Raw genomic sequence first — 118,943 nt, 5'->3', positions numbered from 1 at the left:
TTTTATTTATTATTGATGATATTTTCCAGTCTCTTTTTAACTGGTGTGTCCGTAGGTATCTCCTATCTTTTCTTTTGTCTAGCATGTTTAGATATTAGCCTGCTAGATTTTGGACGTTATTCCTCAGGGGGGAAAACTATGCTCTCTAAAACGAAGTTTCAACCCGGGTTGTCCTGGGCTTTCGAGATTTTACTCGGTTTCTAAGTGAAATTCTAAAGGTCCAACAAACTGATCCTTGGCAGTTTCTTGGGCAAGGTCTTTGTCATTAAAAATACTTGGGTTAACAGGGCATATCCTGGTTGAACCGAAAGTAAAAATAATATGTATTATTAGATGTAAATGCTTTTTTATGTGCTGTATTCAACCAAGTTGCAAATTGTTATTCTCTCTCCTGGGTGGTTTATAGGCCATTTGCGGTCATTTCAATATTTTTTCAAAAGGCCAAACAAACAGTTATCTAATTGATTGCAGTGAGGTGACAAAGTAAAAAGTACCACCCATTCATTTTCACTAACTCAATAGCATCGGCAGAAATATACGATTCATGGTTATATAAAACTAGCAATGCAGGGTTTTCTTTAAAACATTTTGCGTGATCGATGAAATATTTTAAAACCAGTAAAAATAAATTGATAGCCATCCATTCAGAAGGACATGCGGCACCTACTGATCCTATGGGACACTTCAACAGTATTTTTTGGAGGAATTTCACTCTAGACAACACAAGAAATGGAGGAATTGTATTAACCTGAACGTTTATAATATTTCACAATGACATCGAGGAGCCTCTTTCAGAGGAGGTAACTTCACCTACTTGTTTTCACCTTAGAGGGCTATCACTTTTCCTGGAGTTGAACGGTAGTGGAACCACTTTCATCATGATTACACCTCCAGCGGAAAATACATGTTGACATAAAGAGCTGATAGATCGGAAAAAAATGCACTCACAACCGTCCTATAGAAGCCCACGTCTCTGGCCAGTGAGGTTGCTTCTGGTTTTCGAAGGCTAATCGAAGGATTCCGCTTCAAAAAAACGTAAAATAAACCAACATCAGCGATGTCTTTCTGATCGCAAGATGGCGGGTATTTCTTTCTATTTCTCTGAGCTAACTCATATACTAATTTTTTCGTGCGCAGAGGAGACAGTCTGTGGTGCAGTCGTGCTGCAGTTTTAAGTCACAGTTTACTATGGTGGTAATTTATTTTATAAGCTATGAATCTCAAAAATTCAATTTATAAATAATTTGATTTAAATAGATAATACGTAATAAACAATCTTGCCTCAAAATTCTCTTTAAAAATCAAGTTTTATTGCCTGTTTTTCTTCCTTTCACGCAAATCACTGAATGTTCCCAGAGCAGGCTTGTAGAAAGGAGGAATGTGGCAGCAACTAATATTTATGAGACTCTCTCTTCTCACTACCTCAAGCTCGCTTCTGGCCAAGACTGAACTGTTCCTTACAAAGAGCACATCTATATAACAGATGTGGGATTCAGGAAATGTAGACAAATTGTCGCATACGATCGGGGTTCACACTAATTATTTACTTCGGCATTACTTTTCTCATGTTCATTGCTGTTGCCATTCTTTAGTTTTGTCCTCACATTCACTAACTGAAATGTACTGCTTCAAATCCTAAAGCATCAATATGGAGCCAAAACATTATAAAGTAAGCATGACATGAAATTTGAGTGCGTTTAGGTAACGGATATTGATAGTACGAAGCTCCTGGGCTGTAATTCGGCATCAAACTGTGCCCCAATTCGAGTTGTCCCACTGTGCCCCAATCCAAGTTGTCCCACTGTGCCCCAATTTCAGCTGTCCCACTGTGCCCCGCATGTCCTGAAGTCTTGTATTTGTCAGCAAAAATTTTAAACATGTTACTTTCGAAAAATATGTTTAGAAAAATATTACTAAGTCTCTAAATAATGTATTCACCAAGTCATTCCTCATGAAACTTGCTATAATTAAGAGAATTGCATAAATATTCATAACATGAAAGTTACGAAAATTATAGCAAAAACATATTTTATAACATTTACGCGAAGCTACATAAGATTAGGAAATAAGATTTTTGTGCATTATTCCTCGTGATATGACTTCCTTAATTTTAATGCATTTGCCCTTTGACCGAGTAAATTGTTTAAATAAATCAATTGTCCCACTGTGCCCCGTGTCCCACTGTGCCCCAGTCTCCCCTACTTGTACACCAACTTGTTCTTGTTTGAGATAAATGATATTTCAATGGAATTTTTGTTTATAAAACGTTTTTTGTAGATATTCATTGATAGTATGATTGTATTATATGTAATTTAAAAGACAAAATTTGATAAACAGTGGGTAGAGAGTTCTATCTTCTTGAATGGCAATGGCCAAGGGATTTTTTTTCTGGGGGGGCGCAAGGGTCTTAGCTATTCTATTAAACTAAGGAAGAGGAAAAATGTTACTTCTCTCTTTAAAGGTATCATGCATACAACACAAGCGCAGGGGCGGATCCAAGATTTATTCTTGGGAGGCACAAGGGTCTGAACAGCTAACGATCTTCTCATGCGTGAGATTAAAAACAAAATGCAGCAATTACTGTATGAAATGATCTCTTTAATTATTATATGAAAGTTATCAATATGAAATTAAATGATTGAGACTCCGTAATACACAAATCAAAACAAATGTAATTATTACCGTATTAAAAATTTGTCTATATTTTAAGCATCTGTGGGAACACATGCTCCCCCTCCCCTTAATCTGCTGATGGCAGTGGCTTTTCCTCACTATATAACAATAGTGGGCACTAAAGTGTGATTCATGAGAATTTTAACAATCTCTGATTTACTGGTTGGATTATGGTCTGGTTTATAGAGAAGCTCATAATATCTTAATCCCTATATAATTAACACCCTAATTCCTCCAATCTCTCATTGGAAGAGTCGTTGGAAATATAGCCAGAAATGCACTTCATTTAACATCTTCAGGAGATGGGTGGAAGGATTGCTAGCTTCGTGGGAATTCAAATTGCACACAAAATTTTATAAAACAATTCCTTAAATTTCAAATATTGGTTTACTTGAATCAATCTGAAGCAGAATGCAAATACATGTCCAGAGACTTTGTGTGGTTCACCATAGTTATTTTCATAAAAATAATAAACTGCATATGTGCAAATGTTCAACTAGTCTTATGTCATGTATTGAGGTTCAGTTTTTCTTTACTATGAGTGAGCATGACTTTGTTATCAATCATTTTTCAGAGAACCATTTTGCAGGGAAGGACCAGGGCCAGATTTACTGTAAGGCAAAATAGGCACATGCCAAGGGGTGCCTTCTGTTAGGCAAGCGGCAATGATCTGTACTGGAGGCGCCTCGAAGCGCACCGCCGTCAGCAGGCTTATTATATGGGGTCAGTCTGCCTGCAGATGCCCTCTTTGCTAGGGCTTTAAATGTGCTAAGTTAGGATTATAGCAGAACGTGAACTGCGATGCCATAATAAATGAATTTGCCGAAAAGAAGACAAGTAGGGAACTTTTGAAGTAGTTTTGCTTGAGGCAGGCCCCGTTATGTCTTCTTTCATGTTTTTAATCTGCACTTTAATTTCTCTAGAGGATACTGTAGGAAGATATGCAGTTGGCTGTAATTGTATGTTAGAGGCTTTGTTCAGTTGAAAATTTTGTTCGTACAACTGCTCTTCATGCGTTTTAAAATTAGTTAATTTACACTATATTTCATGCTACCGCAATTCATTCAGTTACAGCAGTACGTAATGTTTTTATTTTTGCATTTACTCTTCTTTTTTGTTGCATGGATTAAGGGTAGACATTATTTTTGGAAAGTGTTTCAGTTGCATAAAAGTTAAACTGTGACATATACTTTTACTCCACGCTGTTTTTTGAAATTGAATTGCCTGTTTTCCCTGCATAAAAAATCATGCATAAACTTATGCTGTTAGCCATATATCTATTTATTCCAAACCTTACCTCATACGAGTGGCTGTGCCTTATCATAAAAATCAGGGAAGGGGGGGCTCAAGTGAGGGGCGCTCAATGGAGAGGTGCCTATAGCGTAACGTTTGGGTAAATCCGGCCCTAGGAAGGACAGTTCTAACTTCAGGTTAGCTATAGCTATATGTAAAAACATTCTTATATATAAGTTCATGGAAACAGGAATAGGCAAAGGGATCTTTGTCAACATAATGTTGGAATCAATTTGTATACTAGCTTTATTGATGGTATAAATTTATAGACTAGTCCAGCATTGGTTTCTTTAGTTGATCTTCAAAGAATTTTGGTCACACCTTTCATTCAGGGGCGCAGCTAGGAATTAAGGCTGGGGGGGTTCAGGTGTAACTAATACCGGGGTGTGTTAAGGTGTGGTATACCCACCAGGATAAGCGGTAGGTGCGAGATTAATAAATTGCGGAATTTTAAGATAAATGGTTGAAAGTGGTGAGTTTTGCAGCTTTCTGAGGGATATTTTTATTAATTCTTACACTATTCTAATACTGATATGAATCCAATTAAGTAAAATGGATTAAACTTAAAAAATTCTCTGAGCTCTGGGGGGGGGGGGTTTATCCCCCTTCGCTGCGCCAGTGCTTTCATCAACCACATTTAATCATCACCTGATAGCCTTTTGCTCACTGCCATAACAATCACTAAGCCTAAATGACTTCAGCTTTACAGGGTAAGTTTTATGTCTTAACTTTAATTTTCTGCCTGGTAAAAACGATCAGCAATGTGACTCCCCATCCTTCATGACCCCCTCTTCTGCTCCCCATCCTCCTATTCGTATTTGTTTGTTGATATGAAAGATATGGATAAAAGTAACTAAATTTGACAGTAATGCACCAACCTATTCTCATACCATGGCTATGAAAGGTAGGTGAGAGCTCCTGTATGTTCTTGATTACTCTTGCGAGATCGATAGCAGGAAAGGGGGACTCATAGGGAGTGGCATATCCATGACAACAAATATTAGTGTTGATTTGCATGTTGTAAAGAAGCAGCAATTGCAGTGATGAATGGTACCCCATTTATCGCTGTAGGTGCAGTATTAATCACTTCGGTTTTCAAAAATGTCCGAGGCGCGGTGATGACTGCAATGCGATCAACTTTTTTCCCGATATTTTGCTGTAGAGTGTTTTTAATTGCAAGGAATAGCTTTGAAAAGTAATTAAAATGATAGATCACATTAAAATTTACATAACATTTAAAAACATGGTCAAATTTGCTAGTCATAGTTATGGTTAAAACGGTTAAAACCGCTGATTATGCCTTATTGCACAGTGAAACAGAGATCAATTGGTCGGTCAGCGACGCGAGTGGCAGCTTTTGTAAACACGTTTAAATGCGCGGTAGTTGAAAATACATTTAAAGGTCGACTTGAGGATCATTTTTTTGTAATATCCGTGGTTTCTTCGTTTTCCAAGCAATTTCTCTGAGTGTATAAACCTATAACTCTCTCCGTAGAATTTGTAATTGAGATAAAAGCATTGACCCTGATTATAAGGGTTTCTGGGAAAGATGGGATGAGGCTTGCGTGCCTGGGAAATGTTTCCGATGAGAATAGGCTGTGTAAAGGGCGTGATAAGCGCCATATAAGCCGATCAAAATTCGACAAGGTAAGCGCTAATAAGAGCACATGGAAGCAGTACAATCAATGAAATAAGAATGAATTTTCAATTCTTGCCAAGGTGGGTTGCACGCGTAAGTGGGAGATAACGCTAAGTCACGAATTAAATTTGTACGTATTTTCTTTATTCTCATTCAAACAAATCACTTTATTACAATAAAAAACCATGATGACTTCTCAAGAGCTGTGAGAGGTAGAAAAAATATATGAATTACCACATTATGACGCCAGGTATGCCAACTTACAAAAAATATTTGGGGGACCAAAACCGGGGATCTTGCCCCGGGAAATTTTTTAAGTAGTGAGTTTTTTAAACATTTTAGAAGAGTCATATGATCAACATTAGAACCCTGATAACTCGAATCTTGATATTTGGACACTACGGGGAAAATCTATAAACCTGACACATTTATCCCTCACACCCATAACGAATTTTTGAGGGGGATCGGGCCCCCTAAGGCCCCATTGAGTCGGCGCCACTGTATAACGCTCTCTAAAATAGCTAACAACTTTCTAATATTTTTAAAATTATTTTGGTCGTAAGACGTGAGGTCATAGCTGTCGACGGATTATCTTTCAAGGCCCTCAATGCATTTTGGCATTCCACCTCAGAATTTGTCTCTAAATTCGGGCGCGGTGATAACTCTACCCGTCTCCCTTGGCTCAATGGCTCAATATGCCGGATAAAACTGTCGATCAATATGTAATAATAGGAGTAATAATTCATAACTATTATATTTATCAATCCATACATACATGTATTAATTGATAGATATAACAATTAACCACATTCTTTGTGTAATCTCCCCTTCATTCTCTAATCCAACATTTGTTTTATTATTTTGGTTGCAAGACATTCCTTGAGATGATAGCTGTCGACGAATTATCTTTCAAGGCCATCCAAGCATTTTGGCATTCCACCTCAGAGTTTGGTCTCAAAATTCGGCCTCGTTGATAATTCCACCGGTACTCCTTAGTATTTCCTTTTCCTGGGTGCACAGGGGGGAAACAATGACGCAATACGCTCTCTAACCATTGGAAGATTTGAAACCTCAGTCCAAGTTCAGAGGGAGGGCGAGAAAAACCAAAACAGGAAACGCCCCACCATTCTCACAGTCATTCTACGATGATAGAAGAAGAAACACGCTTCAGGGGGCTTCTCTTTACTAGCGAAGGACAGTTTATGGTTACTTGAATCAAACACACCAGGTGAGTACTTTGGGAGAGTAGTTCATCTTTTTTATTCGTGTTTAACTCTTCGTTTTTGCAAGGATGCACTTGAATCAATTACTAACCTATCGCAAATTGTACCTTTCTATTATTCCACTAATAAATTAAATCAACACCTACCGTGCTGTCGTTATTACTGTAGGTCCGTACCCAAGTTCTGGCCATTTTCTATACTGACATTACATTGCAGTACATTTCCTTAGGTATTAAGTATATTTTTTTAAGAATGAATTTTGCTTTTTTTCATTTGTTTTTTTGAGAGGTTAGATATAAAGATGTAGCCTTTTATTTAAAAAAAAAATGGCAAACGACGATGTCTAAAAACACGGATGGCGTGATATTATATCCATAGCACGCAAAGTTTTATATTCTGGGTTATGTTCTAAGTTCTACGCTGATAAAAGGAGAAACACGCCACACGAGGCTTCTTTTTACTTACAAAGGACAGTTTATGGTTACTTGAATCAAACACACCAGTTAAGTAAGTACTTCCACATTTTGAATTTTTTTGCGGCACTGAGTATATTGGGATAGTTTTAACCTTTGACCTTTTTTATTTGTGGTTAACTATTCGTCTGATTCTAACCCTTCGTCTGTGCATGGATGTACTTACTTGAATCAATTACTAACCGGTAGCAAATTATACCTTTCTATAATCCCATAAATAAATTAGATGAACACCTACCGTGCTGTCATTAGTACTGTAGATCTGTACCCCATTGCTGGCTGTAGTAGACACAGAAAATGCTAAAGCGGGGGGCGCAAAATATATCTTGAGTTGTCTTTACTTTTATCGCAATAAAAAATGATCATGTCACTGGCAGAGTGTAAGAAAATTTTATTTAAAGTGATTATACACATGTAAAAGACAATGCCATCTTATGATATAAAAAAGTTACAATTGTGGTTTTGCTACGTTTGGCAATACGGGCGGACCCGCAAGGGTGGGGGGGGGGGGGCGGCGCGCGCCCCCCATCTGCATCCGCCACTGAATGCTGGCCATTTTAATACTGACGTTTCAGTGCAGTACAATTTCTTGGCAACCAACCTTAAATGCGAAGAATAGGTTTTAGGAATAATTTTTTAAGAATGAATTTTGCTTTTTTCATTAGTTTTTTTTAGAGGCTAGATTTAAAGATGTAGCCTTTTATTTAAAAAAAAAGGCAAACGACGACGTGTAAAAACACGGGTGGCGTGATATTACGCCCGCAGCACGCAAAGTTTTGTATTGGAAAAATCCAACTTGACGGCCTTGCCATTGTAGTACCATGGGTTATTGTAACCAAGGAATATCAAGGGGTGGGCGCACATTAGGTACTTCATTTAAAATTCGGGAGAGTATTGACCTACCAATGAATTGGGAAAGTGCGCCGCTCTGGTCCAACAATTGTCTTGATATTTTTCGTAGGCAGGAGCTAAAGGAAATTGGTTTGCCATTGTGCCATTCAATACATTTTTTTCGCAAGTTATTAAATATTTCTCCATCTTAGACATCATCCATCGCGCTTGCAATGCAAATTTAGGGTACAGAGAATATGGTTAATTATTATATCAATTTATTAAAACGTATGCATCGATTTTTAAAGGTTATATTTATGAATTATCATATCAGTTATTATAGTATTTTAATGGACAGTTTTATCCAGCTAATTGAGCCGGCAGTAACAGCTTTTTCATGTTGAACTACTTTATTTTTAAACATTACTCGTGCAAAAACAATGGTTAAGAAATCATACCCCAATAATGCAACTACAGAGTGTTCATGTGCATGAAAAATCTGGCGTGGCCTTTGAATCAACACATTATTTATTTATCGAGTTGATAATAAGACTTCACACTTCTACGTACCCGTGGGATAATATCACGCTCAGAAAAATTTATATCTATCTTAAAAAAATAACAAAATGAAATAGATTTTTTTAATGGAGTTAATTTGTCATATCGTCGGATCATTAGAAGCGCAGTAGCTTCATGGCATTTCCCTGAGACGGGAGAATTAATCTTGGACATTAGTCATATTTTCCTCGGGTAGGAAACAATGCGACAATAGCGTTTATCGAGTTTACCTCAGAGTATGAAATAGCGCACAAGGTGGCAGCACAATACCAAAACCGAATAATGTCTTATAGGCCAATAATGTAACCTGAATATAACTAATAACTTCAGGCTTAACTTTGTGAAACCTCTCCATACTGGAAGTAAGGAAATAAAACTTTGTAAGGTTCACTGTGAACTGTGAACCTTACAAAGTTTTATTTCCTTACTTCCAGAATGTAACCTGAATTTCAATATTATTAAGGGAAATTAAAAAAATAGCAAGTAATATACTTTCAAATATGTTTTATTTAAATTCCGATAGTTCTTTCCCAATTTAAATATTTTATTTACTGAAAATAAAATTTCCAATGAAAATACATAACATGAAAACAAACACAATGGTCGCACTCAGTTGATCCAAGCTACCACGTGATCTCGGATTTTTCTATTTCATTTTAGGTCGCCTGTGCAGAGGCCGATAATTGCTTTAGCTTTATTAACTTTGCGGTGTAGACAGCGTACTACATTAGTATCATCATGACAAGGTTAACGTACCAAGAAGAATATGTAAAGCTTTATTGACGTTACCTGTTGCCACCCAATGATATTAGACTAATGACTAACATTGAAAATTCATTATTGTTTCAAACTCATTAACATTTACGTAAGCCTTATTTTTTATTGAAATTGTCGTAGAAAAGCTAATATTTTTTCCAAAATACAAAATTGTCAAATTATTTAGATGTATTCATTAGTGGATAAAAATTTCTGACAAAAAATACACCTTGGTAGTCCTGCCATCGTAGTATCATTTGTAAGTCATTGAAAATTTGGGTGGATGGACTGTAAAAATAAATTTGGGAGGGGAGGGTACAAAAATGGAATAGACACAGCATTATACTTAAAACAGACGTGTAAGCAACAAATAGTGGCGTAGAGAGGATAAGCATCAAAAAAAGTTTCGGGAAAGGTGGGTGAGTAATCTGTTAGGGTGGGGTTGTTGCCGGTTTTGGCAAGAGTGGTAAAATGCCGTGCTAATGGATTGGGCATTTCTGTTGTTCACACGATTTTAAATTTAATATATAATTTATTTCATTTGCATATCAGGTGTCCTAGATGAGCAGAGCAACATCATTGACCTGCTCTGTTGTGTTCCTGTTGGTGACAACATGTACGGGTCACTCGTCCATTGTTTGCAGCTCCTGGGCAGCGGTAAATCTCACCAATGGCACGATATTTCACAACGGCAGTGCCTGGGATCCAGACGACAATGTCCTATATCCAAAGGGCACCTACTGGACTACGTCCACGAACGGGAGGACCTACGTCTACGGCTGTCCTTGCAAGCTGGGCAGGCCCTGCCTCAGGAAGTGCTGTAAAAGGGACGAAGCCATGAACAAGACTACACAGGAGTGTGTCCCATACGGAAAGAAATGGCGTTGGTTTCGCCCGAAAGTGAGCTCAGACGTGAGCCTGACCGTGCGTACGGCAGAGATTGATCATTTCAGGCTGTTGTACGGGAACACCTGCTTGGGCTACTTACTTGACCCTAAACAAAACCTGGAAGATAAATTTTTCCTCAACTTCACCGACGGGACACTGTCCATTCTCCCCATCAAGAAAACGGGGATTGACAACTCTGGATTCTGCCTCGAATACCTCCCCGAGGTGGACCAATACCGCCCGTACGTGTGCCTAAACGAAAACGGTTCCCAAGACGTTTGTGATAGCATTCGGGAGGTGACGTCCCCCCTAGGGATGTCTGTCTCCATTTTTTTCCTCTTAATATCACTAGCCGTTTACCTCACCACGTCGGAACTGCGAAATTTGCTCGGAAAGTGTTTGATTTGCCACATTGTGAGCCTTCTTGGTTCATATGTAGTGAAACTGATATCTAGAGCCTTCCGGGAAGACTTGTCTAGCACCTCATGCAAAGCAATCGGTAAGTAGCATATAGCATTAATGTTTTAATAAACCCTAGGAAAACAAGTTGACTGAGTAAAGGAAATAAACTTATTATATGAAGCGGAGCGGAGAGTCATAATATTGAACGAGATATTCCAACAGCAGTATAGTAGCGGATAAAGAAAAAAAACTCGAGAGGGGACGCAAAAGATAGGTTGAGTTACCTTTACTTTTGCACTAATAAAAAATAATCAAATCACATGCAGAGTTAAAGAAAATTTTAGTTAAATTTATTACACACGTAAACAAGACAATGCCATCTTATGATATAAAAAAGTGTAATTGTGGTTCTGCAATTAATGGCAATACGGGCGGGCCCGCAAGGGGGGATCGCGTGTCCCCTGCGCCCCCATCTGTATCCGCCACTGCAGCAGTATACCTTAATTAAAAAAATATATTCCTGCAATCCCAATTCTACAAACGACTTTTTTTCTTGTGTCTTTCATCGCTTCGAACTCGGCTTGCCATGAAATGAAATTCATTTTCTTCGTAAAGGTTTGTCTCTATAGTTTGACATTAGTCTTAGTCTCTTATGTGCTGCGGTACCTATACTAATAACTTGATAGTTCAGTATTCTTCGCGGTTTTCCACTCATTCATGTGTGTTGTGGCTTTTATGTTTAATTGAGTATACCTACTCTGAATCTCTCTCCGTCTGTGCAGACTGCTTTGTGGTCGGAAAATAGAAGTATGATCATTTTTTCACTGCTAAAGCTATCTCTTAGATTTCATTGAAGCCTTTATCGATACGTACATTAAAAATTGCGGGTGACAGTGTACCCTTTTGTCCCACTCTTTTCCTTATTCTGGCTTCTTCGCACCTGTATCCAGATTTCTCGGGATTAAGCTTAAAGCCACCGAGTGCGTCCGCCGGGTGACGGATAATGGCCACCAGTGATAGACAGTGATTTTGGAGATAGGCTGATTTTCGGTTTTTTTCTAATGACTCTCCATTTGAATGGGATATTGCGAAACATGCTGGCGACATTTAAGGGATTAATATGAACATGAGAAAGATCAAATATCATTGAATCCTAGTCAATTAACGTCCTGAGACTGCTTAGCATGACAAATTTCATGTATGAACGATTTTTGCGATTGTCAATTTTTTCGCTCTTAACACAATTCTTCGTTTGAATGCGAAATGATAAATATTCCATCCCATACTAAAACCAAGAATTTCATCTTTGTAAATATCATACAGCATTATGTGCTTGTCAAAGAAGGTATTTAAAGAGTCGTCATCGTGAAATAGTGGTTTTCTGCGTGAGGATGAAAAATAGGAGAGGATGTAACCAAGGGGTCAGTGGAAGAGAGCTGGAAATGTATAAGAAATGGACAACAGGCAGCAGCAGAAGAAGCTCTCAGCAGCCGTCGTGAAAAACAATTGGATCACGCAGAAAGTCTTAGATATCATCGAAGAAAGAAGAAATAATAGAATGGGGGATTATTGGAAGGATCGAAAAGTTACAAGATAATAAGAAACGAGTTACTGTATCTTAAAGCGAGGAAGGTTAGAGAAGCGTGGATCAAAAGTATCTGTGAAGACGTGCAAACCAATCGTGTGATTGGAAAAGTTGAGGTCGCGTATGCGATAGTGAGGAACCACTTTAAGGAAAGGTACGTTCGATATAATACCCTAACACAAAAATGGGGAACTGATTATTGAAACCGAAGACAAAGCAAAAATATGGAAAGAATAACTGGAAGAGTTTACAACGGAAACAGCTGAAGAGCGAAAGATATCAAAAGCGAAGGGGAAGTGGGTACAGATGACATGGGAACACTAGTTTTGAGATAAGAATTTGATGCTGCGGAAAGAGACCTGTGGATGAATAAAGAGCCTGGAAATGATGATATTCCAGCAGATCTAATTAAAAATTCAAGGACAAAAGATGTAAAAAACAGTTGTAAAAATCTTAAGTGAAACGTATTCAACCGGCCCGTGGCGCAGCGAGGGGGGAGGGTTTTGGGGGATAAACTCCCCCCCCCAGTGCTTAGAGAAATTTTTAAGTTTAACCCATTTCACTTAATTTGATTTATTTTACTAATAGAATAGAACAAGGATGAATAAAATATCCCTCAGAAAGCCGTAAAACTCACCATTTTGAACCATTTATCTTTAAACTTCCGCAATTTACTAATCTCTCACCTACCGCTTACCCTGGTGGGTATACCATACCCCACACACCCCTGTGTTAGTTGCACCTAAACCTACCCCAGCCTTAATTCCTAGCTGCGCCCCTGCAACCGGCAATATACCAAAGGACTTCGAGAGGAACATCATAATCCCGATTTCCAAGAGGAAAAGAGCGAACCTTGACACAATACCTGCGTCGAAGATAAGGATCATCTATAGAGGAATAGAACGAAGAGCAGAAAAGTACTTGGATGAGGAATAATTCGGAGTCAGAGAAAGCAAATGCGCAATAGAAGCAATATTGGCCCAATGTTGCTCATTGAGAAGGGAATGGGAAAGAACAAGACCACGTTTGTTGCGTTCGTGGACTTAGAGAAGGCATTTGACGACGTGGATTGGTATCAACACTTAGAATCCTGATAAATTGGAGTTCTTTACAATGAAAGGAGAATCAGCCACAGTTCATACAAAAATCGTATATTGATGATAAAATCAGGACCCACCTCTGAAGAAGCAAGAATTAGTAAAGGAGTGAGACAAGGCTGTGCTCTGCCACCCGTAATATTCAGCTCTTACGTCGATAGTGTCATCAACGAAATGAAAGGAAAGACATCAAGATTAAATATTCATGGGGAAAAAATATCTTGCTGCGATCTGCCGATGACATTGCTGTAATGATAGAGTCAGAGAAGGATTTGAAGAAGGTTCTGGTAAATATAAGTTGGATAATGGGTAGGTAAATATGAGCTAAAATTAAGAACCATGGAAATTAAGTTATTAGTATGCAAAAAAGAGGAGCTCTGATACAGTTTCAATTTCAAATATTTCGGTAATGTTTACAAATTTCCCGACGATTGTAAACTCCATTGTAGGTGAGACGTGGACGGAGCATACTTCGGAGAATATGGGAAAGAATTCGTAGTTCGTAATCTTTTACGCGTTGCCATACTGTTACGGATATGATGAATTTCCCCGGTTTGTGGTTTCAAAATTTGCTGTTACATTAGAGCATTACGAGGACAAAATTTTGGAATACGGACGTCTTCAAATAGTTTCAGAGCTGGCCGCTTTCAGACGCCTATACGCTCCGCGTCAATTTTCCGCCACTGTACGCTCAACAGGGATTATATGTTTTAAAAAACGTTTCAAACAGTCGGCTTTGAATATAATTTCGCTCGCTGCGCCAGTGGCGCAGCCAGGGGGGGTCCGTACCCCCCATCCCCCGGAAATATTAAAACACAGATACTTTTCCCCATAAAAGATAACATAATATTTAAAAATCATGAAATTAAAAAAATATTTTTTAACAAATTAAGTTTTTTCGATTATGAAAAGCGTTAAAATTAGTGTAAAACCCTCTACTAAGTACCCTATTTATAAAAAAATTTCCCTCCTGCTTTTGGACCCCCCGAACGAGATTCCTGGCTACGCCTCTGCACTGCGCATTTAATTAGATTCGAAAATCGAGTGGAGCGCTGCGTCAAACTATCTTAGGATTGTTTTCTTAATCCAATTTGTAAACCAATCTTAAGATTGCAAGATTTTCACTCACCATCAAGGCAGAAATTCACATTCGAAATATTTTATCAACCAAATTCATGACTTTCCAAAGATAGTCTTTGCGGTTTTAATTATTATTTAGTACAGTGGCGCAGTGAGGAGGGGTTTTGGGGGATAACCCCCCCCCCCCCAGAGCTCAGAAATGTTTTATAGTTTAATCCATTTTACTTAATTAGATTAATATTACTTACAGAATAGTGTAAATATTAATAAAATATCCCTCCGAAAGCCGTAAAACCCACCATTATGAACCATTTATCTTTCATTTTTTTTCTGGGGGAGGGCCCCGCACCTCCCGCTTACCCTGGCGGGTATTCCACAACCCCAGACACCCCAGTATTAGTTGTGCCTAAAACCCCCCCTAGCTTTAATTCCTAGCTGCGCCCCTGATGTAGTAAGTTTCTGGTTGGTATGAGTAATGTGTAGATATCACCTGAAAATAAGCACAAGGAAAACCAAGGTATTAGTATGCATCAGGAGAGAAGTCAAGACTAGCTTTGAATAGGGAAACAAAAAATAGAAGGGGTGGATGAATAATTTTATTTGGGAAGCAGGATAACTAAGGGAGAAGCAAGAGAGAAATTATCAGCAGAAGAGCCCAGGCGAAGAGAGCATTCCAGCAAAAGAAAGATCTTCCTACTTATCACGAGAACTTTAAGCATAAAAGTGAGGAAACAATTTATTAGAACTTACATTTTGAGTATGATTCTCTACGGAAGTGAGACATGGACAATGACAGGAGCGGAGAAACAACCGGCGGAGGCTTTTGAAATTTGGCGTTACAGAAGAATGATGAGGATCAAATGGATTCTAAGTAATGAGGAAGTCCTAAGAAGTGCAGGATATAAGTCTTGTGAAAACCTTGAGAAGAAGGCAGATCAACCTTGTTGGCATTATCTTGAGACATGATGGCCTGATTAAGGCAATCGTCGATGGGTAAGCAAATGGCAAAAATGGAAATAGAACACTACCACTAAAATATATGGCACAGGTGAAGTCGGGTGTGAAAGACAAGAAATACGTAGATGTGAAAAAATTAGCTGACAGGAGATACGAGTGGAGAGTAGTTTTTACACGCAGTGCGTATCATTCTCCATCCATTGTATTGCACTCAAATATTTTTTATAATTGAATTTCAATTCTTGGTGTCGAAGCATTATCGAAGTCCGCAAACGCAGTGAACGCCGACTTATTTTTCCATTCTATTCTCCATTCCATTTATCCATCCTAGTCTCTTGGCGCAGTCCATGTGGCCCAGACTAACATAACTCACGAGCAGCCTAAGTTCTTCGTTTTCCAAGTTCAACGGTATTTGAAAAAATTGCAATCAGATACAGGAAAAGACAAAATTAGTTTTCTATTCGCGGTCTTGTTAACTAGAGGGTCAGTCTCAGAAAAATCAAGATACATAAAACCAGAGCTATAATTAAGATTGAATTAAAATGTGATTAATGGGTTCTGTAACAATCTCAGTTCCAGTTCCGCTCTCGAGCTGAAAGGTTGTCTCCTCAGAGCTCCTGCTTTGCTTTCGCTATGCCTACCTGTAGTGTGTGTAATCAAGGCTCTCGACGTGGTCAAAAGGGCCTAAACTGTGGCGAGTGCAAGTCATTTTTCCATCTGTCTTGTGTTGCTATGTCCGATGGGGACCTGCAAGTTCTGGATGACCTGCAGAAAACCTGGGTGTGTGATTCCTGTACAGTCACTTTCAAAAGTTTTAGGACAAAGTTTGTGGCGCCACTTCTGCTTCTCAAGAAAATTTAGTTTCCCTTACTCCATTTGTTTTCCTTGCTCACGCACTGCAAATATTTCGCTTCCATGTGAAGATATATGAACAAAGAGGGAGAAGTTACTTGCTAAATTTATCGTTTTGTTTCGATCTTTGATGGATTTAATGATTGATTTCGTGTGCATACTCTGTGCCCTTGCTCCGGTTTTCACTGCTGGTATGATATTATGTATTACAAAAATTTCAACGTCAGAAGCCGTGGTGGCGTAGTGGAGTTAATGCGACGTCGTCATAGTAAAGGTTGTTGGATCGATTCCCCTGCTCGGATTTAATATTTCAACATTTTTTTCCTTGTAACTCCTTTTGCATTTAATAATGGGTTTCAAATACTTTAAATTCGCTGTAACCGTTACATACTTTTTTTAATGGTAAATGGTAATATACAAGTCAAGAATTGGGCAAAGGTTGACGTATCATTTTTATGGATTGCTAGTACACATTTTGAACTTTAGGGATTTGCAAAAGGGGTAACCGTAACCCGACGGTAAGGGGCGCATTCAAACCCAGCGTTGGTATTAACTTAGTGATTTAAGATTGGCGATGAAGGGTCATACATAGCATTAATTAGTTTAGAAAGCTGTTGATTATTATTATGATTTTCTGCAATGAGCACCATGCTTTATCACACGTCTCTTGAGACGGGTGATAAAGCACAGTGTTCATCACCACAAACCTCAGTCTAGGGATTCAAAATAGAGCTTCGAAATTAAACTTTTAAACGCACTATTTATAAAAATTCCCTGGGCAAGACCCCCGGTATGGGCTTCCCCAATATTTTTTTATGAGTCGGCACCCCTGCATATATATCATTATTAAAGATGGCGGAAATAAGGAATTCGCCAATATTTGAATCCTCTTTCAAGTACTGTGTTAAGGCGAACGACAAATAACTTCACTTGCGCGTTCAGGGCACGTTAAAAAAGATAGGGAGTAGAGAAAGCTGGAATCGGCTTTCTCTTGTTCTTAACGAAAGGCGCCAAGGGTCTGAACGTCACATGCGACGGACAGATATTTTGTACTTGCAGTGTTACCTACACACCACACAGGATGGGAACGACATTCAACAGAAAAATGTCCACCACCGCCAGATTTTTGAAAAAAGCCCTCGGAGAGAATTACCTATGCACTGTCAAAACGAAAATCTGTCTCCGTGAAATTACCCACTCACGCTATACACTTACCGTAGCAGGCACATAGCGCTAGAGGGTAGTAGAGCTCAATAACCCTCAACAACTCTTAAATAATTTCAAGTTTTTCTAACTTAACTGAGAATCGTTAAACAGATAAACCTTTAAATATTGAAAAATGAAAACTAAAGGAATGAAGTAAATTCTATTACCATGACAAATTATAAAATGAATCCCAGGTAAGTTAAATTTGTGGATATCAATCATCTTTCCCCGAATGATCGAATGAAAATGACTTAAAGTGAAAATAATAATTAAATAAATAATCAAAAATAATTACTTGCGAACCCAAAACTTATGGAAAACTTTAAAATTGTTAATTTGATTGCCGTGTTTTTTTCAGTACATACGCATAAAAAATAATTGTAAATTTTCGTAACATCTTTTATCGACCAATAAAAGTAGAAAAAATCAAAACATGATACAAGAATGGCAAAGCTTGCAAATTATTCTTCGGAAGGCGTAAGCGTTGGTTTTATCTAATTAATAGCGAGTAATACCGCCATTATTTTCTATGACCGCCTCCAGTCTGGAGCTCATAGAACGAACTAAATTCTCGCACACCTGAGGACGGCGTCCAATCGATTGCCATATTTGGCGCACATGACCAATTTCTTTCTGTGAATTTTCTCATTTTTATGTTTTGACTTATCAAAATTTAGACATCGTGGTTTTATAAAGCAGTTAATAAAGTCCAAATTGTGGCGAGCCATTTATAACTCGGTTTGGTAAAAGTGCACTCCGTAAACGTGCCCCGTATGTAAACGAACCTGAGTGTACACTACACATTTGGGTTTATTCTGCACTAGCACCTTCTGATATACAACAGTTTTTGCTTTGTTATTAGACGCACGAACAAATGAAGCGGATAGTTTACCAACACTGAACATGACACATAATTGTTCATGAGAAAAACACGGATTTCCTAAATTCAGACTACTAACACTCAACGGTTGACATAGTAATTAGCTAATCATCATCGCGAATGAAACACGAAGCCGAAATTTGAATTTATTTGAACTCATTGGGCATATCAGATGGGATCATGGGAATCCTTGGAATGATAATATCCTCATCTTTTGGATTGCTGATGTCTTCTGTGGAGTTTAGGGGGGGAAAGTTTGAGGGGGTAGGTGGAGGTGAGGGGGAAATGGGGAGGGATTGGCTGGTGGCTAGCAATTAGCGACGTTCAGCCCTGGCGGTTTGAACGCTGTTTCCACCCAGGTGTGCTTGGTGAATTTTCTGGTAGTATTTCGATTTAGGAAAGGGAAAAGCACTGCTCGAAGGAACTATTTTGTGTTGGAGTACTGGTTCAACGAATGGGGGACTTGGTGGAGAGGCGATGGTTGTTCATTCGAATGGATACTGCCGTGGTGCATTCTCCAATGTAGTAGGCAGGGCAGAAATTGTAGGATCGTCGGTAGATGGAATTAAAGGAAGTATTTAAAGGAAAAAGGAGAAGAGGAAGATATGTTGATGACTGATGGGGAGGTGGAGCGAAACAAGAAGCAGCGCTTGCATCTTGGGTGGTTGCATGTTGAGGGGGAGAGAGAGAGGCGGGTGGATCGGAATATTTGCGCACGTTGGGTGCCTTTCTGTGGGTGATAGAAGGGCGGGAAGGGAGGAGATTGGAAGTACTTTGGTTTGCGCTGATGATGGCGTAGAGGTCTCTTAAGATATTTTTTATTTCTTAGGGCTGTTTAGGCCTTCTTCTAATTCATTGGATAAAATTCTAGATTGTGCATTCGCAATAGGGTATTACATCAACAGGTCTCCATTACCAGCTCGCCAATTACTTGGATGAATCCGCTCTGACAAATTAGTTGGATCTTTGCATTGATTGTAAACTAGAAAACACATTCAACGCAAAACCCAAATGAAGTAGTATGTGATGATTATAAAGGCTATTTGCTGTATGTAAGTCAAGTTGGACGTCATATAATGACACACATATCACCCGTCTCAAGGGATCACACATATCACCCGTTACGGTTACCCCTTTTGCAAATCCCTAACGCTCAAAATGTCTACTAGCAATCCATAAAAATGATACGTCAACCTTTGCCCAATTCTTAACTTGTATATTACCATTTACCATTTAAAAAAGTACATAACGGTTACAGCGAATTTAAATTATTTGAAACCCATTATTAAATGCAATAGGAGTTACAAGGAAAAAAATGTTGAAATATTAAATCCGAGCAGGGGAATCGATCCAACAATCTTCACTATGACGACGTCGCATTAACTCCACTACGCCACCACGGCTTCTAACGTAGAAACTTTTGTAATACATAATATCATACCAGCAGTGAAAACCGGAGCAAGGGCACAGAGTATGCACACGAAATCAATCATTAAATCCATCAAAGATCGAAACAAAACGATAAATTTAGCAAGTAACTTCTCCCTCTTTGTTCATATATCTTCACATGGAAGCGAAATATTTGCAGTGCGTGAGCAAGGAAAACAAATGGAGTTAGGGAAACTAAATTTTCTTGAGAAGCAGAAGTGGTGCCACAAACTTTGTCCTAAAACTTTTGAAAGTGACTGTACATCTCGGCAACGTGCTTCTCGCTCTGACTCCACGCCCTTAAAACCTGGCATAGGGAAATCTTCCGAAGAGCCTCTTGCTGACCTGGTTAAGGAGCTACTTGATAGAGTAAAGCAACTTCAAGAGGGTTACTCGGACATAAAATCGTCTCTCTCCGACATCCAAAAGTGCATCACTGATCATGCGGATGCCCTCAAAGGTATTTCGGCTTCTCTCACTAGCCTTAACCAACGCCTTGACAACCTATCTGAAGACAACATCCAAATTTCAAATCGTGTTTCGAGTCTTCAAGTTCAGTTCAATAGGGCTGAGCAAGAGTGGCTACGAAATGTTGTTGAATTTCGTGGTGTTCCCTTCGTCGATGGTGAAACCCTTGACTCTATCGTCTGTAACGTAGGGCAAGCGCTTGGTGTGGACATCAGTGTGTCTGACCTTGATTATTGCTATCGCCTTAAATTGCATGGCAAAGGGTCTAATTCACCTAACCCAGTGATAGTCCGTTTTCTTCGGCATTCACTCGCCTCTAAGGTTGTCGCCGCCCGTAGTGGGAAGAGAAATTTCACTACCAAAGATATAGGCTTCAGCCTCTCTCCTGCGGCCCCAGTGTACGTAAATGAATCCCTTACGCCTTTCAATCGTAAACTGTACTCAGTGGTTCGCGACTTGAAGAAAAATGGCAAAATCAAGTATGTTTGGGTGCGCAATGGAAGGATTTACGTTCGCAAAGAAGACGGTTCCGAGCGCCTCACCATTTCTTCGACGGAGGATACTGATAAACTTTCTTCATTGGTGGATTAGCAACCAACTTGTCAACCCAAGGGCTGCCATCTGGTTCAAAGAGTTTTTCAATCTAACTGCATTCAGATATGTTGTGTTAATTGCCAATCTTTGTACGCCCATATTGACGAATTCAGACTTTACTTTTCCCAATGTTCTTTTGATATCATATGCCTCACTGAAACTTGGCTTAAACCCGACATCCCTGATGTCCTAGTGTCTTTGCCCAACTTCAATCTTCTGAGGCATGATCGTCTCGGTAAAGTGGGAGGTGGTGTTGGACTATTTATTCGCCAGGATCTTCAGATCTCAGTCGTTGCCTCTTCTCCCTCAACTTACTGTTCCCGACCGGAGTATCTTTTTGTCGACATCATCAGCCCAAATACTTTAAAGCTATTATTATGTGTTGTTTATCGTCCTCCCAAAATTGGGTTCATGAGTGTTTTCGAAAACGACCTTCTTCGTTTTCTTTCCACCTACAACAACGTTGTGATAACTGGAGATTTTAACTCTGATCTCCTCCAAGTCAAATCTGATTGTCAGTATATTAGGAATTTTACCTTGTGTAACAATCTTCATTTAGTTCCGTTTACTGCTACTCATCATACAGCAACCAGTCATACTTTACTCGATCTGTTTATTGTTGATGACCCTGATAAGGTGATCTCATACTCTCAAATGCCTGTCCCCTTTTTGTCAGCTCATGATCTCATTCACATTTCCTATCGATTTAAACTCTATACCACACCCCCAAAGCCTTTTAAATTCCGTAAACTTAAAAACTTTGACGAATGTATTTTCCAGAATGAACTTGCGGCTTGGATTGGAGCGATATCTTTAAGTCCGACTGTATTGACCTTAAGGTCGATTGCTTTAATTCTCATTTACTGAAATGTATCAATGCTCTGGCACCTCTAGTGACGTGCTATCCTAAGCGCGTTCACGCTCCGTGGTTTAATGAAGAAATCCGTAATCTAATAAGCGAACGTAATCATCTTCGTAGAATATATATTCGCACCAGAAAGCCTGCAGACTTCCAATCATTTAAGGATTATCGCAATATGGTCAAAGCCCGCATAACGGAAGTCAAACACCATTACTATACATCAAAACTCTCGAAACTCGGTGACCAAAAGTCCATATGGCGTGAATTGAGGAACCTCGGATTAGTACGTCAGCGTTCCAATGCCCTGCCAGGTCATATTGACATTGATCAAATAAATCAATTTTTTACCTCTCTGTCGAGTAGTACCAGCGACACTGCAACAGATGCACCGACCATTGACGACCTTTATGTTCCGTTTGATGCCAATAATTTCTTTTTTCAACACATCACTCCGGATGTTGCCCTGAAGCACCTTAAGAAGACGAAATCTAATTCCCCAGGTCATGATAATATTTCTATTATGTTTGTTCATAAAGCCACACAGTTCCTACTTCCATTTATCCTTAAAATCTTTAATTATTCCTTATCCTACGCACGATTTCCAGCTGCCTGGAAAAAAGGACTTATCACGCCCGTCAGAAAGGTCAACAAGCCCGAAAACCCATCTGATTTCAGGCCCATTTCTATTCTTTGTGCCCTCTCTAAAACACTGGAGAGGATTGTGCACTCTCAAGTCATGGAATTTCTAACATCATCTGGTAAACTAGACCCTTACCAATCTGGCTTCCGCAAGGGTTTTAGCACACAGACTGCCCTGCTTAAAGTCACTAACGATATTCGTCTCGTCACCGACAAGAAATTGGTAACCATTATGGTTCTATTCGATTTTAGTAAGGCCTTTGATCGAGTCAATCACGTAGTTCTCTTACGCAAATTAAAGTCCCTCGATTTTTCCAGCTCTGCCCTAAACTGGTTTAACTCCTACTTGACGGGCAGAAGTCAAGCTGTCAAGGGCTCAGGTGACGAGTTATCCCCATGGCTCCCGATTTCATGCGGCGTACCTCAAGGATCCGTCCTTGGACCTCTCCTCTTTACTTTGTACACCCTGGACCTGGCTAAGTCCATTAGTCACGCCAACTATATGCTCTATGCTGATGATCTGCAAATCTATATTCACTGCTCTCGTGACGAACTTCCGTTTTTTATCGAAACTATTAACAGTGATATTAGCTCCATCATCTCTTGGGCCAATACCAACTGCCTACAATTAAACCCCTTAAAAACTCAAGCAATCATTTTCGGAAATTCAAGACTTTTAAATAGCATCCATCATGATAGTCTTCCACCTATTCGTGTTCACACGAGCATTGTTAAATTCAAAAAAACTGTTCGATACCTTGGCATCACTCTTTCCACTACTTTAAATTGGGATCAGCATGTATTGGAAATGTGCAATAAGGGAAATAAAATTCTCTATGTATTGAAACTTCAAAAGAAAAATTTACCTGTCCACACGAGAATAGCACTTGTAACCTCTTTGATTTTTCCAATTATGGATCATTGTATACTAGTGTATTGTGATTTAACAAATGTTCTTGAAATACGTGTCCAGCGACTAATTAACAGCTGCATTAGATTTATATTCGACCTTCGCAGAGACGATCATGTTTCTGAGCACTTTGTTGCCTTGAAATGGCTGCCTACTGGCTCCCGAAGGAAGTACTTCCTGGGATCTCTTCTGTTCTCCCTATTTCGTACTCAAACGCCTGAATACCTGTATAACTTATTCACTTACAGGACTAGTGTTTCCCTCCGAAGAACCCGGTCAGACCTTAACCTTCTCCATATACCCCAAGCCCGTACCAACCTATACCTAAATTCCTTCCAGATCACTGCTTCTAAGTTTTGGAATTCATTACCCCCCTTAATAAAACGCTCCTCCACCCCGGAATCTTTCAAGAGTAAACTGTATGAATATTTAAAACCGTAAATGTATTGTTTTGAGTTGTACAAATCATTGAGTTGATTAATTTTGCTTATGTTGCTTATGTTGTGATATTTCATAATTATTGTATTTTTGAGCAGAATGTTTAATTGTATTTAGGTTTTTTGCTCTTATGGGTTTCCCAGAGCATCAATAAAGCATTCATTCATTCATTCATTATTTTCCTGAACTCGGTCTATTGAAGTCTCGGATCGGTTACCTCAGAACGGGAACGTCAATTCTTAAATTTAACCATTTTGCACAATTCCGAATAATGAATGTATAATGAAAGAAGCGATTCAAGACAAGATGTTACCATATCATGTAAATCCACCAACTTATGTAATGAGTGATACTGATATGGCATGATTTAAAAGTTTAATACTAAGAAATTACCATCTGTTTTCAAAATGCATATTTGCGACAACGATCATGATACAACCTTGTATGAACCTATGAATTAAAAGAGGATAAATTCTTCGAAAGAACTTTAGAAAGAGGTTGTTTCCAAATATGATCCGAAAGTTAAACAAATTTAGTGAGTTCTCGACATTGATTTGCATTTTCAAAAGAAGTGATGTAGATTTTGTCTTTAGAGATGTTTTTCATTTGATTTTTAATATTCAATGAACCTATTTTTTAATCTAGCGAGGATTATTAGCGCAAACTAATACATAACAACTTCTCATTTTGCTCAAAAAAATCCATTTGAAAAAATCATGAGCAGCCAATCCTTTTTCGCGCTCTAAACAGCAGAATGTTTCATTGCGATATTGTACAGCTTAATAAAATTGAAGTGATAATTTAATGACAACTTAAAATTTACCAAAGTTTATCTCCTTTTTTTACAGAATTCGTCGTGTATTTTGGTCTTTTGTCTTCCTTTCTCTGGCTGAATACTATCTCGATTGACATTTGTTTAAGATTCAGGTATGTATTGAAAATATATACCATTACTATTGACTGAATTTAATCGTTTGATGCACTGTTTCTGAAATATTTTTATGTAGCCGTTTAGTCGTTGCAAAGAAACACGATTTTCTTTCATAGCATATCAAAAATCCTCTAATGGCGGCAGTTTATTAATTTATGTATAATTGACTGCGCTTATATGGGGTTTTGTTCTTTTCATCACCCACCATAGCTTCTTTTCGTAAAATAGGCGCCAAAAATGTTTGAATTGGTTAAGTAACCAATCACCTACTATCTAAATCCTTTAATTTTACTCACATTTTTGTTTAACTGGGTAATTCTGTTTCTATAAGTATAACACTTAGTCGAATGTATGGTAAGTTAACTGATAAAAAACAACAAATAATTGTGGTCATTTTTCTAATTGTATAGCTTTTATACCTATTTTATTAAACTATTTTTCGCCATAGAGCGTTATTTAAATGCCAATGTCCATAGCCAGTGGCGTAACTAGGAATATGATTGGGGGGGGGGGGGGTGAGAGGGAATGAGGAAGGGCGACCTCCCGGGAGGTCACCCTTCCTCATGGCCATTCCCAAACCACTGAATACAGCTCAAATCGGCCATTTTACATCCCGGTATTCAAGGGTACAGATGGAAGGGATGAGTAACACAAGGCATCAGGACTAGCCAGCTCTTAAAAAAAAGTACTCCCATGCCCCATTTTGGGAAAATTTTGGAAAAATGACATGCCTGCAAATACATTTCACATAATTTCAGCACTTAAAATTTGGGTTTCATTAAAAGGTTACGTTAAAATTTACTACATGTCAAAACTAGACAATAGTTTTTAATATTATTTTTATTTCTCTAAGGCTTTTGGGGGGATTTATCCCCCTCGTCCCCCCTATAGTTACGCCACTGTCATAGCAGTTTTTAAAAACTTCTCCTCTCCAAGAAAAGAATAGTATCAATGGAACCCGAGTACATAGCCCAGAACTGATTTTATTGCTCCTCTGTAAAATGCTTGAGATGCTTTCTTGACGATCGAGGACGTTCCTTTCCAATTTCACCAGCCTTGCAGAATAGTCTATCACATGGAAAGGATGATGTTGCATAGTAGTGACGCTGGTGAGATCGACCGAAATGGTCAATGTGTTGTTGCCGTAAAATAACTAAATGCTCCGTTCCGGGTTTGGCCTCTTTATTCTATAGCCCACAAGCGACTTTACAGCCGGGTGGTTTTACAGCAATAACTACCGATATGCCGCAAGACACGGCCTTTTATATGTACCTACATGTCGCTCTCGCAGCTCCGCGTCCTCGGCGCCCGCTGCCTTTCCGGGGTTGTGGTTAATGGGGCCTCCGCGCGAACCCGCCACAGTCAAGATTGAAGTGAAAATTTGAATTTGGACCGAAACTCGAAGATCATGACTCGAGCTCAATTTCTTCGATATTTGATAAAACTCGATTTTCGATTACAATCGAAATCGATTTTTTCATCTCTAGTTCTAAGGTGAGATTTTCCGTATCGCTCTGAAGTATATCTGTCCTTTATAATTGCTCCCGAGTCTGTGGCAGCTTCCAGTCCAACTCGTGTAAAAGCCGAGTAGCGCTCTGTTCGTTGTAGTAGTTTTTGACGAATCTCGTTGCTACCCTTCATGTTTTATCAAGGGGAATCAAAGTAGCTGATATCTGGTTGCCAATTTTAGAAATGAATTGGAGATGATCGACTGGTTTGTATACTAGTCCTTCAGCTTGGCGGTGAACGAAAAGGGTGTGTTGACAGCAATTTTGTGAAGCGATCAGTGGTGAGTAATGGATGAGGTAGTTTTCTCCATGTCTGACATTTTGGAGTTCAATAAAGACTTCCACGGGCGCATCTATGATTAAGGCTAGGGAGGGGTGTGAAAAATACTTACGGGTGTGGGGTATTGCATACCCACCAGGGTAAGCAGGAGTTGCGGGGGTCCGCCCAGAAAAGTTTTATGAATAATGGTTCAAAATGGCGAGTTTTACGGCTTTTTGAGGGATATTTGATTAATTCTATCACTATTCTATAAGTAATACTGATCCAAATAAGTAAAATGTATTTAACTTAAAAATTTCTCTGAGCTCTGGGGGGGGGAGGGGGTTTATCCCCCAAACCCTACCCCTCTTGCAGTGCCACTGAAGACTTCAAGAGGCCCTTCATTGAAGTATGTGAAGTGAAATACTGTAATGACATATTGGAAGTTGTTGTAGTTGAAGCACTGGAGTATTTGGTTCTTGTAATGGACTTGTACCTACAAACAAGTGATATTAATTTGAAGTCCTATGAGATAGATACATGCTTTTTAGAAGAAAATTGGCACTTCCTTTTCCGTATTCTTGAATAGTATATTACGATTTTGTTAGTCATCTATTACAATAGGTTATTATTAATATCATCTAAAAATATTATGAGGCATCTCCTCACATAAGCTATCCTACCTAAATAAGCTAATATATTTTGTTTTCGATCTAACTTGTATCACTTCCCACTCAGAAACCCTCATTGACATAATAATTAACAACCTCCCTGTGTCCCATTTCTCCCACTCTACTTTTGATTCCCTTATGTAAAACTATCTTGCTATTAATGTTAGAGTAAAAATTTAAAAATTTATAAACAAGTTTATGTTACTTAGACTACATTAAGTATACAGATGCATGGCATTCATGGTACATAGAATAGTATGCATGCTGGGTTTTGAATACTGCTACGAGTTATTGCTTGGTCTTAGCCGCGTCACATTATTCTCAGTTATCAAGATTCTAATTATTTCCCCAACCCTAACTTTCTGGCTTATTGGATTCCTGAAAATTCATTGACAGTTATTACAATGATGAATAACCTTCCTTCCGTCTGCATCCCCTTTCCTGAAAATCCCATACTTAAGCGAATATCTTTTCAGTAGTTATTAAAAAATGTATTGAAGTTGCAATGCCCGCCATATTTCAGTCTTACCATTTCTAATTTTTTCATAAGTAAGCTAGCTAACTCTTGCCCATTCTCAAGACATGCTCCCATTTCTTTCTCAAATTAAAGGTTTTAGGGAACCTATGCAGAGAGACAGCATTTTTCCCTTTCTGGTTGGTACAATTATAAATGCCGCTCATTTTATTGCTCATGAACTTCTCCTTCTATGTATTTTGTGGCATGATGCTATAGACACTCAGCTAAGAAAGTAATACTGGCATATTGCTGGCTGGTTGTCGTTTCAGACGAGCAAATGTACTAATGCTACTGATCATTTCTATGTGGCAATAATACCTAATTTAATGCTGCCACCTGGATTTCCTTCCCGATGCCAATATGCTTGCTGCACATTCGAGGGTCCACCTAATGAGAGGAAATGGTCCTCTTTCATTTTTTCATCCTAAACCCTTTCCGCAACACACCTAAGGAATCTTAGCTTTTTCAGAGCTCTGGCACTCATTTTTTTACATGTGTTCCCTTCAATAGCTTCGACCTTATCGAATATTCCAGATAATGAAAATCTACTGCATAAAGGGACTATTAAGTAACATTATAATTTTGAAGTTTATGTTATCTGTTTGAAAAAGTAAAAACAACAATGCATAAAATGAGGTACAAGCTATAATAACCTAAGTTTTGTCTTTTCTTTTACCTACAGGCATCTCCGAGTGAGGTCAGACCACATTGATCAAGAAGGTGACTCGAAGAAGTTCATTTGGTTCATGCTGTACGCGTGGGGACTACCATTGTTAATAGTCATAATAACAGCACCTCCAGCATTACATCCAGCCTCTGCAGACTCCTTTCTTGCTCCTGAATTCAGAACAATATGCGGTTCTGCTCGTAAGTACTAACAATTGAAAATATATGATCCAATAGCCATGATTGTACTCTAAAAATACAACAAACATTGGCCTAATAATGCGACCTAGATACAAGTAAAGGAACAATTTTATACCGGCAGAATTAAAACAGAAACTTTTTCTCCTTTCATAGGTGGAATAAGCAGATTGGCATACTTTGTGATTCCAATGGGAATAATTATAGTGCTGAATATAGTACTTTTTTCTCTGACAATTTACAACATTCACAAGGTAACTGAGGAAACATCCATACTGAGAGGAGAAGGGAATGTCATGACAAGGGCAGACAGAGAAAGGTGAGTGAAATGAAAGGATTAGTATTTGCAGTACAGATATAATTATTTTTTAAATTGTACTAATTTTTCAGGATTTATAGCAGGAAAATTTAAACACAAAATACATTAGCTGAGAGAATATGCTAATCATTGCTAAAGATTCCAATACTTAGTGCTATGGATTCACACAAATATCACATGCACAGGAACAGAGACGATAAATCATAATTAACAAAAATTGTGGGTCTAAAGAGCAAAAAGCTTTAAATTATGAATATATGCGATAATTATTAGTGTTCTACCTCTTAAGGTAGGTTTCCTGGAAACACTTCGCAAGTTAACACATCTAAAAAACTGGACTTCCCGTATCACCATTGGCCCTGAGCCTAGGGGGCCCACACAATCTTTGTTTTTATTGTGAAGCGTGTATGAAAGGTGTGATAAAAAAAAGGCTCAGATTACTTTAACCACAATTCCAGTTTAAAGGAAAAAATTCACCAAATAGATGATAGAACCATAATACAATATTAAATTTTATAAGCAATGAAATTCTCACTTTTTTAAATTCTTTATTACGAAGTTTCTATTTTTTATTAACTTTAACTAGTTTCTTAAGACCCAGAATAGTGTCAAATTCAGTTCCAGGCATGCAATTTCCTAAAATTTTTCTAAGGGAAGGCCCCGGAATCTCCCGGCTGAGAGGGCCCTACCATGTACCCAAGTCATGGGATCCCAATCACTCCAGACCGCCCCTGGTCTAATCCTTTCCATTTTATCTTAAAATGCTATTCTCTCCCCAAGCAGCAGATTGTATCCATCAGTTATCTAAATTAGGTTGATATACTCAAAACACGTTATTATTACACAATGTATATTTTGAAAACGTTAAGTAGATATTCTTTTTGAAATATCCATGACGAGTTGTAAAAATATCGTTACGTAGGTATCTTAGTTGTAATATCTGTGATATTAAAAAGTTTTTATTCCCAACTCTATCCGTAGGTAGTATGTGTTATGCATGGAATTGAAGAGCACAATTGTTTTGTCTGTATGTCTAGGGATTACCAAAAACCATAATAAGTTCACCCATTATCTACTCATTTGGTGTTGTGGAGATAACAAAGAGATTTTGTAATATATATGTATTCCATATGGAACTTCATGTCCACTATTGGACATCAATGCAACGTTGTTTGGCGGGTCCTTTGGATATTTGACAGTTGTCCATACAACATTATTTGTATCAACATAGATAGTGCATAGATGGCAAATGTTTACGCCGACAATGTTGTCTGGATATTGTTGGGATATTGATTGCTTCTACCCCAGTAGCATCCTAGGTCGGCTCGAGGTCGGTCCGACATCGTTTTCATGTTGGCAATGTCGGCTGACATATACAACATTGGACTGTAGTAGGGCCGACATTGGTTCACAGCATACTACAGCCAACTTAAGCCAACGTAGGGCCGACCTAGAGCCGACATTGGATTACAACCTTGGTGAAAGGAGTATTCAGTGGCATGACTATGGGGGGATGAGGGGATAGATTCCCCCAAAACCTCAGTTAAATAAAAAAACAATTTAAAACTATTATCTAGTTTTGACGTGCAATTATTGCGTACCTATAAGGTCTCTGCATCGCACCCGCTTGCCAAATATTCTCCCGTCAAACACAGTCAATGATATCTCCACCCCAATCAGTATTCACTCCATCCAAAACCAGATTCTCCTCGCCCATCATGCCTAGCACTTCATTTTTCTTCCTCTCCATCCACTTCAACTACTCTACTCTCCTCCAAACACCTATCTCAAACTCCTCCGATATTTTCTCATCCTTCCTAAGGGCCTACGTTTATGTTCCGCAAAGCATTACACTCAATCTTAGACTCGATACTTGGAGTCTTTCTTTATATTATTACAGTATCATTCCCTATGCACCACTTATAGCCCACTTTTACCTACCACAGATAAAATTATGAACTCATAATTAGTAAAAGTACACCGCCATGTACGAGCTGAAAGTATCATTTAGTCTCATAGATAATCTATTACGTGGCCCATTTCCATCTAATTTCTTTTCTTTATTGCTACTCAGCCAAGATGCCTCACCATCAGTAGCGAGTCATAACCGTAGTAGCAAGGCGCCATTTTCTCTGCCATCAACCATGACCAGTCAGTCAACAGTCCACTATCCTTCCCCCCTTTTTTTCACTTATGTAATCGTTGCAGGTTCGTACCTATATTTCATGACTATTTTGATTATAGAGACCAGCATTTTTTTGTTTTTTTTTTCGTTGCCTACTTCTCGAGATATCGGCAGCGAAAAATCAACAGCTGTGGCACTTCAGTGGAAAAGTTGATAACGTCACCAACTGAATCCAAGAGGATTAATGCCTCCTCTCTTCCTCGTGATTTGTTCTCAAGTGGTTTAATTTTTTTCCCCTTCATTCTACCAACTTCTTTCCATGAATTGCGATTTAGCTTCTGAGTACATAAATTATTGACATTTACCTTTACTCATTAATTGTGTATTTTTGGCCAAAATTAAGGGTCTCCCCAATAATTATTATTAATGTTGACCTAAGTAATCGTAAGAAAAACAGACAATTTTATCGTTTTATAATTTTTTGAAGCTTAAAAGTTAATCAATTTCAGAGCCTCCAATTTAGTGCCTTTGCTCTTTCCTCTTCTAGGAAACAAGTCTTCATAAGACTCATGATCTTGATGGGAGTAAGCTGGATCTTTGGGAGCTGGCTACTGGAGCTGGTGAACGTTGTTCTTCGAACAGAGAGCCGCTGCATGTGGCTGTTTACGGATACTATGAACACATTGCAAGGCTTCTTTGTTTTCATCATTTTTATCTGCAAGAACAACGTGAGGAGATTAATGAGAAAGAAGATGAGGCATCTCGTAACTTCCATGGCCCCAAATGCACCTATGTTTCTGCATAATTTGGCAGGGGTTGGGGAAATGTCGACATCTCAATCAGGGTCATGATCTAAGGTTACTTTCTCCTCTCTCTGATCACTTACAAGGTTAAGAGGAAAACGTTGATTAAATACCATGAAAATGGATGTATCAATATCGGGGGCAAATGGTAACTTTTCCTTTTTTACTGTAGTTTTGTATAGTTAGTCATTTATAGTAATGCAAAAATTTTAAGAAGTAGCTTAAGACAGGGGCACAGCCAGGAATTAAGGCTAGGGGGGGTTTTTGGTGCTACTAATACTGGTGTGCGTGGGGGTATGGAATACCCACCACGATAAGCGGTAGGTGGGAGATTAATAAATTGCGGAATTTTGTGATAAACGGTTCAGAAAGGTGAGTTTTACGGCTTTCTGAGGGATATTTTATGAATCCTTACACTATTCTGTTAGTAATATTAATCCAATTAATTAAAATGATTAAATTTAATTATTTCTCTTAGTTTTGGGGGGGGGGTTTAACCCCCAAACCCCCCCCCTCGCTGCGCCACTGACTTAAGAGGTGTAATGCCTTATTAATCATGATCCATTCCATCAAATGATGATGTAATACTCTCATACCAGCCATTCACTCTCATTCCTGGCTGAGGGCAATGCATCTCTAAACCAAACATAGGCTTTACAAGCAACATTATAGCTGTGCTTTTAATACATTCTATATGAAATATGGATAGTTTCAATTATAATCAGACAGATGTAATCAAACCCACCCACCCAAGTAACACTATGTTTAAATTGCTTACATTTCCTTTTGATTAAAATATTTTCTATACAACTTTGAAGCTTTCTGAAGGATTTCATCATTTTTATGGTGTTCCTTATCAATTTTTGTATGGAGGATTTAATTTTAGAGGTGAAGAAATTTTATAGCCCAGAAAAATTATCCCTGATGATTCATTTCATTTCATTTCTGTCCCTAAGATCAACCCTCGACGGTTAGTCATTTTTTTTATTAGGGAAATATTGATCATACATAGAGGACTCGTATCTTCAAATCCTTTCTTTCCCATCACTTCCTAGGTCCATCCAAACATAAGGAGACTATTTAAGGAGTTTCTCAGGCCTAGCTGCTGACTGGGAAGAAGGGTGGCTTAGTGGAGGGTTAATTTACATTGGGTTGATTGGGAAAATCATTATTTTTTAGGAAAAAATGGCCGTTTAGTGGGGTGAACTCCAAGTAGAAATGGCCAAAGAGATTTTATAGTAATTTCAAGACAGGTGCTTAGAGTAGATAAAATACCTGATAGATAGATGAAAGTGATGCAGTGGCTAGTTGATGCACTTACAATTAGTACACAGAACAAGCAACCTGGCCTGGGGTTCAATCACAAGGAAAACTAACTCAAGCAATTTGATAACACTTCAAGACCACGGAACTTAAGGCTCAACATTAAAGAAAAGAATGCCATAAGTTTCATTAGGATGAACGATTTCATTATTTTGTTAGAAAATGGAAGGGAAAAGACACCACAGAGATCAGGAAGAAAATACTGCCAACGAAGGCGGCATTCAGGAATAAGAAAAAGCTGAAGGGAAGAAACAAGTGCAGTATCAAAAATAAATATTCGCCATAAGTCTTAAACGAAGATGAAAATGAGAAAATGAAATATTTTCCTTAAGTCTCATATGGAGTATGTTCCTTCATGCCTCAGAAATGCTGGTAGGGGGATGTTGATACACAGCATATCAGTGGTGTAATGGTGCCGGAATGTACCAGAACATTGTTTTTACAGAAGGCATAATAGTCAAATTACACTTTTATCAATTTTGTTGACTCAAAATCTCTGATATATACATTGTTACCAAAACGAAAAAATTAAATTAATACAAATAGAAAATAACTTGTAATAAAAAAACAGGAAAATTCACTACTAAAAAAATAAGGAAAGTGCGTTCCGGCACTGCTAATTTTTTGCCATGATGTCAATGCAGCAGATTTTAAGAAATCTGATAAAGAAGACGATAAGAGTGGTAGGATGGATATGGAGAGAAAGTTTTGTATGATCTGGAATAGGAGAAAGGGCATGAATGGGATGTACCTAGGATTTGGATGACACATGTCGAGTGGGCTGATAGAGTTTGATAGTGGCCATAGTAATAATGATGTTTATTCCATGGGCTTTTGCTCTTTATCCAGTTTACAAAATCATCACCATCATCAGTCAAAAATCCTAAGATTGGATTGATGCAGCTCCTTTCCCCAATCCATGACAAATGTACGACATTTGTTTATAGTACAGTGACCACATAATGGTAAAAGTCATATTTGTGCATAAAAAGCTTAATTAATTAAAAAAATATTATTATTTAATTGAGACTAAAAAATTAAATGCATAAAAATACATCAGTGTGACAAAATTTTGATGTATTCCAAGTAAAGCTATACCTACTGCACTATAAATTTATCATTATGTTTGATTCATTTCTGATCCCAACATAACAGTTGAGATAAACATGACTGATTGCCTTCAAAGATTTTTACAGGGAGTGGCACTTCAATTTGTGTATTTCAAGAATGAACTGTGTGAGCCAAAGAAATTTGGCTGCTGGTGAAACCAGAGAAATAAAGTAGAAAACAGTAGAAAACAGAGCTGCACTTCTTTCTTTTCTGAATGGCCTGATTTCTGTGTTGCCAAAAACTTCAAACATATAGCCAAAAACATATTCTGACGTGATAGTTAGCTAAGTCTGCATCGACATAACTTATGATTGGAGCAGCTGAGTTACATTTTGAGCATAAAAATACTTCAATTTGTTATGTATAGATATGGTTATGTATGTACTTGTGCTGCCTCCTATACTAAGGGGAGCTCATTGATGTACTAATGCATGTCAGTCACACTGTGGTCGTCACTCTTATACGATGTTGGACCAATAAATACTTATACAACACAATTTACATAAATTTCTCATCTAGAATTCATTCATCAATTGTTATTTACACTAGTCAATACCTGAAAATCATAAGTGGAGATTAAATAATCATCAGTGTATAATGACAGATACACAGTTGAATTACATTCAACTCTTACACATAGCATTTGTCAGATTGACACAGTCAAATCAAGTGTCCCAAACTGAAGTCCCTTGAATATATCTTAGCACTCGCTTCAGTCTTTCACACTGGACTTCCGTACCATTACTCTGAAATTGGTTAGATAAATGTTCACGGCCATACAAATATCTGGCCTTCTAGCCAAACAAGCATCCATTAATTCTCCAACCAGTTCTTCTTTATGGCTTCTTGCCAATAATAGTTGGCTTGGACTCAAAATTACTATCTTTATCAGTAGAGGGTTCTGCTTAGGTTGGGAGGAATCAAGCTTAAATGCATGCAATAGTTTTTCAAGATAACCTGTCTTACTCAAAAACATTGAATACCATCTGCATTCAACTTTCATTCCAAAAAATATTGCAAATCACCTGTATCCCTTGACTAGAATTCATTAATCAATTTTTCTCATACACCAGTCAGTACCTGATAATCATAAGTGGATATTACAAAATCATCAGCATACATAGCAACGGATACCAGTGGCACTCCAGACTAACACTTAGGGCAACTATGCCAAGGACCTTCACGCTAAGGACTTCAGCACAAAGACGTTCAACTCAAAGGCTCGTAGACTAATGCTAGGATTTCTAATTTCTCAGAACTCTGTCTGTGATTGCACCTTATAAACTAAACACTACTACTATTTTGGGTCTCTACCAATTTTAATGACTTTGACTATGCCTGAGAGAAATTTGGTTTATTTTATGATCACTGCAGTCTCTCACTGACTGATCTTTATGAGAGTTAGGGGTCGCAAGATCTCTAATAAGTTAATGATTTTACTGATACATACTAATAATTTTATTACAATAATAGGTTAATGATTTGTTCAATTTCGGTTAGCACTTCTGAATCATGGTATATACCAATATATCTGGTGTGGATAGCCACCCAATGACGTATTTCTTTCTTCATTAGAATGATTTAGTCAAAGTCAAAAATATCTTGTGACAAAAGATGTAGGTCGCCCAAAAGATCATGGTAGTTAAGACTTCAATGGTCATTGATAAATGCTTTAATACTCTTTTGTCTTATCAATTCTTTTTACCCTATGTTAGATGTAATCACTTAGTATTTTTATTTTTGTTATCTGTTGTAGATAGCGAGCTTATCTCTCGAGATTGAAGGGTAAAATATATTTTTTGGGAGCAAAAGAAGTAGCTTATAAATTCTATTTTATTTTATTGCATAGTAAATACAATAGTTCCCACATTTTGTTATTATTTTCAAATATACCATGTTGGTGACGAAATGGATCACAAGTTATGTGTTACATTGCATTGTTTACAAAATTTGATATAAAATATTTTTTCTTGTTAAAATCAGGAAAATATTGCTTAGAAATATTGCTTGATACAAGCAAGATAGTAACTCTTGTGATTAAAGCCATTATGAAGACATTTGTTTAACTTACTAATGAAAATCACTGGGACCTTCTAAAAATCTAGCATGTCATGGAAATTCATTGCTCTTCTTCTCACTCGTCAAGAAGATGGTTTTTCAATTATGATTACCATACTTCTTTTCATTAGAATTGTTAAAAGAATGTTTAAATAGAATTGAGGACAACATCTCTAGTACCAAATAAGTATGTACTAGGCATAAAATATTCTCCCATCATACCACAACGTGTTTTCCTTCGGCAATCCTGGTCAATGTTAAAAGTTCATTGGCACTTAAGCATAAAAAATACCTTGATTAACGTGTGTCATATCAATTTGTTCACATACATAGGAAGGAACAATACCACTTTATAAGGAGGTCCCAATTACAAAAACTGATTGACTTTTTGCCAAAGGGAACTAAGTCATTAGATTGTATTTTTTAAAAACCTGCATGCTCAGTTGAACACTTAGTATTCACTCACATCTTGGCATCCATAAGTGTAATGCTATACAATCATGGTTATATCTTTTCTTAATTAAATCGATATGCCAAATTTTCAAATTATTCACTCAAGATGTCATTTTTTTATTTTTATACAATATTGAGGCTATTTTTTGTCTGCAAAAACTTTTCTGTTGGAGGAAATGTGAAATTCTGGGCTTGACGTGGTCTTTGTGACCTTGTGGACCTTGGACTGAAGTGTATTCATACCATTTTCTTGCTGGCAATCCAACAATAGCACCTAAGCAGTGCTATTGTTGGATTCCATGGAGATGCATCTGTTTGCAAATGCATCCAGCCAGAGATTTTTCTCATATTCATTCGAGGTAGAGAGTATCTGTGGGGTAAAAAAAAGTTGTAAGTTATTTCGTATACATACCACACTTTTTAGATTTACTGCATTGTAATAGAGTCCAATATTAAGTGGGCAGACTTCAGGATCTCTTTTTAACAATAATGTTGTTTTATCGGGAGGTTAGATCCTTAACAAAAGAAAATATAAAAGATATTTGGCCGACATTTCAGGGATTACATTTTCCATTATCAGTGCTAAGAACAGAATGAAAACACCAGTGATCATCAAACATGATCATTAAACAAAAAAGGTTTACAGGGAGTTCTCAAAACAGACAATGTTTAATTATATGATTTAACATATAATTTTAATGTCAAACTTGGCAACTGCTTGTAAACCTTCTCTGCTCATAGTCATTGGTATTTTCATCCTATTACCCTTGGCGATGGAAAATACAATTTCCAAAATGTCAGCCTAATAGCTTTTATTTATTTTTGGTCAGGAATTCAACTCCTGATTAAACTATATAGTAATTGAATCCAAAGGAGCCCTCTAAATTTGGTATTCAATTCCATGTGTTGCTTGAAGAACCCATTTTACAAAAGTAAATGTAAATATGTACTAGAAAGATATAATTGAAGTTGGTGCTTTAATATAAATACTAGAAAATCATTCAATCTTAATTAAAAACACCATCATTTGGCACATCCACTATTCACATCTGACTCGATGCCTGGGCAATTATATATAAATCCAGTTTTTCGATTCCTACATCTTCCCTGAAGACAATGAGCGACCTACTCTTCGAAACGTTGGTGACATTGGAGTTTTTGACCCGAACGGAAGCCCAAGAAAAATTCATTACTCACATACTCACAGGGGTGCAGTTAGGAATTAAGGCTGGGGGGTTTTTGGAGCAACTAATACTGGGGTGTGTGGGGGTATGGTATACCCACCAGGATAAGCGGTAGGAGCAAGATTAATAAACTGTAGAATGTTAAGATAAATGGTTTAAAATGATGAGTCTTACGGCTTTCTTAGGGCTTTTTTATTAATCCTTACACTATTCTATTAGTACATAATATCAATCCAATTAAGTAAAATGGATTAAACTTAAAAAATTCTCTGAGCTCTGGGGGGGGGGGGTTTATCCCCCAAAACCCCCCCTCACTGCACCACTGCTCACATACACCAGGAAAGAGTCTCTTCATATACAAACGATCATCTTTATTGTAAAGGATAGCTTGCAGAAACTTTAAATTTAAGTATAGGAAATGAACAAAAAATGATACCGGAATATATTCTCAATTGAAATACTCTGAATAAACTACATAATAACTTTTTAAATCACATAGTCATAAATTGGATATATTAATTTTTTAATTTGTGTAATTATGTTAAATTGGACGGGATAATGTTCGTACGCAATACTTTCTTTATTACTGCCAATTTGGCAGGTTTTGTCTATGATTTAAAAAAATTTGGTCCCCAGTGCAATCAAAATCGGTATTGTGATTTATTTTTCAATTGTTTTATCGCCATGTCACAATTTTCACTGCAAGAAGATTAGCTGATGTTTGATGTTAATGCGACATTATTGAATATGAAATATTTTGTGCAACATAAAAAAAAAGGTTGAGACCCATTAAAGATCAATTGAGTATATTCTGTCATTATTTTTCTTATCATAAAGGCCATATTTATAAAGTAATTTGATTTTAATTAATTTTGGTTAATGATTCATTAAATAATGTGGGTTGGACAATTAAAGGATGTCAACATTGGAATACATGTTATGCACGACAATCATGCATAAAGATGCATGAGCATGTTCTGCATGTTGGATGCAGGAGCAGATTCTGCATCAAATTTGGGGGAGGGAGGTAATGATCTGGGTCCGTGGAGCAGGGGCTCAGCTAGGAATTAAGGCTAGGGGGAGTTTCAGGCGCAACTAATTCTGGGGTGCTTGGGGTATTGCATACTCGTCAGGGTTAGCAGGAGGTGTGGAGGCCTTCCGCCAGAAAAAAATTAAGATAAATTAAAATAAAAGAAAATGGTGATATTTACGGCCTTTTGAGGGATATTTTATTAATCCTCACACTATTCTGTAAGCAATATTAATCCAATTAAGTAAAATAGATTTAACTTAAAAATTTTTGTGACTTCTGGGGGGGGTTTTATCCCCCAAAACCCCCACCTCGCTGCACCACTGCCATGGAGTATGGAGTACTCCTTGGGTAGGAGGGGCGTTTTTACAGTAGGGAGTGCTATGCTCTATGATAAATACAACCAAAAATTATCTCACGTTTGGGACTTGAGGCCATCCATTTGCATATTCAATACCTTTACTCCTTTAAAAGGATAAAAAAACTACTTCACTAATAAAAATGATTAAAATTTGGGGAAGTCATGACCCCCCTAAATCCCTCCCTGTCTTTGATGGTGGATCTGGAAGTATGAAAGACCATAGGTCAATTTTTATTGATTGGGAGAATGTTTGGAATACAGAATTGGCGATAACCTCTGCCCCATTGATGTGCCAATACTTGCTGAATTCTTATTTTTTAATTTTTATCGTTAAACTCCTGTTATGACTCTGGGAAATTCCAGATACTTTTTATTTTTATTACTCTACAAAACTCAAAATCATACCGAAAGTATAGGAATGTATCTTTAAGTCTTAATTTTGAGGACCTTTACCTTTATTTTCAATCATGGACTCTTACCATTTCTATTACTCCCTTATCGCAACCCTGTTGCATGAATAGATGGAACACATTCTTCCAGTTTTCTGAGATATTTTTCTGAGGTATCTCCTGTAAACTGTATGGGTCTCCAGGGCTGACCTCCACATCACTCCTTGGGCAATAAACAAGAACCATGAAGATATTATCGCTGCAATAGAAGAGAGTGCTTATGTGATTCCTGTGTTACAAATTTGATTAGATAATATTTAAGCAAGCAAACACTTTTAGTTGCAGGTTTATTAGTCAGAGGATAGGTGCCCCTGGACTGGTCCCCTGATTGGGTTTATTGCGGGCAGACACCAAATGGGAGAATGTTTTAGTGGGGTCTGAAGCCCCCTAAGCCCACCCTGGAACCCTGTAGGCAAGGAGTGACCTTGAAGATTGGGTAATAGGACGAGAAGGTGTATCTATGTTGGTGCATACAAAGAAATGATAACTATCAGCTTCTTTCAGCTTTAGGTTCCATTATGACTGAATAACTATTCAATATAAGTCTTAATAGATGGAATGCATTGATGTTAAAGAGCATAATTACGGCACTCAGAATATTGGAAATTCTTTGCTTTATGTTTATAGACTACCTGATGCTGAAGTTTTATGAGCCAACCTTAGAACCATTTTCATAGTGCAGATGTGATTTCAAAAACAGCGTTCCTTGCTTAAAATGTGACATGGTGTTGGCCTATGGCCCATGCTTTTATTTATTTATTGGATGTTTTATTTTTATTACCAGTTTCGTATTATATCAAATTTAGTGCAAGTAGTTTTACGGAACGACATTTATATTCTAGTTGTAAACAGTTTATTTTCTATGGTTTGACTAGTATTGTCTATATTTATATTATGGTAAAACAATCCTAAAATTAGTACACTCCAACCCTCCATTTCTCCCTTTCCCCTAGTAAGTTTCATCACTTCCCTGATATTCTACTTTATTATTCCCTTCTTTACTTGTCACAAGAACTTATCTCTTTGCCTTACCCTAGAGACTTTTCCTTCAATTTTTCCCTTCAATATATTTCTCAAAATGCAGCTCTTTGGACAACTCATTGGAGGAAAAAGGATACAGCGGTAAGGGCATCAGGAAGACAATTGCGTTTGCAAAGGAGACATTCATAACCACACAGGAGCTTATGAGACGATCGTTATGTAAGCATTTGAATAAAAGATTAGTGAACAGTCTGATATGGATTGTAGACCTTTGCTGTGTGGAATCATGGACACTTAGGAAGGAGGACGAGAGAAGGCTGGAGGCATTCAAGGTGTGGGTGTGGAGAAGAATGGAAAATGTGAAGTGGATGGAGAGGCGGAGGAGTGACAAAGTGCTGAACATGATTGGTGAGGAAGAAGCTGCTTCTAGATGAGATACGGAGGAGACAAGGTATGGATGGATGGAGTACTCAGCTGGTAGGGTATGTTGAAAACAGTGTTTGAAAGTAGAATGTCGGGTAAACAAAGGAGAGTAAGGAAGAGAATAGGATTTTTAGATGGAATGAAAGGGAGTAGGCCTTATTGTTAATTGAAGAGGGAAGTCCATGAAGGAAGGGGAGGCTCCCAGAATATTTCCTAAGTTCTCAATGGAAACCTACCTTAATTGGTAGAATACTTTAATAATAATCACAGTGTATGGTCCTCTGCAGCTACCTATTTTCTGCTACTCTTCGATACACTATTTGAGCTTTCCTTAATAATTCCTTAATAAATAATTATAATAATTAATATTTATATTCATATAATATTTCTTTCTATATTTCCAGCATATAGTCCACCATAATCGCTGATTTTGTATTTAGCTCTGCTCTAAGTTCAGCAATGGCGATCGGTTTTTACCCAAAGGAAACCCAACAATCTGTGGCGGTTGTTAGCAAAGTTTTTGTGTTTCTCTTAATGCCTTGATAGATTTTTTTGTTAGTAATATGCCCTGGGCTATGAGCGAGCTGCTAAAAAATTAATATAAATGTTTCATATATCTTTTAAACACTATCATTTGCAATGTTTCCTTGAGTTTGGATACCTGCTGTCTTTCCACTCACCTTTTCTTTTTCGTGATGAGTAGCTTGTCTCTGAATAGAAAGAGATGGAGTGGCTGCTTCACCTTCCGCCCAAAAGTGAAGGGCTGCTTCATGATTTTCCTATATTTTGCCGAGGAAAGAGCTCCCAGATGGTCAGAAGGTTCATTAGAGCTGTGCAAGTGGAACACTTCCCCAAAATGCACCAGCTGGAGGTCTCCCAAATGTATATGTTGGTTTTTGAACCCACTGAAATCTAATTTTTTGCGAAGGGAGTGACTTCGCAATTGCATCGCGGCATGATTGGCTGCCTTATTGCACTTCATCACCACCTGTGGAAGATAGAATGTCATAAGTAGTGGTTGTGGTTTGTAACAAACCTGCTGCATGAACGGTGGCGAAAATCATCTACATATCTGAGGTGCCATGCAAGGCACCAACAGGGTGTCTGGCACAGGGTGATTCCACACTGGGCAGCAGGCCTACATTCACATTAATTGCCATGAGAAAATTTTCCTTTCAACCAGGAATCGATCCACTGACCTTTGGATTGTTGGGCCACTAAAATTGCCATGGGAATTGTAGAATGCGGATAGCGTTGTGGTCGGCGCAGTGGCCCGGAAAGCCACCGTCCCTAAATTGAAATCTGTGGTTTGACTCCCAGTCCAGGTGATTTTTTTTTCCCATGGCAATTTATCAGTAATGGTTGTTCATTGTTTTATATGAAGTAGGTCTCTCATAGGTAAAAGGATTGCATTAAAAGGCATCGATTTCCCTCTGGGGTCGAATCCATAATCTAAATTGTGGGAAGAGTCTACGAAGAAATCCTGGTTGGTGATGGAAAAGTCAATTTCGATTAAAATCGAAACTCGAGTCAAAGATCGAAGAAACCGAGATGGAGCCATGAACTTCGATTTTCGATCCAAACTCGATTTTTCTACTTCGAACTTGGACCATTTCGTTTGATCTTAGCAGTGTCACTACCGGCCTATGATAATGTCATCCGTACCATATGAAGGGCTTTCCTTTTAAGGCCGGTAAAATGGAAAGGCATTCCCTCGATCATCAAGAAAGTATCTCATTCAGTTGACCTATCTTTAAAAAAAATTTGGGAAGCTGAATGGTTCCAAGCGGTGATCCCAAAACTTAAATGTGAGTGCATTTATAAATTTTAACTATTAGCATTTCAAGCACGTATTCTAAGTAGATTTTTTTCTGCCACTTAAATGTGTATTTTGAGTTTTTTTACTGAAAAATAAACGTATTTCTGTACAAACGTTCAAAAATAACAGTAATTTTTTCTATTGATCGATCTTATGGCTCAAATTTCGATTTTCATTAAAAATTCGAGGTTTCCATTCGATTAAATATCGACTGCTCGAAAAATCGATCTCATGAGACATTTTTCCATCACTAAACCAGGGTAAGGCTGACTGATTGTATGAGATCCTGGTTTTCAACGCTGAATTCCTTGTCTTTTGAGCAGTAGCCGATACAGAAAAAACTCAAGGGGGAGGCGCAAAAGATACCTTGAGTTACCTTTACTTTTATCGTAATAAAAGTAATCAAGCCACATGCAAAGTTTAAGAAGGTTTTAATTAAAGTAATTATGTAAAAATACAAGAAAATGCTATCTTATGATATAAAAAAGTCAACATTGTGGTTCTGCAATGTTTGGAAATTCGGTCCCACAAGGGGTGGGGCGCGCCCCCTGCGCCCCTCATCTGTATCCGCCTCTGCTTTGGAGTGACTTCTAAGGCCTTACAATAGAGTGTTTGCATGGGTGAGGAATAAGCATGAAACCCTTTCCATTTAGTGCATACATGTTTGAAGTTCTCATATGTTTAATGAAAATTCCATGTGTTTTGTTATTAATTTATTATTTAAGTTTTAATAACCTTTGTTTTAGCATCGAAATTCTGGAGGGTAAAACGACCTGTAATTGGCTATTCGTTACGTGACGTCATCTCCCATATTATAGTTGCAAGCAGACGGGAGCATTGACGAATAACTTATATTTCACGTATTTTACGCGATATTTCTTCATTTTTCTGCAAGTAAATTTGCAAAATGGAACCTGGTTTCGTTAAGGCTTCTTCAAATAACCTCGCAGACGTTGACTCCTTCGTGATCGGTGTATACCTAGGGCCTATCTTCGTTTTTGTAAGGTCTGTAACTTCATTTTCTCCCGAGTTGGGAGAAAATAGACTCGTGAAGCGTTTCATCCAACAATTAAGTCTCTAACTCGATTGCATATAGACGATGAAGTAAAGAGTGAAGTGAGTTGTGAATGTAACATCTTCGAGGAATTTATTTCTTCCATGCTGGTTCAACCAACCGTATGCATTTCGATCAAAGGTATCTGACTATTGCGAAGGGGATGTTTCATATTTGGACTAGTTGTGCTTTAGGGATACATCGAACGCGTATTAATTTGCATTCGTTTGTTCGCTTCTAAGTTCTGTTTGATTTTATTACGTATTAATAACCTATTGCCAATTCATTTTGAGATTTAGTCAGTGTTTACATTTCACGCATATTCGTTGCGCTTTTGTTCGTTATTGTTTTGGTCATATTTTGGTTACGGTAGGAGTGATAGTGAAATTCTAAGTTTTTTGATGTTACAATAACGGGTTTAGTAGGTAATTTGTTTCAGACTATTCATTTAATTGTCTTCGCAATGTTAACGTGAAATAACGTAAACTGATTCTAAGTTGTTAGTGATGTGTGGGAAGTGAGATGTGAAGAATCCTTACGAATTTCAAGGAGTGCAAATTCTTTTAGTGTGGTGTGCAGAGTGATTGGAAAACCGATAATTATGCTTTATTAGTGTTACATAATAGTGTTTTATATTTATTGTGAGCCAAGTTCTTCATTGAAACAGTTGATTCGGCGTATACTGATTATAAGTATTAAAAAGACAGCTCGTGAAATGTGTGCGTGGTAGTGCTATTTGTGATATGATGAGCAATAAATAAGTACAAGTAAGGGTAATTTTGCATAGTTTTTTATTCATTAACACCTCTAGTAAACTATTTTTCCCTATGTTTCCGCACTTTTATGCTGTCAATATTTGAAAATTTAAATGTAGGGAGGCAGGTTGTTGTGTTTCCTCAACTATAACATTTTAGGAGTAAAAATGTGTTACTAATTGCTCGCATGTAGGTATTTGCAATGCATCAAATTTGTACCATTTATACATTTACCGTAACGTTATTTTCTTTACGATTCTTTACTGCATTGTAAATTCTTTAAATTTTCCTTTTCCACTCCAACATTGTTTATATCTGCTTTTCGAGTATAAATGCTTAAAATACTGACGTGACCAATTATGTTTTTCCATAGTCATCAAGCATACATAATGAAAGTAAGCATCCGAAGTGAAAAAATATGCAATGTATATCATCAATGAATACACGGCCGTTTGTATACAAGAATAACTGCATCTCAAACATACATATGCTTCAGTATTACGCATTAGTCTCTCCTTTCTGAATGGAGTAATAAACTCTTTTGTGTGTAATAATGGCATCGACTTAAGATCCCTCCGGGCTGCCAATAACCATTTCCGTCGTAGTTCAGGCTTATCGGGAACATCCACAAAAATCTTGTTCGGTGTAGAAACACGGGTGCTCCCACGTATCGGAACAAAACAATATTCATTCCGGAATTTTGTCCCACAAGCCATTAATCTATCTTCGCTCATGGCTGCGAACTTAAAGAATTGTTGTACGAAATATACCAATAATTTATAGTAGGACAGATGGTTTATTCCGTCAGATTCACCTCAGTGTTCGTAAACAACAATAAACAAGGTTTCCATCAATCGCATATGATCGGAGGAACTGCAGTCAGCTGAGTATGGGGATTGACGTCACAAGCCGTCTGGCATGGCGGCGTAGTGTTTTAAGCGCAACATTGATTTTGGATGTTTATTTGTTAATAACAAATTCGCCCATGGTCGTACGACTGTAGGAGTTGGAATTTTGCTTAATTAAACCAAACTGATATTTTTAACAGGCCTCACCAAAAACGTGCAAATACTCTATTCTGGGACCTTTCAATTACAAATCTATCGTCAAAGCTGATTTACATTGAATCCAATGGGCACATTTTTATATTCACACCCCCAAATTTCCTACCCCTCCAAATCCACTTGTTGACATGCATGCTTGCTGCCATCGCCTTCTATATTAACATTATTCACCTCCTACCACTCATCCGTTTCCCCAAAATTCTACCCTCCATTTCTGTCGTCAGCTTTCCCGCGCTTTTCAGTGCAGGTCCCATTCGTACGCCATGCCTCCATTTTACTTACGTCTCGATGGCCTCGGTGCATCTGCGTAGCAAATCTCCCTCTTCGCCCAATGTATCTTACATTCCTTCATTATTTTGCTTCCTTAAATGCCATATATCCTACCTTCTACCCATTATATCCGTCTCTTCGACCCTTATCTCATACACACTCCTAAAGACGCAATTTTCTGCTTCGCATCATACTAAACTCCGTGCGAGGTTCTCAAATAATCTTTTCCTTGAGCTTAAACTCATAATTTTGCTCAAAGGCGTCATGTTTGTGGAATGTGCAGCGCTATGGGAAGAGAATTAGGGTTAATTCATACAGCGGATGTGAAATTCAGACTGAGATTATTATTTCCTTGGTGTTGTAGATCTTGAAAGTCAAAAGCTATGTCATCAAATGAGGAATGGGGTAATGGATAGACTTGATTAGGTTTGTTAGCATTATATTTGCCGTGATTTATAATCTTACGCCATGATATGCTGTGTGTGTATCTCAGTACTCATTTGTTTAAGTGTTTTATTCAATTTTTTCTCATGTTTCCGGTTTTGAACTTCCTCTGTGTTAGTTGCAAATAAAAAAGGTTTGTGAACCATGTGACCCGAGAGTCTCTCTTATTATGGCATTTTATAGAGACATACCAACAAAATTAATTCTATGACCTAATTGTTAAAAGACGCTTTCGTACGCTGTAAGATGTATTAGTATTCCATTAGTAGTGCCCTAGTGAGCTCTAGTTGAAGCACTATGCTTTGCTCTTCCCCGTAACAAAGTCAATGAAATAAATTATCTCTTGGAACGTAGGCTTTCGCAGCGAGATGCATTGTTGTCAACGGCTTTCGGGAGCAGCTGTGTGTTGCGCTTTGTCATGCGAGCTTTCGCGTCCATTGCAGGTCGCATCATCAGGCGATAAATGAAAAATCGGAAAAGGTTGCCAATTAATATAGGTACTCGTCAACCCTCCCCATTTTACCGGAGTAGTGGGGGAGTAGGGCGACGCTGACGTCAGCAGAACTCAGCCCTGTCCTTGAGCGGCGAGCGGACTCTTCCCCGTTGTGCCTCATTTTAATTGCTATTAAGACGGGCAAGATGTTAAAAAAAAAACACTGATATTTAGTACGGAGAATACAGGCTTCGGGAACCTGAACAGAAAGTCATAGGCAAAGTCCCATGGGGACCAGAAATTTACAAGGAAAATATAAGTTTATTACCTTGTTCAAAGCTGCTGAAGCCAGTTTCCATCCGCTGTACTTCTGATTGTCAGGAGAGAGCCTTGCAAGTATTGCGTCGACCAAGAGCCTTATTCTTGTTACTCTTTGCATGGGCATGATTAAATAGCAGGACAAAGTTCTCCTCTGGCATGCTGGATGACTTTCTAGTTCACCTAATGCCTCCATAAATTTATCAGATTTCCTGTAATTGCAAAACGTAGACATTAGTTTTGAGACTCTGCACCGCCAGTTGCTTATCACCTTCCCTCGAGCTACCAAGCTAGTTATCATTGGATATTTAATGAAATGGTTTCAGAAAAAAGTCGGAAGAAAACTCTTTGATCAATTTTGTAGGTTTCCATCAGTTTTTCCTTTAACAAGCATTAACTATTTTATTAATAATACTTTTAACAATGCTATTGTAAAGCGAAATTTTACTCACATGAGCTTGTTCAGAACGTTTGATTGATAAATTTGATTATAGCAGTATGTGATATAAACTCCAAAGTAGTTCACAGCATGCTTATAAATGATTTCGTCCAGGTCTTGTAGAGATATATCATCTTTCCAGCACCACTTAAGGTCAGATAAGAACTTTTGAGAGCAGCTTCTCACTGCGGAGAAATTTTATTCATATTAGTGCGTAAATAATACCCTAACTCATAGGGTAATTAGTTCAATAAGCCATCGTAATCATCATTAAAACTCTGCAGCTATTCAACTCTACATAATGTTTTCATGTCTAAGTGGTGCTTTTTCAAGCAGATTTGGTACCCAGAGTACTTGCATTCTGAAAAATAATCTTCCGTGACCGAAGGTGGAATTGCAAGGTCAGAAAAGCGAGATGCTATGGACTTTAACGTGTTTCCTGCTAGTTTTTCATTTATTTGTGTTTTAACTGTTTTCATTTTTTCCGTAGTAAACACTGATTGCTAAACCTAGGCAAAGGTCAATGAAATTATGGAAACTAAAAATGGAGCTGCGGGTACGGCGACAGGTAGGGCGAAAAACTCGTAGTACGTATTGATTTGTTTATGGATATCGTGCGTGGTAAGTGGGATTAAATTCCTAATTGCGTCCTGAAAGTCGATAGTATTTACATCGTTGTTAAAATGAGTCGTAGAATCGGGCAAATTTTCAATGCGCCATTGTAGCGTAATGACTTAAGTACGATCATGTTTTTTCTGGGTGACCTAATGGAACTCAACTCCTCTCTGGCTATCGAAAATTTTTTGATGGAGTCAAATTAGTCACTTTCACGTTTTTTCCATGCAGTGATTGTGGAATCAATTAATACACTGCGCGTTTCTCTGTCAATCCCAGGGACGCTGCTACGAATTAAGGCCGGGGGGTTTAGGTGCAAGTAATACCGGGGTGTGTTGGGGTATGGTATACCCACCAGGATAAGAGGTTGATGCGAGATTAATAAATTGCGGAATTTTAAGATAAATGGTTGAAAATGGTGAGTTTTACTGATTTTTGAGGGATATTTTAGTAATCCTTAAACTATTCTATTAGTATTATCAATCAAATTAAGTAAAAGGATTAAACTTAAAAATTTCTCTGAGCTCTGGGGGGGGGGGGTTTATCACCCAAAACCCCGACCTCGCTGCACCACTGGTCAACCCTGAACTATGATCCTTTTCGAATATCTTTGCGACTGGCCCTGTTGTGCAAGCGGTGTTGCGGCAGGAGGTGGACCTGCGACGCTAGGGATGTGAAGTGGGGAAAGAGGGACGCGAGTGTTGCCGTGTTTCCTCAAAAGTCTTTGTCATGGCATCGAAACGAAAGTTTGTGTCAAAAGAATCCTCTACACTTTTGGCAACACAGCTCACTTTTTCTCGAAGCGTACACCATGGAGGTCTGAAAGCAATAGGATTTCCCGACGGCTGGGCTCCGCCTATTGCGTTTTGTTTGGTTTTCAGAAAGTCACTTGCCCTCCGCCTTCACCCCCAAAAAAACTTGAGCCTATCTCTCAGATGGAAAGATATTTGAAGTTAACTCTAGTTTTAATACACTTGAACGTTTTATTTTTTTAATTTATGAGAGAATTGCAGGCTAAGGAAGATAGTTTTTTCTATGTAACTTTCATTTCTTTTCCTTCTAAGGAATTCATTCGGGACTAAGTGAACGATCCCATTGATGGGAATGGAAAATAGAATGTGCTACCGTTTACAGGGCGTCGGAATGTCGGTAGGCAGCTTCTAAGGGAGTGCATCGGGTTGAAGGAACTAATGTTTATACAACTTTGTTTAAATATTGTGTAACCCTTATGTAACCGACCACGGAGAGCCCTTAAATCATTGACAACTGGCTGGTACCCATTTGAAATAGTGTGAAAAACTTAAAGGATACCATTTCATTCCCTTAAAGTCGTTTTACACGGTGCACGTCATTGCTCAAACTGGCGTATGTACGAAGGCGCAATCAAAATTGGGTCGTGCAAAGCGGTGAATTGCTAGAACATATGCGTGCGAAAATGCGTGGATACGAGGCGGTAAAAAGACCCTGCTCTAATTCCAAGCTCGCATTCTTACAATTTCAAAATGTTTTCAGTACTACACTGCGCAATGACGTGCCCCGTCTAAAGCGCCCTATTTGTATAGAAGTTCTTACCATTTTTATTATATATGCCCCAGTACTAACATAACAGTCTCCTGTAATGTCCAGTTTATTAATGCGGAATTGTGGTGGCATGCCTTGATTTTCATCTATGTTTCTACGTGAGTATCAGTGAACATGCATTTATGAATCTGTATTGCCAAATACTTAAGCAAATAAATATCGTACATTTACCTCACTTACCTTCAATGATGTTCGAAAATAAAATGTCCTTGTCTTCTTTGGATATGATATTCTCATCATTGAATTCATATGATCCATAAAAGTGAGCAATCGCAACGCACAGGCAATGCATGTAGTATGCTTCCGTAGTTATGACCTCAAACTTTGTTTCCTGAAGTTTCAGTTGATTCGATGTCAGAGTACCTGGAGGATGGAGATAGTACAAGCTGCGTTATTGATGCTCTACATTGAGTCTCGTGGTCACGAAATATGAACGTCAATGTTTGTACTCACGGAAAAATTCGCCTTTGGCAATCTCAGGAATGTGACTCCACAGGATCCTTTTTGAACCCATTATTTCGGCAATTTCTGATATCTTGGTGCGCTCGAATGTTTCAACCTCCTCGCTGTCGTCGGCCAATCCAGAGTCGCAATCGGTATTTTCATCCGACGATGATGTGCTCTAGGAAGAAAATTAAACTGTTTTGTAGGAACGATGGGTGGGGTCATTTCATAGTTAGTTTGTTTTGGAAACTCAAAATTATTTAGAGGTCTCCCTTGATCGGGATCAGTGGCGTGGAGAGGGGGGAGGTCCACGGGGTCCGTATCCCATCACCCCCCGAAAAATAAAGATATACAAGCACGGATGGCAACAGAAACTAAGCGAAAGTCAAAACCAGTAAAATTTCAATAGTTTCGTCCCCGGGAGCGAAATGTAGGAACGAAACGAAATTGATTTTAACCCGGGAAGCTAAGCTCAGGGTCGAAACGAAATCGGAGTCAAAACTAAACTTCAAGTCGAAATTAAACTAAAACTCTGAGACGAAACGAAACGTATATAATGTTTCGCACCGCAGGGACCACGTGCTTCACCTTCCAACAGTTTAGTTTCAACCCACACACCGAGTACGACGTATGATTGAATGAAGTAGAGGTTCGGTCTACCGCCATTTGATGCATGGGGCACTCATATTTTTATCACTATCAGGAGAAAGGTGAACATAAACTGGCCATTCGATTTTTAAGCTAGATTTTTTAACCTCTCTACACGCATGTCAAACGTAATGGGTCGAAACTATTCCCTCTTAGCCCCCTCCACTCAAATGGATGGAAACTTAACTATGAGCAGCGAAGTTTCGATTAATTTAGTTTCGTTCCTGGGAGTAAAGTTTAGTCCCTGGTCGAAACTAAATTCCTTGGTGATTTTAATTTCGTACGGGAACGAAACTAAACCTAGGCCTCGTATTTTCTTTTCCCTCCGAGTCAAAACGTAACATTTTCGTTTCGTTTCACTTGCCATCCCTGCATATAAGAAATAAATGAAGCACGGAGCAGCGGAAAGTCTACAAATAATAAATTATCATACCATTGTTGAAAAAGGTTCGTCATTTTGTTTAAATGTTAAAACGAAACAAATTAAATAATTAATTACAAAGTATTCAAAATCATGAATTTACAAAGGATTTCTTTGAAAAATGAAGTCATTTTGTTTGTGAAAAGTGTTAAAATTAGTTTAAAACCCTCTACTCAGTACCCTGTTTTTCAAAAATTTTCCCCCAGGCCCCCCCAAACAAAATTCCTGGCTCTACCATTGATCAAGATGCCTCTTCGGTGAAGCATATGTACAAATAAACGAAGGAGCAGGAAATATATTACTTCTCCCTTTAAAGGCATCACAAATGCATACGACACAAGCGTGTGGCACCCATATGAAATGGGGTCGTCGCGACGAAAAGGAAGGGTGATCGTTTTCTCGTTGACAGTTGACGTCGCACAGTGCGCTGAAATGGAAAAAGGCTGGCCAAAAATCAAAATCTCGACTTTTTCAGTACACACCGGGAATAGTATTCAGCATTTTAAAATGTCCAGGAAATGCAAAACTGAAGCTATTTTCTTTTCGAAATAATTCGCTTGATTTTTATAGCTCGCCACAAAACCAATAAAAATGTGCAAAATGTTGAGTGCGTGATTTTTACGAAATATTTCAATATTTGTTCCCCAAGCAATGGAATAAAATTAATAATTAGGAATTTTATAAGGACGGTTTTTGATAGTACAATTATTTCAGTCGATAAGAGCGAAATTTTGTTACAGGTAATCCTTTTCTTATTAATTTCATAATTTTATTATGAAACCCCTGGAAAATATGCTTCCCGCATAAATGTCCTCTATTTTTAAAAGCCATTGGCCTCCTAAACATTATTGTGGACTACGTCATCCTAAATAAGTTTCATTGCATCTTTAAAATGCACAAATCGCAAACATTTTCTTTAATTTAGCAACCCTTAAGACTACAGCTATTTTTGGGCCAACATTTTTCGATTTCAGCCCAAGGTGCGACGTCTGTTGAAAATATATATGGTGCAGGAAAATGTTCACATTCAGAAATAATCATGAAGTGGAGAATTAGCTCCGTTTACATGGTTGATTCGCTACAACTTTTGGTTTGCGTCACTGTATTTAAAGATCATCATTATCGGTTTGGATGGTTATGGCGTACGTTATTATTAGATGAAACATACCCCTGTCCTAAACATGACGAAAAGAATTAAAGGGATATCTATATATAACACATCCTTATGGGATACCATGGTATTTAAAAATTACCTTCCTAGCAATTAGCAAAACAGAACCTATTTCCTGAGTTGCTGGTCATTTGGACTTTAAGTAGAAAGACGAGGATATATTCCTCAATTCAATATTGAGCAATCCATATCATCAGCTTTGGGAGTGATATTTAATGCGTTTTCATAAAAAAAATTTATTTCATCAATAGCAATAATGATATTGGCAGTCAAAAAGTAAATAAAATTACAATGGCTTTTTTCCCAGTAGATTTCATTTTGAGTCAATTTCAACCGTTATGTCGCAATTTTGTCCATTTGTATATCCAAGTGGACTGCATAGAGGATGCCCAATTCCATCCCATAGAGAGTTGATTTCTGTTTCCACTTCGGTCGCATTTTAATCGGTTTTCGAAATGTCCGCGGCGCGGAGATGACTACAACGCGATCCACTTCAGTCGCATAGCCAAGGGTGGGGTCCGGACCCCCCCTCCAACCCCCGAAACATAAAAACACAATTATATTTCTCCATAAAATATTGAAAAATCATGAATTTACAAAATATGTTTATAACAAATGAAGTTTTTTTGATAATGAAAAGATTTAAAATTAGTTTAAAACCCTTTTTCTTAGTACCCTGATTATCAAAAATTTTCCCCTCCAGATTTTGGACCCCCCCCCCCCCCCCGAACGAAATTCCTGGCTACGTCACTGATCCACTCTTTCCTCCATTTTGCATTATAATGTTTGTCACTGCGAGGAATAGCATTGAAAAGTAACGAATTTGATGGATCACATCATCATGAGTATAAATTTCGTTCAATACCCCTAATTATACCTTATTTCCCCGTGGAACTCGGATTAATTTGGTCGTCAGCGACACGAGTGGCGACTTTTGTAAACACATTTAAATGCGCGGTGGGTGACAACACATTAAGAGGCCGATTTTAGGATCCTCTTTTGTAATCTTCGTGTGCATATCCATCATGCATGTTCCTCGACATCAAACGCTTAAGTTCTTACCTTTTCTGACTCGGATTCACTCTTCGTCCCATGACTGCTTCTGCCTCCCACTGAAGAGGAAAATGATGGCGACGGTGATGGAACATCATCCGATTCTATTTTTTGGACAAAAAAAAGGAAATGATTATTTCCAATGAGTCCCTTGGACGATACTCTACTTGATCTTGTGGAAGGATTGTTGGAAAGTAAGTTGGGTGAGGTAAGATGGAGTAGAAAGCAAAATATCAAAAAATAGCTGGCCACCGGGCGTTGCTCGGGAAGAATAATATTAGTTGTCCACAGTTACAACTATATCATATATTTAAACATAAAAATTCAGGTAGGTACCATGAATATTTTATAGAAAACTAGCAGGGCTCCCGGAATTGCTCAGGAAGGATAGTACCCAGAGAAGTGGGAAACTTGGAATTCATGACAGGATTTTTGGACAGTTTCCTTGGCCAAATGGGCATGATTTCTCACTCCCAAATGGTTAACGAGTTGGTTAGGGCTAATGGGAACTCAACTGCAGGCACCTCGTCATGGCGGGTACTACGTAGTTGGTTATTCCTTAAAAAAATATGAAATGGACTCAGAACCTACTTCGGCACTTCCATTAAGTAAATAATAATAAGCATATCTTTAATAGCAAAAACTCGTGAAAGTATTTCAACAAGTGAAACTACATTTAGTGAACATGGGAACAGTATAGCCAAAATATATAGCCAACTTAGGACGTTTACGCGAACCAAAGATCTGATTGAAGATTATATTCAATATTTTCCGTTGATAAGCTTGGAGATAAGGAGTTTTTAGTGCAATCAGAGCTCGATACACTCATAAATCTATTTTTTTGGGCCACCCTAATGCTCAATTTTTTCATTTCAATTGAAGCCATACATTATACTTTCTCTTCATTGATTTTAAGTTTTCTCGTAATCGAAATAGGGAGGAACTTACCGAAGGTTGAAGGCGTCGAATGACAGCCAGTGTAAGCTTCTTCGCAGGCGAATACAGATCCGTATACCGCGCGGCGAAAGAACTTGTAGTCAGTGTCTGGAGAGTACTGCTCTCTGTCCAAACTGTCATCGCTTGAGTTGCTCATGAGTTTCCTCCTGAGGTAATTCTCCTCTATCTCTAACTCTAATTGAATATCATCTGCAGTGCTGTCGTTATTTTTCCCCTGACAATCATTGTTGGTGGTGAATACGTCGTCAGCTTCCCCTTCAGAAAAGTGGCGTTTACTACTGGAATATCTGTTTGTCCTTGAGCCGCAAACCAAAGAAGCTGAGCGCTTTAGGATATGCGATCGTCTTGTACCAACGCCTTGATCCCGGTTGTCCTTGTTCATCAAGGACACTGACCTATGAATCTTTCTAAAGACCTTAGTTTTTCGGGGAATTTTGTTGTGCATAATGGGTTGGATTTCTACTCCTTCCATATCCAGAGGTAAGGATGTGCATTTTTCCCCATCGACATCGTACTTAAAATTTCTCGTCTTCTCCTCTGGGCAGCTGGCGTACTTTACTCCCGTAGGACGTCGGCTTGGTACGATTAGTCCCAATTCTTTCTTTTCGGCCACCACATCCAAATTATCGGACTGTGCATTCCTTTCCCTATTTGATTTACAAGAATCCTCACTCAGAGTCAGTTTTTCGAAGAACCCAACGACAAGCGAAACTCGGCCGACGGGAGTCGGACTTTGATCTACAGTATCTGAGTCGAGTAAGCCATTTTCAGATTCATCCTTAGGTTCGGCATTTGTGCTCTGGCTAGTACTCCTCATATTCTGAGTTCTTTCCGAATGAGAGTGATGATCATCATTTGATGATATTTCGTGGTATTCCCTGCAAGCTCCCACATCAGCACATCTGTTCAACACTTCATGTCGTGGCAAGGGCATGGAATGTTTTTTGGAGCTCCCTGAATCATGAGAAGGTTGGCTATACTTAAGTAAGGGACAGTCTTGCTTTTCTGTTGGTAGAGAAATCACACTTGTTAATTGGCTGTTCTTTGTTCTTTCTCGAGGAGCCATAGAGGCAGAAATGTGTTGGCTCGAACGAGGTACATCCCCGTATCTTCGGGAAACGTTTCCCGAATTGGATTTGAAATTTCTTGGAGCTAGCGTATCTTCAGGAACTATGACGGTCACAATGGAAGGCGAAGTAATATTGGCATTTTTCGCCCGTGCTGTCTCCGAGAATGTGTTGACCTTTTGTTGGTTTTTGAACTGGGCTTGGTGAATGTAAGTTGATTTATTTGTTCTTGTTTGGGGTGATGTGTCGTTGATAGATGAAACACTTTTTCTCAAGCCTTCACTTGAAGATTTAGGAAGGCCATCTAATATCACCCTTTTCATTTCCTTCCTATCTTGTAGATTTAACATGGCCTTATTTTTAGATGCCAGGTATCTATTACACCAACCATTCCAATCCGCATGCGATGAGTTTGGTTGGATCGATCTATGTTCATTCAGGATTGAATTTATTGCTGAAGTGTTTGGCATTACTTTCCTCCTGGAAGTTTCTGAACTTACATAACCATATGGAAAGGTTTTGATATGCGGTTGTCTATAATTCTGATCAGCATTGCTTTCACGGTCCTTCCTCAAACTGATTGCATTGCATGGTGACTTCATCTGAGTAGCCATTTTTATCTCTTCTTTTGAAAACCTGAATTTATCCGGCACGCTGTGATTTTTGGCGAAAGGCGGGCTCCATTGAAAGTTCGTCGGGGTTTTTTCTCCTTCATGGAAGCCGTTCGATATCTTGCGTTCATTAGCAAAAACAGCTCTTGCCGAGCTGTACCTGGAACTACTGGCTTTTGGTGCATTGCAGTCTGTGGCATGTTCTTGTTTATGCTCATTTGACGACTTGAACAGGCGAACACATTCTCTGGAAGTGGAGGGAAAACCTCTCCGCCTGATTGCCTCCACTTCAATTCCACTTGTGTGACTATAAGCCAGACGTAGTTTATTTTGACTTTCACTTTGTTTTTCAGTCGCATGAGGAGATACGTTTTTATCAAAAGAATTCCAAAATAAATCCGCGGCCACTCGAGGAGATATAGGCTGGGAAAGAGCCCCTCTATCCCCTTGCTTCTTGATGCTCTGCTCGCCAGTTTTCTTTCTATACGCCATTTGAGGACACTCTCCGAGACGAAGGATTGATTCTTCATGAGGAGTTCTGGGCACTCTCGGTAATGCCACAGTCCTCTGGACTTGATGAGTCGGTAGGGTCGACATCTTTCCCTTTGACTCATGATTAAGTTGCGATCGTGTATCTCTCACCGCAGAAGTTGATTCCTTTTGCTTATTTTTCATGACAGGAGCTGATGAGCGAAGGTTAGGACTGTACATTCCACCTTGCCCAAATAATGGCTGGCACTGTCTTCCGCTCGTGCATGGAGCTCCTCCGTACATGGATATCAGATCCGTGAAGCTTACTTTGCTACAGTATTGGCCTCGCACGGGTGACAAGCTTTCTCTACCAGACTCTCCTGAACTGTGTTTACTCTTGATTACTTCAGCTGTTCTTAGCTGGGTCAGCTGTTGGGATGGGTTCCTCCTCGCGTATAGCGACTGGGAGACGAGAGTCCTGCTGGTGGGGTCGCAATTACTCCCATCTCCACGGGATCCTATGGGAAAAGACATCGTTCCTCGGCCTCGGGAAATCTCCGTAGCGAGTTTTAGCGCAGGCTGGCGTTCCTCGTGGTCCGCAAATGGTCCACGCCCGATGTATCTGGCCCTCACCTGTGACGCCCTCTGACCACATCCGTCGTTGTAATTCAACACCACTCCGATGACCATCTTTTAAGGCTTGGAGCTAAGACATGTCTGAAATGGAGAGAACAGCATTTGTATTATCTTTTAATGAGATAATAATTGAATAGCGAGAATACAGAGGTAGGAAACAACGTTGAGGATGACTTGAGGATGCTGTTGGGGACATGAAGTGAATAAGATAAAACGACATAGAGCGATAAAGCAAGACGGGATAATGTGCTGGAGGCTCATGGCGGAGGAAGCTAAGACCCACATCAGACTGTAAAAAATACTTCCTCTTGGTGGAACTATAGAGATAGGTAACATTGTGGAAGGTGATTTGAAAAAAATGTTCATACTATTTAGGGGGACCATTAAGGCCAATGAGGAGACTGGTTGGAAGGAAGGCAAAGAAGTTAATCAATATGCAAAATACACCAAGTTTTATTACAAACCTAAGGAACAAACACTAGCAGATTTGACCTCTCGAACGAGAGCATGTGTGCTTTTTGGTAGTCCATAAAATCATCAATTACTTCAGAATCGCTTTATGCCTAAGCTACCGTTAATGGAATATTTCACCCAATGATAGAAGTCGTTATATCGCCAGCTCCAAATTGTGGTATTAATATTGATGCCCCGTAATATAATGATCGTGAGAATAAGGACAAAAAAATTTGCTGTGAGGTGCTTATTTATCTACAATTTAATGTCCGTACCACTTGAGGAGGAATATTCCTTTCAAAAAGACTTGTCTATTTATATTTATTTGCTTCTATATAGAGGGAAGGGAAGGAGGGGGATCAGTGAGGAAACAGGCGTTTTTTCAGGGAGGATCTCTGCCCCCCCTGACAAACTCCTAGTTCCGGCCCTGCGGTTAAGTGTTCTAGGCTAGCAAGACTTGGGTTTGGCTTTGGGGAGCTGATTTTTCGTGAATCATCGCAGTGGCGGCGTGTGAGTTCATGCATTGGTGAAAGGTGGGAAAGAAATTGGAGGGATGGAGGGAAGCCTTTTAATGGGAAAAACGGAATCACAGCCAGACGCCCACAAACCACAACCAGGCAACGCTGTCGCGTCGATCGATATCAGAAACGAGATTACCGAATGACTTCTGTTTGCAATCTTCGTATGCGTGCATCCGGAGATCCCGACTGACGTGTCCATCACCCTGCGCTCGAACGGAATGATGACCACATCTGCAAATGTATCGCTGTATCGTAGTGTCGTTTACCTTATTATACAAAGCAATTACTCCTCTCCGTCCTTTAAATTTCAGCTGTTTCGAGGTGGTGTAGCAAAGACGTGTGAAGTGACCAAGGGGACTACGTAGAGGAGGTCCAATTCCATCCCAAAGAAGGCTGATTTCTGTTGCTACTTCGGTCGCATTTTAATCGGTTTTCAAAAATGTCCGCGGCACGGAGATGAGTGCAATGCGATACAACTTTTTCCTATATTTTGCATTATAGTGTTTTTAATTGCGAGGAATAGCATTGAAAAGTTATGAAATTGATAGAACACATCATCATGAGCAGGGGCGCAGCTAGGAATAAAGGCTAGGGGGGGGGGGGTTTCAGGCGCAATTAATACTGGGGGCCTGGGGGTGTGGCATACCCGCCAGAGTAAGCGGGAGGTGCGGAGGCCCTCCGCCATGAAAAATAAAGATAAATGGTTAAAATGGGTGAGTTTTTCGGCATTCTGAGAGGTATTTTATTAATCCTTACACTATTCTTTAACTAACATTAATCCGAATAAGTAAAATAGATTAAACTTAAAAATTTCTCTGAGCTCTGGGGGGGGGGTTATCCCCAAACCCCCCCTCGATGCTCCAATGATCATGAGTATAAATTTGGGTTAACGTCCCAAATTATACCTCATTTCCCCGTGAAACTCGGATCAATTTGTCCGTCAGCGGCGACACGAGTGGCGACTTTTGTAAACCCATTTAACTGCGTGGTGGGTGACAACGCATTTGGGGGTCAACTTGAGGATCCTGTTTTGTAATATTCGTGGAAGTGACAGTGAAAATACGATGGTAGCGTCCGGATGTTGTTTTGCGGCGTGCGTCAGCGTCCAAACCGATGGTCTCTACGGCGCATCCTCGAGATGTCTTGAGTTCGAATACTAGTTCCACGTTTATTAAAACGTGAATTTAGTTTAATTCAATTAAAAAAAACTAAATTTATATTCAAGACCATTCGAGATTCAATAGGAATTAGAACCGTTCCAGACAATACGAATTTGATGTAAACGAAGGGATTTAAGGGTTTCAAGACAAGATGTCCTCAGTCTTGACGATTGACATGACGTCATATCCATTTCGAGAATTTTTGTCCAACTAGTTTTAAACGGAATTTTGAGTGATTTAGACGGTTAAAAACCGCTCGTACTATTATTGTTGTATTGTACCTATTAAGGTAGGTTTTCATGGAAAATTAATTTTGTGACTCACCCGAATTGGACTTCCCTTATTATTTCAGCGAGTAAATATTCAGATCCAGAAATTTAGAGGTGAAAAACTAAGGTTGGATATTGAATATGCAACTAAATATTGGGTGTATTCTGAGAAATTCGCTATCTTCTTTACAGCTTACTCGGACTACTTGTCATGGTGACCAGTCCCTTAATCTATTTTGACTAAAGATTTAAATCCCCGTTTGAGAACCATTACCAGATTTGGAAAATTGGGAAATATCAACCGATCCCAGAAAAAAATCCTAAAAAAGAGGGAAATCAATTGCGAATAATTTAAACTTGGAAGAAAAGTAAAGGATATTATTTCGCTTTTTGTCTTTGTAAAACTTGGACCTAGCATCAATCGTCTGTCTCCCCTTAAATTCGTTTGAAAGGTGGTAACACTTTGCGGTTTTAAGTCCATAAAAAATTAGAATTAAATACGAAATCTTATTTTGGAAAATTAAAATTGCTCCAGCATAATTGAGACAATCTACTGCAAAAATTATGAATCGATACCCGCACTTTTCCGGCTAATTGATGAAAATATATTTTTTTGCCACAACACACTAAGTTTAAATGAATTTTATTATTTTGGTCGGCAACCATATATCCTTTTGGTAAACTGAGACAATATTTTAGAATTAAATTTTAACAAATTGTGCACCATCCTTCTTCGGCTGGAGTTTATAATTTTTGTCATTGTAAGCCCTGTAAAAGTTAAGCATTTCCATCCTACAAATTGGCAGGCGGCATGCGTGTGTTCATTACTCCGGGACATCGGTGAATTCACGTGGGCTTACCAACTATTCATCCCTTTAGACAATCGTGCGTTCTTTTTACGTGGAATATCAGGAAAATATGAGCACGTGGGTATTCCCCATCCTTTGGATGAGAGCACTTCCTCCATCTCAGCCAATAGCAGAGAGGGCATGGATCATCTCATCGCGCCTCCACGGCGCAAAGAACTATGGGAGAGAAATTTTCTTCGATTTTTGATGGAAATCTTCATAAAAAATTGAAAATATTTTTGTATTCTACGATTATTTATTCAAAGAACGGTTTTTACAGCTGAATTGCTGTCTTCGTCAGGCTGACTGATATATCAATGGTTTATTTGTACATAAATGAAATACTAACGGCTGTTATAAATTACATGAAATTTTGTATATATTTATTTATGTCACACCAAAAACAGCACTAAGGCCTTTACATTGGGCTTATAAACAAAATAAATTATATAAATATAATGATGAACATGTAAAAATGTTTGATAGTCGTTTCCACTTAACATCAAGCTTTAATATGATGCATAACACAAGTTTCTACTGTGTTTCTTTCATTAAATACAGATTTATAAAGTCGTGGTGTACTTTTTGAATCGTCCTGTATTTTCCACGTGAGAGGGAGCTTGTTGCACTTAGTTCTGCAAACGTTCGATATTTTTTGTTGTCATAGAAGAAACATTTGACAAACAACATGTCAAGTGCCACAAATTTAATAACAAAATTGTCCCTCTTATTTATTAGTGGAAGGTTTATTTAGGCGATTTTTTGAATGAAATGCATCTCTTCCAGCCAAGTTTTGCATTTTGTTGAACCACTCCTCCCACCTATCAACGGCTTGAAATGAGATGCAGCATTACTGTCGGCGTCAAAATGATGTGCCGCAGTACTTTTCAAATTTATATGTAGAATTCAGTGCATTTCATGTTAATGAATAATACGTCATTTTAAAGGAAATGTTAGTCTCAATTCTGATTTATTTTTTGTTTTATGGAAAATCAAGACACGCAAGTGCAATAAATGACTCCGCGCACCATATAATTAGCCGTTTTGTCAACTTCGTGAACTTTATAACTCAACCTAGGGAAAACTACTTCGTTTACAACATTCATCTTCCACAATAAGTTGCAAACATTAATGTAGATTAATAAAATGGCTTTTGCGTATTACCCCAAAAGAAAAGAAAAGAAAACTGATAGAAACACTTCTTAATTTTGACAAATATTTCTCGGGTTTGCATCCAGGTTAAAGCTTTTATGCAAGCCGACGTTTCGGATGACGACTTGTCTTCCATCCTCAAGGCTGTGTTATTTTATCGAAGTTCAATTTCACACTGAGCTGGATCGACCGTTTACCGAGGACAACAATACGGCTCAGGTGTCGTCCGATTGGCTGTAGGTCTTTTGAAATTCTTCACGTTTAACCCTTATGTTTTTCATACAGCTGATTACAGGTCTCCATGTAGTGCCGAGAAATATTTGTCAGAATTATTCACCAGGAAAAACTTAAATCGTTTACTTCTTAATTTATTTGCAATTTTTCTATGATCCGAAAATACGTGATTTTTAAGAATTGTAGATTATATATGAGCATTAAAAAATACGCCTGAGCGAACGAATGCTGCGTTGCCACGTTGCTTCCTGGTAATTGGCACCGGCCCGGCGCGGCCCCATTTGGCAACATGACATTAATAATAGTTACTAACATTCAAAAACATCAATATTTTTATAGATTATGGATCATAGAAAAATTGCAAATAAATTAAGAAATGTTTCTATCAGTTTTATTTTTTCTTTCGGGGTAAACTGTAGGAATAGATAATGTTTAAACATTTTCGTTATTTTACAACAAAATATGCGTTTTAAAAATACGCAATAGGGAAGTGCACTAATTTTTTTTTATTGCTGAATTTGAAAGTTTAGCCTAAAAAAGAAACATTAGTATAGTCACTTTTATTTTCTGCATCTGGGGTATGCACTTTAAAACGTTTTGAAAGTCGGAAAATTTCATGTTGCGCTGAAACACAGTGCCTCCATCTTGATTGAGATGTGACGTCACAAGGCAGTAGTCACCAGTGGAGTATCGCTGTATTCCGTCGCCTTCTTTAGCGCGGCGAGAGTTTCCGGGAATCGGCGGAGTTTGCTTCCTAAAAATGTCGTCTAGTACCGAAAACATGAATTCAAAATAGAATTATAAATGATTTTTTGTTCCAAATTTCATCTCGACGTCGAAACAAAAGCCTGGAGAAGATATTCATTCCCGTGCCTTAAGCACAAGCTATACGGAATAAATGGTTCAAGGCTGCTCCTGACTCTTACCTATCGATGATATTCTGTTTTGAAGATCATTTGAAGGTATTGTAAGATCAAATTGATATTTATATTATAATAATTAACTTAATAGGTACCTCAGTCACATCAGAAAGTGTGTTGAGTCAAAATATAGCATCTTCCGCGTAGACCTACGTAATTTATAAACTGAAAGTAGTTTGGTTAAAGAATTATGGCGCGACTGTTTTTTTACACGACCGGGCAAAATGCGTACTTTGCCCATGATATATGCATATATGATAACAAACGATTTTTGTTAAAGTTAATCTTTATTTGTTGAAATTAGTATATTTATAGGTGATACAGATATAAAGGTACACGGCAGGTCGCGCGGCGTAATTTGTACTCCACTGGTGACGGGTTCATCTTGCTGATCTAAAAAATTAGCTACAATACCTCGAACTTTGAAAACTCGCAATATAGGCAGTCAAAGTACATTGTAAGAATACACGAGACCATTATAGCCCAGAATGTACGTACAATGTCGAAATCCTTGGTTTTCAAAGATTGACGTATTTTATACGCCAGCGCGCCCGGTCCAGGGTTATCAACTTTTATTTCATCCTATTTGTTAGTTGAAATTATATTTCAGAATGGTTCTTTTAGCACTGCTACTGAGGTAAACTGGTAGGTACTGAGTACAAGGTACTGAGGTATGTACTGAGTAAGTAAACTCCCTTTGGAGTAATGTGAATTACAAGTGTTCGAGATATATGGCATTTTATATTCGCTTTGTGTTCTTATTAATTATGCCTGTACGCATATTGTTGCTTGCCGCGAGCCTTTAATGGTATGTGCTCTTGCAAGAGTGGTTTTCATTTTTGGTCAGAATAAGCAAAGAAAAAATTAAAATTTTAGCGCACACCAATCCTTGTAGTCATCGTATCTCGGCGTTTGTAATGACACTGCTAAAATACCTAAACGCCATAATGATGATAAAAATTGTCTCATGTCAATGATTGCTGCAATTATAATTAATGATAAACTTGATGCCGTATGATCACAATGAAGACAACAAAAAATAATGCCATGATGTTATCTTGAACCACGGTCCTTTGGGTGAGATCTTTCCTTTGAATCGTGCACGCTACCACTACCCCAACCGACCCATTAGGAAATAGAGGATATTTTGGATTTATATATATAACTTGTAAAAAGTAACGCATGAAAATTAATTAATTACAACCTAACTAACGCCCTAATTGAAAAAGATGCAGCAAGGTACGCGGTCTCCCCTTGTTAGCCTTAACGTCTCGCATTTCTATGGAGCGTTGAACCTGTCCTCCTAATTCAAAAATTCAGTAACCATAAATACATCAAAGTTTGGTATACCATTTATAAATCGTTGGAATTTTCCTTCTCCCAACCAAGATTATCTTTTCTTGAACCCATTCTGGACAGCGAACCATTGCAACAACCAGCCAACTCGGAAATAAGGCTAACATCCCATGATTCTAGTTGCGAAGGGCGAACGTTCCGGCCGGCGTGAATACATACGCAACGAATAAGCCTTGCAGCAAACGTCTGAAATAGGTTTATTAGTTTGACTCGGTTCTTACAAAAAAAGTTTTGGCATGATTAACGGCATTGTGCCAAAATATACCCAGCGAAAAATAAATGCCATCATGCATTTATTAAAGATTCAATGTGCTATTCGTACTACTCTTTCCAAACTTGAAGTTGACACGTAAATGAATATTAATATATTACGCAATGATGAAGTCGTTTACTCAAAAGAGAAGCTGCCACATATATATTCTGAAGATATTTTATGACAGCAAAAACGGATACCCTCAAATTCTGTAATTTTTCTATGCAATAATAGTGGTAGAACTAAACGGTATAGAAGCTGCCTTCTGCTACTGCCTTGTGACGTCACGGCCAATATTCAACATGGACACCCGTTTTAGCGGCCTTTGAATTTTTCCATATTTCAGACGGTCATCTCGAATCAAGTATTCACTATTAGGATTTAAACTGTGGTTTTACGACATTATGTTATTCTGAACTCTAATTTAAAAAATGTGTTTGGTGCATTTGAAACACTAGTGCACTTCCCTATTGGACAAAAAATTTTGCTTCTAATGAATGCCGTCTCAACAACGTCTTGTTACAGACAGCTTCGCTAACTCGATAAAACCGCATTTCACCATAAGAGCTCATTTTAAATTATCCTAATTTTACCGTCAAATATCTCAAGAACGGCCCATGGGAATCCCTCCTTCTTTCGGTCATCGAAAGTGCGTCTTTCAGAATATATGTGACCAAAGTTTCATCATATTGTTGTTACTTTTACCGAGGTGCTCCAATTACCTTAAGAAATGAAGTTTTGTAAAATAAATACTTGGAGTTGTTTTTACCTCACTAACGTTAGCAACTGCTGCCGTAACAATAGAATTGATTTCCGCGTATACGTTTCTTCGATTACATTATAAACTTTTTGGTTCAGGACAATACATACGAATTATTTGTTAATTAAATTTAATGCGTTTGCGAAACGCAATATTTTTATTTAGGTATTTTTTGGACGGTAGATAAAACAAACTACATTGGGAAAAATGGAAATGATGAAGACAGAAAAATACTTCTATGAAGGCTGAAAAATCACCGGTGCCTAAATAGTATGAATGCTGACAAATCAACCTTCAAGTAGGAAGATCTATTTGTGGCTTCTTGGCAAGATCAGTGTTATTTTATTGGTTTAATAAAAAAGATTACACTACTCCACACCTCCTCTTTTTCTCTTTTCCCGTTATATGCAAGAAATAATTTATTCTGCATTTCTTTCAATAAACTCATTGGCGAATCCATGATCTCTTTCTGCTGCTCGTATTTTGACTTACTTTCAAAACTGTTTTGAATCCTTCAAGCGTAACGTGGTGGAAATGATTCTTATTTGCATATTCTATGAATGTTTTATTTTAAAAACCTACCGCGGTTTCGACCATTTTAGAGTCATAATCATGGTCCACGCGAAGGATTATTATCATAATGACCAATTATAGTTATAGACTATAGTTATGACCATTATGATCAATATGACGACACACCATTCATATCCTCAGTTGATTTTTACTTCAAAAATATAATTATGATATAAAAAATGAAGTTATTTCAATCATCATGCTAGATGGGACCTGCGAAAGTATCTGGCTTCGTGAACTTACTTTCTAGAAGTCGGTAAACTAGTAATTGCATGCCTTTTCACCTCAGAAAACACCATGCACCTTTCTCGAAGTAATAGAAAAGGAGATTATTGTAATTGAGCAGCTAGTTGCATTAGACCCTAGTTTATAGCAGGTCTTCAAGATTAAATAATGTATTATTGTTGACGAAGGTACTTCACTTACCCCATAAGAGACGAGTCTCTGCGCTGGTGAATCCAATTGTTGCTCTGCATTATTGATGCACTTCAAATAATAACCCTCGGTTGGTGAATTCGCACTACATTCACAGTTTCTCAATATATTTTCCACTTTGCTTCTGGGATATTAAATATCTGTAGTTAAAGTGTTATTTATTAAGTAACTTCAGCAATATCTCCCGCTTTCTCACTTTTATTTAGTTCGAGGCAAGTTAATATAAATTAATTTCGATTAATTGCAACCGTAATTATTATCAATTCCGTGGACATAGTTATTTGATGAAAGTTTTCTTTTTCACACTCCACTCATTGCACACTCCACTCAATAATATGATTCGAAGTGGTGCTTTCAAATTTTCCTCATCTATGGGAATAACGTAGGAAATTTTAAGAAGTTGAAAACTGAGATCGCGACGGCGATTTTCGCAGCAAATGCTCGCGTTATGTTTGACGTGCTGCTCTCTCCGTCATTCTGCTGCGACTGCATAATATCTTGAGCGCAGCCCAGTAACCTCTGCTTCCGGTTACGTAAATACCTATGATGACTTATGCATAGCAAGTGCCCGGTTTGAAAGTCAGGGAATCACACATTTTCAACGTAAAACTTTGGAGAAAAATGCAACGAAAGTAATTTTCTTCTATTTCACTTCCTCAAGTTAAACAAAAATGCTTATCGAGAATACACAACAAGAAATAAATAGTAGTCGTTGATGGAGTGCGAATGAAATGAATGGCCTGACATGCCGAAATAAATAATGCCATTCGTTTTATCTAATTATTATGATATTTGGGAAACCGTATCCTTGTTATGAATTACCTTAACTCATACTACGGTAGATCAGATCATATAAATAAAATAAGAGAGATAAACCGTAGAACCTATAGATGCAGAATGTCGTTTTTTCCACGATCAATGAATGACTCTAACGGCAGCGTTAGAACTTACAAAGAGGTTAGTTGACTTGTAGTTTAGCCTACTAACTTATGTATTCCTTAATGTTTATGAATTTTCTCAATATTTCTAACAGCATTCTTTTTGTGTTCAAGCTTCATAGGCGGATTGCCTTAATAAGTAGTTGGAAAGTTTTGCCTCTGCATGAATGTGGAAGTATAATTTGTTAGTAAGCGTAACATTTTTATGCCCGCGTGGTGCAGTGGCGTAAATTGGAATACGATGTGGGGGGATGAGGGGGCTTTGGGTGGAAACAGGGGGTTAGTGGGGGCTATTTCCCCAGGAAACGAGGAGTCCAGGAAAATTAGTGAAAAATAACATGCCTGAAAATGAATTTTGCATCATTTTGGTACTTAAAATTTAACTTTAAGCAGATGCAGTTATTATACATCAAATCCAGACAAGATTTTAAAATAATTTTTTGATTTCTCTGAGGCTTTGGGGGGATACATCCCCAAATCCCCCCCATAGTTACGCCACTGGGGTGGTGTGCATGTGAGAATCCTCTTGCATGCTGGTGATTGATCACCCTCTGCCAAACACCCTAGAGGTGGCTCTCAGGGTATTATGCAGATGTTATTTCCGTCGTTAATGAAATCGTCATTCGAAAAAATCGCTACCTCACTCGCATCGATTTCGCAATTCCATTAAAATAGTATCGGAGAAAGTATAAATAGAGGATGAATACACGGTGCAGTATGTGGAGGACATACTAAGTGAGACTAACGATGTTAGACGGAAAGATTTGCAAGGCTTTCATCAGAAGCACAACCGGCACTGTGATGTCATATCTAACTAATGCTTCCTCCAAAAAGGCCGACGACCACGATTGACTCGAGTTTTTGCTGTACGGAACCTCCAACTTTCACGCTTGCGATTGACTGTTTTGAGTGTTGAGCTGTTCCAGCGTATCGAAAGAAGTTTGTGTTTGATCGTTGACCCGCCGTATCAAGTTAACGGCTGCAACAACGACGGTCATCGTTTTTATCATCTCTCCATTATCGGCGGCTATCACTGGCATGGATCTAGAGGTCTTGAAATACTGCCATGCCATTCTACCAGTCAACTAACCTATTGGTAAGTTCTAAAACTGCCGTTAGAGTCTCTCAACGAACGCGAAAAAAAACGACATTCTTAATCTATGTATTATACAGTATATCTCTCTTATTTTTTTATAATTTGATCCTCCGTAGTATGTTGGCGATCGTAAGATATGGTTATCTTCGTCGGAAAATAAACTGCTTTTGAATTCACATGATAGGTTTAGTGTAGTTTTCAATCTATGGTCCGATGGCGACTCCCATCAGAGTTGATCTAAGAGGTCAGTAACACTTAACAAGACCGTCGTGATGGCTTTTCACGTACTTGGCTACTTTTTTCCAGCCTTTATATCAACTCACCAACCTGTCTGTTTGTTTGTCTGGTACAAATCTTGTAACTCAAATTTGACTCACTTCCTGTGAAGCAAAAACGCTGAAATTTTGCACACTTCTTCATTTCCGATGACAATACATGAAAATATAACTTTTTCTCTCCAACGAACCTCTAGTATTCCCCCTTTAACCACCCCCCAGTCAACCTATAGCCCCCCTATACGTCACTTTTGGTTTTTCGGGGTCACTGAGTTTTTTTGCTTTGTGTCATATATAAACGTTGCTAATCCCCTGTAATCTAAATATAAAGGCTGGTTTTTTAAAAAAAAATTTTTTATAAGAGCTTATTCTGCATACGTTCTGACTGTTTTTTTAAAAAGCCTGTTTCATCTCAAATACCTGCAGCGTATTCCAAATGGGGTCTAACTAGGGTGCAGGAACAAATTTCACTCACTTTATCGTCGCACTTTCCTTGTATTCTTTTAACAAAGTCCAATTTACGATTAGCTCGTCATGTTCTCTACTACTCTCTGCAGATTGTTAGTTGTTTGTTCTTTTTAACCCTTGGGACTGCATCTCACTAATAATGGGCGTCAAATGCTGCTGCACGTTAATGCGGTCCAAAATGCTAATTTTCCTATCCAACAAAAAAAGGCGGAGTCAAGCTATTAATTGACGAGATTCTAAGGCGAGAATTTTCGTCTTTAATGGTCGAGGGAAAACATTTGGAAAATTGTTGTGCCAATTATGGTTCAGTCAAATTCCATCACATTGAAAGATTGAAATTGTTTCTCCTTAATAAATGATTGCAGATTATTATGTTATTACACACCTAAATACGGAGGTGTAGTGGATGTCAAAAAGGATACCGGTAGATGATACCCTTTCAAACTTTGGCAAAAATGTTAGTTTTAAGAAAACACTTAGAACTTATACTCCACAACCGTAAAAAAGGCAAAAATTGTTAAGTAAAAAAATCAGAATAATAAAAAACTAATTCTCCAAAATCATGCGTCGATTTTTCCTTTAAACCACGATTTCGTAAATACTTCAACAAGGACTCATTGAACTTTATGCGGCCGTTAAAAACTTGAAATAAAATGAATTCTTGAAGGCCGCACTCTTCACTGAGCGAAAAAAGGGGGTGGGAAGGGGAGAATGTACCCCCACACTATTTCGCCCAGTAAAGATAACACCCTTGGGGAATCCATTTTATTTCAAGAACTTATTGTTAACTGTGTAAGATAGCAAGCTTATAAGGCAAAAATAATGTAAGGAGAAATTGGATAGGCACTACATACACAAAGCACATGAATGAACGAATCTAATTGCAAGTTTCTTTGAAGCCATATATACCACAAATATAATCCAGGTTGGGTAAGACACAGTATAAAAGACAACGAAAGACGCAATAAAATTCCCTCACAAGACTAAATTTTCGGTGGCAAAACCACCTTCCTCGTAATTAGGAATAAGAGGATGTAATACTATATGCTTATTCATATAAAAATAAATTCATAGGATAGGTAAGAAAAGGTTAGGATCAAATAGCGGAAAAGGTCGAGCTCTGACTTTTTCCATCTACTACAGCACCGTTGTCCTTGACCCTTTTCTGCTATGTGTACCCATCCCTTTCTTCCCTACACTATGAATTTATTTGTATGTTTGCGCTTTATTTGCGCACCTTATATTTGTAGCCAAACAACGCACCATCGGAGACTCAAACACGAGCGCAAGCAAATGACGCCTGATGCTTAGCAAATACTGAGCCCGCCCTCGGTTTGTGTTGCCTCAGTTTATATCAACAGCTTTTACCTAAACGGTGATGGGTCCAGTTCAAGATGAGAATGAAGACTCGGACGAGCCCGGATAATGTTCTTAAGTAATGTTAGTGCCTTTTCAATTGTTCACCACCAAGCATCATCAATAAAGCCCACTGGTCACCATGTGAATCACATTGGTGTATGAGTAAAGCTTTTGGTAAAGCTTTTAAGCATTATAAGCTTTAAAGTAAAGCTTATAATGGAACCCAAAAATATTTATTTTTATTTAAATTTCGATTTTCCGACATGGAACTAATTTACTATATTTTCATTCGAATTTAATGTGATTCAGCCATTGATTGCTGAAGTATTTTTAAAATCCCTAAAAGAAATTCATGTGATGATACGATCTATTTACAGATATTATTATTAATTTTACCTTCAAGAAATGTTTTCCCAAAAAATTAAATGATTGACTTTTCAAAGGAGGAGAAAGACTTGACTTAACTTCATTTGAGTGAATATCACGCATACCTACGACTGAAATATCCCTCCTCTGACGTTCCATCAATCTCTTCGTCAATTTAAGAGAAATATTGACAATTCACATGACTCTCGATAGACCTTGCTACCTTACTTTTTTTCTGGATACTTAAAGAAAAATCTGCGCTTCTTTCAGCCAATGACTATTCCCTAAACTAGTCAAGCGATTTTAAGTTCTTCCGATTCTGAAGACGTTCTTCACAAGTTACTCCTTAGTTACGCCAATTCAAGCTACGTTGTTGTGAACGAGACCTTATCTAGCCGCCGCGACAGTTTTATGTTCCGGAGCCATGAATATTTTGTATGAATCCTACCTGATAGAATCAGCATCTTCATCGGAATCGGTAGACGATTCTTTGGATGGAACAAAGTCTGATTGAAATTTGTGTTTAGGTTTATAAGCCTGTGTGCGCAGCTCTTTTCATATTCAAAGTAGAAGTGTGATGTAAATGTGTGTGTTAACTTTTTATATATTCTTATAAAGACATTTAAGTTATTAGTTTTAATTTAATATTTAAAATAATAAGTGTTTTTATTCAATAATGCAGTTTTGTGCTTAGATAATGATTCATGGGGCGAATTAGAGACGGATTATATTTAGTGTTTGCATTTTTTTAAGTGAGTGGTCGCGGGCCTGTTTATATTCTACGCAGATTGACTGTTGTGCAATAATGTTTTATAATTTCTTTGCTACCTTATTATGTTCCAGGATATATTTTTAAGCCATAAGTATGTATACATGCTTATAACGTATACATTAAGATACACGTAACAATATCGGAAATTAATTCGTTTAGAATGTTTGAAAATTAAAAATAGCCATAAAATGATGATATTTATTTAAAATAATTCATAAAATTATTTATCGATTGCCTTAAAGCTTTGAAATGTATTTCATATACTTTTCAAAATCAGTTTAATATTCGTAATATAATGAAAAATATTCCCCCCTTTTTACTGGACATAAGGAACAATTATTGCCTTATTTTAGCAAAAATTCCAATTTTTTGGCACAATATAATTTTTTTTATATTTCAATATCATATTCGGAATTAGCGACCTCGAAAACTGTTATATTCCAAATTTCAAACACATTACGCGATATTTAATAATTATGACCACCTTTTAATCATTTGGCCCCACTGTGCGCCGGTCTGCAAGCAAACAAATTGTCAATGAATCTTATAAGATGTAACTGTGAACTTTAGCCTTCACTAATTGTAAGTGAAATCTTTCTATAAGGAAATTTATTTTCCAGAATCTTCTAAGATATTTTTTGGTTCCGCTGTTAACTTCACCATGCTAAAAGCCTGATATATTTTCGGAATTGAGTCTTCCCTGTGGTCGGCATGCTTCCAAGCGGAAGTTTATCTCACGACGTGAGCCACTGCGAGGAAAGGGAAACGGCTTGCGGCCTCCGATGCTCACATGCGGCTTCCTTCCCGGGGAAAACACTCTTCAATATGGTCTCTCATTGCTGAGTTTCGAATATCTGGTTGGACTTCAGCGAGAACTTAAGTGCGCAAATAGTGAACACCAGAAATCAATATTGAATTAGAGTTATTAAGCCAAAATTTTTCGTCATTCCAGCAATTAAGTTATCACACAATAATTAGTCCTTCTTTGGAGAAAAAACAAGCTTGCGACCAGTTCATCGAAACGGAGGGGGTACAAAGTAAATTTGTTTATAAGATTAATATTAGTATTAAGATTAATGCAAATGTTGAGGAAACATTGTTTACGTGAACGTAAGGTGAAAGATTCGTTCCAGATTATGTTCATGCTTTGCATAATAATTTTATCATAACGAAGATTCTCCTAAAGAATTGGATGAGGGTGAGCATTGCTAATTGATTACAAACATTTCTCTAAATTATAGCCAGAAATTGAAAGAGATTTTCAATACTTTTCGACGCATCGCTCGCCAAAAGTAGAGTGTCATCGGTATTATGAATTGTGTAAGCCAAAAGAGATTGGTGTCGTTTATAAAGAGTTAGGATGGTATACAAATTGGTATATATAGACGGCATGGCCTTATAAAATCGCTCTTGAATACTTTTAAGCTGAGGCTAGGAATCAAATGCCATTTAACTCTCCGAAAAAGGTGGATATCGGTAGCCTGGTAGCTGTTGGCACTGGTTAGTAACCAGTGGTTACGTGATCAATGAGTTTTGAGATTTTTTTCGCACGCTTCTTTTGGTTTAGCTTCGTTACTATTAGGAAGCAGCCACATAAATGCCGTTTTCAGGCTGAAACGACGATGATATATTCTTACAAGTGCTGCAATGTTGATCGTATTTCTTCGCCTGTGAGTGGACACAAGTACACTCTTTTGTGACATCATGTACAGTCGGATTCAAAAGTATTGCAACAAATGGAGCGGCGCCACTTTCGCCGCAGTTTGGAAATCGAGTTTCGGCATTTTCTATTGTACCAGTGGGAGGGAAATTTGAACAGCATTCCCACCTCCCGTAATATTTTTATAACAACATCGTTAAAGGGGAATGTATGCAGGATATGTGCAATGTTTAATACCAAATAATTTATGCAGCTTCTGCTAGATAATACATCTACGTTCAGATCGTCAATTTACCTTCTCTCGTAAGTTGGCCGATCCGTCGGAGTATATTGTTCTACAATTAACGCTGAAGCTTTTCGATCAGCGATAACGAGCATAACATACATATAAAATATCCGCCGCCATATCACAGTAAATATTGCCAGTGAGTGTTTAAAATCAGCTTGATTTAGTGACACTAGAAGAGCGGTTCATTCCTTGCCTGACAAAGCTCGCAATGAATCCACAGTGAAGTTAATGTGTGAGTTGGACTAGTGGTTAAGGAGAAGACTTACCAAGGCAGCAGTCCCAAGTCGGCAGTTCGTATCTCTGCGGATCATTTTTTTTCGGTTACATAGTATAGCAGTAACATTTTTTCCACTTGAACTCATATTAACTTAATTAAACACTGCTGTCGTTTTAAAATTTTGAATAGAGAAAATTCTCTTTTTGCTTTCCGCGGATATAATATACGTTTTTACCGAAATATCAGTGCACCAATAATATGGAAAATATTTACATCAGGTAAACCGCTCCATCAAGTCCTTTTTCGTATTACCCGAATATTCTATCGTTTTCAATAATATGTAGACACTTAGGAGACCCGCTTAATTGATGGGGCCGGGTCGGAGTAAACTTGGAAGGTTGGCACATGAAGCAACCTGCATTCGTTGCCTTCGCGGCGAGCCGACGAGGACGGACACGGACGCGACTGAGCAACTCAACCGGGAGTCAAACTCCAGGAGTAAGTGCCCAATCGAAATTAAGATAAGCGGATGGAATGTATTGAGGTAATTCGCGTCCCCACAGACGTTGTGCTGTCTGTGTGTTTTCTTTCGGTCTCCGTGACGAAGTTTTTCCTATCTTTGGATTCATCTTTGGACTCACCGTTTACCTCTCATTAGTACGTGGCTCCGTGGTCGAGTGGGTCTATACTGATTGCTGTAATTTCGTTAAAATTCTTGCGAAGGATCGAGTCGGACGTAATCATAATTTTTTTTCCATTTTTATAAGATGTATTCTTAATATCAACATAATCTATGCAGGTGGCTAAAGAAAAAATCAGCAATGAATTTTTCGACGAATAAAGGTATTAAATTAATGACTCTAATTTGATATTAGTGACAGGTAGAAAAAAATTAGTATTTGAACTCTTTCACTTAAATATCCTACGACTATAAGTACTTTTCATATAATACCGAATGAATATTATCCATTTTTCAACTTTTAAAGAACTTTTAGGTTATCATACCGAAATATAGATATTTATTGGGAAATCTATTGCCCTTGCCTTCGGATTTCATTCCTGGCAACTTAAGAGAAACACCACAGCCTGCTCATTTCTCCCACCTAAATGCATCAGATCTAATCACGGGTGAGCATTATTAATAAGTTTGAAGATATGGATGCATCAATTTTGGCCATTAGCGGTATATAACAGTATATCTTCATAATTTTAATACACCTCCTATTATTGCTATTAATACCCATCAAGCCGCCTTAATAGGCGAACGGCGGGAAGTATTGGAACACCAGCCGCTTCCATATAAAAATGCCTTTACCGCGCGGGTGAAAAACGAATTCTCACACCTATCCGTTCGGCAAAATACCTCTCTTAATTTGATGTTTCTGTCGGACCCAGAAATGTAGTGGCCTTCTAATATCATGTTCTCCGTGTCACTGTTAAAGATATCCATTCTCATTTGCTCAAGCAATATAAGCTTCGCTCTTAGTCTCCGGGTCTCGTGCAGCTGCTTACCTACTGCGCTAAACATATATGTAAAGCTTCCTGAACACCCGTGGTAGTTTTTGACTAATCTCACAGCTTTTTTTTGTGTTTTATTAAGTTAAACAATTAAGTCTTCCTACACCGCATCCCATATCCTCGTTGCATATTTAAGATATGGTCGGACGATTGCGTAATAGAACCTCTCTTTTCATTTATCGCCCGAAAATGTTCTCTTATTAAGCTTGACGAATGCTGACTTCTTCAGGGCTCTTAAAAAAATTTTTTTTGTGTGTTCTCAGCAATAGGTTCGAAGACATCGTAACTACTAGATACTTTACATCATTTGTTGCCTTTTCGTTTACCCCTTAAAATGCCCGAAATTAAATACCTATTCCGTTTTGGTTTTACAGATGACTCTGTTCCAATTTTTAAGGCTAAAAATTTTACCCTGTGATCACATATACCGTCTATGAAATCGATCTGTTTTATCAACTTAGGACGGCTCGCTGATTAATGATCTAATTTTCATTTCCTCTAGCGAGCTTGTCAACTACTTGTGCAAGTGAGTGATTTATTAGTGCGTTTACTAAGATTTCGGATATTTATATATTCATTGATTTAGGGTTTAGAATGTAAAAATCCAAAATTATAGACGTGGGATTGAAAAAGTAAATTCAGATACTTGATTTCCGAATTGGAAATAATATTATTTCGTTGATTAATTGACCACAAAAAATATCTAATTTAATATAAGTTAAGGCGCTGTGTATTTTAACTACTAGAAAACTCCACCACCTATTCCATCGCGTCGATCGCAATTGTAGATGTTATATACTGGAGGGAAAACTTCGCTGTCGCTTATATCCTTCGTAAGTTAATTCTCTGTTCCTATGACCATGTCTACGTCCTGAAATATTTACTCCATTTTAGCACTCTTGTTTATAACGCTATGACAATAAATTGCGACAAAGTTAATATCATATTTTTTTGCCTTTCGGTTGGTTCTTTTGTTCGCTAATGTGTATAAATGAGTGTATCACTCTGAAATTTCTAATTAATTTAGACTTAATCGCTTTCTGTGGAGTAGGACCTTTGGAATTATCGTTATTTACTGGGAATTACTTCTCCTAAGTTTACTTCATGTGATGCAAGGATTTTCGCAATGTGGCCTACTTCGGAGGATACATTTAGTTAGATGGCTTTAATCGTTTAAAAAATTCACTACTGAATTTTTTTCGAGTCACCTGCATAGATTATGTTGATATTAAGAATACATCTTATAAAAATGGAAAAAAAATTATGATTACGTCCGACTCGATCCTTCGCAAGAATTTTAACGAAATTACAGCAATCAGTATAGACCCACTCGACCACGGAGCCACGTACTAATGAGAGGTAAACGGTGAGTCCAAAGATGAATCCAAAGATAGGAAAAACTTCGTCACGGAGACCGAAAGAAAACACACAGACAGCACAACGTCTGTGGGGACGCGAATTACCTCAATACATTCCATCCGCTTATCTTAATTTCGATTGGGCACTTACTCCTGGAGTTTGACTCCCGGTTGAGTTGCTCAGTCGCGTCCGTGTCCGTCCTCGTCGGCTCGCCGCGAAGGCAACGAATGCAGGTTGCTTCATGTGCCAACCTTCCAAGTTTACTCCGACCCGGCCCCATCAATTAAGCGGGTCTCCTAAGTGTCTACATATTATTGAAAACGATAGAATATTCGGGTAATACGAAAAAGGACTTGATGGAGCGGTTTACCTGATGTAAATATTTTCCATATTATTGGTGCACTGATATTTCGGTAAAAACGTATATTATATCCGCGGAAAGCAAAAAGAGAATTTTCTCTATTCAAAATTTTAAAACGACAGCAGTGTTTAATTAAGTTAATATGAGTTCAAGTGGAAAAAATGTTACTGCTATACTATGTAACCGAAAAAAAAATGATCCGCAGAGATACGAACTGCCGACTTGGGACTGCTGCCTTGGTAAGTCTTCTCCTTAACCACTAGTCCAACTCACACATTAACTTCACTGTGGATTCATTGCGAGCTTTGTCAGGCAAGGAATGAACCGCTCTTCTAGTGTCACTAAATCAAGCTGATTTTAAACACTCACTGGCAATATTTACTGTGATATGGCGGCGGATATTTTATATGTATGTTATGCTCGTTATCGCTGATCGAAAAGCTTCAGCGTTAATTGTAGAACAATATACTTTGACGGATCGGCCAACTTACGAGAGAAGGTAAATTGATGTTCTGGACGTAGATGTATTACCTAGCAGAAGCTGCATAAATTATTTGGTATTAAACATTGCACATATCCTGCATACATTTCCCTTTAACGATGTTGTTATAAAAATATTACGGGAGGTGGGAATGCTGTTCAAATTTCCCTCCCACGGTACAATAGAAAATGCCGAAATTCGATTTCCAAACTGCGGCGAAAGTGGCGCCGCTCCATTTGTTGCAATACTTTTGAATCCGACTGTACATACTATGCTTTTAAGTTCGATGCAATTGCCGGCCTCGATGGTGGCGGGGTAAAGTCCTCACCTGCCAAACCGATATGACAAACTTTATTTCCGATTCTATTCAATGTACTTGTTTAGCCATGAATTCGAGGTTCCGCAAAGTAAACTCGCAAATCATTTTAGATATGCGAGCGCTGAGCTGGAAGAGGACGCTTAAATGCGTGAGAAGTACGTCCGGTCAGTGGGGCCATAGGGGGGGGGGGGGAGAAAGATAAATGAATAGAAAGGAAATGCATCTTCATTGATGAAATGATAGTCACTTAGAATTAAAGAGGGAACAATGAGAGGTTGAGGTAATTCACTACAAATTGCTTGCATATACTATTTGTAATTTTAATCTTTCTATACCATGACTTAGTTATAGTACACTGAAATTCATACTTTCGTACGATAAAACCACTTCTGAACATCTATTAATACAGTGAAATAGATTGAAATCGAAAAAAATTATGTTCCACAGCGTGTGGGTACTTATCGCGTAATTTACGATAGTTCAAGGGGCCGTTTATTTTACTTTTTCAAATTGAAATTGTTAGTTCAGAAAAATATAAACAATAGAGAGACGTGAAATGTAGATGATACCCTATTAAATCAACCGCAATCGATTTATCTTTTACTAGCAGGCCACCGGGCGTTGCATGGATAGGTAAGTACCCAGAGAAGTGGAAAAATTGGAACTTTGATTTCATGATTATATAGGATTTTTATGTTTTCTCTTTGGGCGAAGATGTGTGCCTACCTGGCAGGCTGTCCTGCCGCAAAAGTTGTATGATGTGACGTTAGAAGCTATAATAGGAAAACAAGGTAAAGGACGCGTGGAACGTGACCGAAAGTAGTACTACGCGGTCCGAGAGCATAAGATGCACTTATGTACTGACTTTGGTCACAATCCGTGCAACCGTACGGAAACTCATAGCGGACAAACAGACATCCGCTTTTATATATATTTATATGATTGTGAGCGATCATAAATAATTCGTAACTCCTTTTCTCAGTAATAAAAAACTTAATGCTAAAATGATGTGTTGAAAATGCACTAATAATATCTAAGTTTTCCACCGGTTGACTTTTTGCGTGGTTTGGGCGTAATATTGCGCCGCGTGGAACCCTTCGAGTTTACCAGTTTTTAACAAAGTAATAACCTCTTAATTAAAACAATGAAAAAAAAACAAAAGACAAATTCATTCTTTAAAATGACACCAAACACCTATTTCTCGCATCATAGGTTGGAGGCTGAGAAAAACCACAAGAGCATTGGAAATGGCCAGCTCTAGGGTAGAGACTTACAGTACTAAGGTCAGCTCGGTAATTGTTAAGGTAGACTTGAATGAAGCCTTTCGCAGATTACCCCGGCTTGTCTACCCTCCTAAATTGGATTTCCTCCTCCATTCACGATAAGGCCTACTCCCTATCATTTCTCATTCTACCTATTAATTTTATTCTTTCCTTGCCCACCCTCCCTTACTCATAGTTTGTTAGTTTGTTTTTGGAGCGCATCGACAGAAAAGGTCATTTTTCACCACACCGTCCTTATGCTAAACAAATTTTTAGTGTTTAATGACACATTATTAAGGGTGTTAATATTTAAAATAAAAAATTCTGTTTAAATTACTTCGTAAAAACTTCTATTATTCCCTATGACGCCGTTTTTGACATTCCCTACCCGCTTATGGAGATCCGTATGAGAGAAGCAAATGTCATCTTCCTGAGATGTGAGCACAGAATCAACCTTGTAATATAAGTGTATGGAAATTGCATCACCACTATTTTCCTATTTTCCTTTGCCACAGCCCTTTTCCGCCGTCTAGAGCCGCGGTTAAACAGTAGTGGGGTATTACCATATTACACGAAATCATCAGGAAGTCTTCCAATTTGGAGACATATCTCCTGTAAAACTTTCCTTTTTTTTCCTAGAATGATATTTTTGCAATACTCCCCGGTAAAAAGATTCTCAAGCCGACTCTGCCCATTTCGTTGAATCTAGCCCGCTATTTTGTACAGCATCACCGAAAATCTGCGTCTCCAATGCAAATTTCAAGCCAAGCATAACCTTTTTTGCACTCCAATTTGAAGAGCAATGGGAGAAATCAATGGGATTTTAGTTTATATTCCGTAGCGACCTTGAAATCAATCAGCCACCTCAATGTCGTTTGCCTTCAATGCAACGAGCATTCATCTCCCTGAGTTCCGGTGGACATAATACTCATTCTAGTATTTAATAGTATTAAAATACTACTATTTCATTCATTCACACTACGCATTAAGCGCAAGTATACAAATAAATTAATAGAGTTCGAAAGAAAGGAATAGGAGCATATAATGGAAAAAGGATGAGGACAACGGTGCTGCGGTAGATGGAAAAAGCCAGAAATCAGAAAAAAAGAGAGAAAATGCATTTTTACCCTCTGTTTTCCGGTTTTTTTCATCTACCAGAGCACCGTTTTCCTTGTCTTTTTTCCCATTATTTCCCTTTCTTTCCTACTCTATGAATTAATTTGTATAGTTATAAAATATGTACACATAGAATAATAATGATTAAATTTGCCGTAGCTAAAACATATACAGCAAAAAAAGTCCATTCAAATCGTAAATTTAATCATTCATTATCAAATGAAACAGTGGTGGCTGACGAATGGCTTGTATTTACAATCAGAGTGGTCTCGAAAATATTATTTGCCTATCAAGTAAAATTGTAAGAAAGAGCTGATGAGATGATCGTTTTGTCAGATTTTAAAGGTGAGGGAAATGTATAGTCTGTTATGGAGCTGTAGCTTTATCGTGCGGAAGTAGTATTGGTATTTTTGTTTTTGGGGTCCGTTGACATTTGTGGTCATTTTGCACCGCCTCGTATCTTATGTAAAATAATTGAGTGGATCACAGGATATTGTAGATTTTTTCAAAACAGAAATGTAAAAAAGAAATAGTTATTAATTTATGCATAGCAAATGTTATACTTAGGTCTTATACTGTATATCGCGCAGAAACGTGGAGCCTGAAGAGTTAGACGATAAAAAACTGGATGCGATGGAGAACCCGAAAATGCAAAATACCTATGTATTCCGCGAAAACCTTGGCCTGATTTCTTTCATGATGAAGATGTACTTGTAAATAAAGGGACCCATTTTTTATGCATCGAGAAGAATGCCCTTATCATACGAAATTATCAATTTAAGCTGTTGATAGCATCTGATAAATGATAGATAAATTTCTGTTGCTAAGCGGATTATTTTGCTGGATAATTTAGTAATGTGTAAACAGGAGTATACTTTGAATAGAATGAAATAGATATATTTACCCAAATGGTGCACTGCAAAAGGTAAAACAATGTGGGCACATACGGCTTGTCATATAAACAAATTGATAAATTTCATATCACGGAGTAGGGTCAAAATTGTCACACGCTTTTGAAAACAATTATTTTGAAGGCATCAGTAACTAACCTTGTGAATAGTATCTTTTTTAATTTTTTATTGCTGGTGGCAAATGGTCGTACAATTTAAAAAATAGTGAATTTTTAAATTTTAGCGCTGTGTTTAGACAGCGGCATCTGTACCGACATCATCACAACTTCTTATTTAACACTTTGGACAGGAGGTGTGTTTGTGATCAATTATGTTTTTATATAAGTTAATCTTTAAATGCTACTTATTTAATTACGAGAATAATGCACAGTTTCCACCACCTCCTGCTCCTTATCTCTAATACGTCATGTGATTTACCGATAATGACCTCGGGGGAGTCATAAAAATGCATCCAGTTATGTGACGTCAGAAATCTCATGGTTGAAAATTCAGAAGAATAAATAATTAAATGTCTACAAAAGATTCTCATGCCGTGCACAGCGAGTATGACTTTACCCGCGAGTACTGAAGAGGTGTTTGGACAGTAAGGTTGTGCGAATGATAAATATTCTCCCAGTGCTGTCTAAGAGAAATTGCTCGCGCGGCTCATGTCATGGCAGTCGCGAGCGGAATGGAGGAAAATAAGAGGCGCTGGATGTATCATCTGACCGCGACAGTGGCCCTCGAGCAACAACTAAATTTAAATTTACCTATGACATTGACCTACCCTTGAAATTGATTTAGACAACGCCACTTCCTTGAATAAAGAAGGTCACTACTACTCAAGGATCATCATGGAGTCCATTGAAATTGTTAAAACATCGAGAAACTTCAACGGTGAGGACGACAACCCTGTCGCCCGCCCGTGGAAACGGTTCTCTAAGGATTTCGACCAATCATAGCGCACCTCCACAAAAAAGGCGCCAAACAGGGTGTATATGAAGAAGACCAAATTCAGCACCGGCACTTTAGTGGACCATAGGAACAGTGGCGCAGCGAGGGGGGGTTTTGGGGGATAAAATCCACCTAGAGCTCAGAGAAATTTTTAAGTTTAATCCATTTTACTTATTTGGATCAGTATAACTTATGGAATAGTGTTAGGATTAATCAAATATACCTGAGAAGGGCGTAAAAATCTTCATTTAGAACCATTATTCTTAAAAATTTTCTTAAGGAGGGCCCCCGCAACTCCTGCTTACCCTGGCGGGTATGAAATACCCCCACATCCCTAAGTATTAGGTGTGCCTAAAACCCCCCCTAGGATTAATTCTTAGCTGCGCCCCTGTTCAGGAAGCCAACTGGAACGTTGGCGAAATATCGTTCAGACAAATGGATTAATGCGGAAAGAAAACCGGAAGAAACACTACCTTTAATTTCTCTTTTATCCTTAGAAATATTTTTTTTTCTGATATGGGAAAGTTAACTTTTATTACATGTCGGGTCTTGGGCGAACTCCATTTTTGATCATCGACTTGGTATTTTTAGAATATCACAGCATATTTTTAGGATCAAAATATAAAATATGAGAAGTACAAAAAACGAGCCATATCGTGATGCTCACTCGCCTACTTAACCTTTCAGGGAACAGAAAACCAGGCTATAGAATAGGATAAATGACTTACGATTAGGTGATATTGGAAACTAAAGATGGCCGAATGCTAATTCAGATATATCTAAATATGAAGTTGGCAGGTTACTCACATGAAACAGGAAAATCTCGTCGTTGGTCGTTCCACCGATTGAATTGAAAGCTCCAAGTTTTATCCGAGCGTGGTGCTTCCAAGTTTTGAGGTAGATCGTTGATTTCTTATATTTAGCTAGTTGGTGGGGTCATTACTCGATAGAAAATAAGGAGAATGCTTCTTCCTACATGAAATCACTGTTTTCTCACTGCGCGTTCCCTACCATTGTGTCCAATTTTGAGTTGTCGCTCGCCTATAGGGGACAATTCTGAGATAAGGTCACCATAGAAATAATCAGTTCGATATGCTGCTAATTTTTTACTTGAAATTGACAACTTATACGGCAATGAACGTGGGTACCGGGCGTTCTTATATGACTTTTGTTTTTATCGGCTTCCAAGAGTAGTAGATAAGATATTGAGGAAAAAAGGTATCGCATCATATTGTTAGATGAAGAATGGAGATAATCCACTAAAAGGAGAGATTAGAGCCTCAAACGCTTCTGAGTTCGGTACATCTCGGCCCAAAAAAATGTATTCGGTGAGCTCACCAGGAAACATACCCTATCAATCATGCTTTAAGATCATGGAATGATAAAATTCCGTGAGCTGCTTGAGTATTGCATATTATGATGTCAGGTAATTGTTATTTAGGCTTGGAGTAAGACTGTGAAGTGAGATCCTTATCGTTCCGCATTCCAAGTTCCCATCAGTTGTCGAGAAGAAATAATTTTTTCCTCAATCGTGGAAAAATAAGCTACAAATAAAATTGAATACATAGGCTTAGTGATAACTGAATCCCATTTCTTCTCACCAGGGGCGCAGCTAGGAATTAAGGCTGGGGGGGTTTTAGGCACAACTAATACCCCCAGAATGGGGGTATTAGTTGTGCCTAGGTCTGGGGTTTGGAATACCCGCCAGGGTAAGCGGGAGGTGCGGGGGCACTACTTTAGAAAATTTCAAGATAAAGGTTTCAAAATGGTGAGTTTTACAGCTTTCAGGGGGATATTTTATTAATATTTACTCTATTCTGTAAGTAATATTAATCCAATTAAGTAAAATGGATTTAACTTTCAAAAATATCTGAACTCTGGGGGGGTGGGGTTATCCCCCAAAACCCCCCCTCGCTGCGCCACTGCTTCTCACGACTCTTCGTCGGTTATGAATAGGTATATTTTTAAATTCATTGTTAAAGTGATGATAAAAAGTAATGGCTTTACATTATTTTTATTTGTAACTACGCATTATATGCAGTTATTGTACTCTAAAATCAAGCGGTGGAAGGACAAAAACAAATGAGTAAAGAGCTGAAGGTGACAAGAGGTCCAAACCTCCTCAGAAATACTTGGACGATACAGACATAAGCGTACCCCTTCCTCTGGTTAACACCCCCGAAAAAATATTTCTACGACCCTAGCATGATGGACTAAATCTATGGATTGTGAAGGAAAGATGGACTACACTCACATAGATTTTCTGCATATTGTTTGTCATAAAAGACTAATTGAGGCATTGACAAGGGAAAGGTGGTAAGTCACTAAATGTGAATTTTACAGGAGGCGAAAGAAAGAGGTTTACCAACACTGTGAAGCGTATATTAGTGTACAAACTCCATCAATCTTAGCAACTGATTTATTGTACCAATTGGTTTTATACCTTGTCCATGCCATTAGGATGTGCACGTATCACCTTCTCCATGAAAAACCTAAATTTCGATATTTTCTTACTACTTTTCTTACGTCAACACTTCAATTATTACTGCTTAATTCTTTTTTACTTTTACCTGCTTCAATTTTTTTTATCGTCAACTCAATTGGATACCTTTTTCCTGCTTTTGGTTATCGCATCATCAATTTCAATCGCAGCATCTTATGGAGGGCAATCGCAGCATCTAGGTCCCATTATGACATCATCATCATGGTGATATCATAATGGGACCTAGCTTTTGCCGGTGAGTTCATTGAAACGGTGAGGAATGTATAATTGATAAGATTTCAACGCGAAGGAGAAAGGGGCTTTGAGGAAGGCCCCTCACCAATAGGCTACTTGATTGGCGTTCAGGCCACGAGAAAGAATGTATCGAAGAACTCTTTGGTGTTGAGTAATAAAATATACATTTCACAATTTCATTCTTCGAATAGATGTTTGTCGCTGGACACTAAGTTCTCTGCAACTCATTTACATTGAAAATACAACCACGTATTTTGTTTATGCCAAAGGCTTTGGTTCAAATGTAAGCGGCGGCCAAGGTTTCAGACAGCGGAACCGAGTAACCAGGCCGGGCTCGCGGGATTTTGGACTCCTGAGGGCCAGGACTTAAGGTGGTTAGAACGCCTCGGTAAAAGCATAGAGTAAGTATATAGAGAGAATATACTTACTGTTCGCGCAATCCGGCCCGAAGGTGGCACAGAAGAAGTGCGCGCGGGGACGTGTGCCCCGGGTTATGATGAAATGAAAGGCGAGGACACCTTCAATCGAATTTGGTTTATTTTGCGCGCAACTCGCGAATAGTCGCACGCCAAAACTCCGCGTCCACACGCTCCCGGTTTTCGTCAAACACTGACAAACACCCACGCAGTCGGCATAGGCATGGATGCTAGGGTAAAAGGGTTACTGACCCTCAAGTAACGGCACTCCCTCACTCCAAAAGGGTGTGAGTCGAGTCCCCTTGGCGGAGACCAAGAGAAAGGGGGCCGAAAGGGACTTCGCTGGGCCTTGGGAAATCCCGAGGGCGACGAGACTCGCCGCAGGGGAGGGGGGGAAATACCCAACACTTACTCTATGGTAAAAGTAACGAAAATTTGGTCACATATTTTTTGAAAGACTTTCAATGGTACAAAGGAGGAGGGACTACCATGGGCAGTTCTTGAGATATTTGACGGTAAAATTAGGATTGAAGGTTAATTTATCAGCATTCATACTTTTTAGGCGCCGGTGATTTTTCAGCCTTCATAGGAGTATTTTTCTGTCTTAATCATCTCCATTTTTCCCAATGTAGTATGTTTTATCTACCCTCCAAAAAATGCCCAAATAAAAATATTGTGTTCGCAAACGCATTAGATGTAATTAATAATAATGTGTATACAAATTTATAATGATAATTTTTTATTATTTTATTTATTTATTATATATTTTTATTTATTTATCATATATTTATTTATGTATTAATTTCATCTAATGAACGAAAATAGTTTATAATGTAATCGAAAAAACGTAGACGCGGAAATCAATTATATTGTTACGGCGGCAGTTGCTAACGTTAGTGAGGTAAAAACATCTCCAAGAATTGTTTTTCAAGGCTTCTTTGTTTCTTAAGGTAGTTGGAGCACCTCGATAAATGTAACAAGAATGTGATGAAACTTTGGTAACATATTTTCTGAAAGGTGTACTTTCTATGATCCAAAGGAGGAATTTCCATGGGCAGTTCTTGAGATATTTGACGGTAGGATGATTTGAAATGGGCTCTAATGGATGAATGCGGTTTTTTCGAATTAGCGAAGCTGTTTGTGACAAGACGTTGTTGAGATGGCATTCAGTAGAACCAAAATTTTGTGTCGAATCTAAATACGTACGGGAAAGTGTAAGGTCATAATGAAATAAGAAATATATTTGCGAAAAACTGCCTGTAACTGGAAAGATGGCCGCTGGGATCTCTGGTATCAACATCAAAAAACGAAAACCACTACACCGATTTAGCCTAAATCACTCAAATATATTTTGTTTCCTGGCTTTTACATACCTATTACATATATTTCGTTTATAAATAAATATATTTATTTAGAATTCACCCCCTTATATTGTGAACATTTAGCCAAGGTGTGTCGTTAACTGTTCAGTGCGCAAAGGTTGAAAGCTGTGTTGAAACTAGTCAAGTTGACCACTGTAAATACCTTTTGAAAAATCGTTCTTGACTTTTGAATTGTGCTGAAGTTCAAAATTGCACTCGCATTTCATTCCTAATTATGTTTTCTTTTGTTTAATTTTTGGCGGCGACTATTTTGCTTAAATAATAGGAAGTTCGACTACATCAATTGATTTAAGCCAATGCCGCTCTAATTAATTACCTTAAGTCCGAGACTTTTACGCCCGCACACCTCAGGAGGGGAAGGTCAGAGAAAGGAAAAATAAGTAAAGGAATTTAGCGCCACAAGCGCCGCGACGCCTTCAGGAATAGGGATGGAAGGAATGGGATAGAGAAAGCCCACGCCGCCATAAAAGCGACGTGGGCCAATACATATTAGGATTAGCGAAACCAAGCTTTGCTGTTCCTACAGAAATGAAAGAAGAATATTCTATAATTAAGAGTACTTCACAGCCTTTTCTGCAAGGTTTCAGACAAAATTGCTCTTCTCTATTTGGATGTCACAATGAAGAGCTCTTTAAGGAGCACTTTATGCATGGCACACAGCAGTGGCTTACCCAGGATTTGGAAATGGGAGAGTGTTTACCGCAGAATTCGGGGCCCTTCTGGGGTGTATGGAAAATGGGGGGGTCCGGGGAAAGTTTTGGGATTTTTGACGTTGGAAACGTGATTTTTAGTAGTCAAAAACAGTAATTTTGTGCGAGTATTTACTCAAATTAAGTATATAATACGTATACAATAAAGTAACAAAGGCTCATGAGGGGTTGTTACCCGGAAAACCCCTGTGGCTACGCCACTGGCACACAGTCTGAAGGACGGTGTGTTTAGCCGTTGTTCAATGGAGAATACTCTCTCTTTATTACCTTTTAATGCTGATGCTTTGTAAATTCCGATATTTGGTTCCTCTCCATCATTCTTCTTTGAATGTATTGCTGAATTATCACAGGATCATTCACAGGATCATACGAGCAAAATAGAACATGTTCTAATTTTCACTGAATGATCATGCGCATGACGGTTCATTCGCGAATTTTTCTGTTATACACGGCGAATTATTTCATTCGCATGATCATTCAGCATGATCATTCACCTTATATAGCGGCCTTAATAGGTGCGTGAATGGAACGTGAACATCGTAGGTTTTCTCCTCCAAACAAGTGTGCCAGAAACAAGCCACCAAGTTAAAGCGGAAGTCACATTGATTTTCAGTAAATATTTTACTTCCCTTTTTTGGTCCCGAGTGACATTCGCGATTGGATTGTTTCGGCCTTTGGATGCTATGATTATGTATACGTAACCGATGTACCGAGAATATTGCGCACAAAAAGATCTCAAGAAAAGCTGTGGAGATATAAACGAGTTGAACAATGCGCAGATGGTGCCTCCTAAAAAGAAAAATGCGACAAAAAGTCGTTTCAACTGAGTATTCTTTTGCGTTCCGTACATTGTGTCGGAGTAAAAATGGAAGGCAAGAAAAGTTGTTGAGCCCTACCCTCACTTCACGTTCATTTGTGTTGTAGGTTTCCCAAATTTATGGCGCTATCTATCCGATAAATAACCGTTGGAAACAGATTTAAAGCAAACACGATTTAATATCGTAACGCCGAAGCATATGTACAGGAAAAAGAAAAGGCAAAAAGGAAAAACGAAAGAGAGCCAAAGAACACTCAAAATCGAAACAAGTGAATTGATATAAACGCAAGACACCGCCGTAAAATCATGATTATTGTAATGAATACATGATGTCAACACTCTGCCTTCATTTGGTGTCTGTGAGCGGCTTTAACTTGGGGCCAGGGCTGTACAAAATACAGACCGAGGAGTATTCAATAGAAAATACAGCTCCAAATGTATGTGAAATGTAAAATACCGTTCCAAATGTATTTGAGGTGCAAAATACATAATACATATGACTAGGGTATTTGAAGTACAAACTAAAAAATAGTATTTTAAATGCCTTTTAAAATAAAAAAAGACATTTTTATGGAAACTAAGAGATATGAAATAAATATAACCTGCCTTGGTACGTTATGGATAGTTGAAAACACGAAGAAAACGATTCTAACGAAATAGAAGTAATCTCTGAAGCATAATGTTACAGTAGTGTTATGTAAGCTACTTCAAAAGTATTTTACAAGTGTATTATTTAATTTTAGAATGGGAAAATACCAAAAATCTGTACTTGAAATGCAAAATACAATATACATTCAGGTCGAGTATTTGAAATACCAATTGCAAATTACAAATGCATTTCAAATACGTATTCAAAATAATTGTTTTTGAAATACTGCCCAGCCTTGCTTGAGGCTAATAAAAGCGCATAATTCATGAACATTATATTATACCAACGTTGATAAATCCATCTATTTTTCGCACAGACAGTCTCCTCTCGTTCGGTTCGCTTCCGGTGAGGAAGCGGCTTTTTCGCCGGTAAACAGAAAATTTTGGGAAACAAGTTTTCCGCGTACGGAACGTGTTTGATGAAATATCATCACACTTAGCTATTTTCAGGTGTATGGAAGGAAATTCAAACAAGTGAAGGAAATTCTGAACATATGAAGGTGTAGAACCTGAGCGGAAGCCGCTTGGACACAAACATCGGCAACTTTAATAGGAACTCAGCTAGAGAATTGAACAAAAGGCAATTGAATATCTTAAATCTTTACACCATTCCTCATATCAGCAGGGGCTGTCTGGGGATTGTGGGCCCGCGGCTGTGGCTCATGATAGCATCACATCCTTCACGTAATTCGGGGGTCCTCTCCCGGAAAAATTTAGGAAATTGATTGACCCGAAATGGATTTTGACGCTATTCTGGTTCTTAAAAACTACATTAGTGTTAATAAAAATAGCTTTTTCGTAAAAAACTAAAAAGTTAGAATTTCACAGCTTATAACATTTAATAATTTATTACGTTTCTACTATCTATTTAGTGAAAGTTAACTTGGCGAAATTTTGTATGTAGCCATGGATTTTACCTTTTAACTTATAACCGAGGGTAAAGAAATAAAAATTTCAGCGCATGTACGCTGAATTTAGATACAATTCTACCAAATGCTAGTTATGGCACTGAACGGTTACTCAGCTTCGTTGAGCAAAAGACATCCGCAATAGAGCGGGGGGTTGATTAAAAGTTTAATTATTGTCAGAAAAAAAGGTTAGTGAAATAGACATGATGATAATTTACTTTGATAAGTATATTTCTAAAAATAACATTTCTAAAATAATCATGGCTTCTTTCCTATTGTCCCAACAGCCACGTGAATAAACGTGGCGGTGCGAAAAACACGGGAGATAAAAATTATAAGCTTTCTTGGATATTACACAATTACTTATACCACTTATTTTAAAATATTTGGTATAAGTAATTGTGTATTATCTAAGAAAACTTGTAATGGAATACCACAAAGTTAATCATGAGTTAGTGAATTTTGATTTAATATTAGACCATTTGTGGCCATATTTATCGGTATCTCCTGATTGTCAGAAAATAAAAAATAATAAAAGCTTCGGTTACCTGCAGCAGGAACCCTGAATTTGACGGCTATTCTACAAAAAAACTCCAGTTCAAAAATTAATTTCCTTTTATTTTGGCCAGCTTTTTTCGGCCCCCTTTGCATCGTAACATATGTGCAGCACAGATCGGACCGAGGAATAGATTTTTAACATATAAGGGATGATTTGAGAGGTGTTCCCGGCGTAGCAATTATAACTTTCTCATAAAAATTTGATATTTGCATAATAACATTGGAGATTAAAAGAAGGAAAAAAGAAGGAATTCGACAAAGTGAGAATCGTATCCTGTTAGCATTTCACTGAACGAATATAACACACGCCACAGTTGTTACCGCTGTTGCGCATGTGGACAAGATTCTCGGTATAGCGCCAAAGCACATACGTGCTGCCTTTGATTAGACAAAGAGGGAAAATGAGGGAAAAGATTATCCTGGACAAGACCCAAAAAATGTTGCGATTGTGGTGAACCTCATGAATCAAGATCCAGAGAATTGCATGCACTACGAAAAGGAAATGTGACGAATCAATGGCATTGAAGATAAGAAACAGCAAAAGAAAGAAGAAAACGCTCGTAGAAAAGATCAAATTCAGCACCAACTGCGTCGCCAACTAAAAACATTTGGATGAAAGAGGAGCAAAAAGGTCAGTGGAGCTTAGAAAAGAACATACAATTAGCGACGTCAAAATGAGCGAAGAAAACAAAAGAGCTGATGTGAGAGAAATGTACCCAAATTGTAGTAACGCAACGACACATGCGATAGCCGACGTGAACTCTGATAATGGAAGGACAAGGTCAACAGATTACCGAAGTTGTAATCACTTGACGAGGGTGGCAACCAAAGACGGCTTGCAAACTAACACCCCGAGGGAAACTGAAAACTGTCATTTTAATCCTCCGACTCAGTTCTCACGTAACGATAACCGCGGCTTCAAAAGTATTTTAGATACTTTGATGACACTCGGAGCCAAGGGCGTTCCCAGGATCAAAACTGGGGGGGGGGGGGAAGCCATGGCTGTTCAAGTTATAGGTAAGATTTAAGCATGGAAAAGGTGAATGAAACCAACATTTTAATGAAACTGTAACAGCTCTTTATTAGTTTTTAAAATTATTTGCTTGAAAAAATATTATTTTCCTTAAAGACATTTGCTATTTTTGCTTCTGGGGTGATTGGGGGGGGGGGACAGCCGCCTCCTCCTGCCCCTCCCTGAGTTCGCCCATGTTCGGAGCAATGCTTCAACAACAAAAGCAAAGGTATTACGACGTGCTAATAGAATCGCAGACATTTTGTGCAAGAAAACACATTATCGGAACTAAAACTGACATTAAAATACTGGGAATTGTCCTATTTATAAGTAATGGGTAGCAGTGGCGCAGCGAGGGGGGGGTTTTGGGGGATGAACCCCCCCCGAGAGCTCAGAGAAATGTTTAAGTTTAACCCATTTTACTTATTTGGATCAGTATTACTTATAGAATAATGTTAGGATTTATCAAATATCCCTCAGAAAGCCATTAGCCAAAACTTACCATTTTGAGCCATTATTCTTCAAAATTTTCTGGAGGGTCCCCGCAACTCCTGCTTACCCTGGTGGGTATGCAATACCCCCACACCCTTAAGTATTAGTTGCGCCTAAAACCCCCCTAGCCTTAATTCCTAGCTGCGCCCCTGATGGGTAGGTAATAAATGAAACGTCGGAACCATTACAATTCCTGAGGAAGTACATGCAATGTACATGTATATCTAATATCTTAAACCCTCTTGCGAAATTCCACAGATAAAAAATCATTCGCCTTGACCGGGGTTCTAACCCGGATCCCTCAATTTCCGCAGAGGGGATTAGCGCCTCGGCAGCTTAACTGGCTAAAGCACTAGGGCGGAATCCGAGGGATCCGGGTTTGAATCCCGGTCAAGGCGAATGAATTTTCCGCTGTGGAATTTCGCACATTTGTGCACTGCGGATGACTCCGTAAAGTTATCACCGTGGCTAGCCCCGGTGTACTAGAATCTGAAACGCTCTTTTAATCAGAAAAGACATGAAAAATAAATGGTGACCACGTTCTGAGGCGGAATAAAACTAAGATAAGAGGAGTTGGGGCCGTGTGAATATCTTAGTTAAAGACGAACAACCTTCCGAGGAAATGGAAAAACACAAAACGAGAGCTATCGAATGAATAGGGGCAAAAAAAATTGTGTGTGAGACGTCAAAATTTATTCCTATTATTTACCACTGACAAAAAAATTCGACGTTTCAAACTTTATAATATTTTGAAATGACGACATTCAAATTAAGGTAGTGATGTTAATTTCAAACACGCGCGATGGAACTTCCATAAAGCAGCCCTCTAAGGCTCCCTAATCGGAGTTTTTGAGGCTTTAGATCGTCAGTTTTTGAGTGCATTAGATAGGTAATGCTTGCGTCAATTTAAAAAAAATAAACATATGATAAGCCAGTAAAATGGGAATAAAACGTGGAGATAGAGCACAGTATTGGCACCTGATAACGAAGTATGAGTAAGGCGTCGGATGACACTGATTAAAAAAAATATTTTTAGTATGTGGTTACGAGAAAATTCAAATGTTAATGATTTTTCCATTTTTATTTGCCAGTAAAATTTACACAATAGCGATATGAATTAAAAGGTGACGAATAATTGCTCCAGTACTTGTTTTGTCTAATGCTGCAATTCGGGGTAACTCCATATTTCTGTTGATATCTGCTGTTTGACAGTGTTTCCCAAGTAAAATAATCCATTCACCTTTTCCAGTTTTTGATTCCGTTATCCCTATTCTTGAATTCTTTTATTCTGCTGTATAAACAAATTTTACTTTTCAGTGTGAGTATTTTTCAGCTGAAATCAACTCATTACCGTGCTCTTATTCACCACCTATTAAAGATTTTTCCTGGAATTGAGTTATTTTCTAATCCTTTCGTTCACCGTCGCAAAAGAAGATAGAAAGGTTCACGAGGAGAAAACAAAGGAAATAAACTGCAAAACCGAAGGAATTAAATTATCATTCTTCCCTCAAATTATCTGGGATAGCAACGGTTAATCAAAAATTAATGGCGTCACTCGCTAGGATCACTCATTGCTTGTTTATCTTTTGCCATCGTTGTATTTTTTATTCATAATCTATATCCCATTTATTTTTCTTTTTCTTCACATTATCATTTTGGTTAGTAACGAGGAAGTCCTAAGAAGGGTAGGAGAGAAGAGGACCCTCATGAAAACCTTAATAAGAAGACGGAACAACCTTATAGGCCACATCTTGAGACATGATGGCCTGATGAAGACAATCGTCGAAGGACAGGTGGAAGGCAAGAATGGAAAAGGAAGACCTCGAACAAAATATATGGAACAAGTAAAGAGAGATGTGAAAGAGAAGAAATACGTAGGAGTGAAAAGATTAGCTGATAGGAGAACTGAGTGGAGAGCTGCGTCAAACCAATCCTAGGATTGTTGACCAGTGATGATGATATCATTTTGGAGAATTGTTGGCCCATTGTTATTTCGCGATAATATATTTGCATTGTTGTAGCCTTGTATGCGTACATATAACATATTACAAGCATACAATATAGGTACATTTCTGTTCAATTTCTGAAACGCTCTTGCTGCTGGTCGTCAGTTTTGGCACCCGCAATGCGTTTTCCTATTTCAATGAATCTCCTCAGCGAGTGTATTGCAACCGCTCTCGCCGGCCGTCTTAAATCTCCTGGTTACAGCAGAGTCAATCCTCATATCACTATCCTCATGCCATGAAAACAGAAGAATTTATTTACAACCTTGATCAGATCAAATAACTTGGTAATCTGTACAGGACATCAGATGAAAACGGACACAGCAGTGACGGCAATATTAGAGGGAAAATAGCTTTAGAATGAGATTTTTTTTACCATGAAAAGTCATCAATCTTATGATTGGTGACGTTAAGTGGGTCTCCGCTCACACCTGCTATCGGCTAATCTGCAAACACCCACATAATTCTTCTGCTTTGCATCATTCATTGTCTTCTCTATGCATCTTATCGGTGGTCTACCTCTGCCATTCCTTCTTTCTGCCTATCTTCAGCGATAATTTTAGTGAGACCACCATGTCTCATAATATATCCGAAGTCTCATAACGTAGGCACGTAGGCTTAACGTCCCATCCGACCGACGGAGTGTTATGATTTCACTGCTCTCTCTTTTTTTTTTAGGGAAATGGATGATGATGTTCTCGCTGAAGCTCATTGGTATGTTTCCTGTTATGAAAGTGTCGTAGATGGTTTTGTAGAGCTTAGTTGATGTCTTTATGAATAGGAAAAAGAGGATTTTTCATTACGTGTACGAAGAAATAGCTGCTGAATAGTCTTAGAGAAAGCTTTGCGCTTTACAATACGGAAACGTAGGTGCAAAGGAAAGAAGATGGGGAATGATTGCAGGCGTTTTAGATTCGGTTGTATGAGGGAAAAGATTTGCGATCAGTGGAGAGGAAAACTAAGGAGGAAGCGCTTGGAATTTTGAGCGAGGAAACTTCAAGAGGAGATGAAAAGGGAACGGTATGGGTGGAGTGTATACTCTGGAGGAATTATGAAATCCGTGTTTGGTAAGCGGGGAGGAGGAAGGAAGAGAAAATGATGAGATGTAATGGAAATTTTTCATTCCCTAACCACTGAAACCAGCACATTGGCTCAAACATACGCATCGGGAGGGTTTTTTTTAAACTAATTAACAATAATCGATAAATCCACTGCAAAAACGCCCACCGAATCAAATCCGCTCATCTAGTAGCCCAATAATACGAATCCGCTCAGCTGGCAGTATCCGAAGCATAAACACTTATCTCTAATTCTCCAAGCTTGGAGGTGAGCGTTTATGCTCCGGACACTGCCAGCTGAGCGAATTCTTATTGTTGGGTTACTAGATGAGCGGATTTGATTCGGTGGGCGATTGTTGAGCGTTTTTGCAGTGAAGGTATCGAATTACCCTTGTGTTCAGTAATTATTGAGAGAGTCAGCCTACCAGCATAACTGCCATTCACGGATATTATAATAGGGTGGTTTCTTATTATTTTTTATTGCCTAAATCGAAAGATTATTACTCATGGAGTACGTATTTCACGCTTTTAGATTTTCACATGACGATATCTATTTTTCGCGATTAAATGAAAAGTGAAAATTTTCAAGCGCGCGAAAACGCGACGCGTAAGTATGAATGCTGGGAAATCTCTCCGTGTGGCGTATTTCTGGTTCCCGCCGCCGCCCTGTGAGGTGACCTTGAGGCGAGTTGAGCGCTGATACGACGCAGGCTGCTAGCGGGTAGCTGAGTACCCTGCTGGCTGGTAGCGCTTGGCTTAAATAAGGATTATTAATACCTTATCAAATGAAGAAAACTTTCCGACCTTAGCCAGTTTTTAAAAGTGATTATTAAGACATGTTTCCCTGAGATCTGCGCCTCATGCATGCATTGGTAACCTCAGACGATGTATAACTCCTATCTTCTCGTATAGAAACTAGGTCCCTGTGACGTCACATGGAGTGGCACCGCATGGGCGCCAATATGGCGTTTTTCAAATGAGGATAAAATTGGCCATTGCCATTCGTCTAAACCGGTATTTCTAAAACGAAATAATTTGTATATTATGAATACAGTAATGGTGGGTAACGAATCGCAATCAATGCCTTTCGTTTTATTTGATGAAGGAAACTACCCTATTGCTCCCATTGTTGAGAGGAGCGAGGGAATCAACATGGCTTGCGGCGACGATGAGTATTGTCTTGTGGCCGGAAGGGTCTTGTGTGTGACGGGAGACCAGCCGAACCATCGGCGGAGAGGAGAGCTGACGCTACGGGTTTAATTCCGTTTGGTTTCGTTTCTACATTTCGCTCACGGGAACGAAACTATTGACATTTTACTGGTTTTGATTTTCGTTTAGTTTCTATTGCCATCCGTGCTAAAAATACAGTCCAATTTTATCCGTTATCCCTTTTGGGGCGAATAATTAATTTTCAAGCGAGAAAATATATCTCCCACACACCGTGCACGTGCAGCCATGCCTTGGATAGAGGCAACCTACCTAGGCGGACTCGAGTCCGCGACCTGTTGTTTGGCATGTGAAGACTCCACCCCGACGCCACCGAGGCCAGCAAATGCGAAACAAAGAGGGAAGGTTAGTATCGGAGAGGTGATATCATCCTCGCATTATTCGTGGGACCAAATATTTTAATATCTTGGATATGATTTCTACTATATATTGCTACTCAACTGTTGTAATCACAAATTGTGATATCCTGATTAAACATAAAATCTATCCTTGTTTGATGGCCGCCGGTAAGAGAGCACGCAAAACCTCAGCCCCTGTGTTTTTTTTGTATTTGTGCCTTGAGTTTTGCACTCTCCGTAAATATTGTGGTAAATATAATACAGTTGTGTGTGCTAACCGATCACAGTCTTTCTCGGATTCATTACCAATAGTGTTGTTTGTTCACAGGAGTTTTTCCTTTTCAACTTTCGCTGCGAGAGGTTTCTCTCCCTCTGACCTCCGTCACTCGGGCGCCCATCCGCCCAAGCCTCGGCGATCCCTCGGCCACTCTCCTGCGGCTTCGACGCCATACCCTCGGTGTGCAGTTGTGGTGCTGCTGCTAGTGATTCTCTCAGGAGACGTAAACCTTAACCCTGGCCCTCCCTGTGTTTTCCAAGTGCATTTGTACTATCAAAATGTGAGAAGTGTAAAAAACAAACTTCCTACTGTTGATTCCCATTCACAAGAGTTCTCTCAGTTAGAAATTATTGCGCTTTCTGAGACCTGGCTTAATCCTGCCGTTAGTGACTGTGAGTTATCCTTTTTCCAAGTCCCATTCAGTGTACCGTCGGGATCGACTATCCAGAGGTGGTGGTGTGCTCCTTGCCATCAATTCACAGTTGCCCTCAAAACGCAGCACAGACCTCGAGACAGAGTGCGAAATAGTGTGGTGTGAAGTTCATCTACCCACGAACAAGCGTGGAAAATTAGAGAAAGTTTTTGTTGGTTGTTTTTATCGTCCCCTCGCGAGTGATATTAGTGTGCTTGAAAACTGTCTCGACTCTGTATTAAGGGCTATTGATCTCGGCCCAATTATCTTGGTGAGTGATTTTAATTCGTCTATTCGCTGGGAGTCCTCAATGTCCGGCCATTCTCTTAACGCAGACGATACTTTTTTCATGGAACATTTTATTCATGCTCTTCGCCCATAGAGTTATTGAAGGAATTGAACTATATTCTCTATGTCTTCGCCTACCGCAGCATAACCTCCACAACACCCGTGACCTGGCAACGTTGGACCTACTCCTTGCTATCGTTACCCCCGAGGCTATTACCCCCGGGCGAAATATTTTCGACTCGGACCACGAGTCCCTGGATGCAACTTTCCTTTTTAAAAGTTCTCGGAAGCTCCGCAGACTTCAACCCACGACCCCCGCCCCCGGCCCAGTCTGGGCAAAGGCTTGCTGGGAGGACATAAACCACTGTCTCGACTTAATACCCTGGGGTGTTGTTACCTCTTTGTCCCCTGAAGAAGCAGTGGACTTTCTCTACGCAGTCCTTGAGAGCGTCTCAAAAGACTTTGTCCCGATCGCCAGCCCCAAGACGAACCGTGCCTGGTATATTTTTAAGTCCTTTCCCAGTGCTCATACTCGCCGTTCCTTTTCTGACCTACGCCGTTATTCAAAAACCCTGATCCGTCGAGATTATGAAGAATATGCCCAAACCCACTGCTCATCCGTTGCACCCAATCCTAAGAAATTCTGGTCCTTTGTCAATCTTCGTCGTAACCGGCCTCGCATTCCGAATTCCATTTCATACAATGACCTCAGCGCAGTAGATTCAGAGAGATTTCTTAGATTCTTTTCAGAATGCCTTAAACCCCCCTCTAGTTACCCTCTAACCCATGATCATGCACTTATTCCGAACATGAATCACTGCCTATCACAAAGTCCTACCGACCCTCGGGAAGTCTCCTCTTATCTTTGCAAGATTTCCCCCCATCGTTCCCCTGGTCCTGACGGTCTCAGCCTTCCCATACGAAACTGTGCTTCCTCCCTCGCACTACCCTTATCCATAATATTTAACCGTTGTTTTTCTCTCGGTGTTTTTCCACCGCAATTTAAATTTGCCAATGTCACTCCAATTCACAAATCTGGGTCGAAAAGTAATGTCTCCAATTACATATTGATGTCTCCAATTGCCATTTCTCTACTTCCAATTCTCTCATCAGTTTGCGAGAGAATTATTCTAAACAGGCTCTATTATTTCACGTCCCCTTTTCTATCCTCCTGCCAACACGGCTTTCTCCCTGGGAGATCATGCTTAACTAATTTGTCAGTTTTCCAACACCATGCTGTGGCCTCAATATCTAAGAAAGCCCAACTTGATGCAGTATTTCTTGACTTCTCAAAGGCTTTTGATTCCCTCAACCATAGTCTCCTCCTTCATAAAATAAGTAGTAGGTTTAATATCCATGGTGATTTTCCAGCCTCTTATCTAGCTTTATTAGTGACAGAAACCAGCGCGTCATTCTTTCTGGCGTCTCATCTAGTTGGTCTCCTGTAACATCAGGAGTTCCCCAAGGCAGTGTTCTAGGACCATATCTATTTAATTTATACATTGACGACTTAGCCTCCCTTATTCCCACCTCGCAAGCCCACATGCTGTTTTACGCTGACGACTGCAAAGTTTTCAAAACCATCCACACTCCCTCTGACTGCCACGAACTGCAAAACGCTGTAAATACCATTTCACGCTGGTGTCTTACCTGGGAACTAAAGCTCAATGAGCATAAGTGCAATACCATGTCCACCAACCTAAAAAAAAATCCCCCTTAACTTTAATTACACTTTAAACTCAATATCCGTGAATCGCAAGTCGCCAGTGAAGGATCTTGGCGTACTAATTGATACAAAACTAAATTTATCCGAGCACATAGAAACAGTTAAGTCTAAGGCCATGTCCCTTTTAGGCCTACTATACAGATACTCGGAAATGAAATAACCATAAGCTCTCCGTTGCTACTTTTCGACAATTGTCCTTCCTGTGATAGCCCATTGCTCTCCTATTTGGGCGATGTCGGCTCCGTCAAATCTCTCTGCCTTTAAATCTCTTACTAACTTTTTCTCAAGTATAGTAGAATATAGAGTACCTCACATGCGTAATATGCCCACTAACACCATTCTAACTTATCTCTCCATTCACAATCTTCCTTCTGTACGCCTCAAAAGTGACCTTAAATTTATCTACAATATCCTCAACTCAATCACAGACTGTCCTGAACTCCTTTCTTTTCTTAATTTCCGAGTACCCTCCCGCCCAATGTGCACCCACTCAATGCTCCACACACCAGTTCCCAGATTATCACTCATTCAACGCTCACTTTTTTTTCCGCCTTCCCTCACTTCTTAATTCCCTTCCTCCGAGTATTGATCCCTTTTCCCTAACCCCGAAAGTCTTTACTAAACTGGCTCTATCTTACCTCTCTGAACATCAGTAACAACACTTCCCATTTCTTACCATTGCTACAATTTTTCTTAGCTTAATGTACTTGTGTTCTTTAATTTCGAGGTTTTGATTCTCGTTTTATTTTATGTACTTGATTCTCGGCATATTTTAGGTTGATGTGATTCCCGTAACACTATATGTATTTTGTTTCTTGTTATATATTATTTATTATCTTGTTATCGCGCCACTGTAAATTGGCAATAATTGCTGTATGTGGGCTTTTGAAATAAATAAATTTATGAAATAAATCATTAAATTATACTCTACAGTATATTATGACAAAATTCGATGCCGTTTATAACTTCCAACTATTTTCATTTAAAATCGAAATGAAAACATTGAAATGCTTCCACGAATGAGCAGAAAAAATGTGGAAAAGTGTAAAAATTTTCATGAATAATAATTAATTATTCCGTGAAAGTAACACTAATTAAGTAATTAACGAAGTAAAACTAATTATTTATCCGTCAAAATACATATCAGCAATTCAATGTTTAAGGTAGGTTGGAAATGGAAGTAATGGAGTAATTATCTGATCAGTAACTGTGTGACACAATTATCATACAAGAATTTATCTGAGCGATGCATTTGGAATTCTTACCAATTTAAGAAAATTGTAACTCTATTGCGTGGAGAAAAGTTGTGTATCGAAATTTTAACCGTGGATAGCTGATTCCAGTAGGAACCAAAATGAATTATGATGTTTATCTTGCAATCGCACCATTTTTTAACTACAGAAAATTTAAGCCAAGCGCTCCGATTGGCCGCGAGTTTATCCTGTTGCCGGATGCTCTGGACAACTCATGACTTCGAAAACTATCGCCACCAAAGATTGCGATGCATCCAAGGCATCCGGCAACAGGGCAAACTCGCGGCCAATAGGATCTCTTGGCTAAAATTTTATGTGGTTTAAAAATGGCGCGTTTTCGGCCCAAACATCATTGGTAATTTTAGTTCCTTCTGGCATCAGATATCCGAGGTTAAAATTTCGTGAAACAATTTTTCTCTACCCTGTAAGTTGGACAATACTCGCATGAAAAGATATGCGTCACCTTTTTTGAATTCTCAGTTACTCATCACCGTAATAACAAATTATTTTGCGAGAAAATTCAACAGGAAACTACAAACCTTAATTCACCAGTCATGCATGATCTTTCCTGAGAAAAACTCACTGCACTTGATAGTGATCCGAAACCGGAACTCATGGGTTTCGTTTATTTATGTTTCCAGATACAATGCCAGTGCTTGCGAAGGGGAAAATATCTCTGTGATACCTTTCTCAAGAAAAAGACAAGAAGTTTGTAATAGGGTAGTTTCCTTCATCAAAGAAAACGAAAGGCATTGATATGCGATTCGTTACCCACCATTAGTGTATTCATAATATACATATTATTTGGTTTTAGAAATACCGGTTTAGACGAATGGCAAGGGTCAATTTTATCCTCATTTGAAAAAGGCCAGATTGGCGCCCATGCGATGCCACTCCACGTGACGTCACAGGGACCTAGTTTCTATACGAGTAGATAGGAGTGAGGATAAAATTGACCCTTGCCATTCGTCTAAACCGGTATTTATAAAACCAAATAAATTGTATATATTATGAATACACTAATGGTGGGTAACGAATCGCAATCAATGCCTTTCGTTTTCTATGATGAAGGAAAATACCCTATTATCGGTGATTACCATTTTTTGTGCTGTTGTCAACACCATAACCTAACATTATGTAAGAATATTTGTCAACCGTTAAGATTCCTGGATAGATCATTACTGGATTAATTCCTGGCATTCATTTCATCATTTTTTATGCCTCGGAATGTAGGTTGAATCAAAGATTATTCGCTTCCCTTAAGTACTTCGATGTGTATCACATTTTCAGTGCTCTGATCTGATTGTGAGTTCATCGTGTTGATAATTTATCAATCAAGCCGTCTAGGAGGAAATGATGGTCCACGATTGGGAGCGTCATTAGAAGTTACATATCGCTCGAGCTGTATTAGTTGTTGGCAGTGAAGTGAAAAGTATTGAAGAAATGTAATCGAACTCAATTAGAACAACGCTGCCAAATTTTTAATACTTTAAAATAACTCTTTTGGATTACAATTAAAATTACTTTTAATTTTGTTCTGTGGTTGATGTAATCGCTGTCAATATTTTCTCTATCAGGGAGTACTAACATAAAAACCAACATTTTTAATATTATTTAATGACATTGTGAAAAATAATAATTAAAATGTTTGACTTAGGCACTTTATAGATAAATAAATATGTTCTACTAAAATTGTACACTTCTGAATGAGATTAGTACGAGGGCCGTTTTGTTCAAGCTCCGATGGGCCATGAACAGAAGACGAAATAATTGATTTAAAATTATTTCATAGGTAAATCTTGAGTAAACTTGTGGTGTCCTTCCGACATAATCGCCTCGACGATGGAGGAATTGGTCGTTGCCGTGGACAAGCTTTACTATACCTTCTTCATCGAATGTAGATGTCTATGACTTCCAATGAATGTTGCCATTGTCCTGAAGCTGATCGCCCGTTTGAAAACCTTCCCTATAAACCACATATTCATTTCGGCGTAAAGACGGAAGTCACACGGCACTAGGTCGGTGTTACTCAGTGGGTTATCGAAAATGCCCCATTGAAATTGATCAAGGAGCAGTTGGGCTGCATCAGCGCTGAGATGACGTTGTCATGGATCAGAGCACTTCCAGAATCCAGCTTGTCTCTTCTTTTGTTTTGAATGGGAATGGGCGTAATGTTTAACTCCGTGCCACACACTAGCTACAGTGCAGTAAGCATTTTCTTTTATAGCATAAAGGTGAAGAGATGTCAATGTTAAAGCCATTCGACAAGTTTTCTGGCTGTCGCTCCGCAGTGCACTCTTCGCGGGAGAATCAATTAAGGCAGTGCAGTTAATGAGATTGCTACTAACCTTAAAGTAACAATTTACAGTCAGAAATGACTTGAGCGTGTGGTGGTGGTGTGGAATGGAGGACGTGCGGCTGCCTTACTTACTGCAGTACTCACCTTTCGCTTGTATGGTGTTTTTGCTGAGATGTCGGAGACTGAAAAAAAACGGCCTTCGTACATGTAGCTGGAACTATCTTTACATCAGCGCGTGTGTAATAGGGTAGTTTCCTTCATCAAAGAAAACGAAATGCATTGATTTCGATTCCTTACCCACCATTAGTGTATTCATAATATACAAATTATTTGGTTTTAGAAATCCCAGTTTAGACGAATGGCAACGGTCAATTTTAACCTCATTTGAAAAAGGCCAGATTGGCGCCAATGCGGTGCCACTCCACGTGACGTCACAGGAACCTAGATGCTATACGAATAGATAGGAGTTTTACATCGTCTGAGATAACCAATGCATGCATGAGGCACAGAGCTCAGGGAAACATGTCTTAATAATCACCTATTAAAACAGCCTAAGGTCGGAAAGTTTTCTTCGTTTGATAAGGCATTAATAATTCATATTTAAGGCAAGCGCTACCAGCCAGCAGGGTACTCAGCTACCTGCTAGCAGCCTGCGTCGTATCAGCGCTCAAGCCTCGCCCCAAGGTCACCTCACAAGGCGGCAGGGGAAACCAGAAATACGTCACACGGACTTTTCCCATCATTCCTACTTAGCCGTCGCGTTTTCGCGCGCTTGAAAATTTTCACTTTTCGTTTAGTCGCGAAAAATAGATATCTTCATTAAAAAATCTAAAGGCGTGAAAAACGTACGCCAGGAGTAATAATCTTTCGATTTAGGCAAAAAAATAATAGGAAACCACCCTATTCTAATTTTCTTTTTGAATACCAAAACGTAACGATTACTCGCACGAGCTTTGGAGTAGATTTTGTTGAGTAATTACTTTTTTGATGTATCGATTACCAATAAAATGTACCAAATGTGTAATCGTTAACAGCAATTCGATTACCTGTAGGTACTTCGTTACATCACATCACTGTTTAAGGGGACTATTACCGGTGTTTATTATTTATATTGTACATTAACCCGTAAGAGTTAATGTATAAATGTATGAATGCGCGAATGAACGAAAAAATGCAAAGTGTAACCACCGAATTTGTGCGATTAAATGAACAAAAAATGGAACCTTTTCTAATTTGGTTCATGCATTCATAAATGTTCCGTTCCGGTCCACCAAAATCGATCAGACATGCACAGACCAACTTGTACGTGTTAATGCATCGCGAAAAAAACTTTGAGAGAACTATCCCATTTGTTCTTGTTACGGAATATCGATAAGTAATTGCGAGAGTCGATGCTCGAGACAAAACTATTTAGCGAAGAATGGATAAGAAGTTTTATTTAGTGCATTGGATGATCACCATTTCAAATATTCAAGCTCTTCATTATATAAATTTAAATAACTCGTAAAAGTGAGTAGTGAACATTTATTTTTAAATAAAATCTTATTGCAGTATAGGATACGTTGCGAGAAATAAAACGATTGTTAATGAAAAGTCGTGCAGTACGAATTAACTTAATATGTTCAGTGTATATTTGTCTGTGCAACTTCGTATCCAGATTCAACGTATCGTAAAAAGTATTGACCTCTTTCTCATATCCACCTTATACGAGCCTTGGATATGTCCTCCTTGTTGTATTTCTGATGCCAGCCCATTTCGCCAGAGATCCGCACGCCATCGGCATATCCTAAGTGAAGCCGTGGAAGAGTGAGGTTGCACTTCTCTTTTACCTTTTTTTAGTATTTCCTGAGAATCATTTTCATGGAACCTAATTTTCGATTTGTCTGCTAGGAGAAGTCTCGCTCATGTTTCCCCAGTGGCTTTTTTCTTCAGTGGTTTCGTATGAGTCTCCTTTAAATTCATGATCGGTTCTGATGCTATGATTTTGGTTCTCACATCAGTGAATAGTTTTACTAATACGAACGAAAAATACTCTATGCAAAAAATAAATATTTCTCGAGCATGCACTGTAAATCAGATGCGAATGATCTAGCGAGTCCAAAGAATGATCTTGAATATCCAAAGCAAGTCGCAGATTTGAAATGTTTGCCTTTTTTGTTATATATGTAATTTTGCGACAGCGTAATAGAATTGGGTGTAGGATCTCTGTTGGCTTTTATTTTGACTGGTGACCCCTGAAAACTGTGAAAAATTATATCTTTCTATCTCTCTTAGTCCATTCACAGCCGAACATGTTTTCACACAATTTTCTCAACAATTATTTCAGGAACTGCGCTGGCGGTACAAATTACTTTCCTTTTATAGGAGGATTTCACATATAACCATAGTATATGGAGCAAGCTCACTGGAGTGGACAAGGTTTATGAATAATTTATTACCCACATGTTGGATTTTCTCTTTCTTTCGTATGAGTGAGCTATCTGATCCAATAAAGTACTGTTATCCCATTATTGGTATTAAAATTCAATGTTATCGGTGGTTAATATAGATTTCGCACCAATTTCCATCCTTCTACGCACAATCGCTTGCAAAACTACCGACATTACCTTCTTACGGATGTAAAAAACGATAGGAGGTGGGGGTGTTAACATTATGCATTTAGGACTGCTACTTACTCCTATGATAAGTGGTGGCAATTTGAGATGGAAAAAAAAGGATTAAAGGTGTACTAAAAGTCCTTGGGATGTAAAATTGATTTTAATTGTTTTTCTGAACAATATCTTCACTATTTACAGTCCTCCAAAAATCACTAGAAATCAACGAGGTCTGAGGCATGCGATTTTCATAAAATATTTCAAATGTTTCCTGAGCAACGTACAAAAGAAGTGCTCGTTTGATGGACTCCAAATCCCATTTTTCTAAGCACCTGTCCTAATCCGGCCACGACAGTGATTTTAATAATATAATTTTACATGTAACATGACAAAAGTGTGAAACTGAATATTTTAGAACTTTTAGAAATAACAAAATGCACTCTTGCACATAACACCAAAATTTTAAATAATACATGCTGGCTTTGTAATCCCTCGAGGCGTCATGAGACGTAGCCACCGAGAGACTCGGTGGCTACCCAGGAGAGGGCGATTCAAAAATTCCGCCATGGTATGACACACGTGTGTTGTTTGGAAAACAGCGCGACAGCGCTAACGTGTCTGTGGCAGAACATGGAACTTCTTCTGATGTCATCGATGCCATCGGGCCACCGGATCGCATGGCTTGCTTCCTCCAGCGGCGATAATTTTTGTGATTGCTGCCATGCTGCATCGCCGCCGTTGATCTCCGCTTAGTGCGGGAAAGAGTGGCAGCGCTGGTTGGTCTCACGCGTTCATTCGATTTGTGATGTTTCTTTAATCATGGTTTGCGAAGGAAGAACGTGAGGACTTCATTCTGTATTGAATGATATTTCTTTTGAGTGTGCTGGAAAACACTATCTTACGATGGAAAACAGTGGCGCGAATCTGTCTAAAGAAGACTCATCGGACGACAAGCATGGGAGTGATGCAGGTTAGAGTTAGTGATTGTTGTCTAGAATTTATTTTAACGTACCACTGTTCCATGAGGTGCTCTCATTCGTGCTTTTATAAATGTACGGCCACAATCCGTTGGTTCATACCGGGCATATTTTATTGTATGGCTGTTTTCATTCTTTTCACTGCATTGGTAGCTAATGTGAGCAAATTTTGCATCACGCGTTACAAATGAAATTATTTCCAATGTGTAATCATTGCTGTTTTTCCTACGTAAGGGGGAACTAACACCCACGACGGCGAGCATATGGACTCAAAGCAGCAATTACTCCAAGAGATGACTTTTGAAATGAGGGTTGGTATTATATTCAGTTTTACTCAGTTTTTAATGCCTCGTCAAGCAATGCATGATCAAGCACGAATCGCTAATATAGTATCTAAGCAGCAGTTAATTTTTTGTTCATGTACAAATTTGAGTTAAACTTGCATTAATGGTTCAGAAGATATTTGCTGTTAGTCCGTACATGACGCACAGTTATGTATAAATTATGAGCAAGCTGCATTGTGCTAGTTTTCGAAATTATCAGCGTTTTCAATTAATCGTTTCGATTTTCTTGCAGAAATCCCATGATTTAATTATGGAGCAAATGATGGACTTGTTTAATGAGTTCATTCACAGAGATGAATCTCCCAAGAATAGTGGTGCCATAGGTGAATCTGCAAAATATAGGAATAGAGTGTATGCATTTTTTTTGCGTGTTCTGAAATTTGCGAATTGTGTGTTGTCGTACGCGTCTTTCTCTAATGCTTGAAATGCCTTTTACAGAAAGGCTAAGAAGGGAGCTCTTCAGGAAAAACAGTTTTTACCTAGGAATTCTTTATTAACTGATTTATTTGAAATCAAGCACATAAAAACTATCTACCATATTTTCATGGCAATCCTCATTCTTCTCTTCTTGAATGCTGCTGTGTGTGATTTCGTTGAGCATGGAAAGTAAGCATTAATTTCATTGTTAAGATTTTTTCTTCTTAATTTCAATTAGTTGGTCCACTAAAATAACTGCATTTATATTGTAATGTTTTCGTTTTAAATTACAGGTTTGACTTTGGCTTGGACCTCATTTTATGGAATTTCAATGAATTACGAACTGTCCTGCTCTTCTGGGTGGGAATGATGGTCTGCACTTTAATGTTATACAGTTGTTTTAGTAGCTGGGCTAATGGAAGGATCCAGTTACGAAGCAATAGTAAGTCACTTGCTTTTTTTAACCTTTTTATGGGAGGTGATACCAAATTATGCCTCATTTTCTTGAATTGTATGATTATATTCTTGAAATTTCTCTCTACTATCATATTCATTTATTATGTGTCACATCAGGTTATATTTGCTGTGGGACTAGAAGGTTTTCAAAGCTTTTTTTTTCAAAGCAAAATTACTTTCATTATTTAATTACTAGTTTTTAGTGTGATTTTGAATCTACTCATTTAGTTGTTGAAGAGTTGTGGGCACAGGGACCTTAATATGCATGAATTCCACCAATTAAGGCAGAAATATCAGAACATGTTGCTTGAGAAACTGTAGGCATAATTGCAACCATTGCCAATTATATCTAGTTTTTAAAGAACTTACTTAGTAATTGATAGCGGTTTGATAGTGATGGTAGTCTTGGATGATCTTTTTGGATATGGCTTTATGCCATTCACCTGTTGAAGGGTTACAGCAGCTGACATCAGTGCTGTAGTTTTCTATCACATTCACTCTGTAGTGAGCCAACCGGAAGGTTGGTTTGGATGGGTGAGGGTAGAGCTAGATTAGACCTCAACACATACTAAGCCAGGGGCATGGGAATGTTAAAAATTCCTTTCCCTTAGCCTCCATGTACTTTGATGGTTGTGGGTGTCTGGGGGCTTCACTGAGGACTTGGACCCAAACACTCGACTCACTTGACCAGTCTTCGGTAGATTATTAAATGTGTAGGTATTATTAGTAGTGGTGAGAGGGTGGGATATCTTGCATTATCCTAAACTAAAATAAATTTCAATGGACTCAAGTAATAACCATGGTCTCTCTGATTCAAATCATGCCGTGACCCAAATTATTCTTAAAGCTTCATGGATATTGAATACATTAAATCTGAAAATGCATCAAAAATGTGTTTATATTAAAAGGGGAATTGGAATTTTTGCCTTTATGCTTTATTGGAAAGTAAAATTAGCATTTTTTAGAGAGGCAGTTTGTCGAAGTGAGGAGTCAAAATTTAATGTTCTTAATAATTTAACATGATTTCTGATCTAAGTTATTATGCTTTCATTCTTAACATTTCTTGCCTTTTTCTCTGCAAGGTTAACATAACATGATTAAGGGAAAGAAATGTTGATTTGATTGTGTGCTCAATCTTATTGGCTGATGTATCAAACTTTAGTGAAACCAGTGACTCTTTAAAAATCAGAATGTCTTGTCAAGTTAATCCAGATCTTATCTGGAATGTGGAAAGAGTACATGCAGTCATTCCTATAAGAAGATAACTCTTATCTTATGAGAAATTGTGAGATTTAGATCCGGATGGATATTTATGGTCAGTATAGTCATTTCTTTTACAGGGGTTTTGGCAGATGACTTGAATATTTTTTCTCACTTCCATTATGAACATATATTTTTTAAATTTATGCCCAAAAACTTGATTCTTACTTAGTAGGTATTTTGAAAATATTTTTGTAGTTTTGATACAGCAAAAATGAAATATCATAACACATTTTTTGAGAAATTGCGCCTGTTCTTTGAGCTTAATGAATATTGTCTGAATTATGACCGATGAATAATGTCGAAAATATAGTAATATGTATTAGAAAAAGGCTGAGAAGTGATGTGGCTATGTATGTAGTACTGAAAAATATTATTTTTAATGGTGAAACAAAAAATGAAAGCAAAGTAATTTTTTATTATACATACTTACAAGACAAGTCTGCACAGAATTTCAGGTTTGTTTCCTTTGCCGTAGTTTATGGACCAAATAATTAATTTTTGCCATTTGGTGGAACATTGATGAACCAGCAGACTTTTATTCTCTGAAATCTTTGTCTGAGTTACATTTCTACCCTTTTCGTGATAGTTTTTATCTATATAAAAGAATTGAGATTTTATGAATCTAGATATGTAATTAGTTGAGATGGATACAAATTGGTAATAAAACAACTGCTCAAAGGGAAAGACAAGTTACATCAAAAAACAATCTCCCTTAGTTCGCAGTTCTGTCATAAATTCAAAAAAATAAAACGTTCAAGTTACTGCCCACATTTCATGTTCTGGTGACATCATGAGAGTTGCTTTCAGACCTCTGCGGTGTATGCTTTGAGAGTAAGTTAGCTGTGTTGCCTTGTGGGAAGAGGGTTTTTTGACTCGTTCATTTCGATGCACTGACAAAGATTTATGAGAACACATGGCAACACCCACGTTTCTCTCTCCCCATCCCACAGCCCTAGCATCGTGGGTCCCACCACCTGCTTTGGCGCCGCTTGAAACATTATGATCTTGTGTGACTGGACAGTCGCGAAGATATTTGAAAAGGATCATAGATTTGGCTGACATGGGCAGAATTCCAATCCACTTTGGGGTATACTAGGCATGCTTAAATTTCCCCAGTTTCCGGAAGTGACATCACGTCTTAGACTTTGGGCAGACTTCATTACCAAAACAAGACTATTATGATTGGTAGAGCTGAAGACTTACTATGCAGCTATACCAACCTTAACAAAAAGCATGGTGAATATGACCCAAACGTATGACCTTATTCTCTGATCTTAATTGTTATTTTATCAATGTAAGCTACACTGTTATGTTAAAAATGGTATTTAAACATAATACACTTGTAATTAAAGGCCTCAAAGAGAAAACTTATCATCGTAATAGTTTTAAGTTGATGTCTATACTTTATTTATAACTATATATATCTATAGTTTATTCATCTGTTGAGCCTCATAAACTATTTTGGCACAATTTCAAGGTTTGAAGGGAACTCTTGATGCCGTGTGGTGGAAGGGTGTGATCAATTTTCATTATAAATAGATGTAATGAAGCCTCCATGGCTTGCCTTCCTTTCTTGCTTGGACAGTCTCAAAGCTGAGGTCGACTCTTCCATATAACCGATATAAAAACGGCGCCTTGAGGTTATTTTTGTCCCCAGTATGGCTCTTTCTTCGTCAGTGTTGTTTTGGTGGAGCATACGCGAGTTACAGTTTCCCCACAGCTCTGATAAGAAATTAGTTAAAGGCGAGCAGGTGTTCTGATAACCCAGCCATGAGGATTAAATACTTAAGTTAGAGTTCGAGATAAACGAGTTTATTTTGCATTCAACTGTGTTGCGTCCTTTATGAAAGGGATAGCGTAGTGGCAGAGGGTGTGAGAACTCCTGGCTTATGGCTGAATATCCGTTCAGACGAAGAAAACCGCATTCTCTCTTGTATCGAATAGATCTTGTGACGTGAAAACTACTAGTTGAAGAAGTAGGTCTTCGAAATTGATATTAAGGTGATTGGCGGTATAAATTGCGCACGCATGCCCTCGTATGACCTATATTTTCATTATCCTTCGCCCATACGTCGCTATCGTAATGCAGGGCATGCTCGGGGTCGAAAGGCGGGAAATGATGACCACTTGAGCCCATCGCTGCGTTACGAGTCGCTCCTTAGATTAGCGCGACTGTTGAGCGAATCGAGATTTATTCTTCATTCATTCTTCTCATCCACCGTGGGATTCGCAGGCAGGCATGCAGGATCCACAGGCTTTCGTGTCCGTTAAAATCTTCGTGGTTGTTATTGCTCTGAAGGTTTTATGATTGCATAACTGATTCCTGGATCCTGTTGATGAGGATTATTTCGAACACGAAAAGCGGATCTCTATCTTCAATACGTGATTCGCGGAATTAGCATCTTTACGTAAATGTAGAATCTCGTTTTCTATAAATTGGTGGATTTATAGTCGAAAATACGTGTATATTGCATAGCTTATACGAATCAATTATAATTTTATTTAATAAAGTAATGTGTAAGTTGTATTTAAACCCCGATTTTACTCTCGAATCATAGACGTCAGAACTAGTGCCGGTGTCTCTCAATTTCATTTATTTTCTGCAGGGGCAATGTCGGACGATAATCATATTCCTTATAGATTAGTTGATATCTGTGGTGGGCAGTGATGATACTGCAGCGAAAAGTGAATCAATATTCCGTATGAGTTAACTATCCGATGTACATACGTTTATCACGTATATTTTTTCCAGCTTGCATGGATTTTCCGATCCGAAGTATCCTAAGAGCATATAGTTATTTACCAAAATGTCGAAGTTATTATTTATTATTAAATTTAACTAATCGTATGAGTTAGGCGGATAATATCGAAGCGTGCCTTCACTCTGCGTGTAGATCAGCATCCTTTATGCGTAATGATAATCCTGCAGTGAATAGCCGATCAGTCATCTCTATTTATTATGTGCCTTTTAACAAATAAGAGTGGTGAAGGTGAATGTTAGAGATATAGTGTTTTCTTAGGATAATATGCTGGATTAGTCTTTTGCTGGAAGATATTTAGCCTTCATTGTGTTAAGCACGGATTAAGAACTCCCCTTTGTGGCTGCGCCTGTTTCCTCGTTATTTTGCGGAGCGAAATTCAAGTGGTGCGTCTTCATTTTGATGCCTACTATTGAATGCAGTTTGATAATGCGTGCATTCTTTGAATTTCTTATCGTACCCGTTTGTCATTTGTTTGCTCCTCGTTATCAAAATTGAGTTGAATATCCCAGGAGGCGTAGTCCGTAACTTGGTGTTCTCCCGTTTTGGGAGAAAAAAGATTCGTGAAGCTATCGTTTGAGCCCAATACGCTCACCCGTAGGGTGTAACTCAACGGGAGAAACTTGATGCTACCCGACGGGGCGCTTCGAAGTCGTCGGGCTGGGAACGTCTAATTTTCTCCCATGAAGGGAGAGAAATGACAAAAGTTATGCTTTCTTCACATTTGTCTCCCATTTGGCCCCATAGTTCGTTATGTGTAACTGCGCAGGTTATTAAAATCAAATAAGTAAAAAGTTTCCCGGCGGTATGTGGATCATGAGTACTTTAGAGAGTATAGAATTTCTATCACTTACGGGGGAACCTTCTATTTTCTCGGGATGACAATAGCAAAAGCTGGTGAGTGGTAAAATGTCGTCGACTATTATAATTATTTTCATTTATTGGGAAGTATCGATTCATCATTGGACATTAGTAATATATTAGTTACTCCTCGTGAGCACAAAACTGGAAAAATGTTAATCCTATTAAATTGACCAAATATGTTATATTATCCGATTAGTTGTCATCATTATAGTGGCTTCGCTTTCTTTTACTTTCATCAGCGTAAAGAGTACTCTACGTTTTCATGAGTCAAGGCAACTTTATAATGTCATGTTTGTGTTATGAGGACGAAAATTGCAGTACAGGATTCTGCATCTGAAGTCGGCCGCTAGAATTTGTTGATTTCTCCATTTTCCGGGTTTATGGTTTCTCCATAACCCGGAAAATAGAGAAATCAACAAATTCTGTACGCCACGGAAGACTCTGAGACAACACGGCCGCTAGAATTGTTGCCACCCCGCGCGCATTATAATCCGATTACGAAAGTCGTCACTCGCGGCGCTGACGGTACGTCGACGTCCCGTTTTCGCGGTAAAATACACGGCAGGAATGGGACATTGAACCAATTAATCATGTAAACGACGTGCGTAATGCCTGTGAGATGATTTCCAAATAAGCAGGAGCTCTTCGAGCCTTTCTGTCATCCACTATACTGTAATTTCACTCCTGGCTCTAAGAAGGGATTCATGTATTGGAACGCGTTAATTCCAAATGCATATAGAAGCAATCCCTTTTTCATGTAACGACTTTATTGAGCCCGAACTTCATCTTCGTGTCAACCAAGAGTAGCCTATCATCAGTGGTGGCCCAAGACTCTGAACACATTTAGATTCCCTTTTCTGTGATGAAGTAAGGAGCCCACTGGCTGAGAACTCCCAACCCGACGTTTTAAAACGACTGTAACTGTTGGATATGTCTAGCCAAATATTTTTCAATCTCTAATTGATTGTGGATGACAAATGATTTTCTGACAAATGTTCAGTCTCTTATAGGGACTGGGAAGTGGTAAACATAGGCCAAGGGCAAAATATTTCATTTACCAGTGGCCTTTCTGTTGGTAGTCCTTTCTGTGTGTGTGATTTAAATGAGCAAAATACTGTGATTTACATTCCGTTCTTCACCAATGACGTCCATGGCTAATATTTGATCATTAACTAGTCATTATTTGTTTTTTTATGTGGGTATCAGGGGCGCAGCCAGGAATTAAGGCTGGGGGGGTTTAGTTGCAACTAATACTGGGGTGTGTGGGGGTATGGAATACCCACCAGGATAAGTGGTAGGTGCGATATTAATAAATTGCAGAATTTTAAGATTAATGGTTCAAAATTGTGAGTTTTACGGCTGTCTGAGGGATATTTTACGAATCCTTACACTGTTCTATTAGTAATATCAATCCAATCAAGTGAAATGGATTAATCTTAAATATTTCTTTGAGCTCTGGGGGGGGGTGTTTAACCCTCAAAACCCCCCCTTGCTGCGCCACTGGTGGGTATTGTGGTGTTGTTAGGTAGAGTGCTTGGATAATGATCGTAAGTTCTCAGTTAAAGCCTTCAGAAACCCTAGAACATAAAAATCTTCGAAGTATGAAGTGGCCAAGGGAAAGGAATTTCCTCCCTAAACTGAAATTCGCGCATCATCATGGTGTGTGGACCTGTACTCTCACCAATGCAAATGAGCTTATGGGTTGAAACAGTGAGTGATGGAATCTCTTATGACTTTCATGCAAATCCAGGCTTGCATAAAAACAAGCTTGAAATTTGACTTTGTTTTCATTTCTGATATATTAGACACACTCATATTACATTCTTTTTTCACTGTAGATGGAATCTATCAGGCTTGTTGCAAGTGAAATCTTAGAAAGAATTTAGAAATTTCTAGTATACCACTATTACTGTGCATTTGTATTTGCTGTAGCACATCAATTTCTTATTAAGTCATGATGTGGTAGATTTGGCCTGATGTGATCTCAAACATCATTGCCTATCCCATAGAATGGTAGAACTTACACAATCGCCTTCAATACATGTTTTCATGAAAGCTTTAAAAAACTGACCACCTTAATCTAATTTATGGGATTTTTGTTATTTTTTGCAAATCCTACGAGATATTCGTGAGTCCGAAAAGGCATTGAATCATTCATAACATAATTTCCATACTGGATTATCCTATTTTTATCTAGAGGTATTCGGGTGCCTTATGAGTGCCTCTTTATGGCTAGATAGTTGTGAAAACTGAAGAGAGTAGGAAGGTGGCTCAATGGACCCTTAATTTATAACATTCCATAAGTTATTCATAATTTGTATTTTATTTTTTGAGTAATTTATTCCTAAGTCCTATGCAATGTACAAATCTGGTAAATTTAAATCTACTTTCTGGAAGGGGTAGAAACAAGCAAGAATATAGTTTAATGATTGATTTCAGCACCTGTGGCATTATTCTGGTCAAATGCTTGTATGCATGTATGGTGGTGAAGGGGTGAAAGAAATTATTATTATGGGTACATACTTCTTAAACCTAAGTTATATGTGAAGGTGGTGGAGGTGAAAATTGTGTGTTTAATTGAGATATGTTAAGCATTGGTCATTTTGCCATGAATTTTTTATGGTTTCAATCAAGGAGGCATTATCTTTTTTTGGACCCTAGTAACATTTCCTTAAGTGTCCAGTATTTTTCTTACCTTGCATTAACACATTCATTGACTTTTTGGTTAGCTTATTTTCCCCTTCTTATCTTTGTGTGCATTAATTGTCAAACAGCATATGGCATGAGTGTACTTTGATTTAGCCAAAGCGTACATTGTTTGTACGGAGTGATTAAATGTATGAGTTCCTTTTTTAATGAAGGAAATTATGAAAAACAACTCAATTTTAGTTTGGCCTTATAAATCAGAATTAGTCATGCAATTGAATTTTGATAACTGGTGATTGTGGAATTTTAGAAATATGGTGTGTAATGTGAAGAGCTGGATTCCAATGCAGAGTCAGGCCAGGGTTATGCTTTCGCCCAAAAAAAAGTTTATTTCTTAAATGAAATATTATCCCAACCAATTTTTAACTTCATGAAGGAAGGTATTGTGTGCATCATAGGAGGACTACATGATCAAAAATGGATTTGAAAATTGGTGGGGAGTAAAGCCATGCTAATCATAGAGTTATGGGTGCCAGTCCTACCTGGGTGTATTTCATCACTCAAGGCGTGGGTGAATGTCTAGCTCTGTTTGAGTAGCCCATGAAAAATCTGAAAAATTAAATGATAGTATTGTCTGAAATGCAATATTCTTGAGTGCCTACTTCTCCATTTTTAGTGCATAACTGTCCTCAGCTTATGAATTGATCTTGAGTCGTATTTACTGGACCATATCGCAACTCATCTGAAAAACTAATTCTTTTTGTGGCTGATGGTTATGTTGAGGTAGCGAGGTTCTCAAAATGCACTTGAATATTTTTCCTGAACAAACATATTTGCAAGCTTAACTTTTCCACTCTTCTTTCTACCTCGGAGCCTAAAACAGCCTGTTACCTCTATATGTGTATTTTTATTTGGAGTGTGATCTTTGCACTTTTTTAAGGCAATTTTGGCACCTCTTTCATTTCCGACTCATAAATTGTTGAGAGGCAATCAATGTAACTTTTAATTGATGGTAGTGCTTAGTATTTTCGAAAGCCTTGGAAAAGCATGTCTACAGTGTAGTTACATATGTATTTTAATACCAGCCACTTGAGTTAACTCGATTTTAAATAAATTGACATCCTAGACCAGAGGTGTGTGTAGTTCAGTAGGCCTTCTGATGCAGGAAGTAGGAAATTCTGTGGCAAAGTAAATACCATTATGGGTACAAATTTTATATCACATGATTTTCATAGTGTACTCTTATGTGAGCTTGTAATGCTGCACCTACTTTTTCAAACTGTATATTTTACATCGAGGAAAGCGATACCCACAAGCATATAGAAGAAAGCGCTTTCCTGATATTTCCTAGATATCAAAGTCATGATACTTCTTGGGCAATCTCATGTATGATATATATTAAGCTATAGAACTTGGGTAGAAGTCAATTTTATTTAAAAAAAAATGTATAGGGTGTGAAATGATGGTTAATCCCCTTAGTGCCACCGAAATTTGGTGCTACTAGTGGAAAGTGCAAATGTAAATTTAAGAATTTTGTTGGACTTAATGAAAAAAACACAAAATGAAGTTACAATTCAGATATAATTGTAATGTTTCTTTCACTAAAAAGGAATTATTTGTTGGTTATAATGTTTCAATACATTAGATCACGCATAAACCAAAATGTATTGACTTAATATGATTTTACATCCGGTCTACGCTCAAGGTGATAAATCTCATGGAGCAAAATCATAATTATTGGTCTGTGACACTATTGGTAAGAGGATTACCTAATTATCACAGTCATGAAGGCGTAAATTTTCAGGATTGAAAATTTCTTAGTTGTGAACGGTGTGTGTTCATATTACATTTCACACATTTAAGATTATGACTTTTTAACTCTGCTTGTGTGTGTTTGTGTGCGTGTGTGTGCTTATTTTTGCATGCTGCCTCTGATGTTTCATCTCCTCAATCAAGAGAAAATTCTTAAGCTGTGGGATTATGGGTGCCTCTTGGCTCTGGTTGTCTATTTGGTAGCTTTCCTCTACATTCCATGCACTATGCTGATGGCAAGAGATATTCCGCCTGCATCCTCGGCCATAATACTTTTGGAACAGGTATTTCACTAACTTTGTTGCTGGATGAGCCCTAACTATATCTTTCTGAGGTACATACTTCATAATGCAACTGTCGCATTTATGCTCAAATACTGTAGTGAATTAAAATTCCTTTCTTTATTGGAATATTCAGAATTGGATTTTTCTAATGAGGAAAAAAGTATATTTTTCGCTCTTTTTTTAATTTAATACGCTTTTGCTCAACTTGGTGTAAATCCATCTCTGTTATGGGAATAACTTGAAGAAAGATTTTACGTAGTTTCTTTTGAGAGGAAGTGATTTTTTTAATGGCTTTAAATTTGATCCTCCAGTATTTGGTCATGGATGTGCCAATTATATTTTCTTTGGTAGAATTAAAATGGCTTTCGAGTTATCAAGTGATTTTTTTGCTGTGTTGGTTCGAGATTTTATACAGTACTTAGTGTATAGCTTCATGTTGTGTTACTTTTTACTTGTGCTCTGGTAAAGCATTGCCACTAATCTAGTGAATCTTTTTCATCCAATGAAAGGTACGGTTGCTGATGAAGAGTCATGCATTTATCAGAAGCAATGTACCAAGGGCATTGAAAAGTACTGCGGGTGATAGTGATGATGTTAAGGATCACACTATTTGCCCAGGATTCTCTAAATTCTTGTATTTCCTCTTTGCTCCTACACTGGTGTACCGGGACTCTTATCCACGGTAATTACTTTGTAGCAATTGCTAGCCTCATTCAAATAGTGAATAATGTTTCATAGATCTGGATGATTTTTGTTTAGTGACCTCTTTGTTCATAATGTGCATTTGTGTGGATCCCTTATAAGTTCACTTCTGGCTTAAACAGTTTTACGTTGAATATTTTTTAGTTTCAATATCAGTCTGGCAGTCAGTCAAAATTATGGCTATAATTATTTGGCCGGGAAGTATGTTTTTTATAGAATGTAGCTACATGCTTTCACACTTGCATGATGGGGTTGGAAATATAATATTCATCAGTATTCATTCACACATGCACCACATATTCTGTTACATATGTGGTGCATCTGTGAATGAATATGTAATCATGAGGAGGCGGTTTGGGGCTGTCTCCATGTGATGCACTTCCCTAATCATGGCATTCAAGTATGGTTAACTGGAAAAATACTGTGGGAAATCACAATGTGAGATTTCCATTATTTTTGGAAGTTTGGTGGACGAGGAAAGGAAACTTTTGGAGATATAAAGTAGGCTTGAATGGAATAAGCAGTACATGGGAAGGGGACGAATAGAATAGGATTTGTAGATTGAATGAATGGGAATAAGCCTTTTTGTGGACTAATTGGAGAGTGTGACTGGTTAGGATGATTCACAAAAGTCTCCGTTCAAATCTTCCTCTATCAATACAATAACTTGTAAAATATGTAAAATAAATTTCCTTCTTGAAATAAATTATAAGTTATAATGCTAGTGGAGTTAAGTTAGATTTGTATTACGATGTAAGTGGTTTTGGAAAATTGCTGGAGAAATGAAGTTAACTTTGTAATGTAACTTAATGTTGATTGAAGCACAAACGTTACTATGCTTCAAAAGTAAGTGCTAAATGAGTTACTTGCCTGTCTGGCCGATCTAGAGATTGAAAAGTGCTTCATGAATTATTCAATCTTGTAATATCAGATTCAAGAACTTACCTACTCCTTAAGTATAATAAACTGTCTGAACCAGTCAAAGTAAATAAATTTAAATTCTGGAACTCAACTCTTAATTTTTTAACCTCTTCATTATGGTGTGTTTCCACTACTTAAACAGAGTGAACTTATCGACAATTGATGTGTCTCCTCCTTTACAGCACAAAGATGATCCGATGGAAAGTAGTTGCATGGCACTTTGCAGAAGTTGCTGAGATTATATTTTATTCAAGTTTTGTATTCAGCCACTTCCTCATGCCGTCTTATAAAAATTTTGGACTTGAAACTCTCAAAGTGGGAACCTTAACTGTCAACT

The 118,943-nt window shown here is 38.2% G+C and overlaps 3 protein-coding genes across 4 annotated transcripts in view; 2 read left to right on the top strand and 1 right to left on the bottom strand.

The window, feature by feature from the left end:
- The first annotated feature begins 6,748 nt into the window (after positions 1-6,748).
- On the top strand, positions 6,749-31,983 carry LOC124158918 (G-protein coupled receptor Mth2-like). The gene is made up of 6 exons (XM_046534338.1): positions 6,749-6,833; positions 9,999-10,833; positions 24,581-24,659; positions 28,301-28,485; positions 28,639-28,801; positions 31,474-31,983. The coding sequence occupies exons 2-6, from the start codon at positions 10,008-10,010 to the stop codon at positions 31,775-31,777; spliced, it is 1,557 nt and encodes a 518-aa protein (XP_046390294.1). The 5' UTR covers positions 6,749-6,833; positions 9,999-10,007; the 3' UTR covers positions 31,778-31,983.
- Positions 31,984-36,828: 4,845 nt separating this feature from the next.
- Positions 36,829-83,007, bottom strand: LOC124158917. Of its 2 annotated transcripts, none has more exons than XM_046534336.1 (10): positions 82,814-83,007; positions 54,579-57,453; positions 53,640-53,734; positions 50,347-50,515; positions 50,074-50,256; positions 47,711-47,882; positions 47,269-47,470; positions 41,782-42,089; positions 39,728-39,896; positions 36,829-37,043 (listed from the first exon to the last, which is right to left on the bottom strand). In XM_046534336.1, exons 2-10 carry the CDS (start codon positions 57,424-57,426, stop codon positions 36,948-36,950), a joined length of 4,242 nt encoding a protein of 1,413 aa, XP_046390292.1. In that variant the 5' UTR covers positions 57,427-57,453; positions 82,814-83,007; the 3' UTR covers positions 36,829-36,947. The 2 variants fall into 2 exon arrangements, with proteins under 2 accessions (XP_046390292.1, XP_046390293.1); XM_046534337.1 differs by lacking the exon at positions 82,814-83,007 and adding an exon at positions 66,298-66,775.
- Positions 83,008-105,852: 22,845 nt separating this feature from the next.
- LOC124158916 (sterol O-acyltransferase 1-like) overlaps positions 105,853-118,943 on the top strand; it is a 25,725-nt gene continuing 12,634 nt past the window's right edge. Inside the window, exons 1-8 of the mRNA XM_046534335.1 lie at positions 105,853-106,131; positions 106,373-106,449; positions 106,715-106,833; positions 106,921-107,088; positions 107,193-107,341; positions 116,844-116,983; positions 117,493-117,665; positions 118,789-118,943. The exon at positions 118,789-118,943 is cut by the window's right edge and continues 119 nt beyond it. Coding sequence (XP_046390291.1) covers positions 106,065-106,131; positions 106,373-106,449; positions 106,715-106,833; positions 106,921-107,088; positions 107,193-107,341; positions 116,844-116,983; positions 117,493-117,665; positions 118,789-118,943 — 1,048 coding nt within the window. The 5' untranslated portion in view covers positions 105,853-106,064. The remainder of the gene's footprint in view (positions 106,132-106,372; positions 106,450-106,714; positions 106,834-106,920; positions 107,089-107,192; positions 107,342-116,843; positions 116,984-117,492; positions 117,666-118,788) is intronic.

Source organism: Ischnura elegans, chromosome 5, assembly GCF_921293095.1.
Source record: "Ischnura elegans chromosome 5, ioIscEleg1.1, whole genome shotgun sequence".
Lineage (NCBI taxonomy): Eukaryota > Metazoa > Arthropoda > Insecta > Odonata > Coenagrionidae > Ischnura > Ischnura elegans.
Note: the sequence above shows the minus strand (reverse complement) of the source record. Positions and strands in the feature narration are given on the sequence as shown.

Coding starts and splice junctions, on each gene's coding strand:
- LOC124158917 (XM_046534336.1), bottom strand. CDS start 57,426: ATGGTCATCGGAGTGGTGTTGAATTACAACGACGGATGTGGTCAGAGG. Junction 53,735..54,578: donor TTCGACGCCTTCAACCTTCG/GTAAGTTCCTCC, acceptor TCCAAAAAATAG/AATCGGATGATGTTCCATCA. Junction 50,257..50,346: donor TGCCAAAGGCGAATTTTTCC/GTGAGTACAAAC, acceptor TCCATCCTCCAG/GTACTCTGACATCGAATCAA.
- LOC124158918 (XM_046534338.1), top strand. CDS start 10,008: ATGAGCAGAGCAACATCATTGACCTGCTCTGTTGTGTTCCTGTTGGTG. Junction 10,834..24,580: donor CACCTCATGCAAAGCAATCG/GTAAGTAGCATA, acceptor CTTTTTTTACAG/AATTCGTCGTGTATTTTGGT. Junction 28,486..28,638: donor AACAATATGCGGTTCTGCTC/GTAAGTACTAAC, acceptor CTCCTTTCATAG/GTGGAATAAGCAGATTGGCA.